General features: G+C 35.9%; 5 protein-coding genes across 5 annotated transcripts; 3 read left to right on the top strand and 2 right to left on the bottom strand.

Annotated features, from left to right (window-relative positions):
- The first annotated feature begins 2,584 nt into the window (after window positions 1–2,584).
- LOC144448384 (betaine--homocysteine S-methyltransferase 1-like) lies at window positions 2,585–8,477 on the top strand. Its single transcript, XM_078138608.1, has 7 exons — window positions 2,585–2,603; window positions 3,850–4,040; window positions 4,925–5,119; window positions 5,765–5,876; window positions 6,499–6,695; window positions 7,581–7,662; window positions 8,123–8,477. The coding sequence occupies exons 1-7, from the start codon at window positions 2,585–2,587 to the stop codon at window positions 8,413–8,415; spliced, it is 1,089 nt and encodes a 362-aa protein (XP_077994734.1). The 3' UTR covers window positions 8,416–8,477.
- A 2,392-nt stretch (window positions 8,478–10,869) lies between these two features.
- On the top strand, window positions 10,870–15,782 carry LOC144448082 (betaine--homocysteine S-methyltransferase 1-like). Its single transcript, XM_078138234.1, has 7 exons — window positions 10,870–10,888; window positions 11,285–11,475; window positions 11,810–12,004; window positions 12,647–12,758; window positions 13,213–13,409; window positions 14,882–14,963; window positions 15,502–15,782. Exons 1-7 carry the CDS (start codon window positions 10,870–10,872, stop codon window positions 15,780–15,782), a joined length of 1,077 nt encoding a protein of 358 aa, XP_077994360.1.
- Window positions 15,783–25,683: 9,901 nt separating this feature from the next.
- LOC144448439 (uncharacterized) lies at window positions 25,684–31,450 on the bottom strand. Its single transcript, XM_078138688.1, has 5 exons — window positions 31,292–31,450; window positions 28,304–28,399; window positions 27,406–27,594; window positions 27,017–27,059; window positions 25,684–26,693 (listed from the first exon to the last, which is right to left on the bottom strand). The coding sequence occupies exons 1-5, from the start codon at window positions 31,337–31,339 to the stop codon at window positions 26,671–26,673; spliced, it is 399 nt and encodes a 132-aa protein (XP_077994814.1). The 5' UTR covers window positions 31,340–31,450; the 3' UTR covers window positions 25,684–26,670.
- A 7,088-nt stretch (window positions 31,451–38,538) lies between these two features.
- Window positions 38,539–82,066, bottom strand: LOC144448081 (uncharacterized). Its single transcript, XM_078138233.1, has 38 exons — window positions 81,909–82,066; window positions 78,962–79,011; window positions 70,592–70,806; window positions 69,628–69,721; window positions 68,717–68,776; window positions 67,845–67,906; window positions 66,806–66,888; window positions 65,976–66,058; window positions 65,148–65,242; window positions 64,355–64,472; window positions 63,344–63,500; window positions 62,779–62,824; window positions 61,767–61,911; window positions 60,713–60,769; window positions 59,831–60,004; window positions 59,110–59,250; window positions 58,599–58,679; window positions 58,275–58,384; window positions 57,435–57,561; window positions 56,550–56,774; window positions 55,828–55,920; window positions 54,722–54,917; window positions 53,899–54,062; window positions 53,675–53,722; window positions 53,267–53,367; window positions 52,505–52,684; window positions 50,461–51,916; window positions 49,580–49,687; window positions 48,418–48,557; window positions 47,207–47,275; window positions 46,610–46,706; window positions 45,241–45,344; window positions 44,188–44,302; window positions 43,607–43,723; window positions 42,623–43,278; window positions 41,960–42,128; window positions 39,864–40,184; window positions 38,539–38,631 (listed from the first exon to the last, which is right to left on the bottom strand). The coding sequence occupies exons 1-38, from the start codon at window positions 81,934–81,936 to the stop codon at window positions 38,539–38,541; spliced, it is 6,378 nt and encodes a 2,125-aa protein (XP_077994359.1). The 5' UTR covers window positions 81,937–82,066.
- Window positions 82,067–83,597: 1,531 nt separating this feature from the next.
- On the top strand, window positions 83,598–90,999 carry LOC144448080 (uncharacterized). The gene is made up of 8 exons (XM_078138232.1): window positions 83,598–83,705; window positions 85,165–85,229; window positions 86,058–86,163; window positions 87,037–87,128; window positions 87,582–87,764; window positions 88,937–89,185; window positions 89,943–90,113; window positions 90,878–90,999. Exons 1-8 carry the CDS (start codon window positions 83,680–83,682, stop codon window positions 90,997–90,999), a joined length of 1,014 nt encoding a protein of 337 aa, XP_077994358.1. The 5' UTR covers window positions 83,598–83,679.
- The last annotated feature ends 36,501 nt before the right edge of the window (window positions 91,000–127,500 follow it).

The following is a 127,500-nucleotide window of genomic DNA, read 5'->3' as shown; positions in this document are numbered from 1 at the left end:
TACTTGGTAGTTCATGTAGCTTAACCATGTTCAGTAATTTCAAGCTGGTTCGTAATAAATGCCCACATCATTTACAATTACAAGAGCTGGTGTTTACACTGAGTGACTGTTTTCGGCATTATGTGTTATGAAACAGCTATTTCATAGCCAAATATTTGGGGCTTTGAATGTGAAATTCCGTGGAAACGGTGTAATATCTTTAGAGAATAATACGTTGCAGAACACCTGCACGTGGAGCCATGGTATAATGCACGATAGCGCCCTCACACTTTGATATCTGAGTATTCCATCTCTATTTTCCAATTGTTTGTAATTCTGGTTACCCCAGATCACAAATAAAAGGATTCTAAAATTCAAGCATCAAATGGCAAAAATCATAAATCCTTGTTTTGTATCACCAATTTTGACAGAGGCACAAGCAGATTTTGCCGACCCACCCGGGCCATAATAACTGAACGCCCCCTTACATCTGACCTTAAAGCTGCATTTACACCCCTGGTATTAAGTAACATTAAACATTCGTCCAAATATGGTTGTTTGTGTCTAAGGATCAGATGGGTACGCCCATATTTGGATAATTATCCGGGGGTAACACTCCATTGGTTGTCCACACATACGAAAGTTTACTGTAATTTGTGATTTCGCGTGTTGTTTTATATAAAACTGAAAAACTGAAGGCAAAATGTTAATTTTGAGGCTTTAAAAAGTTTTGAAAGTTTGTCACTATACAATGAACTAGATAACTGACGCCCTTGTATTACTATTGTAAATGTTAGGCGTGACTCTCTTACTAATAAACTTTGATCAAGGCACCATTTCCTCTGATCAAGGCACGCTGTCGACACCTTCAAACTCAGCTTACAAGGTAACATGCATTACTTATATATTTCTGAAGCCTATTACGAATTAGAAGTAGCTGGAAAATTTCTTTTAACATAGGTGAATGTACTCAGGCTCAAAATATTCACATTTCACAGTTTTCGATAGTGGTTTCTCAGTATAGAGTATTTCATTGTAAGGAGTGCTTTTAAGGAGGAGCTAGGAATTGAAAGGGCGACAGAGTTGTACCCCGCAGTCCTTATATAAGAAAGGGTCACATTTGCATACAATCCATCCTTCAGATCGGAACCATTACACTTTGAATGGCTACAAGGGACGTATTTTAGGGTATTTTCAACCCACCATAACTTTCAACAGAATCCACCATTTAAGACACTGTAAAAGTGTAAACATCAACTGATCTCTCTTCTTTCGTGCCAGTAATTTTTGCGGCGATTTGTGAGGGAGGAATTGAGAGGGCGACAGAGTTGTGCCCCTTAGTTCTTATAAAAAAGTCTCCTGTTTTAATATCAAATCCATTCATTTTTCAATACACTATTATGTTCTTCCATCAGATGTATTTGTTTGTTTGTTTGTTTGTCTGTCTGTCTGTCTGTCTGTCTGTCTGTCTGTCTGCATGTCTGTCTGTCTGTCTGTCTGTCTGTCTGCCCGCCTGTCTGCCTGCCTGACTGTCTGTCTGTCTGTCTGTCTGTCTGTCTGTCTGTCCATCTGTCTGTCTGTCTGTCTGTGCGTCTGTCTGTCTGTGCGTCTGTGTGTGTGTTTAAACTACTACTGGTTTTCGCACCCAAACCTGTATACTGACTACAACGTAACCTCCGAATCATTCGATGCCCCGTATTGTACTTTTGCGAAACAGTGTAATGTAAAATCATGTCTCCCTCCAAAACAACATTTCATGAAAGGCGTGAACGACAATATACTAGCCATGTCAGACGCACCGAAAGATTTTCTGCCAGCAGTGTGTGTTCACAGCACAAACACAGACATTGAAAAGACAATAGCTCCACTTAGAGAGGCCGGATTGTGATGAATAAAAGACCATTTTGTTTTTGAGTACGAGTTAGAAGAAATATGATCAAAAAACCATTGAAAATGTGATTTATTAAATTGCGCACAGCGCTAAAAAGTGACGGTTTCTCTATTCGTCACTTATGCTGCAAGTTGCAGTTGCAGTAGGATGGTACGCGATCAGTAGACAGTTTCAGACAGACCGTCCCTGACGGACCATGGCAGAACTTACATGTGTTCATGGTTCAATGTACGTCATCTCTCACATGTTATGAGATGTTCCTAGACTCTCGCGTAGGTCGTTGTCCTCACCGGTCTTTCCACGCCTGCGCAGATTTCAAGTTCACGGGGTCATTTCAACTGCGACTGTGCAGTGTATCGATATACATGTACTCACGACTTTACATTGTGTTGTTATCATCCTGGGGTCATCATAAGTATACTTTGGTTTTATCAGCGTTTGCTTGGAGACACCCAGACCTAAATAACACATATTAATCATTGTGTCGCATTCTTGGTTTATTCATGCCAGGTCTTGTTCAGTTTGAGTGCGAGCATCATACCATATTGAGTTCTTTTTGCATGATAGTCACACCATACATTGTATAAATACGCCCCGCAAAAAACGCCAGTGGAATGGCAGCGAACTCAAATATGTTTAGCGCCACCAGCGTCCATATTTTACAATCTAATCAATTCTAATCAGTTTACTCTTTTACAGCAAGGTTACACAACCATGTCAAAGAACGTGAAAGGTAAGGCCTTAAAAAATAATTGTTTGGTTCCGATTACCCGACCCCATCTAGTTTTGCATGCCGACCCTAAACCTTTTTTTTTTTACATGATGGAGAAAGAAATGATAACATCGCAAAAATTGTGAAGTCTCGCAAGAAACTTACATAAAAAAAACAATATTTTACATTCTTCTTCCAATCTGTAATGGCTGTACATCTGATGAGAAGAAACCAATAACACATAGACTATATGGAAAACAACGAAAAACATAACTACCTGAACTAGAGACTCACATATGAAAAAAAACTTATCAAAAAAATAATCGACCTACCCCACCTAATCTAAGAATGAATGTAACCGGAACCACACAATTTTTTTTAAGCCTATGAAGTACTCAGTGAAACATCCCCAGCCCCTTCAGAAGCTGCTCTCTTTCTAAGAAATTCTTTGCTTACAATATTTGTTTCATTTGATACCTTTTCGTCTCCATTGATTTTATTTTTAGAAAAAAAACAAGGGAATTAACCATTTGTAATTAATTTATACAGAAATTACGGTTACAAATTGAGAAGACTTGTGCAAATTTTCGAACATTGGAAGTCCAAATTTTGTAATGTATTTATGTGCATTCTAGCATACTTAGATGATTATGCAACTCTCAGCAAATAGGGGAGGCGACCGACCTTGGCGATTTGAAAGAGACAAACGTGTCAGGCCAGTTAAGAACAGACTGGTTGTCATCATAGAAGTCCAGGTGATAATTGTTCTCGCTATCAAGATGTAGTATGCACGTCCTTTTGGTTGAACTTGCCCCGAGTCATTGACATTTCGAGATATCGCTCTTCCTCAGTAACATTCAGACGTCACGTCCCACAAAATCGGATTAGAATGGTTTAAGTTGTTCATCGTGAACTATAAATCGAACAACTCAATGATTTGTGCACATCAAGAATAGAGTTCGTGCAAACATACTTGTTGGAATAGTTACCACGGAATGACAAAGCTAAAACTACTGTCGTATGCGAATCACTGATTCAGTCTAGACTTGGAGTATTAGTTAGATACAAGATAGTGGGTTAGATAGAAAGGTAGACATGGAGAGAGAGAGAGAGAGAGAGAGAGAGAGAGAGAGAGAGAGAGAGAGAGAGAGAGAGAGAGAGAGAGAGAGAGAGAGAGAGAGAGAGAGAGAGAGAGAGAGAGAGAGAGAGAGAGAGAGAGAGAGAGAGAGAGAGAAGTTTAAGTTATTCAACATTCCACTCTATAAAGGTTTTATGGAAAGAATTCGGGATGGTGAGACCATCATCATGGCGGAGGGATATCTCTTCTATTTCGAGAGACGTGGTTATCTACAAGCTGGTACGTGGTTTCCTGTTGTAATAATGGAACATCCAGACTTGGTGAAAGCAGCATACCAGGAATTTGTCCATGCTGGAAGTGACGTGGTTGAAGCTTTCACGGTTAGTGTAACGTAATCGTAGTGATACACTATTAATTGAGAATCTGTTAGCAAATCACACAGTCTATGGATTGTCATATAAGGGTTCAACCAATAATCTCCAACTAGTCCGGATTTCAAATATAAATTTAAAATTCAAATTAGTGTATTTGATATTGAATTTAGTATAAATTATTAGATCTAAATAAATTTCTCTTTTACTGGAGCAGTGTTAGAGTTGTTACTACTAACGACTAACCTTAAGCGTGCCGGCACATGTTTTCCGAGACCTATGTCTGCTTTACATGTACTACTTATTGAAATATGCTTAAGCATCCGCAAATACAGAACTCTTACATAATAGGTTGGTATACCACATTTTACATTTGAAAATTATCTCATGCATTTTTTTTCATTTGTAGATCTTGACCCAATTTTAAATAACTGTGCAGTGGTCGATTTGAATTATTTTGTCCTCCTTTGACCAACAAAAAGTTGAAGGTGTTAATTTCCATTTCACAAATCTTTGAGTCCTGTTTTTTATTATCTTTTATAAAACAGTAAGTACATGCAGTTGTTTTTACATCATGGTGGTAGGTCGTTGTCTTCTGGGGGAACTTAAATTTTTTTCGCGTTGAAATAATACCAGTAAATGTATTTTGATAGAGTTCAGGGCATACCCTCTCAGGACACCAATAGTAGACTTAAACATGTATATATGTTACTAGTTACTATGTACCCAATTACAAGGAAACCAGTCAGTTCCAGAAAATGCAATCTTTGATGAAATAACCCACAATTTTGTTTAAATATTTGTAACATATTCTTCGTATAAATACGGAGATAGTGCTCAGTTTAAGTACATGGAATTTAGATTTTGTTTTCTTCCGATTTGATATCTTCCAGTACTACGCACATCGGGAAAAGCTCGGTTTGATTGACATGGCAGATAAACTAGAAATGATCAACCGACAAGCTTTAAGACTTGGTAGGGAAGTAGCCGATGAAACTGGAACTCTGTTGGCTGGTAATATTTGTAACACCAATATTTATCATCCAGCTCACCCAGAAAGGAACGAAACAATCAAAGGAATGTTCAAGGTTTGTCATAATCAATATTCCCCCTTTTTTGATCACATTAACATAATAACATGATCACATCAAGTTCACCAAGGAGGGGGTTAAAATGGTAAACTCGCATTTCTGGACTACTTGCAGCTTGGTCACTGTGCACAGTGATGGAAATTTGCACACTTCCGTCCTCAGAAAACCTACAGACACTGATCAATATATGTTATTTGACATGCAGCAACTAATATTAGCTACATAACAGCACAATGGGTAATAAGACATACGCACGTGCTCTTATATGGTAAGACCAGGCAATAAGTCTGTTATAACACTCAACCTATATTTTCAGATTCAAAGCAAATCACCATGGGCATAAAACTGTAATAGTGCCTTGTATTGGCCTCTGTATTCAAATTGATATCGCTATGGATCAATATTCCATGATACACTCTTAGCCAATAACTGCTGGCTGTATGAAATAATTAGACATATATTACACACACACACACACACACACACATACACACACACACACACACACACACACAGACAGACACAGATAGACAGACAGACAGACAGACAGACAGACAGACAGACAGACAGACAGACAGACAGACAGACAGACAGACATATAATGTAGGTAGCGTTTACAACTATCTTTGTTATTTTTCACAGGAGATGATCGAATTGGCCATGGATTATAACGTTGACTTCATTGTTGGAGAGACGTTCAACTACTATGGTGAAGCCAAGATAGCATTAGAGGCAATCAAGGAATATGGTAAAGGTATGAATCTACCATTTACTATAGCTGATATTCCGGAATAAGAATTACTGCCAATGGCATAAAGGCACATATTACTTTGATGGAGATGTTGTCATTGAATGAATTTCCTTGCGACTATTATAAGTTGTAAGTCCATTATAAGTGATCGTGTTTTCCTACAAAAGTGATTTTCAGTTTCTTTCTCGAAATCAGTTGTTTAGTTAAGAAATCACAATATAAGAAACAAATAAATGAATAACGTGTACCACCTTGAATTTGTTTAACATGGAAATAGATGTCATAGCAATCCAAAATAATTCCCCTCGCAAAGTGAATCAATTACCTCTATCACTATCAACAAGGAATTAATCAATATTAAAATGAATTGGGCAAAAAATAAATGTATGCTGTTATCAAAAATGAACGACTTATAAGAAGTAGCTACTAATATTTATGTTTCTATAGCAACAACCTATGAATTTACATGTATACCACAGTCACTTTAATGAATTGTTTCTGATATTTGTCCACGTCTACAATTGGATATATATATATATATATATATATATATATATATATATATATATATATATATATATATATATATATATATATATATATATACACGATTATATATACACAGGTATCCCTGCTGTTATCAACTTGGCACCGTATACCATAATAACTAAAGATGGTTATGCTATTACATCGGATGAGATATTTCTGACTGACGCATGTAAGATGTTGGAAGATGCTGGAGCCGATGTTGTGGGACTGAACTGTGGACGTGGTCCTGCTACCATCATGCCATTGATGAAAGAAATACGACAAGTTTGTAAGGTTAGCTACAACCCGTCTTATGTTAGTGTTCACTGAATCTATTTGGTACAACCATACATACGCCAATAAGAAACTACGAATTAAGACAGCAAGATCGCAATGTCTAGCTGCATTTCGTCTAGTATGAACTAAACCATTTAAATGTACTACGACTAGAAGTAGACGTGTGGGCGCCAAAGTTTTGACGTCTGCATTTGATGTGTGCATGGCAATACTTTTGTTCATTTCATTTTAAGTGTGGCAGGAAACTCTATTTCACTATATCTTACTTTCTTATAGTCTAGCATATGCACTTTACAGGAATTCGAATAGGGAACATGCAAACCCGCCATGTTGAATGTTGCATCACGGGAATGTGATAATAAATATTAACAAAAAACGTGGTTCCGATAACTCCAAATTTCACATCAGGGTAAATAGGTAGGGGAGTTTTTTTCAAATGTGTTTTGGTCTACAATGTACGTAAAGGTCAACAGAGATGTCTGATCGATGTGTTCGCACTAGTACTTTCTGTATGATAGGCAGACGACGTTGTTCTACTCTGTATTCTGCCATGTTATTTTGATCACAAGACGATGATGTCATCAAATCTCACTATTTCTCTCACGACTTTACACATTTTTTTCAACATTTTTATTTTTCGAAATTCCTAAAAATGTTTAGAGTTGGAAGTGAAAAACTGGGTTGGGTCAGCCAATTAACAATGATATATTTTAAAAGACTTATTTTACACAAAGACAAGAAAGCAAGAAAAAGAAGTACAACCCACGTTTGGCAATCCTACAAGATATCCTCAACTACTTTTTTAAAAAATTCAATAATGGTGTACGTAAAATCAAGAAGACAAAGCTGAAATGAAAAAAAATGTTATTTTATTTCGTCCAGGGACCTATTGCTGCTCTTCCTGTTCCTTACAGAACTGACGAGAAAGCCCCGACGTTTTACATGTTAACAGACCCTGAAAATGGTAAGGCAAAATACATTTAATGCAAAGTTACTCATTAACAAGTATTTGAATACAGAGTGAATGAGAGATTTACATACATACATACATACATACATACGTACGTACGCACGCTCATACGTACATAAATGTAGACAGACAGACAGACAGACAGACAGACAGACAGACAGACAGACAGACGGACGGACGGAAGGACATACAGATAGACAGAGAGGCAGACAGACAGACAGACAGACAGACATATTATGAATAATTGAAACATGCTATGTATATGATTAGATAAGGTTCACCTATGCAGCTATTTAGTCGATGGGAGGTATACGGTAAATTGCATTATAGATTATATTCCAACTAATTCTTCAGTGAAATATTTAGTCATTCTGACTTTAGTGTAATAAAAAGTAAAAGTCTCTGTCAATAAAACTTCCCCTTTCTTTGTACTTTTCCTTTTATTTAATTCAAGGAAAGTCCTTGTTCCCAATCAACCTGGAGGTGAAGTCGTGCTCCCATGAGAACATAGCTGAGTTCGGTAAGCAGTGTAAAGAGATGGGAATACAGTTAGTTGGAATATGTTGTGGAAACCGTCCAAGTTTGACCCGTACTCTTGCAGAGTCTCTAGGCCGTAAACCAGAAGGAAGTCGATTCTCCATTGATATGTCTAGGCATGTTACTTTTGGTACTGACGAAAGATTAAAGAAAGATGTTGCAGCTGATAACAAGAAGTTTTACTACGGCATGAATAAAGAAGTGTCTTAGGTCGACGAATAAGTAATTCTTAAGAAATAGAGGGGAGCATCTAAAGGACTTTATATATTTCTAGAAACCAGTACAGATAAGAAAAAAGTCGATAGTCGAGTCACGATAAATTCCGAGTTCAAAAACAATACCCCCCCAAAACCATACTATAGATCTGTTTTAAGTGTATCTGTCAACTGTTATAGTGTTGTGATTTTATTGAAAATATTCTATCTCTGTATTTTGACTTATAGATATGCTACACCATTCAAATACAAAATTCCTTGAATTGTTAAAAGTTGCCATGTGGTGAACTTTCTATAAAGTAGTTGAATGTGTTGAATATGGGTTATGGTAATGAGGAAAGTAATGCCAATGTTACGTGGGTGAAAATAGTTAGAAAGTAGGCAAGACTGACAAGTACCAACACTAAATGAGAAGGCATGTATATTTGATAGGTATAATACAACAGCAGAAATACCTCGTGATATAACAACAAAATTTATTCCGGTAATAAAATTTGTCTTTTTAAACCAAAAGCTCATATGTATGTATTTAATTTCTCTTGTTGAACTAGTCCAACTTTTGACGATGTAAAGTCATGTGACCTGTTGACATTTATCACAGCCACCAGTACAATCTGGTGACTTATTTTGGTCTAAAGGGCACACGGTCGTGTAACAGAGTCAATATACTCTAAGTACCGAGTCTGTTAATAAACAACGACAGTCGACATATGTAGTCTAGCTCGTGACTGGGTCAGTTGACGTAGTTTAATTACAGGCTACTTGAGTAGTTCATATGAAGTTGGCTTTAGAAATGATTACAGAGTTTACTGAATTCGGTTTTAGTAATACAACTCATGGTCATTAGGGGCTGCTTACCTTCATCCAAACTAGAAGTGAGAACATTATGCAGAACTGGTGTAGATCTTAAATGTATGCTGCCCTATAACCTCTGACGATCGGACAAAAGATTTAATAGCTTTTGAGTAAATTTGATGAAAAGTAAAAAGAGTAAATTAATCCTAAATGTGTTAAATGACAAATACACATAATGCAGATTGTATGAATTCTTTTTCAGTCTAGACAATCTAAGTAAAATCACTAAATACTGATTTAATTATTCGGCTCAAAACTTTGATTTGAGAGCAAATAATTTATGTAGCCCTTTGCTCTTCAATGTCAATTGACCCACATAACTACGAGAAAATTTGCCATCGGTGACAATGAAAAAAATGTTTGGAGTCTAATTCCACCGCACCCCCTTCTCCAACAGCAATGGTGTATCCCTAAAGTCGTGATATGTATCGTTTCATGCATGCAATGTACGTGATTCGTCCGTGTTTGATCAACATCAGCACGTCATTTCCTTCGATCAAGACACGCCACCAACACGGTCATCTAGGGAAACGGTATGTATTCATATGATTTAGTGTTGAACTGGATATACTTGAGATCGAGATATATTTGCGGTGACCATTTCTACTGTCATGATCCGTGTAGATAGCTCCGTGTGTAGCATCTACACACATTTTGACATGTAAATATTGAAGTAAAGCGGGTCTGCCCTGGTAGACTGTGATACACTTACCTGCACAGATAATAAGTCCAGATCACGTTGCTGAATGTACGAACACTATACAGGCCATGGAGAAAACTAATTCCGTTGAACTATTTCCATGGTCTGTATTTCTTTTGTATTCATTTTTTATATTTGTATCATATGTATGTTATTTGCAAGTGTAGCTTATTTTTGGTTATCTGGTGAAATAAATTTCATTCATTCATATAGGGCAAACCAAAATCTTGCATTTAGTAATTAAGTTAACGGTCGTGGTCATATTTTTACCAAAGAGCAGTAAATCATATAACAAGTAGATATTGTAAGAATATTAGTGTAACACAGTCAGAAAACCAGTCATTGTAACGGGAACAAATCCATGTTTACCAATACTGACATGCACATGGTCACTTGGCCACTCAAATGCTAAGAAAGTTGTCATCTTGCACTTGGAGGGAATTGTTAGCTAACCGCCCCCCCCCCCCCCCATAACGATTCAGTGGCCAAGCCCCCAAAATCCTTCGTGAAAAGGCCATATTTTGCATAGTGACTCTCATTCACGCATATTTGAAATATCACTCACAGTACATGGAATATGCAGGTTTTATTGATTTGATGTAATTACCTGAAATGTAATTTAAAAGTGTCTATAACACATATTCATTCTCTCCACATGTTTTAATGGATTTTATAAGTCGGGGTCAAAGGTCAGTTATTGAACTCTCAGTCCAGACTCTTGTACTTCGATCGCCATAATCGTGATGAGTTATGATATCGTGGAAATCAAAATGGCGTATCTTCCGAAGCTTGCCCTGCGACAGTGGAATATATGCAGCGCCACCAGCGACTTGCATTATGATCTAATTTATTCTGTGTTCAAACTTTTACAGCACACAGACAACACACGCAATCATGTCAAAGAACGTGAAAGGTAAGGATTGAAGAGAACTTTTCGTTTGCCATTTGAACAACAGCAGTCGGTAAATTTTATGTTTAATTAATCGTTTGTACACTGAAAAAAAAACATGTATTGGTTTGGCCCACGCCAACTTCATATTCGAATGAAATAATTCTTAATTCCAAAAATACCAAAATTGTAAACGAAAAAATACATACCAAAATGAGATTACTTGACAGGGAACGTAAAATCCACTTTCGTTTATTGATCAGTCAGTCAGTCAGTCAGTCAGTCAGTCAGTCAATCTGTCAGTCTGTCTGGCTGTCTATCTTGGGCAGACCACAGACAGACAGACAGACAGACAGACAGATACATACATAGACAAAGAGAACTGTAATGAGTTACCATTCAACAATCAACTCTATAAAGGGTTTATGGAAAGAATTCGGAATGGTGAGACCATCGTCATGGCGGAGGGATATCTCTTTTATTTTGAGAGACGTGGTTATCTACAAGGTGGCACATGGTTTCCTGTTGTAATATTGGAACATCCAGACTTGGTGAAAGCAGCGTATCATGAATTTGTTCATGCCGGAAGTGACGTGGTTGTGGCCTTCACGGTGAGAGTATTATATGATAATAGCGTAATGTCAATGACAGATAGGAATAAGGCTCTACCATATCGAATTCTAAATGAACAATTGACAAGTACATGTAACGTGAAATTTGTATTTGGCGCCTCGACCAATCACAGATTTAAAAAAAACTCTTTTAATGCACGACTCTATGATGAATGTAACCTGTTGAGTGAAAGTCAGAAGCGAATGTAAAATACTCACAATAATGTATATTTTCATAAAAGACTTCTTTCATGATTGTCGGGTTTTCATTCGATTACGTCATAGGTTTACCTCAGCTCAAGAGGGCGCATGTTTTCAATTTAATATCTTCTAGTACTACGCACATCGGGAAAAGCTTGGTTTGATCGACATGGCAGATAAACTAGAAATGATCAACCGACAAGCTTTAAGACTTGGTAGGGAAGTAGCCGATGAAACTGGAACTCTGTTGGCTGGTAATATTTGTAACACCAATATTTATCATCCAGCTCACCCAGACAGGAATGAAACAATCAAAGGAATGTTTAAGGTAACATTGAAAGTTAAAATTGGATTATTAATGTCTTCATTACCAGTCATATATGCATGTCGGAGCGAACTTACAGCGAAGTAAAAGCACATTAATGAATTGAAGGTTTTCAAGAATTGTAATCACCTGGATGATGTGGAAATCATTTTACTTTTTCTGCGGTACAGAGTATGTTAATACAGTTACTTTGCAAACACACTTAATACAAAAAGAGGGGTTTCCTATTATTTTCACGATAGATAGAAATAGATAGATAGATAGATAGATAGATAGATAGATAGATAGACATACATACATACATACATACATACATACATACATACATACAGACAGACAGACAGACAGACAGACAGACAGACAGACAGACAGACAGACAGACAGACAGACAGACAGACAGAGATAGATAGATAGATAGATAGATAGATAGATAGATAGATAGATAGATAGATAGATAGATAGATAGATAGATAGATAGATAGACAGACATAGATAGATAGATAGATAGATAGATAGATAGATAGATAGATAGATAGATAGATAAGACACGAACAGACAGACAGACAGACAGACAGACAGACAGACAGACAGATAGATCGACAGATAATGCATGTAACTTGCAACTATCTTTGCAATTTTTCACAGGAGATGATTGAACTGGCCATGGATTATAACGTTGACTTCATTGTTGGAGAGACGTTCATGTACTATGGTGAAGCCAAAATAGCATTAGAGGCAATCAAGGAATATGGTAAAGGTATGAATCTACCATTTACTACACATTGATATTTTAAAGAATGCTTCATTCACTGGATGTGATCCTTATAACCAGGAACTTTGATGGGGATTTAGAAACAATATGCTGCCATTGAAATTTCAAACTTGAAAACAATGTTTGGTAGTCATTTCCCTTCGATGTACTCGATTAACCAAAGATACCCCAACTCAAAATTTTGAATCATATATACTGGGTGGTGCACTAGCAGAGAGATGTTGGTGTTAATATTTTATTGGTGTCCAAAATGTAAGGCTGTATTTTTACCTGTTGTAAGATCGGTAAGGAGCAATGCTTAACAACACCCTTTCTTGCGTGTGGGATATCATAGAGTTCTTCAGATATTTGATATTATAGGGGTACAATTGTCTATATGTAGACATGCCATAACAACTATGTTTAAGTCTGGTTGTCTATTCCTGGGGTCTATACACAGGTATCCCTGCTGTTATCAACTTGGCATCGTATCCCGTAGTAACTAAAGGTGGTCATGCTATTACATCGGATGAGATATTGCTGACTGATGCATGTAAAATGTTGGAGGATGCTGGAGCCGATGTTGTGGGACTGAACTGTGCACGTGGTCCTGCTACCATCATGCCTTTGATGAAAGAAATACGACAAGTTTGTAAGGTTAGTTATAAAACTAATCACAGCCGAAGAAAGAAACAAGTCAGAACGGACCCCTTGTGTCTGTCTCTTGCAGAGAGTGATTCATTTATGTATTGTTTGAATCAGGCTCGAGGCTCATAAAAAAAACCCTAAAAAACAAGTAATGACAAAAAATCAATAGAGAATATCACTCCTATGCCTGCACTGGACAGAATCCTGGTACATACATGAAAATACACACTAGTACTGTACATAAACATTACTACTGTCTACCACTCTCGAGCTCTTAACAGAGTTGTTGACACTTTTCCGGTCAAGTTCACCAAAAGACAAAACTGAATAAGAAACAAACGTAGAACTTATAATACTCCAATTGGACAGATTAAAAAATGTCCTGAAACAAGCATTGTATGCAACTCGAGCGTTGTTGTATGTTGATTAAAGTTAGACCACAAATGGCAAATTACAACAGAACAAATAAAACTTATATAACCTAACCTTAATTTGACTAGAGCAAAAGGCAACAATTCCTGGACAGAAAATTACCACGTATGTAGAGTAAACGCATTTTTCCAATAATATCATCATCATCATCATCATCACCATCATCATCATCATCATCATCATCATCCATAAACTACTAATTGTAATACAATTGTTGCATATGCCCGCACAGTATAGTTCACATGTAGTGTACCATCATTATATGGTGCATGTTTTTGTTTTGTCTGCCAAATTATGACTAGGATGCACGCTGTCTTTTACGCAGTTCTTGTTTAGTAAATCACCTTCTGCAAGAGACAGACATACACAAGCAACAATTGCATCCATTCTGATTTTTGTTCCTCCAAAGCTTACTTTCTTCTGCTGTATTTTGTAGGATTTAGTGCTAAAGGCTATTCTTGAACATTAATATACTGATTTCTGCTATTAAGGTCATCATTGTGCATGACAGTGACAACGATAATGATAGGTATTTATTTATTTATTTATTTATTTATTTATCGAATAACCACGGGGAGCTAGTCCCATTTATAGGCCCCTTTGGTTCAGTGTTAGTGCAGGAGGAAACTGGAGTACCCTGGGAAAAACTGCGTTGTACAGTAAAGTCAAACTGAACGACACTTCTTACAGCGTGGTAGATTTAATCAAACCCTGAATGGGTTCCAAACCCGACCGCAGTGGTAAAAGGCAAGTGGTTTAACCACTCGGCCACCGACAACCCATGAAGATAGCAATATAAATTCATGTATGTAAGCCATGTTTAGCTATCCTTTAGTTTATGCTTCGTGGACACTAATGTGACTTCCATCGTCTCTTCTATGCTATTTTGCATATAGAACAGTGTAAGACTATTGAAGTACAGCCATCCCTGATATGTCAGGCCTGAAAAAGATCCTTAAAAACTGAAAAAAGTGAATCACTTTCTCTTTCTGACTTGGTATACATAACTCAAGACAGAGAATTACAACTATTTGTTTGTTTCTTTTTAGGGGCCCCTTGCTGCAGTTCCTGTCCCCTATAGAACATCTAAGGAAGAGCCGACATTTTTGGTGCTGACTGATCCTGAAAATGGTAATACATATTATTACCTTTAATAACAAGTGACATTATTAAAAACATATGCGAACAGACAGCAAAATGAAACACATACATACATACATACATACATACATACATACATACATACATACATACATACATACATACATACATGCCTTTAAAACAATTTCTAGTACTAATTTATTCGCATTTAATTTAATTCATAATGTACAACTTGACTCTTTTCCATTCGCTTAAATTACATCGTATTACTAAATGGATGATTGCTAACTGGTATGGTGTTCTATAGTTTTTTGCAACCCATCGTCGTAAACCAGTAGCCACTTTACGGCAGTGCTTCCCAGACGCCCCTGTACAGATGTATCCGTATTAAGTTTTCGCGTCGTCGGGAAAATATGCTTTGGCATGCTCATGCGAGAATGTTGCACTTAGACCATTGACGCTAGGCCCTTTTTCTTTATTTAATAAGGACTTTTATCTTTCACTAATATGTCTTTACAGAACTTACTATTAACGTATTTCTATGTACCTTTCCTTTATATTTTTCCAGGAAAGCGTTTGTTCCCAGTGAACCTGGAGGTGAAGTCGTGCTCCCATGAGAATATAGCTGAGTTTGGTAAGCAGTGTAAAGAGATGGGAATACAGATTGTTGGGTTGTGTTGTGGAAACCGTCCAAGTTTGACCCGTACTCTTGCAGAGTCTTTCGGTCGAAAACCAGAAGGAAGCCGATTCTCCCTTGCTATCGATGATAATGTGAAGCCAGATGTTGTTGCGGCTAACAAGAAATATTTCCACAACATCAATAAAGAATTGTCTGAACTGGATGAATGAGACATTTTAAATCATTGGAGGTGCTTCTCTGTGCGCTGTCTGTTGATGTGAGAAATATCATTTGTGTATTATAAAGTCAACTTGTAGAACCTGTTGGGGCAGCGACAACCAGTACAGTAACATTTGTAAAACTAAGAGGAACCGCTATAGTTTTTGCAACTCATCTTCGTAAACAAGTAGCCACTTTACGACAGTGCTTAACAGACGCCCCTCTACAAATGTACCCGTACTCATTTTTCGTTGCGTCGGTGGGAAAATGTGCTCTGGCATGGCATTCGAGGATGTTGCACCTAGATCATTGACGCTAAGCCTTTTTTCTCTATTTAATTGTTTATCGAGGCCTAAATCTTGTCATAAACTAATTTAGTAGCTCAATTTGTTTTACCGTATTTCTCGCCTACCGTATTTGTTCTACACGAGTTGTCATATTTTTTTTTAAATTTGTAAATCCGATTTGGTTTATCGTATTTTTCATGAATAGTTGGTGTTAGTTGATGCTCATTGAGCTATGCAAGTGTGCCCGAAAAGAGGATAATTTAACATTTCTATCTCCTAAACAAAATTGTTCCCTTATCTTATTTAATAAAAGAAAAAGTATTATCATTGTAACCATTAACACTCAACAGGGATATATAAAGGGTAATATATGCACATAGGGGAAATTCAAAGTGTCATACACAGTATCGTCACAGAGGTCTTGTTGTCACCCTATTTCTCTTTCCTCACAAAATATGTACAACCAACCTAAACCCAAATTTCGCTATTTCGTGCCCTGTCAACTCTGTTACAGCATTTTGCTTTAGTTATTTGTCTTGGTCAATGTGATCCAATATTTTAAGCAGCTCAGCGACATCAACAAAAATATCATTTTGCCTATTTTCCACCCTAGCATGCATTCGCCAATAGGAAAACCCAACCAATTCGGATTGGATCCAAAATATATTATGGGCTAGTTTATGGGTTACAGTCAGATTGTCATCAATAGGAATGTATTCTATAACATTTAAACCATCTGGTGCAAAAAGCATATTATAAAGAGCACCCCCATGAACAGCAATTATAGTTTTCACATTTCGATAAAATGAGGCCCCCTCTTCAAGGTCATTTATCCCCTCTTCAAGGACAACAACATCTTTGTATCGACTATTGAGGGCGCTCACTACTTCTTGTCTATTCATAATGTGCCTGCGACCTGTTGTGTGTGATTTTATTCTGGTGAGGAGAACGATCCTTTCTCGCTTGACAGGGGGGTTCAGATCATTTGAATTTATAAGGATTTTTCGAATTTCATGCCACAAAACTGGATGAATAGGTGGTGTGTTACACGTGGAAATCATGTAATTGGCCATATAAGTCGTGTCTTTCCTGTACCACTCTATTTTATCATCAGGTATGTTAAGACGTTTCAATAATTGGTTGATGATCTTGTGATGGTATGGTTTCTCTAAAAGAATCTTAACTGATGGGATTCTCAACACTTCGTAAGCTTGGATGATTTTAGGGAGGGTACCATCGATAAAATGTTGGAACAGAAATGCCATTGGCACGATGAGGGGGCTTAGTACTGGAACATACTTGATATGCTTCCCGCCTCTTCTTTCTGTCATAAAACTGACATTGCTTTTATAGCCACAGTCAAATGGAAGTCTAAATGACCCGTTTTTCACGACGTATATTTCCCCAAGCAGTTGTTCGACTGTTCTTGGCTCAAGCATTTCGAGGTTTTTTGTGTCGTTGTAAAAAATGTTCCGTTGAATGTTGTTGATGAATTTCGGCTCCTTGATTTCAAATTGATCATATTTTAATTTTATATAACTAGGCACCTCATTTATCGTTTTGAAATTGTCCGCAATCCCAAATTCTTGATGTGGACTGTTGGAATCATTAAGTTTTCGTTTTGAAGGAAGTTCATCAGCATTCTTGAACTGCCCATTGTCTAATGGTCTCCGAGTATTATGTTTATTGTCTTGGTGTACCCTGACATACTGGTAGGAGTGATGAGAGAGAGGAAAGTCAGTATATCCATTCAGCAGATGCGACTCTCTCTGGAGGCTAACTCCTGAGTTTACATCATTCTCAATCTGGATGTACAGGTAAATAAATGAAATAATAAATACTAAAAAAATCAAGTACAGTATATTATACATACAGCGCCGGCGATGGAACATTTTTGAAATTCTAATCACACTTGTTGCCGTCGTTGTAATATAATTGTGAGAATTCAAATGCCAATCTTATTAAACTTCACTGGTTTGACAGTATGTCCTGCACCTGTGCAATCTTTGTAGTCCGTGGGAATGTAGAAGGGTTGGACGCAATTTGTCACGGATTCCGCGGTACTGGTACAATGTCAGAGGATTGTCACTCACTCCAACAATACTACAAAGTAAGCAATAACAAAAGACGAAAATTAAATTAAGACTCATAAAGTTAGGCAATATGCAAGCGTCATGTTAATTTTGCATATTCAGTACTGTTCATGTTCATCCATGTGCCGGTATTGGGTATCTGTACCAATACCATTCTCTCTAGCAGTGTTACTGCGTTGTTCAAGGCTTCTTGGCAAGCCCTGACTGCCTTCCACGTGCACATTTCTCCACCACACTACATTGCCGTTTGTCTAATGCGGAAAGGTATAGCGGTGGCCCGGTACCATGGTTTTGAGAAACAATGTCCAAACAAAGGTCAAATTATCTTGACTTAAAATGTCACGTTCATCGCAAAATAATGATGAAATTGAAAACCTACAATGCTCACTAAAAATGACATAAAAGTATTAGTATATCATTATGGGAAGCCGTTCAGGCCAAAAATATTTTTTTATTTTATCTGTAGTATTTTATATTTTTCGTACTTACAAACTAATTTTAACAGTTTATGTACTTTTATTCCATGTTCACATTATTTTAATTGAAATAAGTTTTCATTTATTTGAGAATATTGTTTTACTTTTCGTCAAACCAGAATTTTTTTAAGGATTATATATAATTGAAAGTCAAAATATATTTTTTGTTAAAGTTTTTTATTTTATTTTTTAAATTATTTTTTTTTTAAATTTTCAACTTTATTTTTTTCTTTCCCAACTTTTTTTTTTGGCCGAGTCTGCTGACAGGCGCCGGTGCAGAGCACGTCGTGCTCGTACCAGGCGCCTGTCACGAGTACGAGGCGTGACCTTTGACATCACGTTCTTATTACCTTCGAAATTGATCGCTCAAACATTATATCAGATCTCAAAACTGTTAATTGACGTGTGATAGTATCTGTTTTTTCCAACAACCGCGACTTCAGCCGCGTACGATCCATGTGCAACGGGTAAAGGTATTTCCAATGGGTCAGGTCAGGTACTTCTAAGTTCTAGTACGAGCGCACATGTTGACGTCGACCTGCTGTATTACATACGTAGACGTGTTGTTCTCAACTTTGCATGTGTACTCAGAACACCGAGAGAATGTATACTACAATGTACGATGAAGTAAACTGAATCTTTACAACAACAACAACAACAACAACAACAACAACAACAACAACAACAACAATGATAACAAGGCGATAATAGCTGGTTTAGGTTGATATGTAATACAGCAGGTCGACGTCAATATGTGCGCTCGTACAAGAAGTAGTACCTGACTGACCCATTGGAAATACGCGTTCGCTTTTCCTCACGTTTTTGTTCCTAAAGCTGTTTTGCTCACGCTCACAGTATAGTGTACCATCTTATTTCAATTCTGGTCAGTTTCACAATAATGAATGTAATTGTTATTGATGCAACGAACTTTAGTTGTTTTAGATTAACTACCTATACCCTTTGCACATGGATCGTGTCCTACGTAACATCATGTAATACATCATACATGCGGTCGATAACCTTAACGTGACGGTGTACACGTGTGTACGCGGCTGAAGTCGCGGTTGTTGGAAAAAACAGATACTATCACACGTAAATTAACAGTTTTGAGATCTGATATAATGTTTGAGCGACCAATTTCGAAGATAATGAGAAGGTGTATTTGACGCCGAAACACGTCGTAATGGATGTCGAAGGACATGCCTGTCACGAGCACGACGTACTCGTGACAGGCGCTGGTCAGCAGACTCGGCCCAAAAAAAAAAAAAGTTGGGAAGAAAAAAAAAAAAGTTGAAATTTTTTTTTTAGATTTAAAAAATGAAATAAAATAACTTTAACAAAAATATATTTTGACTTTCAATTATATATAATCCTTAAAATAATTCTGGTTTGACGAAAAATAAAACAATATTCTCAAATAAATGAAAACTTATTTCAATTGAAATAATGTGAACATGGAATAAAAGTACATAAACTGTTAACATTAGTTTGTAAGTACGAAAAATATAAAATACTATAGCAAAAATAAAAAAATAATTTTGGCCTGAACGGCTTCCCATATATCATGTCATGATTATGCAGTACCACTATGAGCTAGCTTGACATTTTTATGTCACTAATTTTTTATATATTAGTTTTAACTCTTTTTTCTCAAACCCATGGTCCCGGGCCACCTTCACTACGCTCGAACGTGTTTGCACACTTTGACCCATGATTACGTACTGTCATTCAAGACACATAGTAAGAGTGGGCCCCAGATGAAATCGCGTCGGCCATAAAATCAAGTCCTACCGTTGAGACTGGTGAACATATTGATTGTCGTTTTTGAACGAGGCAGTTCCGTGGAGGGATCATAACTCTGCCGGCCAGTGTCTCAGGATATAATCAGTGCAATGCAAACACGTATACCTGATACTGCATGTAGTGTACATTTGTGGCACGATTCACAAACTTCTAGTATGGATGTTTTAGAGTCTCCTCTTAATACATCCATGGTTCTACAATGGATGCTAGGTGTGCGCTGATAATACATGATCCCGGGTACATGATATAATTACTCTACGACACTGCATATTTGTTTCAAAATGACTTGGCCATTTTCTATTCAAATTTCAACATTTATACATGTGTTGCTGTGAGCAACCTCGACATGAATGGGAAATCGTAACACCTTAATTCACATCTGATTCACCATTTTTAGTCCCCGCCGGACGAAGTCCGGAACGGGCACTTATGAATTGGGTTACGTCTGTCCGTGCATCCGTGCGTCCGTGTGTCCGTCCGTCCGTACAGAGCCGTTTCTTGGAGATGCCTGGACCGATTTTTTTCTTGGTACAGTGGCAACATACAATGGCATACATATGCACGTCAATTTGTTTCATGATACGATCCAATATGGCCGCCTAACAGCCATTTTGTTTGCGAATTTTCCATGTCCAAAGCCATAACTCAGATATGCTTGAACATATCTCATTCAAAGTTGGTATTAGCACAGAATTATATGACATACATGTGCATATCAATTTTCGTCATGATATGATCCAATATGGCTGCCTGCAGCCATTTTGTTTGCGAATTTTCCATGTTGAAAGCCATAACTCAGACATGCTTGAACAGATCTCATTCAAAGTTGGTATTAGGATAGTGTTCTGTGACATACATGTGCATATTCATTGTTGTCGTGATATGATCCAATATGGCTGCCTGGTAGCCATTTTGTTTGCGAATTTTCCATGTCCAATGCCATAACTCAGACATGCTTGAACAGGTCCCCCCCCCCAACCATACCCGACCCATCCTTTATTGTTGAATGTATTATTTCATCACGTCATCTTGAAGAGTAGGGATGTCCCATGTCCAACGAGGAGATACAACATGAGTAGGCATGCCCCATGTCCAACGAGCAGACATAACATATCTAAGTCTGTTTGATTTAGGTTCACAAGTGTTGTTGCGTGATCAGAGTAGTGATATCAAGAAAATGACAACATAAACTGCCAGTTCCTTAAAACCCAATCATAGCGGGGTCTATGTCATTCTCAATGACTTGTAAACTTGACCCCCGGGCCCCCATGACGTTTCAAAGTTGATTGACCTTCAGACAAAATATAATACAGAAATAATCTTCAACACAAATTATAATATTTTGGATCGGAACACTACACCACCTTTCATTCAAATGCTAAACTTGAAATGATATCTGAGCTTCGTAATTTGTCATTTATCTCACTGAGATATGTACACTGTACTGGGTACTCCTCGGAGGGGGTCGGAGGAATCATGACAAAATTAGATTTTTTTAAGTCCCCCCCCCCTTTATAACCCCCCAAAAAATTCAGATCCCCCCTCCACATGGTCAGAAATTTTCAAGCCCCCCCCCCCCACACACACACATTTATATTTATAACATATATATAGCCACACACATACAAATGTGTACACACACACATACATACATATACCTACATACATACATACATACATACATACATACATGTACATACATACATACATACATACATACATACATATATACATTGTCTCTAATGTAATTGCATGAACATGTTTACATTTGAAATCTCCAGATTTTTCTCATTTGCACAGACTTTAACATTACTTGAGTGTATATTGAAGCTGAACACAGGGTAATTAATGTTAGTTGTTTTTTATACAGGAACTAGTGTATATACATGTTTTGCACCCATTTTTGTTAAAAGGCTGTCAAATTTTGACATGATTTTTAGTTCTCCAGTTTCACTAATGTTTTTTGGCTGAACAATTATTTTTTAAAGCCATACTCCTACCCTGTTAACAAATTTACATGAATACTTTCCAATATTATTTTTGCATAGTGTTTTTAAAATTAATGGATCTAGAGACAATTAGACTACTGTACAGTCTTTTGCAAACAGCATATACAAATTTGCATTCAAAATAAAAAAAATACATGTAAACTTTTAAAATAGGGCAACTCTGTCCTTTAAGCCAAACACTGACAGTCTTGTTTGTATTTCAAGCAAATAAATACACACCATGATAGCTATGATGCAGATCCATGGAAATAACAGGTAAAATGGTGGCCGTTATTGTATATAATGTTTCAGTTTGCAACAATTCTTTTGTAATTGACTGTTTCTTTGTACAACTATTCATCAATTCTTCTGGTCTTCTATGTTGTTGCTCTCCGGCCTGATCTTGTATACATATAAATTTCACTCTCACTGACTTCAGGTATTTATCTATATATTAATGTAATGTAATGTAATGTGATGTAATGTAATGTAATGTAAAGTAATGTGTAATGTAATGCAATGTAAAAATAATGTAATGCAATGTAATGTAATGCTATGTTATATGATGTTATGTAATGTAATGCAATGTAATATAATGTAACATTAATGCAATTCGTCCAGGTACACAATACAAAAAGCCAGTCAATAACAAGAAAAATGACGCAATATAAAAACCCCCAGAGGTGTTAGAAGCAGTCTGACATCTAACACATACACGTTATATTTTCAAACTCTACAACCTACCTTATACTTATTTCTGTGGCATTACCTTAGATGTCACAATGTAGTAATTTGGCCAGCGTGTCGCTGCTGGAGAGTTCTAGCAACAAACCTTCAAATCACACAGTCACTTATAGCCAACTCCATACTTGTACTAAGTCCATCTGAACGTATAAGTACTCTATTGTATTAAAATTCCTAATGCCTACTAGTTAGCTATTGAAAACAACAGAAAGCAGTCGATTTGCATGTTGTGTTGTGATTGGTGATGGCATCGCGGTTTTGTATCTTAAATCAGCTTACGTCCTCGTCAAAAGATACCCAACACAGCTGTCGTATATTAGGGTAGTACACATGGACATGAAAGTGTAACATAAATAAAACTTATAATTCCACTATATACATGACCTGTATTCATAAATTTAATGTCACGCTTTGAAATGGACAAGTAAACCTTATTATAAATCTTTGTAAATTGGAACTGTAGATTTACGATTGTAGACAACAATAGCCATTGCCGTACTTAAGGGTCACACAATTTTTTTTCGTAAAACCAAACAGCGACCTAGTGGTCAACGTCGTAGAAAGTCCACTGATTTAAAAAAAAAAATATGTTGTTGCATAAATGGTACAGGAGATGAACAAATTGAATATCTGATGTTGTATTAATGCACACATCGAGAAACAGTTAAATATGCTACAATTAAGAATAACCATAGTGGTGAAGTGGTAATGGAATTCAGGCTATTAAAATGCTACCAAACAGTAAAAACATGTTGAAGTTTACCAATTTCCATCAGCAATGTGTGTGTGTTTGTGGTTGGTCAACAGGTCAACAGCACCAAGTTTTCTTTGAGTCAAATAATGTACCATACATTTGCCATCATCATCATCATCATCATCATCACGTACGAGACTGTCTTGGACCACGTTTGTGTGAATCAAATACATGTATATTTGTTACTCAAAGTTTTGTACAGTGCCAAAATATCATAAGCATGTACCATAAGCAAATTGCTAAGCCATGCCATGGATCATTTTGTAGCATCTGTAAATTTCAGAGTATATATAATTGTCTTAATCTTTCAGTTCATTTAGCATACCTGACCACATTTCTTTATTGTATACTCATATGGGTCAATAAAAACATTACTTGGTAGTTCATTAGGCATTAATATATTTAGTAGTTCCACGCTGGTTCGTAATAAATGTCCAAATTTAACATTTCAAGAGCCAGTGTTTACACCGAGTGACTGTTTTAGGCATTACGTGTAATGAAACAGCTATTTCACAGCCAAATATTTGGGGCTTTGAATGTGAAATTCCGTGGAAACGGTATAATATCTTTAGAGAATAATACGTTGCAGAACACCTGCACGTGGAGCCATAGTACAATGTACGATAGCGCCCTCACACTTTGATATCTGAGTATTCCATTATTGTTACTGATTGCTTGTATTCTCTACCCCAGATCACAATAACGGATTCTAAAATTCAGGCATCAGACGGCAACCATCACAAATCCTTGTTTTGCATCACCCACGATAGCTTTCCTTACATTAAGCATCCAACACAAAACCATAAACACAATCTGAATGAAACCAGACCGTAAGACCACTGTCAGGTAATGTGTAGAATTTCTTTCCCGATTCCACTATGTAAGTGTCATGGCGTCGAACAGAAGACCCCAGGGACTGGTAGGATACAGAATGAAGATAGCGGATTCTCCACCATATCAAGACTTTAGATCAGCCTGTATATATTTTTTTTTATAGTAAAAGGATAAACAGCATAGAGACGGTGTATATTTGTATAACTGGAACATAGACTTTATTTATCAAAACCCTGAGTTTGGCCTCACTCCAAAGCCAGAACAAGGAGAGATGCTCACCTTCCTAAAACGTGATCATTTGACCTGGTAATAAATTTATTTTGTATTTTCCTCGATTCTAATTTCAATGGTAAAATTTAGTAAATCATGAGAATTCCAGAGAGAATCGAATTTCGTATTACTTAGCCAGTGCCTTATGACGTAACTCCTTGTACTATTACTTCAATAATGGCGCCACGTAAAACAACGTATTTTAAAGCATGGGCGTTACATGAACCATAATTGGTAACATGCACAGCACTTATTTACAGCAAATTTTTATACACTGCATTCCGAATCAACACATAGTACATAAAATAACATCTCAATTGCATATCAATGCAAAACATATCACAACATAGCAGATAAACATTGCACATACCACAAAACACAACAGATCACAACTGCATTCCGAGTCTAAAACATATCACAACATACCAGATAAGCAATGAACATAGCACAACATAACATATCAGATCACCACTGCATTCCAAGTCAACACATACCACAACATAACAGATCACCACCGCATACCGAGTCTAAAACATATCACAACATACTAGAGATAACCATAGCATACCAAGGCAAAACACAGTACATCATGAATACACAGAATGAATAGCGTTGGTAACACAGATGACAAAACAGTATACATTACAAGTAAATAAACGAGTTGATCTTAATTCAAGATATTTAATCCTCATTCCACAAGCCTCTATATTTCTGAGTATAAATAGGTTTAAGAATAAAAGTATAAAATAGTTTCATAAAATGGTTGAGAAGTTAAATCCTTGCCTTAATTAAAAAGGGAATAATTACTATTGAGAAGAGAATAACTATTTCTAATCACTAATTCTTTTCTGGAAATGTACGTAAAAGAATGTACTTTGAATACCAAATTTCAAACAAAAGAAGCTAACAACTATTTGTGGTATATACCAAAAAAACATTAACGAAATTTCTAATCAAAATACAACAACAAACCAACAAAGTATAAATGTAAACCATGACTATATTATGACTTAATGATTTAGCACTTAAATTTGAATTTAAATTTAGTTGACAATTTGTACCAAAAATGGCAACCCTGAAACTGCCTCAAAGAAGAGGTTGAATCATACCTATGAGGCAAATACCAGCTATCAATTTTTGATGCAACGCCAAATACCTTAATCCATTATATACAAGAATTTCACTTTCAAAGGTAACGATTTCTCCCTGGTCCCCAGAAATAGTTTCAGTCTCTTGTATATATATGAATCCGAAGGTTAAATATGAGTTTAACATCAAAGACTTACAAATGTAGTTCACAAATTGTTACTTTCCCGCAATATAAATACATCCTGTATATAGCTGTGTATATATAGTGACACATCTGTAAATGATATTATTATGTTGATTGTCTCATCTTCGTTCAAAAAACATAAGTAGTTAAATGACTCATGGTACTGTTAAAATTCAGCAACTCAAACGACTGATACAATAGCTCCAAGTGAATCAATCATACGCATTAACTATCGACTCTTTCCACCCAATACGTCACATATGTATGACATACAAGACTGAAGTGGGTCTCCATTGTCGACATAATCACGTGAGATCTCGCGCGAGTATAATTCTTGGTGGAATAGACAAAGTTCTTATATATATTTTATCAGCTCCTTAATGGTGAGGGTACGGGTATCCTGAAGTAAAAGTAAATATAAACACATTATAATAATCTCTTACACGATAAAATGCATCTTTATTATATTAAGATATTTCTTTCTTTCTTTCTTTCTTTCTTTCTTTCTTTCTTTCTTTCTTTCTTTCTTTCTTTCTTTCTTTCTTTCTGTCTGTCTGTCTGTCTGTCTGTCTGTCTGTCTGTCTGTCTGTCTGTCTGTCTGTCTGTCTGTCTGTCTTGTTCGTCTGTATTCAATCCATGTATCTATGTCATAAACAATATATATGTAGTGTTGTACTATATTTGTAAAAAGGTAAGACGTGATAAGATTTGTTACTTTCTTACCTGGGTTATGTGGGTAGCCAGGCTGTGGGGGTGGTGGGTGATGCTGTAAGAACAAATTTCTTGTATATTAGTATATTTACAATAACGACATATTTAGAATTACAAAGGATCTTATGACAGTGGCTCAAGTAAAGTAGAGAAGTAGAAAGGAATCAACAACGTTCGACAAGTAATGATTTCTGATTTCTGTCAAATGTGTATGATTTTGTCTAGAGTATACATTATAACTTGAAGATTATTGAATTGAACAATATCATGTGTTTGTGTGTGAGAGAGAGAGAGAGAGAGAGAGAGAGAGACAGACAGACAGACAGACAGACAGACAGAGAGCGGAAGAAAGAGGGTATGTGTTAGAATGTATGTGCTATCTATGCACATGTCATACTTACGTGTACAACTGTCACATGACCAGGTGGGTGGTGATGATGTGGCGGCGGGTGGTGGTGATGAGGTGGCGGATGATGAACATGGACCGCCTGTACGTGGGGATGGGGAGGATGATGTACTCTAGCAACGTGAGCTGCAGTAGCCTGGGCATGGTGGGCATCCGCTCGATTACCTGCAGCATTGGAACGAGACTAAAAGAAAGATCCAAAATATTACACTGTAAGTCGCAAGAATCTTTTTCTCCTGGCACATCAAAGGGAGCGTATATATGTACATGTACGTTAGTTTGCGTTGTCGTAATGTGGATAGTGGTTAATGATGATGGATAAACGCAAGATAGTATTGATTATAGAATCCAAATTTTAGAAATACACCAGGTAATCTTATAAAATCAAAACCATAACTGTGGTTTATATATACAAGGATTTATATTTGAGGCACTGTATTTTTATAATGAATTATCTATATATTTGCAAAATTGTGACCAAATGATATTAATATCTAGTATTTGCAATGACATATAGCTGTTAAAAGAACCCTGTCTGTCTGTCTGTCTGTCTGTCTGTCTGTCTGTCGAGTTTGTTAGCCTGTGTACTGAGTTGTCAAATTGTGTGTATGTAAATGTATGTATGTATGTATGTATGTATGTATGTATGTATGTATGTATGTCTGTCTGTCTGTCTGTCTGTCTGTCTGTCTGTCTGTCTGTCTGTCTGTCTGTCTGTCTGTCTGTCTGTCTGTGCGTGCGTGTGTGTGCGTCTGTATATGTTTGATCAAATGCATTGCTGACAGTTTGACTGGTAGGTTGTTACATATGTTGAACAATAATTAAGTCTATAATTAGATTTAATTTATAAATTGAGTGTCTGAGCAATCAGTAGTAAGATTAAATAATAATACCTCCAACCTAGCTGCCTTAACAAAGTTCCCATGAAGTGCCTGGTTTACAGCTCTGGCATGAAGTTGAGCTTCCTTATGTTCAGCTCTGTTCTCAGCCTAAGGTAAAACGAAAACACAAACATAATTTTCAAACTGTTGCATCAAGTGAGATGTCAATTGTACATAATCTCCAATCAAGATGTTCAGATAGCTCAAGAATGCGTGTCCATTTGTCACGTCACGGCGTACCTTACAGACTAATATTATACTAGAGTGGTTTAATCGAAGATTTTCACTCAAGTATTTTCACTCGAGTAAAAAGCTTATAAACTCAACTTGTGCCACATTATAAATGTAAAAGGACTTTTTATTTTACTTCCCTCACCAACTGTACTACTGTATACCTCCCCCTCCCCCCTACGTCCATCAGACCATTCACATTCCGAACTCCCAACATTATGCATATCACACCATATGTTAATTATGTATGCATATGTCTCTTAAATCTCAACAGTTCCTATTTATTTCATTTGAATAACGTTTCCTTTGATAACATGCTGACGTCAGCTGTCACTGAATAAAATAAATAACGATTTTAATCACTTAAATATTAATGTTTAATCACTTAACAAACATGCATGGACCTCGACTTCTGTTACTTTATCAATATATTAAAGTGTCGTGCAAAATGTATTGTTATTCTTTCCCAACTGTAATCTGGCTTCAAGGTAATACTTAAACACTAAACTACCTTGAAATATTACACAAATCTCTGAGTATTCCTGCCACTGAATTAAGCTGACCACAAAAAGAATTCCTGGTAGCTGGCTCTACTGTTTTATCAATAGTCATCTATTCTCGCAAGCTAGTGCATATTTTTTTTTCTGCTGAGACGAGGGTGTTCAAATCTTGGTCTAAAAGTCCATTGCAAAATTACAACTTTATCTATGGTGAGGTTGACTAAAATGATGACTGAGATTTAGCATCAGGGTGACACACCCCTACCAAACCAGTGGTTGAATACCCATCTCCGGGTTATAAGCTATTCATCGTATTATTATAGACCGACAGTATTGAATGACAATACTTTAGAATTAGACCCAGTAATTCACTGATGTGTGGATTCTATTTCCTAATAACGCAAAGCACGTTGTCTAATCTCACATCCTGTTTCGATACATGGCTATTACTACTTTGTATTTCCCATTTTTGTTATTTCATCACATATTTTGAAAACAGCTGCAATATAGCCCACACAATAACTACGATCATGTATGACTGTGCAAATGTATTGTATTGTATGGTATGGTATTGCACCATCGGATTGTGCTGCATCGTCATATTGCACTGCATCATCAGATTGTACTGCATCATCAGATTTCACTACATCATCAGATTGCACTGCATCATCAGATTGCACTACATCATCAGATTGTACAGTATATTCTAGTCTTTCAAATTATCAAACACTAAACACTTCTAACATCTAGTAGGTTTAGTATTACAATATAGAATCATTTGAATATATGTATATTCTAAAGCAACGGGAATTAGCTCGCTCATGCATCTAAATTGGAGTTTGCTCATTAAATTCTGTTTTACTATAATATCGCTATCCAATCTGAGAAAATTGTGGAAAAAATATAAAACTCGTTTTTAAAGCAATTAGATACTATTAATACAACACCTCCTTTTTCGATTTTAATATTATTTATAATATATATATATATATATATATATATATATATATATATATATATATATATATATATATATGTATATATATATATATATACTGTAATAAGCATGTAATAAGTCGTTTTACTATATATATGATTCAACGATTTACAGACATGAGCAAAAACATAGAATCGTGTAAAGAAGCGGGTGTTCACAGATTATAATTTTATCAGGGTCCTAATCCAAGCAACACATGGTATGACCTGCATAAATCAACAATCGCGTGATCATTGTGTGTTCATGTTAAAATGTTGAAATAACAGCTCGCGTCAATTTGGTTAAATACCCATTCCTGCAGTACCAGAATAATAATTATACCATGCAAAATTAGTCAAGTAAATAGTTACTGTATGAACTACTGTAGTTGCAAACCCTGGTTGTCGGTTGGTACATGGCTTACGTGAAATTTCATGATGGTAGGTAGTGTTTATTACTATTCCACGATCAAGTTTAACAAACTATATATACTATAACAAAAAAAAGTTCTGAGATTGCACAATTCTCTTTGATAACTTAGCACGAATTCCGATCATCAGATATTATCATATAATGCCACGGATTACCACAGGATTTAGAGGAAGATTGCGTTAACATCTCTTCTCACTACGTGACAGACAGTCCGGTAAACAAACAACCATCCCAGGTTTCGGGGGCGTAATGCACCAGTAAATCTGTATCATGTGACTGTGACAATATGACATCTCGTCGGCAATTATGTACACTGAACATACCTAGGACAATGTTCATAACTTGTCGATATGTTTGTATAGGACCTTTGTTCCACTTCCTAAAAATGCACGTGACACCAAAACGTATTGCATTACTCGCTGCTGAAAATGTCCCACCCTCCCACACTCCCTTCCCGCCCTAACCCTGGAGTTTTGTTTTCACGTACAAAGTAGGGAATCTAAATCTGGTGATTCGAGAAAATAATGAAATTATTTTGGGTGTTTGAGAATATTATTTGGGGAGTTTCTACTGTCCCAAAAAATCCCATTTACCGCCATATTATACACGCCCACGTCATGACAATTATTGCAAATGAATGAAATAAATGTTTTCACGTACAAAGTAGGGAATCTAAATCTGGAGATTCGAGAAAATAATGAAATTATTTTGGGTGTTTGAGAATATTATTTGGGAAGTTTCTACTGTCCCAAAAAATCCTATTTACCGCCATATATTATACACGCCCACGTCATGACAATTATTGCAAATGAATGAAATTTAGTAATTTGTGGCTGTTACCAGTGTACACGGGATACCTACCTGCCTATGGTGTCGTTCATCCCTTCGTAAGTGTGCGTTGTAACTCATTTTCAATGTTTGATAAGAAAAGTAAGCAGAACCAGTATTGTAGATCGCACGACAGTAGCTATCAAAGTGGTTGTTGCCACTATGGTATCGCCTCCTTATATATACATACTCGAATGGTCATGAGACAGTGTCACATGAGATGTTTTCATCACAACCCCGCTATGGTGACGTCAGAATTTGGGACAGAAATAGAAACTGATGTCATACATGTAGTGAATGAGCATGCGTCATAGTGCAACAGATTGTCACTGCATCTGCGTACAATCATTGTTACGAGTGTATGTTGCCACGTGTAACTGTAAGATTTGAAATGAATCGAAAGAAAACATACCAAGACAAGTATTTATTTAAAGTCAAGGCCGAATTTATATTCACACGGATCCATACATTTGGGTGGGGGTGGGGGTGGGTGTTTATACATGGTGATGCACGATGTTATACTAGGACAAAGCTGAAAATGAAAGGTGAATTTTCAATTTTATGTCCAAATAAACGCTTTGAGAACGAATTCAACAACTACTTTCGGACAAATTTCCTTTCGAAATTTTGTCCATTTAATACATCATTGCACTACGGTTAACGCCGCAGTTCCCATCTTATTGTAGTACTGTCTGGCGAGATCAATAGTTCAATGTTACATTGAACTATTGATCTCGCCAGATAGTAGTACAATAAGATGGGAACTGCGGCATTTGTAGGATAAAAAAAACTAAATTCTTTTAGTTAGGCCTCAGACCCCCCTACCCTCTCTAACTAAACTGAACATGTTTCGGACAGCGCAATCAATTTCAAATCAGTATGTAGTAATATGTAGTGCTATTAATACAAAGTCGGTATGTAGTAGTATGTAGTGCTATTAATACAAAGTCGCTATGTAGTAGTATGTAGTGCTATTAATATAAAGTCGCTATGTAGTAGTTTGTAGTGCTATTAATATAAAGTCGGTATGTAGAAGTATGTAGTGCTATTAATACAAAGTCGGTATGTAGTTTTAAAAAATCATTCTTTTGTTGACACTTTAATACTTCCATGCATTTACTATTGCGAAAATTCTTCTATTTCTCAATTTGACATTTCTTAAATAGAAATATTAATATTTGTATTCAGGGGTACAAACACATTCATTAAAAGTGAAATTGTCAGTGTAGGATAAGAAATAAAACGGCTCACCTCCCCCCCCCCCCAGTAAAATAATTTAATTTTTTAAAAATCGTAAATTGAATATTGATCTCGCCCCTAATACAGTACTGTTATCGATACAGGAAAAGTTCTTTGATAACACTAGTCTCAGTTACCCGCCAGCCTCTCGCTCTGCTTAAGAGACCATCCCAAACGAGAAGAGTCCCCCAGCGGTCAGAGTCTGGGTAACCGACACTATGATACCACTGATAATTCCCATGTTGCTTTTCCATGACCTGCGACAATTTTTATTTTTGTTAATATCAGTTTTATTTCAAATGTATGGTACACCGACTATCTACGATAATTTAACATTCCCTGTATGTGTATACATCATGTTCTCGCCCTCCTCACACAATTTTCCGATTGTCTGATGATAGTGTAGAATTTTTATCCAGCTTTTAAAAAAAAAATATGCCCTTTCCTCTAAATGTTTGATCACATTGTAATCTGAACCACACAATTTATTGTTTATTAGGCCTAATTGCATTGACTCGTACCTGCACGTCTACAGTAATTCTATTAAATGCAGGCAATGGAGGGATACACCTTTAATAGAATCTTATCTATTACTCTGAACCACTTGTAACTTTATTTTGTGAATATATATTCTTACGTCCTCCTTTTTAAAGCTTATATGAGCCTGGAGTCTGATTAAAACAAAGAAAATAATAGAAACTAATAAAAAGTATCTGAACGTGTTGGAACGCTCAATTGTAAACCATCCTTATCAAAATTGATACAACAGTCCATATTTAATGCCTTATCATTCTTTGTTGGCAAAATGTATTATATCGTGAAAAACAAAAACAAACAATTTGACCTCGTATATGATGGAAACTTCGGACCTCTTCGTTTGGTTGTCGGAGTCAAAACACAGAATGATTACTCTAAGTGAAATTGTTGATACTCAACGTTGGAGTAGTGTATCTTTAGAGTGACGACAACGGTGGGTTTTGACGTCATAAAAAGGATACTATGTAGCAATTAATAATACACTATCGGTGTGATGTCATCCGATGGTGGTGGTATTGTTACAATGTATCCAACTACTCACCATGGAACAAAAGAAATATCGTCATAAATGTATGCTATCCGGTGTTGTTTAGACTTTGATACGTGTTTGCTACAAAAGTCACTTCACCAAGGCTAGATCATGATGGGGAGTGTTTATTTACAATGTATAAATTATCCACTTCAATAATGGCCTTGCAGTGACATTCCTGGGTTCACCTCTGACTACACTATAAAGGTCTACCAAAACCTTGCGAAACAATGGTAACATAGTTTGGGTTCAATCAAGCGGACACTGTACATATCTCAGGCAATGGCGGGTGTAGAAGCTAATGCATTGAACTTAATATCTTTTGATTTCAGGAACTATGCGAGGCCAAAATGAGTACAAACTTCAAGAAGTCTGAATTTTTGTCAAACTTACCAAAAGAAAAGATCTGAATATCACTTCGTTTATTTATACATTGAATGAGGTGTGCACTGTACTTTGCCCAACTTACTATACCTCAACAAAGGGGTGTTATCTTTCGAATGGTGTCTGCGTGCGTGCGTGGGTGGGGTTTATGTATGCATTCTCCAAACGAAAGGTGTATTCCATTCATATAGAACAGTACGTGTATGGTTGTGTGGAGGGTTTGTGCACTTTTAAAACCTAACTCCTCAAGAATGCGAATTATTTTATTGAGGAATTTTTATTAGGGATGAGTGTGTGTTGGCGACAGAGGTTATGTACCTCAAATTCGTTCCTAACTTATTTAAAAAACTGATCTCTTATTTATTTTTATCTATTTTGGGGAAAAGTGTGGGAGTATGTGCTGTACATTTTCGTCTAAATTACTGTTTTTATTCTCTTTGTATACAAGTGCATATTTTTGAATAGTATATGTGGGAACAGGGTGGAGACTAGGGAGGGGAGAGGCTAGTATTTCACATCAATGATCACCACACCTATCATAACATGTCCACGATCTAGCATGAACTGAATAACTTAGAAACTATCACGAGGGTATTTATACATTTATATCCAACTTTATTAAGCAACAACTTACAAAGCGAGAGTCAAAACTATTGGGCAAGGCAAAATGCACTTCTAAAGAAAATTGAGTTGATGATGGTTTCACAAACAAGTGGAAACTACTGTAATAAAAAATAGAAATCCTTATTTCTTCACTGTACAACCAAATGTATATAACGCTGTTACGTACATAACTGGGCTGTTACAGCACTGAAGCATTGTTGTAGGATTGTTGTACCAGCCTTGTAGAACAGACCAGTTACATGGCTGTGGTTACTATTTCATAACATCGATGCTCAGCAGCACTGTAACAGTGCTGTTACAGCAGTATTGCGTGCCTGTGAGACCTTAGTGATGTATTTTATGAAGTCAATGGGTCATTTCCAGTACATACATTTAGTTTTCTGGCTACAGATAATCAGAAATAAGCGTCATCTCCTACAAATATTCTGTTCTATGATTGGTCAACATATTTGTCAATCCCTAGACACTTCACATCTAGTTTAGCCAAACTGGATCTTTTTACAAAAATAAACATTGGAAGTATATACTGTTAAACAATACCCAATGAGTGCGAGCATCACTTCAGGTATTTGGGCAAGTGTTTCAGTGCTCTTTGCAGCCATGCCAATCTCATGAAAGTGTAACAGCAAAATTTTGCGAGCACGAGTACAAATACCGAAACTGAGACTCATGCATTGGAGGATGTTATTATTATATATGTTTGTCCTAACAGTAAATATCATAAAAATATAAGTGTATTCGTGTGATTTCGTGTACACGGAACGCTCATGCACACATTTGCATACAGGTATGCAAAAATGTGTTTAGTACTGCGATGCAGTGCAAAACCAGCACTATATGCACTCATTGAAGCAAGTAATCATGGGTACATATGTAATGAAAAACATTAATACAGTTCTTCTCAATCTCACACAAATCATAGAGTTGGGTGATGAGATTGCATAGCAGAGATCTACATCATTTGAATGTTTTGTCCCTGGATATTAGAGTATGAAACCCCTATCTGTATACTATATTGGTCTGAGAAGTTCAAAATAATACATCTGAACAAATATTGGTAAAACTCTTGCAACATTTCACATTGATATCAGAGCACACTGTTTAGCATTGCTTCTGGTCAAAATACATTGCAGGTTTTACACTTCTCTGTAAAAATTTGTTTAATGTCAATGCACCAGTAAGTTTATGCAAGTAACACTAATGTTTGCATATTCACTTCGTTTTTATTACTACCTATTGAACTGATATACAGATTTTCAGGTAGGCGCAACACTAGACAACAATTCAGTTCTTTCTTATATTTGTGTGATAGAATAGTTTGAAAAGCGAATTTCATAGAAACTATTTGTGAACCAAACTACTAAAAACAGATGGAACACTTGAAGGAAACTGGGCAAAACAGGTATCAACCAATCAACAAGACCCTTTAGACTGTGAGATATGTGCTCTTGTTTAGACTTATCAGGAAAGAGAGTGATAGCCGACAACATGACATGATACCTCATTTCTCACAGACTACATGACTCCGTACTTTTTCAATCCAATGTTTCCAAAATAATGATAATATGTACTTTCCTAATCCAAATCCAAATCTAATTCAGAAATTCAAAATACTTTTGCAGTGCCCAGCCTAGCCATCTCTGGATGGGTTCAAAACCTGACTGCAGTGATAAGAGGCACATGAGCTAACAGCTTGGTCAATGACAACCCAACACAGGATGGGCCATGCGTTGAATCATTGTAACATTGTACTGGTAGGCTTTGGACTTGTAACATTCTAAGATATGTTGCCTTCCTTCTTTGTTTGGCATCCAAAACAGGTTGGGGTAAACCTAAAACATTGTTTTCAGGGTCCAGTGTTCCTCAGATATACCAAAATTATAACTAAACTTTATACTAGTGTTTCAGTTACCTTCTGAGTAAAATAGTATTTCAAATCAATCCAAACCATAAAGGTATATGAACTGTAATATGTAGTTTAAGCTAAAGAGAACAAAGTGATGATGTCATTGATGTAAGCATTTACCTGTATCATACATTTTCATGTCATTCAACAAAGAAATTTGTGTTAATGTGTTCCAATTGATTTAATAAATTTCTAAGAAAGATGTTTATTATAATATACACTCCCCTCCACCAAACCTCTGCAAGTCTATAAACAAAAGGATAAAACTTTACAATAGGTTTTCTACGTATGTATGTATGTATGTATGTATGTATGTATGTATGCATGCATGTATGTATGTATGTATGTATGTATGTATGTATGTATGTATATACATGTGTGTATCTGTGTGTAATTATGTATGTATGTATGTATGTATGTATGTATGTATGTATGTATGTATGTCTGAGAATGTAATCAATATATTTCACGTCCCAGGAGCACCACTTGCAAAAAACATCCACTATCTTATACCATTGTAGAGAAAGACTTAATACCTTAAAATTAAGTTAGTTAGTAAGTTACTCTTATATTAGCTTGAAAACTTAAAAGTTGGTATTTTTACACACAAAATTTTTGTCAAAGACACTGAATATATCTTGGATATATATGAGATATTTGGTTATTTTTTGCGTATACTGAATCATTATTAAAGATATATCCTGATTGAGTGTTAAACAGTCTCAACTTAGATAAGGAAGGCAGCACCTTGGCAACCAATTTGTTTTAAAATAACAAACACTTAAATCACTTTAAACTGCAACATATGAAATCTTTGTTGCTGGTAATTTTCAAGATTGGTTGTACCATAGACCCTCCACCATTTCATAATCGCCATCAAATGAATCGTATCCGTCAATGAGAGACACCATGATTCATGGGTTATGACATCGCATTATCATAATCGCATAACTTTATCCCGTGTTTTGCAAGAAGTATGAAAGTCACACTCGGGTTATCGCGTGACTTTATGTGGTATTGTGAGATTTTCTTGATGACCGGATGTAAAATATTACCATTTACCAGTAAAGGGATTATCATATGCAAAAGAACATAATTTCAAAGGAAATACCCAAGTTGTGTATCCTGTTGGTGGAGGGTCTATATATATGGTTGTACTTAATCTTGTTAATTTAATCTGTTTTTTTAGAAGTCAAACATCTTCTTTGTAAAGGAAATTGTTGGGTGGTATCTTTGAAGATCACTACAGATACCTTTAATAAGAATTTATCAAATAAATTCTTATTTTTTCTTTGATTTAAAGGCCCATTGAAAGGCCCAGTTTGGTTTACAGGATTGAAAACTGGGCATGTAATCTTATCCCTATGGCTTCACTCATAAAATAATACTAATATGAGAACCTGGGCGTTAAAGCTAATGAATGGTTAGACTTTTTGAGAACAACATAACAACAAAAGTTTCAGACATTACTGTTGTACATACTGAGTTAACTACATGAACTGTAAGTACAGTGTAGTGTTTGACACATAGCTATACAGCTTAACAAAATATTGATAACAGTCAAAGTACTTTTTATCAGTTACAAGAAAAAAGTAAAATATTCAAAATATATTGATATTATGGTTATTATGGTTATCAAAAATTTAAAACGATAACAAAAATGAAGAATCTATCAATCTCCAACACACTTGCATGATTCACAAACATATTTTATCAGCGTTTTTCTTAGCCTTTCATTAGTCTTCCTAATTCGACTTTTCCTGGACAAAGCAATGATGCACACATCTGAGTTGACTAAATGAACCTTGAGTATAGCATAGTGTTTGACATATAGATCTACACTTAAGCAAAATATTGATAATAATCATAGTACTTGTCAGTTACATGAAAAAAAAAATTTATCAAAAACTCAAAACATTATGTGATGTCATGGTTCTCCTAATTAACAAAAGATAAAATGGTGATAAAAATATGGGTTATCTATTCATCTCCAACACACTTGCAAGATTAACAACCATATTTTATCAGTGTTGTTTTATCCTTTCATCAGGGTCTTCCTAATTAATGTCGCAGACTTGGGAAGTCTTCAGGCAGCAGGATATGGACACGACAAGTTGGGCATGTACTTTGCTCTTTCATCCACTTGCGAATACACTGCAGGTTAAAAAAATAGAAGTTACAATATAAAATACTGACAGAACCCTATGATGCACGAGTGCAAAGTGTGGCGTACTCGGAGAATTAACACAAGTGTTTGCACTATTCATTGACGTCTTACCTCCATAAGTGTGTACGTTATTATTATATAATATAAATATAATAGTACGTTTATTGCTTTACAAGGCCTTCGGCCCATATACAACGCAAGAGATTTACAACAAACTCAAAGTCAAAGTCACATATCAATGGTTGGAATAAATACTAGTATTACATTATTTCACTTGTAAGCATCTCTCTTTGTTTAAATGCATTGTATACAAATTTACATAATGATGTTAGAAGTTCAGGCTTGTTTGTTCTCATCAGTCTTATGAATTTATTAAAATTATTATTATCATTCTTGAAATGATGATAAATTTATCATCAAATGGATTATCAAATTATCATAGCTGACAAGTGACTTGGCACAGTGCCAAGGACTGAAGGATACAAATATCCAACAAAGGAAAAAAGATGATTTGCATTGGTTTGATGTGAAAAACGACTGTATGCCACAAAACAGAGTTGCTTGAAAAGACGACAAATAACTTGCAACATAACAACAATGTCTTCAAGGCATCCATGCAGTGTGACTAAGAGTTTCATCCCTTCTCTTCCGTTGACTATTTACCCGTATTGGTTACTTCAATGTATTTATCCTGATTCTGACTGCAAAACAGATGAGTTTGTTTTGTGCAAAGACAAAGACACTTACCATGCTATGAAGGCAACATGTCGACATTCAAATATACAAACACCCACCCCACTCTTCAGACTGAAGAATTTGTATTGCACGACAATACAATTACCACATTATGAAAGCGATGTCGACATTCAAATATACAAACACCCACCCCACTCTTCAGACTAAAGAATTGTATTGCACGACATCACACTTACCTCATTATGAAAGCGATGTCGACATTCTAAGATACAAACACCCACCCCACTCTTCAGACTAAAGAATTGTATTGCACGACATCACAATTACCACATTATGAAAGCGATGTCGACATTCAAATATACAAACACCCACCCCACTCTTCAGACTGAAGAATCAGACTGAAGAATTTGTATTGCATGACATCACACTTACCTCATTATGAAAGCGGTGTCAACATTCTAAGATACAAACACCCACCCCACTCTTCAGACTAAAGAATTGTATTGCACGACATCACACTTACCTCATTATGAAAGCGATGTCGACATTCTAAGATACAAACACCCACTCCACTTCTTAGCTCTTCATGACAGATAACACATGGGTCTTCATCATCATCCAGGTTGATACCAACATGACTCAAAGTTGGTTCAGGTAAATAAACCGATGGGGGTTGACCAAGAGGAGTTTTGACAACAGAGGGCACGGTTGCCATGGGTACAGGTGTTAATGTTGGTGGTCGAGCTGGCTGTGCACCCTGAACTACTGAACTGACTATAGGGGTTGGTTTGACAACTGGTATCGGTATACCGTATCCTGTTACTGGATGTTTCTGTAATGGTGGCTGTGAGGAGAAACACAACCATGAAATAATGAGTGGATATTAACATACAATCTGATTTAGGAATGTGGAATATGACGTCCTACAACAATTATGTCAGTAAAATAGAATTGGCTGTGATCAAATAAATGTTTCATCAGTTGTGGACCTGGCTATGATGGTATCATAATGTTTTATAAATGTAGTGTACATTACATATATACATATGGATCCAATACATCGATCTCTTTCATTCTGTCGGTCTTTCTGTCTGTCTCTATTCATCTATCAATTGATTGATCAATTGATTGATTTACCTACCTATATACCCATTATAATAATATCTCAGCTACCCATCAATCTTTTTTTATTTATTTATCTATTTATCTATATCTATCTAATCCATCTATCTATCTGTCTATCTATCTATCTTATCTATCTTATCTATCTATCTATCTACAATGTATCTATCTATCTATCTATCTATTCATCGATCTAGCTATCTTATCTATTCATCTATCGATCCATCTATCTGTTTGTCTATCTATCTATCTTATCTATCTATCTATCTTATCTGTCTATCTATCTATCGATCCATCTATCTTATCTATTCATCTATTTGATTCACAAACTGTATTCATATGAATAAAATCATTGACAAAACATTCTGATTTGTTAATTTTACTCATTTGCATACAATGGCTAGTAAGACTATCTTTGATTTTTAAACTTTAGTCATTGCATTGATAAGACATACTTTGTTTGATTCATTCAGTTTTATACTCATAAACATACAATAATTGATAACACACCATGATTCATTAACTTTGCTTATTAGCATATCATGATTGCTAGCATGTTGTTAAAATTTGTTACCTTTCCTTTTATTATTCAATAACTGTAAAAGATTGATAAGTGTATAAAATGTTTATTATACATACAATAACAAACATTTTACTTTTTTTTTTTTTTAGCTTTTTGCAATGTATTAATTGTACGTAATCGCAACCACACAATTTTTTTTATCAATTGTGTGATTGCGATTACGTACAATTTTAGAATAGGTGGGTAGGTAGATTTTTTATTTTATTGTATTGCATTGCATTTTTGTTCAGGTGTGAGTGTCTAGTTCATGTTTTCCATTGTTTTCCAAATGGTCTTTGTGTTGTTTATTTCTTCCTATCAGATGTACAGTCATTACAGATTGGAAAAACAGTTTTATATTGTCTTTTTAAGTTGATGTCAGTTTCCGCATCCACTATTTCTCAAGAGACTTCCCAATTTTTGCAATTTTATTATTTTTCTCTCAAAAAAGTTTTTAAAAAGTTTAGGGTCGGAAGTGAAAAGCTAGGTGGGGTCGGATAACCGGAACCAAACATTTATTTTTTTAGGCCTAAGTTACAAACACAGACTTGGTCTATGTTGTTTGATGTTGATTTTTCAAGTAGGAAGCCATGATAAATTGTTGTATAAATTAAAAAAGCCAAAATAAATATACAATCCTCATCAATATGGCCACTTTAACCCACAACAAAGTAGTCTTTTATTAGAATGTAAACTGACCCTGCATTTCACTTACACGAAGATATATAAAGCAAGCTAATTACACAAAGCAAGAAAATGAAAGATTTTACCAAGTTTGCAGAAAAAGCACAGCAGATGAAGAACAGCATTATTTCCTTTTACAATGGTTCCCATGGAAACACCACAGATCACACAAATGCAGAAAACAAAATAAGGTTAGTTACCGGAAGGACAGTAAAGAAAGGAGTAACAGGGATGGGAGAGTCAGTGCTTACGGGTACTTGTAATGGTCTTCCAGCCACAGTTACAGGTAGTCTTGGAGCAAGACGTTGCTTTTCTTTGATGAGTAAAGTAACACGGTTGATGATCTCATCCAATGATAAACCTGATAAGGAGTTAAAATTTGCACTTCTTACTTCTTTGATGAAATTTGTCAAATGGATCCTGTAAAAATACAAAACATTAAGTCAATGTTACTAGGAGAAGAGTAAAAGGATAGGTTTAAATACAGTTAATTCTGAAAATGGATGTTGCACCTATGTATTATAGAAATTGTAAAGACTAAACTTACAGCTAAAATGATGTTGGTTTGGTGTTTCACTCACGAGACATGTTTTTGACACACTGTCATATGAATACAAAAGATTGCAAATATGTGTAAGTCAGAGATTATTTGTTTACCATTCACATCACTATGGTAACGCTATATATTTTTCACTCACTTGTTGTACATGGGGTACATTGTCATCAACTTGACCATGATTTTTTCAAAACTATTCTTTGGATGTTGCTGTGACAATGATCCTGCTTGTGGGTGTTGCTGTGGATGCATGTGTTGTTGTGAATGCATTTGTTGTTGCTGTTGTTGTTGTTGTTGTTGTTGTGAGTGCATCTGTTGTTGTTGTTGTAGGTGCATCTGTTGTTGTTGTTGTTGTTGCAATTGTTGTTGTTGTGGATGCATTTGTTGTTGTGGATGTATTTGTTGTTGTTGTTGTTGTTGTGGATGCATTTGTTGTTGTTGTTGTTGTTGTTGTTGTTGTTGTTGCTGTTGTGGATGCATTTGTTGTTGTGGCTGCTGTGAAAGTATTTTTTGTTGTTGCTGTTGGTGAAGTAACTGCTGCTGCTGCTGTTGTTGTTGTTGTTGAAGCATCTGTTGCTGTTTTTGCTGCTGCTGCTGTTGTTGTGATGGTGGTGGTGGCATCTGCTGTCCTGGAAGCATCACTCCTGGCTGCACCGGATTCTTAGGAACAGCACCAGAAACTGCAGTTGGAACTGTTCCTGCTGCTGTAGGCTTTGTAGGCACATTAGCCGTTCCAGTTGCAGGGGCAGCTGGAGCCACTTTAGTTGCTGCAATCTTAGCTGCAGCAACTTTTCCATTTGATTCAGTTGCTGCAGTTACTACTGTTGTGACTGGCATTTTGACTGGTTTTGTTTCATTGACTTTAGCTGGCTTTCCAGCTTGCAGTGGTGGGGGTGTTGATGATGTTGTTGGGGGAGGAGATGGGGATGCAAGAAGAGTTGGTGTTGTTCTCCCAAATGAACCACCTAACACACTGCCTGGTAGACCAACTGACATGCCACGAAGATTTTTCAACTAAAGAGGAAAACACAAGGAAACAGTCAATTAATTCTTTAAATTCAATTTGGCCTACACAGGTAGTTGTGTTAGAACACTTCTTTATTATCTTGTTATTTGTAAAGCCCCCAGTAACATTACCAAAATGGGTATTAGGAGGAACCAGTGTAAACATTACTGGGGAACTCAGTTAGTTTTCACCTACGATTGTTCAACCAACCAACCAACCAACCAACCAACCAAACAAACAAACAAACAATCGATCAAAAAACAAATGCAAACAAAAACAAACAAACAAACGAGAGCTACTGTATTCCAATGTCTTACTGTACATACAATAACTTACCATTGGGTTCTGGAATAAGGCAGGTGGGGGTTGTGGCATTGATGGAAGTTTGATTTCTTTCAGTGAAGACAGTACGTGTCCATTCTTTATCAATTCAATCTGATCTTGGAAGTATAACTACACAAAAGGAAGTGGACACCAAAATTATGAAATTATAAAATATATCAAAATGTCTGCTACATTAAACAATTGCAGATAAATTTGTTCACATCTTTAAGGGAGAGTACTACTAGTAGGAATTGAGATTTTGAGAGAGAGAGAGAGAGATTTTGAGAGAGAGAGAGAGAGAGAGAGAGAGAGAGAGAGAGAGAGAGAGAGAGAGAGAGAGAGAGAGAGAGAGAGAGAGAGAGAGAGAGAGAGAGGAGAGAGAGAGAGAGAGAGATAGATAGAGAGAGAGAGAGAGAGAGAGAGAGAGAGAGTCTTCAACACATCACTGTCATAAATATTATATGAATATACAATATACAAATACAGAATTTCATTGGTTCATGGTTAACTCACTCATGTGATGAGGATTAATATCTGATACAAAAATTAATTACAAACCAAAATAACTTGAATATACATGATAGGTCTCTTACCTTGATTTCTAACACTTTGTTGTCCACATCCTCACAGAATTGCTTCCACAGGACAGACAGAGATTTACATTGCTGTTTCACTTCATCTTGACTCATACCAGAAACACTTGGTGGTCTGTAACAAATCACATCAACCAAACAATATGGCTATTAGTTATACAGTAGAGGACAGCATGAATTCACTTTTTTTTTTCTTTTTTAAAAACGTTTTTGTGTACCTGCTTTTATTGTTCTCCGTAACGGCATTTTAATTTAAATCATTGCACTAAGTATTTAATTGACTTTTGCAACTTTTAGAACTTGTTTTTTTTTATTGATCAACTTTTTGTTTTTGTTTCTGAACATGATTATTTTACTGATAATGATATGTGAACTCAAGCAATTTGACCATTTAATTTTGGTCACAATGTTGTTTAAATAAACCATGTGTTATTGCTGTACAAAAAAACGATTGCATTTCTAAGTATATAGGATTAAAGCGTTCACTTTGCAACTGCTATCCTATCAGGTGCCCAATTATACAATAGGGTAGACTGGAGCATAATGGTGGTTTCAATACTATGTAGTTCTGAGGACTTTAGCTTTCACAAAGAAATGACAGCGGTAAGGCTCAAGCCAGCATCTTGTAGATTCCAAGCGGGCAAATTGAGATAATTGACAATCCTGACCTTCACATTTAAGGGATAGATAGACACTTTGTGGATGACTCACAATAGAAAAGGGGTTCGGAAAACAGCAGTAATAGAAATGACAATACAAGCACGTAGTACTTGTACACTGGGAACTCTGTTCTTTATATATGCACGCGCACTCCAACTTGTAACTGAAACTTACATCACATAAGAATGCACGCACACTCCAACTTGTAACTGAAACTTACATCACACAAGAAATTTTGATTTGATCGTATGCCTTATCGGCGGGCTGCATGCTGATTGGTTGATTATGTATGACGTATGACTATATAATGAGTTCATCAGAAAAGACAACAATGTTAACAACAACGTATAACACAAAATATGAATCAATAAATGTAATTCACGACAACCTTACCTTTCTGACATAGTAGTAAAGTGTCTGTGATAATAATCTGACTCTTGTCGTTTTAGTTGATATGGACTACATGCAGCATTCAGTCTCAGTTCTAAAATGTTCACCTAAAGTATGACAAGTAAAATGTAATATGATAAGTCTGACTACATGTACATGTATGTTTGATTAGACAATGCTCAAGCCAAGTTGAACAAAAAATATGGAATTTATACTCTGGTCGTTCTACATCGCAACAACATGCGTCGATGTCACAACAGTCACTACGTCACTGGTTCTACTGTGTTCGAAATTTGAATCAAAACATTCAATACTGCCATAACTTTCCTTGATTTTTCTTTCATATCACTGGCACTGGTATAATTATGTTATTCTCTAATATTTTTCTTCATTCAGCAGGGAAATACAAGTCGCTAGACAAGTAATGACAGACGCCCCTTGGGTCACTTGCATTTTCCTTGGCTGAACGAAGAAAAATATTGGGGAATAAAATCTAAATATGATAAGTCTGACTATGTTTGACTGTAAGGATTATAACAGTCTCGCCAATATGTTCAGGCATTTTTATTTATTTATTTATTCAGGTAAACCAACGGGCATAAAGCCCATTTACAGGCACCTTTGAATACTTGTCACCCAAGAAGTCCAGTGAGGGCCATCCCTCATGGGTTCAGTGTTAATGCAGGAGGAAACCGGAGTACCCGGGGAAAACATGCGTTGTCCGTTAGAGTCAAACTGAACAACACTCTTCTTACTTACAGCGTGGTAAATTTAATCGAACCCTGAATGGGGTTCGAACCCCGACCGCAGTGGTAAGAGGCAAGTGGTTTAACCACTTGGCCACCGACAACCTTGCAGAATACATGGTACTTATGGCCATCTTTGATTGAGAGGAGAAAATATTTTTCTGGACACTGGAGCCATTTGGAATCAACAAACACTGTATCATTCTCCACCTAGTCTAACTTTCACACTTGCGAGAGCATGTGTTGTTGGTGTGTGTACTGTGTTCTATTTACTTTATGTTGTTTGGTTCTGTTGGTTCCTCCAATTCTAATCCTGAAAAAGTCTTTCCACTGATGTTGGAGCTATAGCTTGAAACATGTTATTGCTTGTTTTTTAAGGACTGAAGTAATACATCACTTTGAATAAAGTAGTACACACTTTGATTCTAGCAATTTACAAGCACGTACACAGTATTCAATTTGAACTTTTGTTCCATTTGAAGATAAGAATGTACAAACTTTGTGTAGAACTTGAAGACATCGTCCTAAACCACAGCCTAAGTCTAAGACCGTCAAGAGCTTGTTATTTTGCAGTGTCGTGGAAGAAATCAGCTTTGGTTTGCGAGAATGGTAGAATAATACATTACCTCTGCTTCTTGCGCTCTCTTCAAAGCTTTGTTATAAGCTTCTTCTACAGTATACTTGTTATCATTTAACAACAATTTCTCTCTCTTCCAAGCATCCCTATAATATGACAATTAACACTTAATAAAACTTATCTAATCTTACGAGCAGTCTCTCACAAAATAATATTTCCAAAAATTTCCTGAGTATTGTAACAGTGTTTTCATGTGATTTTATATCCATGGCACAAGCTTATGCTTACTTGCATCCAGGTATGATATGTGCTCTGTCTATTCCATTGTATTACTATTCATGGGCAAGTACATGAATATTAATTAGGGGTTGGGTCACTCATTCTCCTTGGCTTGTAACTGTTAGTGTACCACATGTAGCAATAAAGAATGTAGTGTTTTGAGTGTACTCTATGACTTTGGTTATCTTTCCTTACCCACTATGCCAAACACCGGTCAACTCGCTACCAAGACCAGGATTAACAACTTGATAAAGTTAAACCAGGTATGAAATAATGTTTTTTGGTATTGCACTTCATAGTGACGACCAGTTGTATGTATGAATGCACTAATATAAAAAATCATTGGTATGTAATAATGAAACTATACCTTTCACTTTGGAGAATACCTTGCAACGTATTCAAGTTATCCTGTTTGTCAGTCAGGTCTTTAGAAAACCTAAAGAAACAAAGTGACAACAACATATCATTAATTTCAGAGATTTTGTTTGCAATGGCAGTACACTGTGAGTAACTGCAACAAATTCAATTTATCCAGTTCATATGTAAAGAGGGCCTCAGAAAACAACTGAAAAACTGAAAGCAATTACAAACGTTGCATTAATTCAATATCCCTGAAGGTCAAGGTAAAATACAATGGCCCCACAGAAAGGTCACATACATGTAGGAGTAGCCACTTGAATGAAGTTTCACAGTAATACATTGTTCTGAAGTATACATTCACACTGGTTTTTTACTACAAGTATGCCTGCCCCATTTGGTCAAATTTGCATATTGGGATGCAAAATGGCATGCATATGGCCTCATATAGGTTATCCCCTTTGTGCCAGGTTTGAAAGAAATCAACCTGTCAGTGATATGGAAGTGGACACGTGGTCACATGGACATCCAACCCAGTGCAATAGTCCCCCCCCCCACCTTAATGATATGAAATGGATGTAGACACATGGCCAGATATAAGCACCACCCCCAGTGATATTAATGTGACAACAATGTACAGACATGCAATCAATTGTAACAGCCCACCCCAAGCTCCTACACAGCGCTACTGTAATAAAGTCGACATCCACAACTTCTGGTTCAACTGTCAAGCACTGATGCATTCAGTGGGGGCTATATGGGGATTTTGTAAAGCCAAGGCATTCAAATACTAACATTAAACATTGTATTTAAGGGCAGATTACTTCATACAAATATCAGTTATCTTTTCTGTTCAGCGAAATTTCTATATGACTAGAACAATTTTTGGAAGATATGCTAAGCTGGTTGACATACCAACTACTAACTTTGTACACATGTATACGCTGCACTAGCTTTTGTTACAATTGTACATAATCATAATTTATTAGAATATATTTCAGAATTAAGCCAGTCTATTTTATCAAGATACTAACTATTATTAACACCATGGATATTTTATGTTAAATATATGCATATACAAAAAAAGTAGCGAATCTGTGATGTAAACTCTGTGATATGGCAAAAGTGGCTGCCAATGATAGTAGCAGTGTGTATCACAAATGTGTAGGAGCTTCAGCCCCTCCCCCCTCCCTGCCCCCTCCACCCACCTATGATACTTACTTTTTAAGTTGATCTGTATGGTTAGTAAGCTGATGTTGTAATTTCTTCACATTTTCAGTTTTATCTTTCAAGTCTTTCTCCACCTGTTTCATTTCTGCATCGTGATGATTCTGAGCATCAATGATCTGTTTCTTTAAGATCTTGAAATATAAAACAAGAGAAGACTTACATCTACTTTAACGGGATAAGTCAGACAGGGGTTATTTAGGTGTGATAAATACTCAGCTGATACAGTTTTTGAAATGACCCTAGCTTGTAACACTAACAGGCTTGATGGTTAACCTGGCAAGTCTTGATTCATGTAGCCTGTGAACGCAGCACTTCAAATTCAGTATTTTCCAAGGATACCATGTGTCGAATCTGATTGGTTGAATAAGTCACATGATGCCTATACCATGTTGATTGTTTCAAATTTATACCTGGATGCATACCTGGCCTCATACTTGATCTTATTGGCCTATACGGAAATGTAATCACTATTCAAATTACCAAAAACATCATCATGTCATATGCAAACAATTTCATGCTGACTGTAATGGTTGCACATTAGGAGTGGCCAAAATATAATATTTGAACTAATGAGTGCACAGACTGTGTGGAGAAAACACTTAACTTGCCAGGTCAACCATCAAACAAACTAGAGGGCCTACTTTCCAGCTAACATTCTAAAATGACTACTGGTAAACTGTCCACTATAATACTCAGTCTCCACAAGTCAGTGAGCCCTAATTACTTTTAAACAACATTCGTTTCCAACTTATTGTTTCAAAGTAGCTGTATTACTATCCTATTGATTCATGGGACCATGAACAATATAATTCCATATTCCGTAATTTAAGGTCAGCTGATCAGTTCAAACTCTGCCCCATTCGATCACGTACTAAGACGTATGGTGATCATGCTTTTAGTGTTGCTGCTCCCACTCTCTGGAATAATCTCCCACTAAACATCCGTCAGTCACCTAACTTATCTGCTTTTAAATCTAATCTTAAAACTTTACTTTTTAAAACTGCTTTTAACTGATATTTGTATTGTATTATTTGCTTTCAGTGTCTTTGATCACATTTTTTGTGGATACTGACGCTTTATAAATAAATTATTATTATTATAACCATTTCATTGTCATTCCTAATTCTAACCCATAGGAAATGATCACTCTCACCTTTTCAATTTCTCTATTTTCATCTAAATTTTTCTGCAGCATTTGTAACTCCGCTCCCATTTTGTTCTTCAACTGTTCTTGTTTATCGAGAGCATCTTGTAGCTGAAGCTGTATTCACAAGTGGTCAAAAACAGAAATGTAAGTGTATATATTACGTGTCAAAAAATGCAGATACACAATGTGCACTATCCAGAATACCAATGGACTCATATCTTCAAGTTACTATCTTTACAAGATTTTTCACTCATAATCATATCTTAAAGTTAACGGGGGTCTCGAGGAAATAGAGACATTTTTCTGTTCTGGGGAGTCATGTCATGATGTTACATCACCTGGAATTACTTGTGAGTTCAGAGAAACATCAAGTTGATCTTGAGCCTTTTATATTGTGTAGCAGGGGTCCCCAGTAATTTCACCAGGTACCCAAACAAAACTGTGGTAGATAGTATGGGACATTATGCAACTTTCACCCCTATCCCCTTTTCCACCTGGGTGCCCAACCTTAGCAAAACATTGTACTGACACTTTGAAATATATAGTTAACATTCCTTGGTGTATATATTATATATTTTACCAATTAATATGCTAATACCACATGTACCTAACTAGGGAAGGTCTCCCCCCCCCACCCCCTCACATTTACTGATATGAACTGCCAACAAGTTACCAATATCTGTGGTTCTTATTACATTACATGTACTTGATTTTTCCTGTCTTTTCATAACAAGCTTTAAAATCTGATTCAATGATAATATCTAACTATAAAAGCTGTACAACCCCCCCCCCCCCCCCTCCCTTTGTGCTGAAGTGAACTTATTATTACATTCTATACAAAAAAATGTAAACTACTATGCCACAATTTGTAGGTCTTACTACATTACCTGTAGAACTTGATTTTTCCGGTCTGTTTTTTCATAATCAGCTTTATAGTTTGGTTCATAGAGATCCGTATTAATTGCAATATCCTTCATCACTGGTAACAAATTAGCCTGCGTACAGAAATCTTTCTTTCTCAGGGATCTCTTGATACTTTCACTGTAAGGTACAGTCAGTGGCCTTGGTTTTGGTTTGGGAATTTCACTTGTATTCTGCCACACATTCTTTCCACTTATTGGCACACTTTGTTTATCAGTAAAGTCGGCACTCGGAACATTCCCGAATCCTGGCGGTCTGTTATCAATCGGAGTATCATTATGCACAGCAATTCTAGAATCATATCTTTCTAGGATATCAGTAGATTCCTCTTGCTTGTTTTCCAATGCCTGTTGCAGATGGTTGACTGCTTTCTGCTGCAGCGAGCTCACCTTTTCCTTTTCCTTGTCATTTTCCACTTTTTCAGGAGCAACTTTGACAGGAGAAGACTCCACCGGAACACAAATGTTATTACCGCGTTCCAGAATCTCATCCGGCATATAATATGAGGACAACTGACATTTAACAGCACCTGTTTCTTTGTCTTTAGCAAACTTATCTTGATTAAATGAAGTACACAAATTCTTACTGGACATTACCAATGTTTCATGCTCAGAAGTAAAATCTTTGTCTTTAAAGCTTGGATTACCACTAGTTTTGAGAGTGCTATCAACACAGGATTCCTGCGTGCGACTAACATTATATTCATGATTATGTGTGAAAAAATTTTCTGTCCCTGGTACAATATTGTTGTCCTGGGATTCATGAGGAACAATATAGATTTCTTGGCTATTCATGCTGTAGTTGTCATCATCAAATGGGTAGTTTTCCTCTGGAGGTATTCCACTGTTTTCTTGACTGGGTAAGTTTGACAAGCCGTAACTCTCCTGACTTGCCCCTATACTGCTGCTGCCTTGGCTACCAATATAGCCATAATCTGACAAACCAGCAGGCTCTTGTGAGTCTCTGCCAATACTTATCTCAGACAAGCTGTCAAGGTTTCTAGGAACACTCTCCTGTGACAATGCTTCTGTTAATGAGGGAAAGTTTTCTGATGTAAGATTAACATTGGAATTATTAAACTGATACTCATGCAAACGAATATTTGGAGCAACGGTAGTGCTTGACTGAGTTGGGTCGATTTGTGACCCGTTAGCAGACATTGCCTTCACAGATATATCGTCTCCATTTGCTGCTCCATTTCTCTGTAAAACAAGTTCTCTACATTTCACAGAGTCTGTTAACAAACACACCATGTCTTCCACCATGGCAAACTGTAAGGACTGCAGAAGGAACTTCGATAATCCTCCGGCCCTTTGAACAAGTACATGAGCCTCTGGTGGAAACAGTTGATGAAACTCAGACACAAGTAGTGGATGAGAAACCAGCAATGGTCCATGTTTCTCTAGAATTGTGGAAAAGTAGCTGAAAAAAAAAGACAAATGTAGTAAGTAGTTAACATCATAACAAACATGAATAATATAAGCAGTTTCAATTTTGTTTTTTGACAGACATAACTGAATGAGTGACCACCTTAACAGTGTGGACACTTGCTTATATTTGGCCACCTTAGGATCTATTACACAATGTCGCACAAGCTCAACAAAGGAACATTGTTCGTTTAGGACAAAAAACCCTTCCCCTAAACAAACATTTACAGCACACGTTTGTATGTGATGTAAACCATGATCAAAAGCGGTCACACTACTACGAGTGTAAGTAAAATGTTTATCAACTTATCAACATCTCAGTAGTTAACACAAAAGCTTTTATCATTGAAGGAGTGACAGTTTTCCATCAAAATGTGGTTAGAAGTGCGAAAAGTTCAGCAATCGCATTGATGCCAGACACCCCCCCCCCCCCCCATGAACGAAGTTTGCTTGTTGAGTTTGTGTAACATTGTGCAATCGTCCCTTAACAGAGTGGACGCATGCTTATATACATGTACAACACTTGACAGTATACTGAGTAAGCAATAATTTACACAAGATTCAAAAAAAAAGGAAAACTTACGAGAACAATGATTCTGTTAGTTTTTCTCTATTTTCCCTTTCTAGGCTTGTTTCCACATTGACTATAGCAGCAGCAGAGGCGGCCCCAGTTCCCATACTTCTCTCCAACAGAGCCGCATCATCTCGATATCTATCTGGCACGGCAAAGGGTGCATTCGTATCCAGAATATTGTAAGGATTCCTAAGGATTACAAGGAATGTTACACCAGTTTTTTTTAAAAATATAAATGACAGATTGATTCAATCCAAGGTTATTGCATTCATGTTATCTTATCAGTGGAGATAAGGGACTAGATCATTCCTCTCTTCAGGATCAACTTTTTTCACACCTAAATTCTAAATCATACTCCGACACCCCCCCCCCCCCCTCCCCTGATTGGTTTTCCCCCAATCTTTACCAAAAACAATAGAAACTCATCAAATAAGTAATTGGTATTTTGCATTATGTGTGAGTTCTGAACCCGGAGGTAAATTATCTATGCTCTGAGTTTGAAACTAATACAAAATATGACTCCAGAGCAAGGAAACATTTTTGGTTGTATCAAGTAAGTATGTATCTTATATGTACAGCTGTAACCCCCCCCCCCCCCTCATTTTAGTGTTGATGACGGATTTGTACAAATATACATTATATTATTAATTTAATGACATGATACTTTGTCATAACCCCCCCCCCCCCCACACACACACACACACCTTTCCTATTCAGTATGTAACTACCATGTGATCATTCAACTGTTCTTTATCACTGACAACGACATACCTTTGTCGGACACCTTCCTCATCATCTTCATCGTCACCATAGTGATTTTCCAAACCATCACTATGGCTTCTTCCAACAAAGATATCCAAAGTTTTCACAAACTGTAAAATGGGATTTACAAATGGTTTTTAACACTTTTATCAGTTCTGATGTAAAACAACATTTGTGAACTGAACTGTCTTAAAGAAACATACACTTTTTTCTTTCCGGCTTTGGACATTAATACTTTATATACACTGTATGTTTGCCCACAAATTATGAAATTCATGACTCACAAGAAAACACCAGGTCTTATAACAGACAGGGGGAAATATTTTGTGACATTCAAAACTAATCAACATATGTTGGGATATTGTTTGGAGAAATTTTCTGATGAGCCTCGACATATTGAATGCCTGCTGTCCTTACCTTTGGTTTTTTCTTCTTGGATTTAGCCTTGGTTGGTTTAGATGCACCCTGTAAAATGAAAAATAAATAAATAAATAAAGGCTAAGTTCTAGTCATAAGCTCTTGGCAATGCTATTGTAATTCAAGTTGTGTGAAATTGATTTAAACATTTCCAGCAACTTTCTTTCTATTTACACAGAGATACAGTCCAAATATCGAAAACCAAGTACGGTCAATAAACTTACAGCACTTTGTTCTTCTTGCATGTCTTCTTTCTTCAAGACATAGCCTACTTCTAAGGGGGCAGGTTGCTTAGAACTGTCTGGTGACCCAGGACTGGTAGATGCAGAATTTATGACGTTATTGGACACTGAAGACAACGGTAAACTACTTGGACGTGTCGCATTATCTAGAATGAAGTCAAACATTTAGCGTTATTGGACACTGATGCTAACGATAGACTACTTGGATTTGTTGCCTTATCTACATGTATAACAAAGTAAAACATTGAAATTTGGTGTTACTGGACACCAAAGATAGTGATAAAATATTAGGACATTTCCCGTTATGTGGAAAGAAGTGAAATGTTGGGAACTAATAAAATGGTTAGACCTATCACGTTATCGAGTATAGGTAAAATATTTTATTCAGACATATCATATTTGTTCTAAAAATAAAATATAAAATATTTGGCTGATTAAGCTCTAAGGTAAAACAAATTATTTTCTTTTCATTCATAAAACAAACAAGTCTTCATCGAAGACACAGAACCCAACATTTCAAAATACTAATTCATATTCTGAATCTTTTAAGTCAAATATGGCTGTCATTTGGCCATTATTCCAAAGCTCATGAAACATAGTGATGTACATATTAAAGTGGACTACCACTGTATCTGACATTTGTACCAGGTTTGGTTGAAATCGGCCTATACATGTTTGAAATACAGGTGGACACACAGTACGCAAAGAGTAGCCTCAGTCATGCTTCACACCATGTGGCTCACAATAAAGACAAAATTTGAACTTAGTATATATACAATAATAACAGCCATGCATGAATACTTACTACTGGTAGAGACTTCTATTGGTAATTTTGTTGCACCTTCTTCTTTCTTACTAAGATTTTCTTTGGCAATTCGTATCTTTTCTCTCTTTAATTCCTTTCTTTTTCTCAACCTTTCTAACTTTCTTTCACTGAACACTTTTAATTTAACTGGTTTTGGTTTGACTTCTTTAACTTTTATTGGCTTATCCATGGTAAACTAAAAAAACAAACAAAGACATAAACAAAATCCACAACATGTAAAAACGTTTTTTCTTCTTCTATAAACTGTGCTTTCTGGGAAGTCATCTGACGATTTCACATCACATAAATTTTGCTCAATAGGGAACTTGCAATCCAGACTGAGCATGCTCAGATGCAAAGGACTATGGGATTATCTGTGGTTATCGTAATACCTAATCTGGAGCTACTGATAAAATAAAACTTCCACAATGGTCAGGGTGACTATGAATTGATTATTTGTGGTTACAAACAATGTATTAACATTGTTTACAATACTAATTTATTAGTATTTATTATCAAATTTCCCATGATGCAACATGCAGCATGGTGGGTTTGCAAGTTCCGAATTACGAAGAAACACCAAATTGAAACTATTTCACCTTCCTTGTTCTCATAGTGGTCCACTGTTGTCTCAAGGGACTTAGCAGACACAAATGTATTAGTTGAACAATGAGTATTCATGAGTAAATCTGAAAGTAGCATAGCACTCAGGAGTCATAAAAATTCATTGTTCATTGTACATATGCGTGTCTGCTAAGTCCAAAGGCTCAGCAGTGGATCACAATGATGACATCGATCTTTGAGTACAATAAAAACGTGCCATGGAAGTTAATGAGAGATGTGTATATCTTCTGAGGAGTTTTTTTTACATAAATAAACAAAATAAATAAATGAATAAATAAATAAATAAAGAGATTTATATGGCGCCTAGTATCCATCAAGTGATGCTCACTGGCATTTTATATGCGAGAAATAGAATTTTATACTGGATTCTGAAGGTCACCAGAAGCCAATGGAGATGCATCAGAATTGGTGTGATATGATTCTGTTTCCTTGACTGTGATAGGTAGATATCAAACTTTACAATTACAAGAACTACCACTTACTTCTTTTTTCATGAGACCATCTTGACTATATATAAGAATACAAATAATAACGGCATCACAGTCAGGAGTGAAACAACATTCACCAAGATAATCCTACATGAATTGAAATATAAAGAAAAATGGGATGAAAATCCTAGTGCTTTCAAATGAAGTTATCACTTATGCAAATAACTGACATTTAACCATGTAAAGCAGTATGTAAATACAAAAATAATGAATCTAAAAATATGTCATTGCGTAAAACATATATTTTTTATAAATTTCAATAAATGGGAATTAAAATTACAGTAATTTACATTAAAGTTGAGTTCACTTCTTATTTGTTAAATTGCAAATTTATATATGTAATTGAAATCTTAGACAGTTACAATGCAGTTGATGTCACTTCAGGTTTAGAGACATCACACTCTTATGCAAATGACTTATTAAATATGCAAAAATGCAAATTAGTATGCAAGTACAAAAATAATCTTTGACAGACAGAATGAGACAGACAAAGAGACAGACAGACAATGAGATACAGACAGACAGACAGACAGAATAAGACAGACACAGAATGAGATAGAGAGACAGACAGACAGACAGACAGACAGATAGATAGAAGGACAAACAGAATGAGAGAGACAGACTGATGCCAGGTATTTCTTAAGCTCTCCCTTCGGGAGCTAAAAATAAATAAAATCCAGCAAATATTGAAAGCAGTCAGGAGGAGGAAGACTAACCTTTTCTTGAGATCCAGCCATGTGTACCTGTTTGACTTTCTTCCAGCAGGTTGGATGAAAATCTACAGTACAATCCTCATGACACTTAGTGCGAATAAAACCTTTAAAATCAGGATCAGTGAAATAGATTTGGACTTTATAGTATCCACTACAGTCTTGATAACGACATACAGCATCAGGTAAAGGTGGACACTTACATTTTTGAATTAATGCTTCAAAGCTTTTCTGCAATCAAATTAATATAAAGAAAGTTGTCAAAATACGATAGGTGTCACTGTATATCCACTGCAGTGAGCCCTCTAATGATAGCCAAATTTTGTTGTTGTGGGTCAAAATGATAAAAACTGGAATTTCTTGTGAGTCACTACATAGTAAGTGATAGGGGAACACCAAATTTTGGTGCGTCAATAGAAATTGTGTGCGTCAGTGGTGCAGCAAATTGGCTTAGAGGGCACACTGATCCACTGTCTTAATTAAAGCACATATGCTGTGATTTCTACATCCTACCAATAAATACTACTCTGGCAAAATACTATGCCACTTGTCAACAAGTTGGCAATTCTACCGCATGGCGATAAATGAAAATAGAAAATATTGCCAAATCTCCTGCTGTGAATGGGATGAACAGAGATGGCAGGAGTAATACATCACACACTGACAGGTAGTTGTAATTGGTTACTTTGTTCAGTTTACTACAAACTCACCGCCTGTTTGAATGCAAGTGATGTGAGGACACGATAACATCATCACGTTTATATCAATGCTCAAATAGCATAAACTGATGCTGTTGGTGGTAAGAACGGAACTCTGTTCTAGAGATATCCGATTGACTATACGGTGGATATGATCATACCACAAATAGAACTAGACTACTTATATACTTACCAGCAAGAACCCGTGATCACTTTCTTGGATAGAATGTTTGGTGCCTGGCCATACGTACATACCATGTGGTGCTTGACGTGAATGTATCAACAAACCTTTTTGTAAGGGTTCTAAAGCCGTTGTGTATCTGTAAATGTTGACAAACATAATTAATAGGATGAACTCAAATAAAGGAAATGTATCCAGTCAGGTTTATTTCTGCCACTTGTACTGATTAAGTTATCAACCTTCATATGATTACAGATGACATAATGACACCATGAAAATGTATTCAAGTTTGAAACCTTGTTAAGAAGCACTACTGCACTTGACACGTGTTTAGCCATTGTGAGGATTTCCTGCAAAGGTTTAAAGGAAACCTCTGCTGATGACATAACATCTACCACAATCCATTTTTTTTTTTGATAAACACAAATAGTATAATTGTGAAATTTCTGTTGAAACTTTCTGTTACCTTGGTAACACCATTATGTGTCTCGTCAAGTTGAACTCTTATGTATGAGGAAACACAACACTTTCAAGGTTAACTATAATGTGAATTCTCAGTACCTGCGATAATATTTCACCTTATGCTAGCGGGTCAAATTAGGACAAGAATGCTGACTTCTAAATCACACCATATAAATACAAGAGTAACAATAGAGTATAGAAGTGATTGTGTCAGCCAAGAAATCAAATTTTTCATTATTTTTCTGATGCGTCTACTACTCGTAAAATTTGATTTGCAGGTACTGAGAATTCCTTACCTACATGTGTTGTTTGATATACATTCTGTCTTTACATAGTAGACCATTGGAAATACAACACTTTCATGTTTAAATATGCTGTGAATTCCCTTACCTGTGTTGTTTGATGTACACTCTACTTTTGCCGTAGTAGGCCAGTGGAAATACAACACTTTCATGGTTAAATATGATGCAATCAAATCTACTGTCAGCATACTCTAATTCCTGTATGATAAAAAAACACATTCAAATAATCAGGGATACTGCAAAAAATAAATATCTCATGACCTTATTAAATTGAAATAAAATCTCATCTGTGAGAAAAAGTGATCTGGCAGAATTATCACCAAGTTGGTCTCAAATGAAAGAATGTATCATTGTCGAACTATTTTTCTTTTTTCTTAAAACTTAATAGAAGAGAATATTTTCTACATCTTACCGGTACTTGGGTTGTTTCAAGGCATGCTACACCATATGCATATAAACACACCACAAAATCAATTTCCTCCATCCCTAAATCCTGAAAAATAAATATATATGACATCACAATTATGTAGTAAAACTATGGTTCAAAGTCAGTTTATTGTCTCTTTTTGAAGTGGTACAAGTCAAGCTTTATGTCATTCCCAACAAATTTGCCTAATTTTAAGACTATAAACAGTAAATTGAGAATAGAGCGCCCTCACTCAAATTTGCGGTATCATCACCACATAGTATCGTTTCTTAAGTGCTTTCTCCATTGGTATTCTGTAGAAGTATAAATCAGGGACATTTTTTTGTATTGTTCAGACATCGAGGAATAGAAAGTAGCAATGCTCTATGATTAACACAGTAAACTATAACCATGTATACCCCCAAGGTACATACAGACAGGAAGTAGAGCGCCACCATGGCATATTTTGCAAGGGCCTATTTGAAACTCTACAATCACTCTGGATTGGTAGTATTACCTTCCATTTTGAATCACCCATCAAACTGAACACTTTTCTGAAACACTTCACAGCAGATCTTGGTCTGTTTGCTAACAGTTCTTCTGAGGCATCTTTGAACATGGACGATGTCTCCTTCTTCAGTTCTGCCAAGGTCAGCTCCTAAAACATCAATGAAAACAGATATAATGTAAAACTTGACAACTGTAATTGTATTTTTTAACTCTGATATTGTTTTCAACAATTACACAATAAGCAGAAGTGTTTCTAACCAAGAACTTTTGCTCAGACGTAGGTGAGCTGCCTCAGTAGGTCCAAACTATAATCATTTATCACTTATTATCGATGTTTCATGCAGAGAACGTTTTTCCGACAAAATAAAGATATACTGATAAGTTATAACAGTTTGTTGTTAACTTCAAAACTTAATTGTTTATTTTGTATCCTTACTATGTTTGAAATAAAATACTACTAGTATTACAGAAATAAATCTATCATCAAAATTAGATAGACAAAAATCACCAGATTTAAACTGAATGCCTTCCATAAGGGAAAAGACTTTTAGTTTCAGACAATAGTTTTATGTTGTGTTTATGTTAGTTTTAATACTGACTGCATATATTCTGCAAACTGAAAATTATTGACTAATTGTAAATGTTTACAGTTAAAATGAAGACTAAACAAACCTGAGCAGAGCAGAGCAAAACATTTCTGATAAACAGTTGAATAACATTTTTTTTACCTTTTTGGGTTCAATTATTTCCTTGACATGCTGTTTAGAATTGTCTGTTTTCTGACCAGCTACACCATCTTTACCATTCGACATCTGTGATTCGTACACTCTAATTCCATCATCTTTGTTGCTATCATTTGCCTTGCTCTTTTTAATGTCTTGGTCATCCTCGTTTGAAATATTCTGTAATATAAACAAATTCGTTTGAAAAGTTCTCCCATATATTGCACCTTGTTAATATGAACAAATTAGTCTTAGAAGTATGTACCTCCTGTAGGTTGCACCTTGGTAATATGAACAAATTAGTTTTAGAAGTATGTACCTCCTGTAGATTGCACCTTGGTTATATGAACAAATTAGTTTTAGAAGTTCCTCCCATGGGTTGCATCTTGTTAATATAAATAAATCAGTTTTAGAAGACCCTCCGATAGGTTATACCTTGGTAATATAAACAAATTACTTTCAGAAGCCCTCCAATAGGTTGCACCTTCGTAATATGAACAAATTAGATTTTGAAGGCCCTCCAATAGGTTGTGCCTTGGTAATATAAACAAATTAGTTTTAGAAGCCCCTCCAAAAGTTTGCACTTTGGTAATTTTGTACAAACACCCCCTCCCTCCTAAGAATGTGCAACATCAAGAGTAAGTCTGTTATATGTCACAAAACTTTCCCAATAACACCTCAAGTTAGTTACAGTTAAATGTGTATTTACCAGACATAGCTTTCGTGACTGTCATTTCCAACAAAGTGAAAAGTCAATACTTTTTACAAACTTTCTGTATTTTTTTCAAAATAGAAACAGTAAAAGTCAAACACAAAGCACTGCAGCTTATATCTGCTTTCAGTAGAATTTATATGTATTTCAAATATATACAGTAAATTCAACCATACCTTATCAAATGTACACAATACATGATGGAAATCATGACCACTATTCAACGGTCGGTGCTGTAAAAGAAATCATGAAAACATGGAATGACTTAGAGAAACCTTCAAGCAATCACAGAAATGGCTAACATTATATGTACATGGGGAAGAAGGTAGATTGTACATTGTATACTATATCCATGTATGTAAACCACCCAGTACAGATTATACAATATATTTTATTACTGTTATAAAATATCTTTATTTAGGGTAAAATTCAGTAAACGTTACAAACAACGGCAAGTGTTTAAGGCTCAACTTCTTTCTATTGAGGGCCTCATAATGTACTGGTACATTACTACACATGTACCAGTGATTACTTGCATTGGTACACAAACGTGTTTACACTGAAGTGTAACATAGAAAACATTACTGCCTGTATGCAAATAAGCATGTGGTCATTCCATGTACATAAATCATGTCAATAAACAAGAGTACTTTTTACAGAAATTTGCTTGTTTGGAAAAACATGTATATAATAATAATAATATAACCCCATGACATGTGAGTATCAGTGCAGGTAATAGGAATCACTCACACTTGTGTTTTTGGTGTTTTACTGCTGCAACTTGCAACTTTTAACAGTAAATGTAAATATTGTAAATTTCCCTTACTCGACATTGTGTTAGAAGAACCTTTGCCTCAACAATTTATCAAGTTTAAATAAAGTCAAACAAACAGTACAATGCCGAGAACACCACAAACACTCATGCCATTACTCCAGGTATGTATGTCACACTGACACCCATTTGTCATGGGGTTCTGTCATATAGTATCTTGGTTCTCACGAAGGCATGTGTTTCAGACAGTGTTTCTACCAAGCTCTGGGAACCCCACTAACACAGAGAGAAAACTATAGCATAGTTTTCTATATATATTTAATTTAGTATTCATAATTTTGATAGGGAACCCTGGTAAATTAACTGGGAGACTCAGGTAAATTCTACCTACTTATTGCCCGTATCAAAAATACTGTCAGATATATTCAAATCCACTCATTTCAAACATATAAACTTACAATATCTGTGTCACTATCAGAGTCATCTGATTCTAATTCAACCAATGGCGGTGGTTTATTGGTTACATGTTTACTGGTGACATCATGCTCTTCATCACTCGACCCTTGATCCACTAAATCTGGCACCCCATCATCATCGTCATCACTGAAAAGTCAAATGAACGTAACATTTCAATAGGCCATTTCAGACTGCAAACAGGAAATTGAGAATATAGCGCCCTCGCTCAAATTGGGGGTATCATCACCTCATAGTACCTTTCTTAAGAGCTTTGTTCCTTGGTATTCTGTAGAAGTGCAAATCATGGATGTTTTTCATATTGTTAACTGAATAACCTATACTATGTATACCCCAAGGTACACACAGACAGGAAGTACAGTAGAGCGCCACCATGGCATATTTTGCAAAGGCCAATATTCCTTACTAATTTACCTATCAGGGACAAAACACAGTGGTGTGAACAGTGATGATTGTTAACCCTTTCATTCCTAGAGACGACATTGGAATAAATAGAAACTTGATTGTAAGAACATTTTCTAAAATTTAAGAATATTACTTCATTGGGAAGTAATATTTCTTGAATTCTGATCTAAAATAAAGTTGATCTTTTTCCAAAATTTACAGAGAAACAAGAATTTTTGTTCAAAAATTTTGGCAGGAAAGTTTCTAGTCCTGAAAGGGTTTTAAAACTGTCATACTAGTTCAATTCATGTAAAATCTGTGAAAATACATCATGTTTACTTGATTGAAGTGAGCCAAGGAAAGACTTCACACAAATACAAAATTACGTAAAAAACAACAATAGAACTAATACAATAACAACAGGGGTGCCACTCATATCAGTACATATACAAATTCTTTTATCAGTTTGTTTATATCTGTGCAAGTTATAATGTAACAGTAATATGCGGATGATGGTTGTGTTTCAGTAAACAGAGTTATGGGATGGGGGGGGGGGCTCATTTGGTGTTTATATTTTGATAAGTTACGGACACTTAGTACATAGCTACTTACCTATCTGCATCACTTGTCTTAGATGGTTGTCCTTTTAACTGTGTTGCTACATAAACAAAATAAATTAGACACAAAAAACACCTGAATGGTAAGCTAGAACAAGTTGTGACAGTTAATTTATGTCACAAAGATTAGAAACTGAGAATAAAATGAGACATGGTTGTTTGAGAACGTGATCAACTTTTGCTGGAGACATTGGGAAAAAACATTTTAAAAAGTACAGGCATGCAGTATTCAGCTATTCTGGCCCTCACTCTCAACAAACAGGATTTTCAAAGTATCTTTGCCATGACAATGCTGGTCCAAGACAATGGTTCAGCTGTGCTAAAAATATGAAACAAAGTGTTCGAAATATTTTTCCTAATTTTTCATAAATACCACTTAAGCCAAAATATTTTTCTTTTAGTATTCAGCCGGAAAATAATGGTGACCTAAGGGTTTGCCTAGAGACTCATATTGACAAGACCCCTTAGCTGACCTTGGCTAAACAAATAAAAATATTGTGAAATAATATGTAATTATATCACTCCTATTTGCCAATATAGAATTGAAAATATTCCTTTACCTGTTTTTGTAAATCTGTCTCTCTGAGTTTCTAGATCCCTAAGATCTGAAGCCTGACAGCCTTTAGCTTTGCATATAGTGAGAGCTTGGAGATTGGCTTCAGCTGCTCTGTCATAAAGTTCTAAATTAAACAAAGCTTCTGCGTAGCGATACTGACTCTGTACAAAGACAAAAATGGACATGTATACATTAGATTTATTAAGACGTAGTTGGTGTGTGACAAATACTCTGACAGACTAAATTACCAAGTTTTATTTTGTTCTATATTTGCTAAATTAGCAATACTGTAATTTCACCTCCATCATTGTTGTCAACTTTGTGGTTCTTTTTCTGCCATCTGATATTATACGCTTTCTGTTATTCAACTTGAAGTTATCAACTTTGTGGTTCTGTTCCTACCTATTATATTGTAGGTGTTCTGTTACCCAATACCATCAACTTTCATGAATCAACATTTCAATATTGGAGTTTAAAGAAGTGAATTTCAGACACCATCTCATCTCATATGTCACGAGGCTAGGCATTCAGTTACCTTCACTCCTAGCCATACTAGTGTCAGTACAAGATGTTCCCAAGCATCTATCTTTTGTATCAATAGAGGGCAGTGTTACCAGACATTCAGTTACCTTCACTGCTATCCATAATATAGTATCAGAAAATGTCACTCATCAATAGAGGGCTTGGTTCCTAGACATTCAGTTACCTTCACTCCTATCCACACTAGTGTCAGTTTAAGGAGCTTCCTAGCACCACTCTCTCTTTTGTATCAATAGAGGGCACTGTATGTGGACATTCATTAACCTCCACTCCTATCCATACAAGTGTCAGTACAAGGTTTTCCCTAGCACCACTCTTTCTTTCTTTTAGATCAATACAGGGTGTCATTCATACATGTTTGCACATGCTCTTATCATCCCTTTCCCCAAACGATATGGAGATAATGGGTGGTCTGAGAAGGACGGCCTGGCAACACACTTTACAGCCCCCCTCTCTTTGAAGAGACAGTACTTACTTTTGGCCAGGCTGCCTTTAGGATAATAGCTCTCTTTCCATCTGTTAAAGCTTTCCGATAATCTCCGGTTTTCAAGTATGTTAATGCTCTGTTACTGTACAATCTTTCATTGTATGGACTGTCAAATAATACGTAAATATTAATAACAAGAATTTAAAAAAGATAATATTGCAATGATTCAGTTTTCAGCTGAACTAGTTTTCAGCTGAGGGCTAACAAGCTAAGTTTAAACACTCAAGGACATATATTTTGCTGCATATTAATACATACTTGTAGTACTTTATGTACTATAACATACTCAGCCATCACTTGCAATTGACTGAACTCAAACTTAGTATTCATAACATATAAAAGATCTAATGATGTCATTTATTACATGTATTAACAAGTCTTCTTAGAAGACACAGTCCCCCCCCCCCCTTGCAATGTGTAAACACTAGTACAATGTGTCTGTGACAGGCAGGAATTGGCTTGATGTTGATAACTGACCCTGAAAGTGAAGATCAAAAGTCAAGTCTCTAAATATTGCTTGCATCTGATAATATAGGGGTAGACACTTGAATGGAATCTCTATGTACCGGTATTACAGATATTTTCATTATGCAGCAAACAATGATTAACTACAAATATGGCTGCCATTCAGTAGAAGTGATATGAGCACCCAAAATAATGCTTGTGTATAGTTCTTTTCTTCAATATTATTGGTAAAGACGATTTAAAAGAAATTGGCAATATGTAAATACGACAATGTGTCTGTGATAGGCAGGAATCCAAACAAGGCAAAGTAACTTACTCTACTGTGATAGCTGATGAATAAATCTGACATGCTGCTTTGTATTTACTTTCTTTGAATTCCCTGTTGCCTCGGTTACGCAATTCATTACTTTCCTGTGGAAGACAACAGACACATTGTTACTTATAGGGTCAGAGGTCAATGTCTGTTGAGCACAACACAGACTTGAATATTTCTGCTGGCTCCCATGATGCGTGTAAGGCACAAGATCAACTTGATGTTTTTCTGAAATTGCAAGTAATTGTAGGGGATGCAAAATCATGAAATGACTCTCCAGAACCTATAGTTTATGAAAATGTCTCTATTTCCTGGAGTGGCATTTCCCCTTAGGAAAATATCTCTATTTCCTGCTGGCGTGGCATTTCCCTTTAATTACTGTGATGTCCTGGAATAACTGCATGTACTATCTTAACTACACTTTGTCAAATGTACTAACAAACCAGTGAGGACATTTCATACAGTAACAAACTACACACAAAATCTTTGATAATACAGTGTTGTCTTTGAGGGTAAAGAATACATCCTAATAGAATTCATAGCCGACCCAAATTTTAATAAGTTTATTTAAGACAGATGAGAACAAACGAACCTGAACTTATGACATCATTATGTAAATTTGCATACAATGCATTTAAACAAAGAGAAACACTTACAAGTGAAATGACATAATGCTAGTATTCGTTTGAAGTAATGATATGTGACTTTGACTTTGATTTTGTTGTAAATCTCTTATGTTGTATATGGGCCAGAGGCCTTGCAAAGCAATAAACGCATTATTATTGTCTTTGTAGTAAACTGGTGAACGTACTAACAAATTAAACAACTTACCATTTCTTTGGTACGATTGGATTTTTTAAAATCTTCAACTTGATCTATGTTATCACGGGTTAGTTTTCTGACATGTGAACAATCTATACAAAATGAAACAACAAGACTTTAACATGTGATCACTCAAAAAAACCACCACAAATAATTATGTTAATATTCCCCATTATAACATGCATGAACCAATTAGAACAAAAAATATTAAATATATTCTCTGGTCATTCTACATCACTGCAGTGCGCATCTATGTCATGACAATGCATGTCTGCATCACAGGTTCTGCTGTGTTCGAAATATGTCAAAACTGTCAAAATTACCATTACTTTCCCCAATTTCTTTTTGATATTACTGGCCATGGTATAACTCTGTTATTTTCAAATATTTTTCACTCATCTATCAACTTGTAGTGACAAAGACCCCTTAGGTCACTGGCCTTTAGCATACCACTAGTACACCATTAACCCTTCCAGTAGCTAACATACCGGTATGTTAGTGAGGTGTTAATGTCAGCCAGGTGTTAGCACTGAACTACAGCCTAGTGTCAAGATACAGCTAATGCAGTTGTTAGCTCTTCCCATTGCTAACACATGTTGGTGAGGTGCTAGTGCAAGCCTGGTGTTAGCACTATACTCGCCTGGTATTTACATAGGGCTAGCCCACTTCCAGTGGCTAACATATGTTGGCGAGATGTTAGTGTCACTGTAAGTAGTGGTACTGAGTTATGCAAACATTCATCCAGTTGAAAAGTAATAGTTGAGCTCAACGGGAAGTCATAATGTGATAAAACTAAATTTAACATTAGCAATACATAAATCAAATATAATAATACTTACATTGCAAGAGAGTCAATAAAACTACTCCAGTTACAAACTCATAACTTTTATATTTTTCTCCAAGGGTACTTGAAAAGTCGTTACTGCAGTAAAGATTAAAACACAGTAAAAGACTGGGAATCAAAGTACTATTAGTAAATAGGGCCAAATACATGTAAGTACATATATGTAACTAAGTAAAATTCTGTTTGACATAAAATTTCTGACCCCTGCAATCTACATAATGTTATGTCTGAATGTGAGTATCCATGGATATGACTAACATCAATGTAGTATTTTGTTATATGATTGACCTTGCTTACAGGCACAAACTTTATGGTATAACTGATTTGACCCTACTTGCGATTAAAAATTCTGTCGTATAACCAAGCTGATTCGGTTGGCGAATACAAACACTATCGTATATCTGAATTGACCTTGCTTGCGAGTACAAACTCTTTCGTATAACTGCAGTATGCGGATCATGCTAGTAAGCATGAACTCTATCGTATAAACTGGTTTGACCCTATTCGCGAGTACAACCTCTATTGTACATCCGAGCTGACCCTGCTTGCGAGCATGAGCTCTCTCGTCTAATCTGAGTTGACCCTCTTTCGGTTTGATAGCCCAGGACATGTTACAACACATACATGTAGTCCGTACACATGTTCATCTGGAATTTGTGTAGGCGTATATTACTGTGTGGGTGTATCTTTGTATGCATCTAGTCAACGTTGTTTTCCCTTCAAGCATTCTTCTAGTCTTTGGTGCATATATTTATGATGGATATATAAAATATTTCGCATGATAAAACAAAAAATAGAGTCAGAATGATTTTATCTGTCTACTATAACATTCACGATATCACAAGTCACATATTTTCTTTCATATATGATAGGTCATTTACAAAGATTACAGTATTTTTTTTAACCTTTCTATTTCTTCAAGTTTTCTGACATTAACAAACTTGTACAATATTAATGTAATCTTCACAAGATGTAAGTGGTGATAATTAATATTCATATTGTTAAGAAATCGCAATTAACTAATGGACACTTACCATACTGTTAAGAAATCACGATTGACTAACGCCCTGGAAAATGCATCCTTCATGTTTTCACACTGAAATGTAAACACAAATATATACATAAGATATACACAACATACGGGTACAATAAAATATGCTAGTAAAGTGTTTTAGTATGTATATCACCACAATGCAAACACAAATATACAAAAGTTATACACAATGTACTGGAAATATTCCAGTAAAATGTTTTAGTCACAGTGTACTACAACTTCATTTACCGATTTCTGATAAATACATTTGTATTATCTCTGCAAAGACTAATTAAATCATTGTGAAAAAAATATCAAATTCACTTATTTTCTTGAAAGTACCAGAGCATTTACAAATGTACTTTTAAATGGAACTATTGTTTTTTATGAGTATTATTCGTATTTTTACTGTTTTACATTGTTGGAAAAGCTGAAGAATGTAAATTTATTATCTCCTAGTGATCGATATAAGCATTAAACAAAGTCATCATTTGTTACCCCTGTTACTGTCAACAACAGGGAACTTGCAAACCCGCCATGTTGAATGTTGCATCATGGGAAATGTGATAATAAATACTAATCATTTAGCATTGTAAACAATAATATTACATTGTTTGTAACCGCAAATAATCAATTCATAGTCACCCTGACCACTGTGGGAGGTTTATTTTATCGGTAGCTCCAGATTAGGTGTTACGATAACCACAGATAATCCCATAGTCCTTTGCGTCTGAGCATGCTCAGTCTGGATTGCAAGTTCCCTATTATAGTAACACACATTGAGTTTATAATCTATTTGACTCAAGTGAAAATGCTTAATAAAACCATGATTAATTTATATAATAAACAGTACAATATTTCATTCTCACTTACTCTGTTCACATTGTCATGCAAGTCAAGCATGTCTTTCAAAAATGATCTTCCTTTTTGTAGCTGTAATTAAAATACAGACATTTGAGATATTAGGTTAGGATTATCCTTGTACTCTGAATATGGATACACCGGATTATCCTTGTATTATGGATAGGGATACACTGGATTATCCTTGTATTATGGATAGGGATACACTGGATTATCCTTGTATTATGGATAGGGATACACCGGATTATCCTTGTATTATGGATAGGGATACACTGGATTATCCTTGTATTATGGATAGGGATACACCGGATTATCCTTGTATTATGGATAGGGATACACTGGATTATCCTTGTATTATGGATAGGGATACACCGGATTTAATCCTTGTATTATGGATAGGGATACACCGGATTTAATCCTTGTATTCAGAATGCTGCAGCATGTTTGGTTACAACTACTAAGGACAGAGCTCAAAACTAACGATAGTCCCATGTCCACAGACTACCAATTCTTGTCATGGGGCTACCATAATTTGTAGCCCACTAAGGCTACCACTGATTATGTGGGGATGGTGGATGTACCCTAAATTTTATATACAGACACAAAAGTATTTTAATAACACCTATTTCTAATAGAGGAACTCTGTTTTCAGTTCAGAAATATGGGACTACTGGTCACCATCCTACCAATTTCCAATATTGGTAACACACTGGGACTACGAAACGAAAAAATTAATTTCGAGCCCTGAAGGAGCATAAAATGCAAGAGAGTATAACCCTTGCAGTGAGCTTGAGTTACAAACTAGATATGGTGATGGACAGAATGTCACCGAAATCAAGGAACATGTTATTTTCATGCTGTTATAAATGCTAATTTCACCTACATGTAGTTGACACTGGTAACGTTACATAATCACAACTTACAAATAATCTTGTCCAGTTTGTGTGTGCGCCCTCTAGAGTTTGTACATTTGACAATTCTTTTTCTGTTAGACATCTGACAGTTTTTATATCCTCGCTGTAAAACAGGAAAAGAAAAACAAATATGTCAAAATAATGAAATGAAGAAAATACATTTGTAGTCGATTTTCAAACTGGTTCCAAGATGCACTGCGTGTGATGACGTACAATGTACTAATGTGTTTAACTGTATGTCATTATTACATTTGATAATATAATTTTCATTAGTACCCGAACTGTGGAAAGACATATATGTATTGTGCGTTGTTACATGTACTTCATATTAAGAATAACTAAACACCATCAATGCAGTGCTAGAAACAGCTGTGTTAATTTCATGGCATATTATTTTCAGAGTATTTTCCTTTGTTCATATTAAACATGACAACAACACATATCAACATGAAATGTTAATGTTGCACTTTAGAATCACAAATTTACTGTAGAATAGACACATTTCTGATAGTAACACACAGATTGGGACAGGCATTCTTTTTCTCAAATCTGTCCAATTTTATTTTGTACATTGTATTTTGCACCCTGTCACTTCAACTGGTTTCAATACTTCCACTTTAATAAAATAACATTTTCAATTCTTGGTACCTGTAACAGTTTTTTACCTCTTGCTATGCTAGCAGTGCCTTCTAATGAGACCCAAATTTTGTTGTTGTGAGTCAAAATGACAAAAAAACTGGCATTTCTTGTGAATCACCACTAGATAGGGGAATACCAAATTTTGGTGCATCACTAGAAATTGTGTAATATATATTGTACAAGAGGGTTGATCTATACCTAGTAATACATGTAAATTGTACATGTGGCGTGGACGTCATGGTGTCGACAAAAATATGAATGATTCTTTTTTATGACGTGCTTCGGTGGTAATATTTAATATCAGATAACGTGGGTTGTAAATAAAAGAACTCACCAATTTTTTGAGTAAATTTCACTATCAGCTGCCCATTTGAGCCACTTCTCACTCTGATAGGTTTGCCCATACAACAATGGAGACAAGACACAAATCAGAACTAAATGTTCATGTTTTTCTCTCTGTAGATGGACATTAATAACTTTTCTAAACCATTTAGTGGCACTGTCAGAGTTTGTAGACACTGGCTTATCCAAGTCATCATCACTGCTGTCCTGTAGATAAAAGAACAACAGGGAAGGAAATGACAGTTAGTGTTTTTTGTGTGAAAAGCAATTGTTCCCACATGGAATGTTCAATCGGTTCAAAATGGGAATCAAAATCAGTTCTCCTGTCCTAGACTCTCTCAAAGCCCTCGAAGGTTCGCTTTACTAAAATTGACGCTAAATGAATTATTTTGTATGTACCGATACCATCTACATAACGTACTACATGACCCGTACTCGAATAACCTTTTACTGTGCACATCAACCACATCAACCACATAACCTTTTACTGTGCGCCCTCATCGACCACATAGAGATAACTATTCGTTGACGTGTGACTGCGACGCTGCCCGAGCTTCGCGAAAACATGGAACGTCACAGTCACACTTCAACGAATTGTTATCTCTATTATGGTCGATGAGGGCGCACAGTACAAGGTTATTCGAGTACGATTATATAGCTGGTATCGGTACATACAAAATAATTCGTTTAACTTTAATTTTAGTAAAGCAAAGCTTCGAGGGCTGTGAGAGAGTCTACTCCTAACTTAGGGTTAATTAACATTGGTTCAAAACTGTCACAAATGCAAATCAATTGAATCTATTGCTAAGTTTTAGTAGTCTAGATACAATGTTTAATACATGTAGTCTACATGTGCATGTGTATGTATGTGTGTGCATGTGTATGTTCTGGACTACTGCTAATTTGGACTACTGCTAATTTGGACTACTGCTAATTTCAAGCCCTACATGTGTATAAACTATAATCTTTTATTTTTTCCATTCAAGCACAATTTAGCATGTACAAAGAAAGATAATGATTCACACAAGTACATGTACAAGGATATACCCCAAACAGTAAATGATACAATTTCTTCCAGTTTATAATTTGTTGGGACATCTCATATCAGCTTTATGCCAAGTCCTACATGTAGCTTGTTTCTCATATATACATGTATAAACATGTCAACAATGGTGAATGTTTGATAGCCAACAGTAAAGGATACTGGAAGTCTGACAAGTAGTTGAACATTGACCTTTGACCTTTGACCTTTACGAACACCCACATACTAGCCTCAGTATGCTCTAATTCTTTATCTGTCATTATTCAGTATGATTTATGTATCTGACGCCATACTTGTACTTGCGAAGTCAAGACAACCACAGATCACATAACCCCACCTCAACGATATATAGAACCCTTCTTTTGTAATACATGTGTAAATTCCCTGATATGTCCTCGCCCTGGTGGGTAACAACTGGCCCGGAACAGATGGGCACTATGATTAAATAAGCTAAATTAATTGCTAATAATGTACATGTATGTATGTACATTATATTATTATGGTAATCATTAATTAACAGTGTACATTATGTGTATGATGGAAAATCGTGACAAAAATACATTGTACTAGTGTTGTATTTACACTTCATGTATAGGTACACGTACATGTATGTATTTTTGTTAGAAGGGAGAAGCACCAGGTTCCTTTGTGCACAATATCTCCAAATCTATTATATTGCTCAAATTAAGACATACTACATGTAATTCTACAAGATAATGACTTGCGTTGTCACACCCAAGTCTTCAGTTGTGCAATGCAGATCACAAATAATGTAAAACCTACATTTTATAGATATTTTTGTCTTTGTTTTCCAGCAAAGTAAGCGAAAATAAGTCTTATACAGTACTTGTCCACTTTGCTAGCCAGGTGCCAGTACTACAATGTACAATGTATGGTACAGCTCATCAGATCATAATTAATATCTTGATGTGAAAACTGGTTGTTTGGCATACATGTATATGTAGCTATAGAAAAATGTTGGTTTAGAACAAAAGAATGATCCCTTGTAATCTTTATTAAGATAACACTAATGCGATGACCCAGGACTGAAACATGGTCCTTTAACATTGTTCTGGTAGACGCATAAATTATTCCAGTTGCCATCACACACTGGTGAGATGTTAAATGTAGGCAACTGACCATGTGTTAGCACTGACTGAGTAGCCCAGAGTAGCCCAGCCCAGTTTGAAAGGAATCTTGAACTATACTGTACTGCTATACTGTTACTGTACTGTACCAATGCTCGAAATTAACTTATTTTTCTTTGGTAGTCCTAGTGGGCTACCAATTTCAGAAATTGGTAGCCCAAGGATTGTGACCAATAGTCCCATATTCCTGAACTGAAAGCAGATTTCCTTTATTGGAAATATGTGTGTTATTAAAATACTAAATTTCATGTCCATAAATCTTCCATCTTCATCAAATAATCAGTGGTAGCCTGAGTGGGCTACCAGCTGCAAATTATGGTAGCCCCATGACAGAATTGACAGTGGGTATGGGACTACCGTTAATTTTGAGCCCTGTGTATATACATTGATTCTCCTTAGATTCAGAGTGAATGTGTTTAAAATAGGGCTTTAGACGCCTGTAACTCTCTCAGTAGTGGGTAGAAAGTGGAAATCTGGGGTTTACTGGCTTGACTGTTTTTGCTATAATTTCTGCATAAAAATGGAATGATTTGGAGAGAGATTTTCATTGCATCAAAAGGGCATACAGAAATTACATGATCACTAACTTGTGACCTTGTTAAGGAAGAACATGGCTGTCAATTGTATGACGTTCACTTCTTTTGTTAGCAAAGCCTGGTACGACTCACCCCAGCATTGAGGTTACAGCTTTATTACACATGTACCCTGTTATATTTACTGTTGTCCATATTTTGACATTGTCAAACCCAGAAGAATGCTGTCTCAGTTTACTTCTGGTATAACAATGTCTAGTGAACAATACACCTTTCAAATCTCTCACCACTATTATGTGAAATTATTTTACCAATCACTGCAATGGAGTGGTTCAATTAAGGTCAACTGTCAGGAGAAAAGTTTTCTGTGATGTTTCTGAATGGCCCACTGAATATCAAGTAAAACTTCAAAAGTTTCTTTTTAGGCCGTATAAAAAAAATTATGTGGTTCTGATTACACTCAATTTCAGAATAGGTGGGGTAGGTAGATTTTTTATTTTATTTTATTATATTTTTTTTTTCTGTGCGAGTGTCTAGTTCAGGTTTTCCAAATGGTCTCTGTGTTCTTTATTTTTTCCTATCAGATGTACAGCCATTTCTGATTGGAAGAAGATTTTTATATTGTCTTTTTAAGTTGATGTCAGTTTCCATATCCACTATTTCTTGCGAGAATTCCTATTTTTTTCAGTTTTATTATTTTTTTCTCAAATAGGTAAAAAAAAGTTTCGGGTTGCCAGTGAAAAGCTAGGTGGGGTCGGGTAACCAGAACCAAACAAATATTTTTTTTTGGCCTTATTAAAGTATAATGTATATCAATTATCATGGTGAGGAACACAGGTGACAATGTAAATTTTGGGAACACTGATAGATTTTACCTATATTTTATAAGATCCCATCACAACACCTGACTTGTTGGGAGGTCTGTACATGTATGTACATGTATTGGTTGTCCATCAGTGTGCAGCCAAACAGTGTGCAGCCAAACACTACATGTACATGTATTACATGTTAACTCAACTGTGTGAACTCAACTGACCTTTTCATAAGACTAGGAGACAGAACAAAGTGAATTGATTGCTGTCACAGTACGCTGTGATAGTACATATTCAGACAAAATCAATGAAAATGTCTTCGTCAAAATGTTCCCACAAAAATGGGGTTGGTCAGTTGACTACCACTACTAAAGACGCCTACACTGCATCGAAACAATGTAATAGTGTGATTGAACAGACTGTCTGACGATGTCAGACTCACAATGCAAAGTTTAGATGACTCCCCAGATTGACTGCCAGTGTTACAATACAAAGCATAGACGAATCCCCAAATAGTTAATACCACTGCATACATTGTACATACTTTGCTTTAGTTTAAGTTGCAAGTGTTTAACCAGTAAGTAAGCCTACGGCAGTGACATTAATTCACTTGACTTCATATTAAGTGACAGTATATACATACTCTAGTATACAAATGATGTATGTACATGTGTATGTGGGTGAATGCATACCATTGGTATGACCTATTTTCACTTTTACTTCCATTTCTGCTGACTGTGAGTCCCTGATAACATTTTTCTTCATAGACGTCACGTCACTGACATACAATGTACAATGTACAATAAAGTTACTGACGTTACAATGTAAGCTTAGAGTTTATCCAGTGGCTGTCAGAGTTGTACTCTGTACATATACAATGTACAATGTACACCCATACAAGGAATGAATCAAGTAGTTTTTTCTTTTACAACTTCTCTCGCTATTTCAAATATTTCATTTAGCAAATTTGACAACGTATGCTTCTTAGTTTACTGACATTTTCATAAGTTCATTTAGTATTCATGACTTTTTTTGAAAGGCCAACCGTTACATCAAGTTCTCACGCTGTAAACAGAATAAAGAGGGAAGATGGTTGTGAAGCAGATTTGTTAAAAAATAAATACCTCACATAATTTTTAATTAATTTAATTTAATTTAATTTAATTTAATTTAATTCCAAAGATATACATTTAGTAAATTACATGCTACATACATTTTGTACATGTGTACATTGTGTAACTACAATACCCCTGGCATTTTTTTTTTTTGGGGGGGGGGGGATTCCCTAATCATCAAAACTTTGGGATAAGAATTTGCGGGGCATTACACGTAGGCGTAGAAAAAAAATGGTTTGGTTCCGGTTACTCAACCCCACCTAGATTTTCACTGCCGACCCTAAACTTCTTTTACATATTCTAGAAAAAAAATAATAAAACTGCAAAAATTATGAAGTGTCACCAGAAATAGTGGATGCGGAAAATCACCTAAAAAAGACAATATAAAACTGTTCTTCCAATCTGTAATGGCTGTACATCTGATAGGAAGAAGTAAATAACACAGAGACCGTTTGGAAAACAATGGAAAACCTAAACTAGACACTCAAACATGGGAAGAAAAAAAAATCTACCTACCCCACCTATTCTAAAATTGAGTTTACCAGAACCAAACATTTTTTTTTTTAGGCCATATCCCAGTCTGAGTCAGAATGAAAATACATGTAATTTCCATAAATATGCTATTCAGTATTGTCATTCACTACATTATACCATATGACTGCTCAAAAATAGCTGTACACGTATATATACAAATGTACAATGTACAATGTACATGTGTGTGTATGTGATATGTTTGTTATATCTAATATCTACATCCTGTACATAAAATGTACATTTTTTGCACTGATGATAGTCTAGTGCTACATAATACCTTCATTATATTTTTCTGGGACCACATTAGCATTCAGACTGACTATGTACCGTGGCCCACAGTAACTTGCGAGCTAATATTCTGTAATATTCTAGTCTAGGGTGATCATAGTACAAAGGAATGACGTTATTCCATGTAGGTGATTTTCAAAAAAATACCACTGCCGGTTATTGCTCCGGATTATAAACACATTATATATATATATACATGGATTATTCCGGAGCAATCATTACCAATGGTATTTTTTGAATATTGCCTAATATTATTAACATTATTATTTTGTATTATGAGCATCCTAGACTAGAATACATGTATCACCATCTTTGAATAGAATATTAGCTAACAAGTGACTGTGAATGTGGCCATACATGTATGACAATGATTATCTACATGTACATGTATGTATTTAATCATTAACATTACTCAATGTACATATATATTCTATAATATGTAATTTAGTAATAAAATGTAGACATATATCACAGTGTCAATATATGAAACTAACAGCTGTGAAAACCAGAGTGTGAAACCATACACATTTAAAGTATTGTTTTCCAAAGTACACCGCACTATTACACAAAGTGACAGGAAGCAGAAGTCCATTTATTATAAAAGTTGAATAGAACCATTACCTTTATATTATAATGTCTTTCAAAAGAAAACATGTCTTTTATATCATGTGCATGTACCTTCCTGGAAAGACTTGATGAGTTCTTTCCTTGAATATTAGAACACAGTAGATAGGGTATGACGAACATGCTGTGATAATGTTGTCCTTTGCGTGGAGTCTTTCCTTAGATCACTTCATTCAAGCAGTGCACTGGTGTGGGGTTTTTTTGCAGGTTGTAGTTTACAGGACTTCCTCACCACAATCATATCATGTACAGTACAAGATGGCTGCATGTATAATGTAATTTTGAATTTGTGAAGTCTACGAAAATATTACCCAATTTCCCCCTCTGTCTCTGTTACTTGAGCTCCAAGACATTCATTATTCTGTATTTTATTCTGTCGTATTCATATCTATTCATTGATATTTACATGTACATACCTACATGTACCAAGATATAGCATATTATTAGCAGTGCAGTATTTATTTAAGTACTGCATTTACAACATAGTTTCAACTTTCTACCATAGGATATATATGTACACAGAGTAAGACCATAACATGAACACTCAACACTTAATAGGGTCAAAGGTCAAGGAATGTCAAAGGTCAAGGAACAGTTGGCTAAATATCTTTAACACTGTCACAATTATTATATGCTAACACTTAGTGATAACAGCAAATCAACAACACCATAATATATTTAATAAGACTCATGTTGGGTTATTGGTCAAGAAGATAAATTATAGTGCTATAAAAGGTTTTGTATGTCACTGCATTGTGTACACTCCTAGTTAATCATTAAGGATACTTTTACAGCTAAAATGATGTTGCCTTGGTGTTTCACGCATGTAACATGACATTTTCTACACACACTCACACAACTTCTAATGCAAAAGAAACAATTACATAGGTGCCGTGCACAGTGGGGATGTAGAAGTGGTCAAGTTGATATGTTGATTATCAGTTAGAAAATAAACAATTGAAGCCATTAAAATCATCAAGTCCACCACTCCACTTGTAATGTTTTAATTAGAAGCCTGTTTTTTTCTGCAGTGTGAAATAATAGCAATGTTTATCACTGTTCAATGTGATTGGGCAATGGATCCTGCTGTGTTTATTGTGTCTCTGTTATTGTTACGTCTTGAGCTGAATAGTCTATCTCTGTGTCAAAAATGTTATGTCCCCATGAGTGAAACACCAAACCAACATCATTTTAGCTGTAATATTGTTTTTGTCCGACATACATGTACAGATAGATAAATCATACTTAGGTTCTTCATTCTATTTACAGGGGTTTCCCCACCAAAATTATTGTAGTGTGTGAGAGTTCTACATGTACATGTTTGTTACCAGGGTTTTAAAACTTAAAAGCTTGGCTACAACACTATGTGAGATTAGCATGCAATGTACACATCTCTGGCCTTACTCAGGTTACATGTACGTGTAAATACATGTACATAAATCATTTTTATGGATATGTTCCAAGGTTCTTTTTCATAACAGCTGTTTGAATAATTTATTGGCCAATTTGTAGGGGGACTGAGAACATGCCAGTTGTGTAGAGAAGTCAGGAAAGGGATAGAGACGGCAAGGCACAGAAACATGAAAATGATTTTTTTTTTAATCGACCGACCAACCAACCCACCCATACATGTAGTTGCTATGAAAAAGTAATGAGAAACATTTTTTAAAAATTGGTCACCCTTACCTCATTTGCATGAACAACTTTTGGTTCATGGTTTCTCATTGAGTTAGACAGACTTAAGATTCAAACCCCAATGGCTAGACTCTAGACTACAAGCCTACAGTAAAGGTTATCTCAGGACATGTCTGTGTAAACACTGGACACAAAGAGATTCAAACTCCAACCAGAATCAGCAGATTTTTTGGTTCCCATGTTAATGAGTAACATGTGCATATAACTGATGAACCCAGCTGATTCTATCTGCTGAGTCTATTAATTAAATAAATACAGAAGACATAACCACATCATTACACCAATCCTGATGTAAACTACGAGAGGCTTGTTTGTCTTTACATGGACACAACATTATTATTTTGACTTCTACCAAACTACAGGTAGTGGTTAGGAATTAGTGTTTTTTACGTACATGTACATTTTTTTAGCATTAATAATTTACCTCAGTTTGGAGTTATTGTTTTTGTGCCGCTGCTACTATCTACATTTTTTAATACTTGTAATTCTGCCTCTACTTTGGAGTTATTGTTGTTTTTTTGTGCCCCAGGTAGCTACTATCCGTTTGTGATTTTGACAACAATGTACTTACCTCATCTGATATTGGTGTTAACTCAGGTATACTATTATCGGAATCATTACCTGTTGTGGAAAAAAACAAAACAAATGTTGTTATTTTGAAAAGTGATTCAAAACTCGGGCCACATACATGTCAGACCATAAAACAAATAATCACAATGGCCTGTCATTGTTATAAAACAGTGTAAGTGTTTTGAATATGAGAATTGAATTCAATCACCCTGGGAACCAAACTTTCTTAATATCAAACTCATATGCAATGTACTCAAGTTCTATCCTCCCTACATATACATGTACATATCAGTGTGTATTCTCTATAGTTGGACTGTTTTTAGTGATTCCAAATTATTGATTTATTCAGTCTGGCTGAGGTTAGACGCATGTCTGCTGAGTTGGAGTGGACAAAACTTACATATGTAGTTGTATTCTGATAATATCAGTTACTGAAACTTAAGGGGTACAAGCTGAGTTTATACATATTTAGGTATAGCTTCTACTGCATATTTCAAAGGTACTTGCATTTTTGCACCTACATAAGCATACTTAACCACCACTTGCAACTGACTGAACTCAAACCTGGTATTAAGATGTAACTCGTAAACGATTCAATGACATAATTTATGATACAGATGTGTCTCAAAAAAATGTTCTGGAAATTCTTACTATGCAGTGAACTGTTTGAACAATACCAGCAGACAATCACAGTGTTACAGAAGACATGTATTGACTTTAACATTACACTGGAATGTAGTTTTATTAGGTATATTTCCACTTGAGTAAAACACTAACAAACTCAGCTTGTGCCATTTTAAGCCTATTTCTCCCAAGGTGTGTTTGTTCTATAACCAGTACAGGCAGAGGGACAAGTACAAGTGGAGACTTGTACAGACTGGTAAAACATGTACAAGATGATATACTGTACTACTACAAGATGAACTTTGACCAGAACAGTTTGGCCTAGTTTTCAACTCTTCAAAGAGCCAATACATGTATGTATGAAATGACATCAGGTGTACACATCACCAAGTACATTGTAGTACATACTATGATTTTAATTTTACAGTATAAATTGTCTTTGTTCATTTTGTTAAAATCTGTACGTTTACATGTAACAAACGTTTTGTCATAGCGTCTCTGCTCTTTCAGTTAACAATTAGATTTGTTCATTTAGTTAACATGTTCGTTGTTTCTTAATTAACAAAGTCTTTGTGTGTTTACTTAACAGTGCCTTGGTACTTATAGTTAAGGATTTACTCTTTTAGTTAACACAAGTTTTTTGTTTTGTTTATTTTTAACAGTTCCCTGGTTCATTTTGTTAACATATATACAATGTATTTTGTTCTTTTATGTTATTAGATGATTCATCATTTCACACAGTTACATGTACACGTGGCATCAAATATAAGTCTACACGTTTGGGAACCACCAGAGATTTTTACAGTGGAGAAGACATTTGGGGACTATCAGAATGAGACTGGCAAAACAATGAACACAATTTCATACTCATAAAAACCAACAAGCATGACTTTTGAACAATGCATAAATACTTGTATAATACTAATGGCTTACATATTAAAGACTGCAGGGCTTGAAATTAAATTTTACAATTTGGCTTTGAGACGTAAAGTATACAGAGGTTGACTGGTGGAGAATGAGAGTCAGAAAAATAGCATAATGCTTGAGGACTCTAGTCTAGTTCCAATATCAACGTGTTATGATTTACAGTACGTTATCTTCACGCATAACGTCTAGTCAAAGTCAATCATTTTACCGTTAATCTGGCTAAATCCCATGCTGGGCACATGTTAGTAGTAATCTATCACAAATTGACAAGGCAGTTGTAATTGGTTTACTTCCTTAAAGACAATTGCTGCATTAATATTCAATTAGTACAGATGTACTAAACTAAAATCATGAGGAGATGCGATAAAGTCATCACATTTATATGAACGCTGTTGGGGTAGCACAGATATCTGTGCTAGCGTAAGGACTTTGACTAGATGTAATGTGTGAAGATAACCATGTAGTGTAAATTGTAACACGGTCGTATTGGAACTAGACTAAGTACAATGCAGACTCTGACAGGGATGAGCTTGCAAGGTCCCCCCCCCCTCCCCCACCACCACCACCACCACACACAGTGTCAGTCACACATGACCTCAACACCGACATGTACTTATTACCAGAAATGACAAAGAGCCATCTAAATCGCTTAGAGGAGAGTGAATACATTGTATATATTATTTTGTCACTGTAAGCATTCATAGCTCCATACCGTACAATGTATGTCCAAATCAATCAATCATGCTGAATTTGAAAATGATCGATGTTTAAGCTGTTTCAATGGCTCTGAGAGAGAAGTAAAATAAGTCGATGTATTCTTCATCTGTGAATACTCTCAGAAACGTTTTCAAAGTACCCCTAATTTACTTGTTCTGCATTTTACTCCTTCGAATCCTTGTTGTTTATGACAATATTGAACGATTTTGAAATCTGTAGTGACCGGACGCACGATTATGCAACTTCACCGTCATATGACAAAGGCGGAAACAACTGCACATTTCGAGGAAGCCACCCCTGCAGTGTCTGTAGTAATAAAACTGCTTTATCCTAACGCCAAGGACAGGTGGACTGGACATATTTGGCAAGTCTCACGTGAAAAGGAGTGGGACCTTGGCAACACTCAATATGTGGCCAAATTTTTAAAATCAAGGAAAACACAAAAAATGTTATTTCCAACAGGCACCGATTCTGATGCACTGATAATATCTAGGTATATCGAGTGAGTGGTGGGGAAAATATATACTAAAATCTAGTGAATATCATTAGACACACCGTATTTGTTGCCAATATGGTGTGTTTACACACTTCATACACATGTAAATTTTGATACGACCTTTACTCTCTAGATGTATTTCGAACTTAATGCTACTTCGACACAAGTCAAAACACAAACTTACCGCCACGAGGCTTTCTTTTGAACGGCATGTTTGACGATCACAAACTTCTTTAAGACGCTTCCTCTAATACTGCTAAACTTCCCAGTCACAAATATGTTTATATATAATCACATTTATGTATAAAGAAGTAGAATCACAGACTACCATCAAAATGGCGCTAGCAACTTCGCACGAGAGAGAGACTGGAATTTGTTTTGGGTCAGAGGTCACCGTACCACACTTTGGCTGCACATGTGTTTAACGCATAACGACAACAACTGAGAGGGCGTCTTCTCTTCTGATATATGTGTATCACAGTGGTGTCTCACACAAGTGACGACTGGATTCCTTTACTTACCATTATTTCTTTCGTGTATTATCCTTTGTTTTTCGTAAGTGATCGCCTCTTCCCCAGGGGCCTAGATTTTAATCTCTAACGGGGTGACCATTACATAGACTGCCGACACTAGGGATATTCTCATAACTTTTTTTTTATTTTCCCACTAACAGTAACAAACAGTCTCCAATGGTTCAATGCGTTCACCCGATTATTGCAAAATCACTCAATTCGGGTATCATAGGCCCTAAAACTATACACAAAACGTACATGTGATAACACAACGGGCATTAGTTTTTAATTTTGAGGTGGTTCTTTTCTGTTTAGTTCGTTTTGATGTTAAACCCCGGAACGAAAAAAAAACACTAAAAAAAACCCCCAAAAGCTAGCAGGGAAAAAAGCTCAAAAACAGAAGAACAACTACTCTAAAGCCAAAATTATAAGTATTGCAGCTAATTCGCTCGTCAAAATCTGCGTTTTATCACATTTCAGCGAATATAACAAAGTTATAATACTACCGTCACTGGTCGCTGTAATAATAATACAGTGCTCCTTCAGTTTGCACCATTTGTTTTCATTTTTGGTGAAATGATGTTTAAATTCAATGTCTCTTCACTTTCATTTCATTTCATTTCATTTCATTTCATTTCATTTCATTTCAGTTCAGTTCAGTTCAATTTTATAGACAAGTTCATTTCAATTCAATTCAATTCAATTCAATGACATTCAACTTCCTTTCCCAAATGTAAAATCTTGGATATGTTAAGGCATAGCTTCTCCACCGTCTATTAAAAGACAGCTAGCTGCTAATTATTATTATCGGATGTAGACTGTACGGTACTTTGGCCTCAGGTAGCAATCACGTATTCTATACTCTGTTCTATACCTCAAACCACAAATTGTTTCTGAAAAAATACTCTTGCCAGTTCTGCGTTGATGATGGAAAATTACCCATTTCCACTTATTTGCCCATTTCCGCTATAAAAAGTCACTTCCCACCAGCGCCCCTGTTCGCTGCCAGACTGTGGTTGGACCCGGCACAGATGGCATCCGAGATCCTGACGAGTTAGCTGCCGACATCCCAGCATGACATCCCGGCCCAGTTACATTCTCAGTTACTGCGCCCTCATATTCAAAAACATGCGCTATTTTGAAGTATGCTACTTGCAGAACAATTGTTCGAAATTTCAAATCAAATATTTAACGGCAAATGATTGAAAGAAAAACATCTGATATATATTGGAAATAAATTAGATTTCAATGATAAATAATTCCTACAAATCAAACTTGACGAATATTACTGATTCAAATGATTTTCGAATGCACATTTTCAAAATCCATCGCTTTGGATGATCGGCATTGATCGCAGCTGAGGTTTGGCGGCGACTTATGAACTGCTCTCTGAACTTGATAAACTTTCTCAATCTTGCGTTATTTTTATCGGATCGATAAGCTATGACAGACTCAAGGAGATCGGGACGGTAAGTTTAGAATTCACTCGATGCCTATGTCCGACGTGAATTCGAATCGGGCATTCATGTAGTTTGGTGATATCGTTACGTACGTGCTCAACAGAGAACAATAACATTGGGGTTGATGGGTGACCTTTGGTTAGTAGTCCTGCACTATGCAAGTGTTTCGATGCATTTTAAATGGTGTGTCCTAAATAAACGGAACTGGGTAAAGAAAGCACCGCCAAGACGTCATAAAGCTCCCCAATTTGTGTCATTGTCAATAGATCAACGGTTGGCCCTTAACTAGTCATGGTTGGACTCGAGTCTGATATTGTCCGTAGAAGGAAGAGAGACGTACAGTGTCAGAATAACGTCGCGATTTACAAATGTATGTACTCCGTCTGCAAGCAGGACTAAGCTGGAAGATCTGTCGTTATAGGTGAAACCATAGCACAGTAGCACGTAGTGGTTGAACCTTTGGACCCATTATATAGTATTGAGAAGTTGGTACAGACAGACATTCTTCTAGTATTGCAGGCGGTGTACATTTGTAAGTCGGGGCTCGGTCCAGGGACAATGTCAGAATCGAGTCCCAAATTACTCAGTGTCTGCAACTTGCAAGTAGGTATAGCACAGAGACAGAGCAACCAAAGTTATAGGCATAGTCATCATAAACTTGAACACTTCCATGCCATATTTCAAGTTGTGCAGAATCAAATAATATGGCAGGGCGGATTGCAGAAACTTGAAGTTTGCATTTTAAGTTTAACATGGAAGTAGAGGAAGACATGTATTTCATAGAAGTCTCACTGATTGATCATTACCTTGTTATAGTACTTTGATGATTGGCGGATGGTAGTCTAGTTCCTACATGATATGAGTTGCAATTACTACGATCATGTGAGTGGAGATGATCATAGTTATTGTAACTCGTGTCGTACATGTATAGGATTCGGAACTAGAATAGCTGGATGCAGGTTCAGGCCTTTTAAGTCCAAATCTTTCAGTTCACTTCTAGAAGTTAGGTGAACGCATCTGTAAACATTTCTATAATTATAAGAGTGGTTTATCCTTCCAGGCAATGTTGCTTTACCATTATGCAAGGACTACTATTACTAATACTGCTACAGTTAGATACTACTATCCAATATTTTTCTCTGTTTAGCCAGGGAAAATATGAGTGACCTAAGGGGCCTTGTCACTGCAAGTCGATAGATGAGGAATGACAAAACTCATAGGTCACAAGTATTTTCTCGCTGAATGAAGAAAAAATATTTGGGAATAATATGATTATACTTCCACAAGTATGATCTATGAAAAATCAGGAATAATGCGGATTTGACTCACACTTGAGTACCTCAGAACAAGTGACATACATAATGACAAACCCTTGTACAACCAGGGTATAAAACCCATATTTTTTGTGTGAACACATCCAACCTGGTTTACATGTGGTATAATGAATTGTTGTTGATTTTTTGTTTAGGAGAACTAGAAAACAAGTAGACTACAGTCAGTTTGGTGATGTCGACAGTGGAAATAACAGTGATGGTAAGTTAACGCTATTTATTTTACATTGCATGTTTCTCATAAGAGTCACCCCATATTTTTTTATGTTTCTTATCATGTTTTCATAGCAACTGTAGGTCGGTCAGTCGGTCGGTCAAATAAAAAAAAGTACAAAAAATAAAAACCATCTTCTTCATGTTTCTCTGCATCTCCTTTTCCTGCTCTCTATCTTCTTTTTATCGGATTTCTGGTAACAAGCCCTTTCCCAGCTTCTCTACACAATTGGCATGTTCTCAGCCCACGTACTTGAAAAACTTCTGTCATGAAAGAAATACATGTACTCTGTTCATGAACACGTGTCCTCATTTCCGCGATGACTGTAGATGACATCCACAGTCCAGACACTTGCTTATTCTTGTCAGAAAGGAAGCTGTTCCACAAAATATTAAGAGTGGGTGAACAAATGTTTTGTTTTGATGTCAGAGCTGAAAACTTGGGTTTGTCAGGTAATGAGAAACAGAAGAGAGAAAAATAGAGTCACCCTAACATGAAAATGAATCAGTTAAAGGGGAACACCATTCCAAAAAAATAGAGACATTTTCATAAACTATGGTTTCTAGAGAGTCATTTCATGATTTCACATCACCTACACAAATACATGTGATTTCAGAGAAACAAGTTCAGTGTAAATCAAAACTGATAATATGGATCTGTCTTCTGGCAGACTGGTTTTTATGATCAGGGGTGAAAGTTGGAAGTGCTATGAGCTGAAATTTGGACTAAGTGATCCGACACTTGTAATTAAATGCAACAATTTTACTCTGAATTCAATAATTTAATTTCTATTGTCATAACTTCTTGTCATTATAGATGACTTTGCAGAACCTACCCCTCCTCCAGCCAAAAAAATTAAAACAGTGAAAGAGAAGAAGAAAAAAGAATCAAAAGACAGTAACACAAAGAAACGAAAAGAAAGGTATGAAATGTAAATTAAAAGATTCGTTGTTTTGTACACTCTTTATATGGTTAATAGGAGTGACAGTGTTCTCCTCAAGATAAAAATGAAGCATATGTGCTAATATACATAAATTTACATAACTATATGAATATCATTAACATATCATTTGCATGTGATGTTGGCATCTATGTCATGCACGGATGTTAGGAAAAAAAGAATTGTTTCTGGTCAGCGGTCTTTTTCTGTGTGTGTGTTTGTCCAGCCCTTTCAGTCTGCAGATCCATTGGGAAACACGAAAATAAATCTCCCTACTTCAGTGATGACTATTGCAGAAACAATCATGAAAAAGCAAATGACATCTGCCCCACATACACACTCGCTCTAAATAAAAAGAACAGTAATTGGCCATAAATAGTAGATTGAGTGAGTTTGTTGGTAATCAAAAAAAAACACCAAAAAAACATGCATGTCATCGCACCACGTTAGACAGAATGTCCTGACCAGACACAATTCTTTTTTCTTTCTTTTTTCTTTTTTTTTCCTTTTTTTTGGGGGGGAGGGGGGGGGGGGTGCTTGTTGCATGATTTTTCTGAAATTTGCTGCTAAGTGGATAACTGAAATATGACAAAGTACAGAGGCTTTAACATAATTTTTACCCTCTTCAGAAAACGTGCTGACTTCAAGAATAGGTACATGTAGATGACAGTGATTGTTGCTAAGGTCTGGAAACCTCAGTAACAAAGAGGAAGAAATCTGGTAAAATTGCCCTAGCTAGTAAAATGCCTGGGGAACTCAAGCAGAGGTTACCTGCTTACCGCCTTTAACAAAATTACTCGTCAGGATAGCATTAGGATATTATATATTTCCATCTTGATTTCATGTTTTTCACAGGGCTTCCCTTGATGACAAACTTTATGAACGCGATTTGGAATTAGCACTTGAGTTATCAAAGCAATCATCCCAAGAATCACATGACTCAACAGGTAACTATATTGACCTTTGACCTTTAGTAAAAAACCCACAAGAATCACGATGACAGTAATTTTGTATTATCACGCTTTTAATGGTAACTTGAATGAGAGATGTTTTACACTCAAGGGAGTAAGCACTCAGGAGTCATGAATATTCATTGTGCAAACATGAATATATTAGTTCTGCTTACTCCCATAATGCAATAGCCCATAGCAAAGATACTATATAAAGGCACAAGATCAACTTGATGTTTCTCTGAAATCACAAGTAATTGTAGGTGACGTAAAATCATGAAATGACTCTCTTGAACCCATAGTTTATGAAAATGCCTTTGTTTGTGGCATTCTCCTTTAAAAGATACATATATTCTGACACTCCTGACCGTGGGTTTATTTTGTAATTTCCCTACTATTACATGTAAATCATGGCTCATGAGAACTTTCTGCAAAATATTGTATTTTCAGATGAAAGTGAAACAACAACAAAAGATAGCAAAAAAGCAAAAACAGAAGAAACAACAACAGAAAATATAGACAATTCGGAAAGTTTTCACGAAGATGATAGCAAAGAGAAAATAAAAATAGTAGAAAATAAAGAGGAAAAAGGAAAGAAAAGCAAATCAAAAGAGATTGCTGAAGCTAAAAATGGTGAGTTGACTTTTTTGGGATCTTCAAATAAGCAAAGACTGAAAGGGGATACTACCCTTGTACATTGTACATTGTGTATTGTGTATTGTGCATGCATGCGTGTATCTTTCTATCTATCTGTTTGCACCTGTATCTCTGACATGCAATAGCCAAATTCATTCAATCTTGGTACAAAGGTATTGACTTGCATTCATCCATGCATGTGTGCATGCATATGTGTGTGTGTGTGTGTGTGTGTGTGCATGTGTGTGTCCATCCATTTGCACCTGTATCTCTGACATGTACAGGCCAAATCCAGTCAAACTTGGTACAAAGGTATTGACTTCCATCCATGTGTGTGTGTGTGTGTGTGCATGCGTGCATATGTGCATGCATGCGAGCTGGCATGTGTGCGGGTATGTGTCTGTGTCTGTGTGTGTCTGTGTCCATCCATTTGCACCTGTACATGTATATATGACATGCACAAGCCAAATCCAGTCAAACTTGGTACATAGGTGACAAACCATACTGGGCATTTGCACTGTCTTAATTTTATTATTTATGCAAATTTGAAAGAATGATGCCACATTTGTCTTAAAAATCTAGAACAATAAATAGCCAAGGAACAGATTATATTACATAGAGACTTGGTTCTACAGTGTAAAGTGACCTGTGTTTAAATCCCATATTTTCTGTTGGAATGTGTACAACTTGTGTTGCGTGCAGTGCAATGTTCTGTGTATTTAGGTACAGTACAGATCAAGCATAATGGGATATTGTGCATGAACTATGCTTGCATCTTTAAAGCATCATGCAGGCAAAGTTCATGAACAATGCTCTTGGGGATTAATGTATGTAAACAGCATTCAATTTGCACCTTTGAGGTGTCCACAGAGCATCTCATTAACGGTGCATCAAGTTAACAATGCATCAGCATCTCATTATAAACATTGCATCTATTGGCATCCAGATAGCAGAGTACATGATTATTACTAAGTCACATAGCATGTGTGGATAAAGTGCTGTTTATTTTGTATCAGAGATGCAAGCATTGTTCCATGCAGATGCTTTGTTGATGCAACAACAACAGTGCATCAATGCATAGTTAGCACCCCAATTGTGCAAGAATGATCCTTTTCACTCAGGTGATGTTTTATGTGAGCTGCACTGTAATGTTCTATTCCTACTTCAAGAATCCTTTTCAGATGAAGATAGTGATTTTAATGCAAAGGACGATATAAGTGATTCGAGTGATGATAGCGAAGTTGAAGATGACAACTCAGATAATAATGATAGTGACTTTGAAATGGAGATAAAACAGAAGGCAAAGAAAAGTACCATCAAGTCAGCAAAGAAGAAAAGTATTGGAGGCAAGGGAAGGGGACGAGGAAAATCTTTTAAAGACAACAGATCACCAGTCAAGCCTAGAATGAGTGCAACAGGTAAAGTGACTGTTTTTGATAAGAATTAAAATGGGGGGGGGGGGGGGGGGGGGGGTTATTAGGTAAAATTTTAAAAGTTTTTCCTGAAACTGAGAACCCTACTAATCTGCCAGTTATCATTCCACAATGAAAATAACCCCCACCACCACCCCATCTAGAGAATGAAAATAACCCCTACCACCACCCCATCAACAGATGTCAAATTTGTGATGAGAGTAGTCATTTAGGTTTCAACTGAACTGTATTGATATTGTGCAAGTCCTTCACACAGTGAGACTCATGATACATTAGTGGCCTGGTGATCGCAAAAGCGTGAAACACTGTAACGGCTCCTAAGTATCTCGCTTGATACTGTTATTTACACCACTCTACATGTACATACATATAAATTGAGACATTTTACATATACTCTGACAGAGAGAGAGAGAGAGAGAGAGAGAGAGAGAGAGAGGGAGAGAGAGAGAGAGAGAGAGAGAGAGACAGACAGAGAGACAGAGACAGACAGAGACAGAGAGACAGAGACAGAGAGAGGGACAGAGACAGAGAGAGAGGGACAGAGAGAGAGAGAGAGAAGGCATCTGACTTGGGAGGAGAGGGCCCAATGCAATATGAAGCAGAGTATTGTACCTATTAATCTGTGGGTGTCTGTGTATGCCTGAGTCTGTCTGTCTGTGTGTGTGTGTCTACCTTATATTTCCCTCTTATTGCCTGGATATGGCCATTTCATATCATTTCTTTCCTTTTCTGTCTATTTCAGTTACACCAATCAACAGGCCGGGTAAACTAACACCTAAAAGAGTTGGTAATAAACCACGTAGTGGTATAGGTTTTACACCACCAGCTCCATTGTCTAGTAATCATAACAGTAGTACTATATCAAGTCCAAGTTCTTCATTATCAATCAGAAAACCAGCATGGTGCTCATCAAGTAAGTCTCTAAACGTTCATTTACAATTTTAATACTACCCTAGTGTGTAAGATACAAAATGCCACGCCACCCTATCATCCTGTACTGACTCTGAGAGATGCAATGTGCCTACATCTATGTGACCCTATCAGCCATCACGTACTGGTCTGCAAAATATAACATGCAGTGCAGTCGTATCATTCCACACTCACTAGTCTGTAAGATACAACCACAGGGGCTTGAGAGTGGCCATATTTAATTACAAACATTTTTGTTTATTGTTTACTTTTACATTTTTAATTTTTTTTAAATAAGATATCTTTTCCCTACAAGGTGCCATGTAATAAAGTCGTGTTTTGAAAAGTTGGTGTTGTGTCATTTTTCTAAATCAATTTTTAACTGCACTTTTGCAGCTTTACTATGACTACACAGTTTTAAAACCGAGACTATCTTTTAGACAGTGGAAATTGAATATTATGTGCTAATCATGTGTATTTGTATTATGTTGTGTTATACTGTGTGCATCTATAATTCAGGAAAGGAGAAATACAATCACCAAGTTCAACTCCAATATTTAAGTCCAACACTCTCAGGATACTACTACTAACTGTATCTTACCAGTGTGTAGAGCCATTGGGATTACATAGGAACATTCGTTAGTTCAATACCAACTTTTCTATAGCTCTGCCAGACAACTTTTTTTTCACAACTGAATTTTAACCTTAATCTGATTTTGACTTTTAATTACCTCATATTTCATTTACTTGCTCTGTTCTTTATTGCAGGTAGCGGTTCATCTAACCCTCTAGGAGGTGTATCATTAAAATCACCCGGTGCTCCAATGAGGCTTGGACTTTCAAAGAGTGCCAGAGTGAAGCCATTACATTCAAATGTTAAGATAAAATAATTGCTTGAAGGAAAACTCTCAGATTATGTAAGAATAGCTTCTATAAAGTGTTTTTTTTTGTTAAAGGGGAACACCACCCCAGGAAATATAGGCATTTTCATTAACTGTGTGATCTGGAGAGTCATTTCATGATTTTACAACACCTACAGTTACTTGTGATTTCAGAGAAACATCAAGTTGATCTTGTGCCTTTATAGTGTACTAGTATCTCTGCTGTAGGCTATTGCATCATGGGAATCATAGTTTATAACAAATTCCTTTATTTCTTGGAGTGGTGTTCCCCTTTAAAGGTGCTGAGTTGGTAAAACATGAATTCTCAACAATTTTTGAGATACAAGAAGATTGTGCTTCAAGTATGGTCAAGTGAATGAGATACTGTATCGATTTTACCAAAATTCCCCTGATCAGAAACTGGTACTCTTAGAGAGCAAAAATGCTGATATACAGCGACGTTATTCACCCCACATATTTATAATGTACATGTAGTCTATTTCACTGTATGATTTCTTAAACCCCTATGTATTAATCCCCCGTCCTTGCCTTGCATTGCTGCGTGAGTGGCGTCGTAGGGATTACGATCATTATTTTATTCTTTTTGTTCACGGCCAATTTTTTCTCTAGCTCTGCCAGACAAGGTTTTACACACCAAAGTTTTAATCATATTCCTATCTTGACATATTCATTAAAAAAGCTATTAACATAAATTTGCATGTTTTGTCATGCAAATTTACCAAACGTTTAGCATTACATTCGTGCAAGCCAGAGCATGTTTTGCAACTGACGCAAGGAACACATCTGTACAGGGATGTCTGTTAAGTGACGCAAGGAACACATCTGTACAGGGATGTCTGTTAAGTGACGCAAGGAACACATCTGTACAGGGATGTCTGTTAAGTGACGCAAGGAACACATCTGTACAGGGATGTCTGTTAAGTGACGCAAGGAACACATCTGTACAGGGATGTCTGTTAAGTGACGCAAGGAACACATCTGTACAGGGATGTCTGTTAAGTGACGCAAGGAACACATCTGTACAGGGGCATCTGTTAAGTGACGCAAGGAACACATCTGTACAGGGACATCTGTTAAGTGACGCAAGGATCACATCTGTACAGGGACATCTGTAAAGTGACACAAGGAACACATCTGTACAGGGACGTCTGTTAAGTGACACAAGGAACACATCTGTTAAGTGACGCAAGGATCACAGGACACATTCTGTCTAAAGTGGTGTGACAAAATGAATTTTTGTTTTCTTCTCAACAAACCTGTCACTCAGTCTACAATTTATGGCAGTTACTGTTCTTTTTATTCAGTACTTTAGGGCAAGTGTGTATGTAGGGCAGATGTCATTTGCTTGCAGTTGTCTTTACTGAAGTAGCGAGGGTTATTTTGTGTTCCACCCACCCCCCACCCGCACCCCCGATCTGCAGACTGGAAGGGCTGGACAAACATGAAAAAAATACCGACGTGGAGTATTAAGTAATGCACGCACTGACCAGAAAAAATTCTTTTTTTTTTTGGCTTTATGATATTGTATCATTAATTTCTTGGGAGAACGTGGCATCCTGATTTCTGCTTGTTAGTATTGTATATATTCAAGACAGGTATATCTTAGACATTTAGTATTATTCCCTAATATTTTTCTTTGTTCGGCCTAGGAAAGTGACCTTAAGGGGCCTTGTCACTACGAGTCACTAGACGAGTAGCGACAACCCTTAGGTCATGAGTATTACCAGCTGAATGAAGTAAAATGTTGGGGAACAATATAATCATACTCAAGCAACATTTGGGAAAAATAACGGCGATTTGGACCATTTTTACTCATATTTCCAGCACCACAAAACCAGTGACAATGAAACAGGTTGTCGTGACATAGAACAACCAGGGTATATAATCCATATTTTCTGTTCAAAGACAATAAGTTGGCTTGAGTATGGTATAATACACCTTGTTTCAGCATATTGACAACAATATAGACTGATATTTTTTACGGTGTTGTATTCAGCATTTTGTCAGATTATTACATTTTACCTCAGGTGACATCAGATCTGTATCAAGAAAAATATGAAAATGAAATTTTTAGGCAAAAATCTTGATGAAGAAATACTAATGTGTTGTTATGGTTTTAAACCATGTCAATCTCAAATGAAATATATGTCATATGCAGACATTTGTACAGTCAGTAATTCTATGCAAGTAAGAATCTAGACACACATTATGTTGTACCATGCATGGTCCAAATGAAATAGGACAGTGGCAATCGACTTTATGACACAGGGAACAGGAGGCATGTATGTCAAGATTTACATATCTTTTTGACCAACTTTTGTGTTCAACATCAGTAAAGATTGTACTAGAAATGTTGGTGTAATTTATTCCCAATGTTTATCTTTAGCTGTTATCAACTAAAATAAATACACTTAAGGTGCTATTTGCTCAGCTACACTTTGACCCCTTGCCATTAGTTAGACAGCAAAAGTTTACACAAGGGCTGGAAGTGTGGCTGAACATGTAACACTTTATGTGTATGCTCAGTGAACTAGCTAAAAGGTGAATATTTGAAATAAATTAACACACAACAATTATGAATCCATTCACCCATCTGTGCGTTATCAACTGGTATCCTTATATTATCAAATGATTCCCTTACATTATCAAATGGTATCCGTACATTATCAAACAGTATTTGTATATTATCAAACAGTATTCATTTATTACCATAATAGTATGTGAACATTATCAAATGGTATCCATACATTATCAAATGGTATCCATACATTATCAAATGGTATCCACACATTATCAAATGGTAGTTGGCCCATTTTCTATTTATTATTAAATATATATTATCTGTACGTTACCAGCAGTGACATACACACAGGGAAGCCTACAACATTTAAGAAGGACAGGTTTCCAAAATAAAAAATAAAAATAGAGTTAGAAAAAAAAAGATGGTTAGTTAAAACATTCTAGAGAACTTTAGTTTGGAAGAACATGGGAAAGCCAATCATGTTGATTTCTCAATGAGTGTCTCCTAGCAACAGTAAGAGTGTGACCATAGCAACTGCAATATAACTGCTCACATAAGCATTGAGCCTTTGCATTTCATTAAAATCAGTTATACTACAGTGCCTTTGGCACCATTTTGTTGAAAAGTTCAGGACTTTTATACAACTAATAAAAATGTTAACATAACATAAGATTTCTTCACTTGTGACAGACATTATTGTATAAATCATATTTTTACATGGTTTCTGTATTTTCAGAGTTTGTAGAATACTGCCACCTGTGGTCAGGTACTATTTTAATGAGGTTTATACCAAGATACTTTTAAATAAACAAATGAATAATAATGTAGTAAAAGTGTGCCTTTGTGCTCTTTTCCCAATACTTACATCTTTCCTTTTAATGATGTCCTTGATGTCTGTTTCATATAGATTTGAAAATGATTTATTTTAAATGTATTCACTGACAGCAAAAGCTGAAATACAAATTTTCCAATGAATATGGACAGCTTATAGCTAAAATGACGTACGGTAGGCTTGTCGTTTCACTCATTGGACATTAAGCTTTTGACTGTAGATAGACACATTTCAACTCTTAACGATAACGGAGACACAACAAACACACCATGATCCTTTGTCCAGTCACGTTGAACACTGATAAGCATTGCTATTCTTTCACAGTGCAGTAGAAACAGGCTTCTAATGAAAACAATACACACGGACGATCGAGGCTTTTTAATGGCTGCAATGGTTTATTTTCTGATAATCAATATTGCTACTTTTAATGTACTACTTTCTACATCCCCACTATGCACGGCACCTATGTAATTCTTTGTTTTGCATTAAAAGTTGTCCGAGGGTACGACAGAGTGTGTGAGGTGTCATCTTACATGAGTAAAACACCAATCCTACATCACTTTAGCTGTAAAGTACAAACCAAAATTTGCCAGAAACGTTAATGATTACAAAAAGCACTAGCCTCAACTGGAACATTTTGAAACAAACTTATCTTAGATATAAAGACTTACTTGCAATATGTTACACCCTGAACAGTACTGAATCACCAGTGGGTAAACATATTTTGTGTGTAAACATATTTTGTGTAGCAGTACATATACTATGGTACAATGAATCCAATCAAATTGACTTTTGGGGTCTGCACCCTGAAATCAACAATCACATTTTCAACTTAGTACTATATAGTAACTAGTTATAGATAAAATAAGCTTCTAATTAACATATACAGTATCTAATTATTGGTATTTTAATGGTGAATATCTTGCTGGTTGTCATATCGAAAAAGACAATACTCCAGTTATGTTAATCCAGCTATAACTACATATTTTTGTCGTGTTGTTTTGTTTTTTTGATATCCCGGCAATTTGTGATAAACTAAAAGTGACTGTTAGTCTAAGATGGAAATTTGTACTTTAAGAGAAATTCAATGTAAAGTCAGTTGTGCTACAACGCTATTGGCACCCTTTTTATGCCACTGTAATATACATAAAATAGTTTTATGACTTTTGACCTTTAAAGTTTCTGAGCTGACCAATGATATGCATCAGCTTGGTAGGCGAAAGGTCACAACGAAAATTCTTCAACAGAGTAAAATTATCACTAGTTTCTGAGCTATTGTACAAATAACATTTTACTGACCGTCATTTATTCATTTTTGATAAGTTTGCGAATGTAAGGGAAGTACTGGTTGATATATTTTGTTGTTTATTTTTTTGCGTTCTTTGGTAAAAAATGGTATTTTCGACGTCTATGAAACTACAATGTAGCTCAAATTTGAACAGACACATAATTTAACCTTTCTAATCATGTTGGAATTTTTTACAGTATTCATATAAGAACAATAATATTACACTATTTTCACAGCCATGCATAACTCTAACAGATGTGCTTTAAACAAATAATAATCGTGTTTATTTACGTACAATACGTAGAGCAAATTAACTGGTGCTGATACTAGCTTACCACGTATCAGTAACTAGAAGCGATTGAACGGTAATTTACGATACAGGCATTTATCTAATTTTCTCTAAACAACAAACGCGTAGACGGACAGCGATCATGAGAAAGAAATTCGGTATAATAATTGCGTTTTTGGCAGGGTATACATTACTGTACATGATACAACATGGTAAGCCATATGTATGGAAAATGAACGAACCAAGTACACAGAAGACAACACCCGCTACTATGGAGGAAAGGGACAACGATGTAATAATCATGAATGACAACGTCAAAAACACAGAAACAAGCTCTAGGAGAGAAGAAACGCAGGTATCAAGAATTAACCACTACCTTTTACCAATTCAGTATTTTAAGAAGAGTGGGCCCAACTACTTTTATAAAGGGTTTATGACCGGTCTAAGAATGGCTATGTACCTGAAGAGAACTATTGTTGAGATACCGTTCCCACTGCATAACAGTCAATTGCAACTTTCACCAAACGCTTCTCTAGGAGTGAGAAACTGCAACTCAACATTTGATATTCCGTTGCTAAAGAATGTAGTAGATACCGCCACTATGGAGGAATTTAAAGCTGAATGTAATAGTACCATTGAAGCTGTTCTAATGGCCCCAAGTTTGGCGATAGGCAAGGAAATTTCGAGTGAGAATTATGAACGACATCGCGTTGGGTTCCTTCAATTATTTGGTATCCAGCTTCCCGAATTCGAGAGAAAGTCGACACCATCCATTGTATATGGTGATGGTTTGGGTACACCAATTAGTCAAATGAAATGTCTTGGACTGTATGACAGTGAACGTTTTCGGAGTATACGCATGCCCAATGAGGACACTATAAAGTCGAAGATCATGTCACACCTCCGAAGATCAGAATTAATCAAAGAAGCGGCAAAGATCAGTATGAGACTACTATGTGACAAGAAACCTTATCTTGCTATTCACTGGAGGAACAAGACAGGTGAAACGTAAGATTACAAACAAAATTGATTGATTTGGATTTGACTGCCCTTGGCTGTACGAACGAACACTGGCAAGGGTACTAATAGATAAAGGCATTAATAGCTATATATCTATACATAAGAATTATCGGTTTACAACCATTTGCGTTGTCATTTAGATATGATTGTGATCACAACGTTGTTTTATAAATGATGGATAATTAAGACTAGCTTTGAAGGTGTCGAGAAGTCTTTTCTTTGTCATATTATCAAACCAACATAAATTCGGCAACATAAATAACGTTACATGGCCACAACACGCATCAGTATACAACCTACACATTAAAACACACACACTGAAAATACAACACTTTAGCTTGTTTCTATCGCGATCTGTGTTTCTGTTTTGCTGTCTCATAAACAGTTTGTAAGTAAATGAAACAAAAACACATTATGTGGTAAACAGGCTAACAATGCTATCTCTGGCAGTGTACTATTAACAGATGACGTGCACTTATAACATTTTCTTGTGTACTGCACTCTGCTGTTGTGGTTAAGTGTATACATATATATGTAAGAGGATTTATATGTGATAAGTATTAGATGATATTCAGACAACTTTAAATCAAGCTAAATTTAATGTCGTCAATTACTGATTAAACTTTCTGACTACAAGCGTTGTTTGGTAGAGTCAAACTGAACGACACTCTTCTTACTTACAGCGTGTTAAATTTAATTTGGTAAATTCACCTAATCGCAGTGTGAACAGTTGTCAGTGTCAGCTCTCCTGTAATTGCCGAGTTTCCTTGTATTTTGGTGTTCCTACTCCGCAATTTTATCAGACTTTGTTTCATGAATATTTGAGGAACCTCCATTCCAATTTCCGCTGACTTTTGAACAGTATTGAAGTGGTTTTTGCCAATTTGTGCCAATTTTTGTACCTGTCCAGGATGGTAGGATAATCCCATTCTATGGTATAGTAATTTACATAGACTCATTGACATTCCATACCTCGTCAACTTATGCTAATATCTACTACTCCAGAATGCCCTCGTTATTCATCCTGATAGTGCTGGTCACATCCACCACCTGTCACCACTCCTATTACCAACATATATCATCAACTCTCATTGTAAGCACAACAAGACCTGACCTAGCTGCAACTACAGTGAGTAAGCTATCCACCTATATCTCTGTGAAAGAAAAATACAGCCACAGACGCATTCGTTACTATCCAAATTCGATATTATCGTTCAATTATAAGTTTCTGTCAATTGCTGGTGACATTGAGTCAAATCCAGGCCCTGGATCTGACTTAATTAGTGATGCGTATTTTATACCACAAGATAACCCTGATGACGTCTATTCAATGCTAGATGCTGATTCGCTGTTGCCACCTGAAGATATCAATCTTCAACTACGAGACAATCCTCACCTCACCTGTGGTCATCTTAATATTCAATCCTTAAATAACTCACTTGATCAATTAAAACTCATGGACCCCTCAAAGATTTTTGATATTCTGCTAGTCACTGAGACTTGGATTTGTGAAAACACAAGCTCCGATTCTTTAGCTATCGATGGATTTAACCTCATAAGACATGACCGAAGATATTCTTCACATGGCGGTCTTGCAATTTATTACCGTAATGATCTCGTCATTAATACAATACCTAATTTATGTTCCGATAACAATGATCCCCATCAGATTGAACAGCTGTGGGTCAAGATTAGTAAACCATTCAAGTTCACAGTCGGTTGTGTGTACAAACCACCACGTCTTCCCGTCTCAAGTCTCGAACAACTCTCTGCAAATATTGCATACGCATATCAATCTTTCGCCTCGAATTTTGCGATCCTCGGTGACTTTAATTGCGACCTATTAAGTAACAAACCTGAATCAAAAAAGCTACGTGAAATTCTTGATATCCACAACTTAACCCAACATATTGATGATGCTACTCGTGTCACTGCCAACACAAGATCATTGATCGATCTCATCATAACTCCTACATCCCTGCAACCAATTAAATCATCAGTTATACACTCTTCATTAAGTGATCATTACATGATTTACACAGTTCTACCACTACAACGACGCCGAAGACGTCCTCCCCGAACTGTCCACCATATACGCTGTATTAAGAAAATAGACACCACTAAATTCTTAAATGACCTCCAGCGTGTACCCTGGGAGAACATTGATCATTGCAGTGAAGTAAACGAAGCATTAAACACTTGGACTTCCCTGTATTACAAAGTTCTCGACTCTCATGCTCCAATAACTAAAGTACGCATTCGTCCGAAAGCCAATCCCTGGATAACTACATCCATCAAGAAAAAAATGCGATTTCGCGACTGGGTTCGTAAAATGCACCACCGCACTCGTCTTCATGTTTACTGGTGCGAATATATAAAACTTCGTAACCTTGTAAAGAAGGAGATTGAGTTTGCCAAATGCCGTTATTACAAAGAACTGCTATCTGAAAATATTAACAATAGCCACAAAGTTTGGAAGAAGGTGAATGAACTTCTTAAACCATCAGATAAGACTCTCCCTGTCCACGACAATGCCATCCCTCTCGCAAATAACTTTAACAACTACTTTGCCAATGTTGGTGTGCTTGTTCAGGATGAACTTCAACCGACAGACCCCTTGATAGATCACATACCAACACTTGGCTCTCAATTCCAACTTTCGACTGTCTCTGAAGAGGATGTAAATTCGGATTTATCCTCACTGCCATCAAATAAATCATCTTCCACTGATGACATTGACTCGCGCCTGATCAAACTTTCTATGCCAGCGATTGTTCCGTCATTAACTCGTATTTTCAATATGTCCATAACCCAAGGCATTATGCCCACACAGTGGAAAAAGGCTACAATTGTCCCCATCTTCAAGAAGGGTAAGAAAGACAAACAAGACATTTGTAACTATCGTCCCATCTCATTACTGCCCACCTTATCAAAAGTCATGGAACGTCTGGTCTGCAAGCAACTTAGCTCCTTTTTCGAAAGAAATAATGTTCTTCACTCAACCTTCTCAGGTTTTCGACCAAAACATTCTACAGCAACCCTGTTGCAACGTGTAACTGATGACATTCTTGACAACATGTATACTAAGAAAATCTCGTGTCTTCTAATGCTGGATTTATCAAAGGCATTTGACTCTGTGAATCATGCTATTCTTCTTCAAAAACTTCAACGCTATAACATCCACCCCACTACCATATCATGGTTTAAAAACTACCTGACTGATCGCACTCAATGTGTTAAAATTGATTCTTACACTTCAAATCACATTCCTGTTAAAACCGGGGTACCTCAAGGCAGCGTCTGCGGCCCACTTCTATTTTCCCTCTATATCAACGACCTTCCACTCTGGCTCCAATCTAATACACCAATGTACGGCTATGCTGACGATATCAACATCTTAAAAGCAGCTCATATCTCCAACTTAGATGCCTTACACGATGAGTTGATCGATGAAATCAACAATCTCACAACATGGTTTCACTCCAACTCTCTCAAACCCAACATTTCTAAATACCAATTCATGTTACTTGGCACTCGTCAACAATTGCAGAAAATACCAGATCACATTAAAACCCTCTCTACTCGCGATCATGTTATTCAGGCAACCACCAGTGCGACTTGTTTGGGTCTTAGACTTGACCCTGAACTCAAATGGTCAAACCATATAGCCTACCTCCGTCGAGCTTGTGGTTATCGACTTATTACCCTGGCTAGAGCAAGACATTGTATTCCTGAAAAAAATCGCAAGAATATCATCACAGCTACAGTTTTCTCACTCCTGGACTACTGTGACACTGTTTATTCAAACTGTAGTATCACATTAAAATGCAGCTTGCAACGTATAATTAATTTCGCTGTCCGCATCCAATGTGGGCTAAAGAAGTCTGAACATGTCACTACCGCCAGACTTAGACTTGATTGGCCAACCATTCAAGAGCGACATAACCACAACTTCAATAAACTTGTCAAAAAATGTATTATTAACAAAGTACCATCGTACCTTTCTGAACTTATTTCAACCAATGATACGTTTCATCAATACAATACAAGGACCAAATTCCACATTCCGAAAGCCCACTCTCGTTCCTTCAGATACAGGGCATCCATCGCTGCAAATAGTTCATAAATTTAATGCCCTTTGCACTCTTTCCTCAAGATGGTCATTATTGTACAGAGCTTAAATTTTGTGTCTGTTATGTATATTTGTATTTTAAATCTGTATTGTATTTGTTTTATCTTGCATTTGCATGAAAAGCCATTTAATGGATGCATTGCCGTTTATAAATAAATAATAATAATAATAATCAAACCCAGACTGGGTTCAAACCCCGACCGCAGTACTAAGAGGCAAGTAAGTTAACCATTCGGCCACCGACAACCGATGCCTTAAAAGTGTATCCATTTTTTGACTATGTTATTAGAAATGTCGTTATCTGGATATACGTTAGTGTAAATCGCCCTTATGTTAAGTGTACACGTGTTTTATTTTCTACAGGTCGTTATATACAAGGGTATCTAACGAAACAATTGTCCAGCTTGCCAGTGATGATGACAATGCAGTAAACACTATTCCTGATATCCTGGCACTAATGAAAGAGTTCAGTTTGTCATGTGTATATGTTGCTTACCCGAGGTTTTCAGAGGTAAGCTGTTAATTTATTCAGACAGTGAATGAATTTAGCATATTTACGAATAATAAGGGGTGGATCAATAGTTCAATGTAGGATTAAAAAACTAAATTCTTATAGTTAGACCTCAGACCCTCAGCCCAATCCCAACCCCTTCTAACTAAATTGATCAAAATTGAAAAATTGCTTCAAACCACACAATCAATTTCAAATCAATGTGTAGTAGTACGTAGTGCTATGAATATAAAGCCAGTATTTAGTGAGTAAAAATATTCTTTTGTTGACACTTTACTTTATTTTGATGCCATGCTTTTACTACAGCGAAATTTCTTCCATTTTTCAATTTGACATTTTTAAACAATTTTTTTTAGGGGTAGAAAACATCCATTAAACGTAAAGTCGATTTTGTTGGATGAGAACTAAAATGCCCCCCCCCCCCCATGAAAGTATTTAGTTTATTTATCCCAGATTGAACTACTGATCTCGCCCCTAAATACACAGATAATTTTGAATAGGCAGGAGTCATACAGGTTATCCAAATCATAAAACAAAGAATAAACCTTCTTTGGAATATCACTTTCGGTAGATACATCAATGAACTAATATTAATATTACTGAGGGGGCACTAGTAGCCATAAGGGAATTCGAATCTGAGAGAAATTGCTACAAATCTCATACGATTGCAATTCAGAAATAGTTTTAAGCTTACATATCGCGTGAGTGTGTGCGTGCGTGTGTGGGTGTGTTTGTTTGTTTATTTGCAGGAAAGAAAACATGCCATTAGATAGTTACCAGGTATCACAACATCCTGTTGTTATTCAACGCGATTGATGATTCACAGTAATCATAGTAATAACTTAAATTTAACATCTTTGTTATTTCTACACAGGCATACCCTGTGCTTTTACGAAAGGCAAACATACCAGTAGTAATCGACCAAAAAGCTGTCATGGAAAGGGGCTTGTCTGAAAACATGAACAACGTTTTCAAAGATCCATACATGATGTCACTGCTAGAACAGGAAATATGTTTACGTAAGAAAAATACATTTATATAATATGTAATCTCAATTAGAGCATATCTCCAATTTGACAAGTCGTTTGTTGTTTATATTTATATATATTAAGATATTTTATTTATATTCTTATTTATTTATTTATTTATTTATTTATTTATTTAGTTATTTATTTATTTATTTATTTATTTATTTATTTCATTTTATTTATTTATTTGGTGTGTTTAATGGTCGCATGCATTATCATGAAATCTGGAATGAAATCGCCAATTTGTAGTTGAATATATGGCCTTAGGATTGTGATGAAGGGACAGACAAGGTGAATCAAAGTGATGAAATGGATGAGGATTAGGTATTTAATTCGGAAAATCGATGTGAAGCAACGCATGCCAAGTCTTTGTTTGTAACTCAATACATTGCAAAAGATTAATAAATGTGTAAAGAAATGTTTGTTATTGTACGTACAATAACAAACTTCTTTTTAATACATTTGTTAGCTTTTTGTACTGTATTCAGTTGCAAGCACAGACTTTGCCAATGTTGTTCCACATTGATTTTTCAAAGAGGAAGCCAAGTTAAAATTATTTTATGAATTAAAAATCCAAAATTAATACCAATCCTCATCTATGTGACCACTTTAATGTACTAATGAATAGATCATTCAATGGTTAAAAGAATGAAGGATGGTATGGGTAAAATACAAGTAGATGAAATTAATGGTGGCTAAAGAAATAACCATTATACTAATCATGTGGTTTTCCAGGTAAGTTCGCTATCAATACATATCAACAAGGAATAATTGCAGTTGCCATAGTGATATTTATCTTCTTTTTTATCTACAGAATCCGAATTATTTATACATACCTCCGATTCGAACTGGTCAACCTTTGTTTTGAGATTTCGTCCAGAAGTCGGAAAACCAATGCATATTCCCTTTCAACAGTTACCACATTGGAAAGTTTTCGTATAGGGACATCGGCATCGACTTATAGACCTGTCTTAGACTAAGGAAAATATCTGATGAACATATTTGATATATTTTATTTGGACAATATTAGGAGCATTTTTGTTTTAATGTAATTTGTTTGGTTAAAGTAAAGTAAAATTATGCTGAAAGTGAGCTGAGGTCACGTGGTCTTTATCACTTTTATGGTCTATTGTTTCTTCCGTAAGGAAGAGATATATTTATGGGTGGAAGTCTGTGTGTCTGTGTGTCTGTGTGTGTGTTTGTCTGTCTTTGTCATCGTTTTCTCCACAACGGCTTGCTCAATTCAAACGTAATTTTGAAGACGTATTCCGTAGGGTAATGGCAATATTTGATTAGGTTTTGGTAAAAATCCCGTGAATATTAATGAGCAATTTACGTAATTAATGGTTTTCGGTAATTAGGCTATATCTCAAGAATGCACATTTCAAATTCAATATAATTTGATACATGCAATTGCGATACCAAAGCGCACTTGTCCTGAAAATATTATTGATGTAGCTTTTAGTTTTAATAAATTATTGGCATATTTTTGTAGGCCACTAAAAAGGAAAAAATAGTTTCTCATCAGGAAATGTTGTCTAAAGTGGTACGACGCACGAAGAGCTTATTTTTTTACATTCTCAACAAATGTCACAGTACATGTTGTGGTTGGCCAGGAGATCACTAACAGCAATGAGCTAATAGCAATCAATGAGAAAAAATAACTTATTACATATGTTCTGTTGTATTCCAACAAAAACGGTCTGTAGGAACGACAATCTCAAAACTTTGCCCTTACGGAAGACATTCAGTTTGCATCTGGTTTTAATAGATATCGTACAACTGAACATCAAATAAAGAGAAATCAAATCACAAAACTTGACATGATATGACATGACATAACATGAATAAGACAACATAGCTTGACATGACAACATGACTTGACTTGACATGACATGACATGACATGACATGAGACGACACAACATAGTGTGACGTGAGATGACATGACACGAAACGACAACACATGGCATGACTTGGCATGACATGACTTGCAATGATGCGACACGACTTGACATGGCATTACACCACATGACTTGGCACAACACAATACAACATAACATGACATAGCATGTTGCGACGCGACACAGCAAATCTCGACGTGAAGTGATATGGTAGGATGTAATACACTCACCACATATTTATCACATCGGGGGTGGGGATGAGTACCAATGTATCCTCAATGATTCAAGTTACAAGCACAACACCTCTTTTAACCTGTGCCCGAACAAGACTGAGGCTTGTGTTTAATAAATGTGCAGCACCTAACTTTGTTTGCCTCCCAGAATACCCCGCCCCATTGGACAGGCCTCTTCTTAGCCAGATTTGCACATATTTTACACAACAGGAAAGTCTTACTCCATTTTAACCATAATTGTACAGTGAAAGGGTATTAGTTGGCACATTTTCTGTTGATTTTGTTGAAAAGTTCAGAACTTTTATACAACTAAAACAAATGTTAATATAACATAGGATGATTTCTTCACTTATGACAGACTTTATTGTATAAATCATATTTGTACATGGTTTCTGTATTTTCAGAGTTTGTAGAATACTGCCTCCTGTGGTCAGGTACTATTCTAATGAGGTTTATACATGCTTTTAAATAAACAAATGAATAACAATGTAGTAAAAGTGTCTCTTTGTGCTCTTCCCCAATATTTACATTTTCCTTTTTAAAGGAAGTACTGCTTGATTTCCTTTATATTTTGTTGTTTGTTTTTTGATCAAGATTTGCATTTTCGATGTCAATGAAAATTTGAACAAACACATATTTTAATCTTTCCAATCATGGACTTTTTTCCAGTATTCATACAAGAACAATAATATTACAATATTTTCACAGCCATACAGAACTGTAACATGTGTTTTAAACAAATAATAATCGTATTGAGTGGTCGATTCTAGCTTACCACTTGTCAGTAACGAGAAGCGATTGCACAGTAATTTACGATACAGTCATTTAGCTAATTTTCTCTAAACAACAAACGCTTAGGCGGACAGCAATTATGAGGAAGAAATTCGTCACAATAATTGTGTTTTTGGCAGGGTATACATTACTGTACATGATAGAACATGGTAAGCCATATGTATGGAAAACGAACGAACCAAGTACACCGAAGACAACACCCGCTACTGTGGAGGAAAGGGACAACGATGAAACGACCATGAATGACAACGTCAAAAATACAGAAAAAAACTCTAGGAGAGAAGAAACGCAGGTATCAAGAATAGACCCAAAAAAGAATAACCGCTACCTTTTACCAATGCAGTATTTTAAGAAGACTGGGCCGAACTATTTTTATAAAGGGTTTATGACCGGTTTAAGAATGGCTATGCACCTGAAAAGAACGATTGTTGAGATACCATTCCCACTGCATAAAAGTCAATTGCAACTTTCACCAAACGCTTCTCTAGGAGTGAGAAACTGCAACTCAACATTTGATATTCCATTGCTAAAGAATGTAGTAGATACCGCCACTATGGAGGAATTTAAAGCTGAATGTAATAATACCGTTGAAGCTGTTCTAATGGCGCCAAGTTTGGCGATAGGCAAGGAAATTTCGAGTGAGAGTTATGAACGACATCGCGTTGGGTTCCTTCAATTTTTTGGTATCCAGCTTCCCGAATTCGAGAGAAAATCGACACCATCCATTATATATGGTGATGGTTTAGGTGCACCAATTAGTCAAATGAAATGTCTTGGACTGTATGACAGTGAACGTTTCCGGAATATACGCATGCCCAATGAGAACGCTATAAAATCGAAGATCATGTCACACCTCCGAAGATCAGAATTAATCCAAGAAGCAGCAATGACCAGTATGAGGGTATTATGTTACAACAAACCTTATCTTGCTATTCACTGGAGGAACAAGACAGGTGAAACGTAAGATTACAAACAAAATTGATTGATTTGGATTTGACTGCCCTTGGCTGTACGAACGAGCACTGGCAAGGGTAGCTATAGATAAAGGCATTGATAACTATATATCTATATATAAGAATTATTGGTTTACAACCATTTGCGTCGTCATTTAGATATGATTGTGATCACAACGTTGTTTTATAAGTGATGGACAATTAAGACTAGCTTTGAGGTGTCCAGAAGTCTTTTCTTTGTCACATTATCAAACTAACATAAATTCGGCAACACAAACAATGTTACATGGCCACAACACGCATCAGGATACAGCCTACACATTAAAATACACACACTGAAAATACAATACTTTAGCTTGAATGTTAACATCGCGATCTGTGTTTCTGTTTTGGTGTCTCATAAACAGTTTGTAAGAAAATGAAACAAAAACACATTATGATTTAAACAGACTAACAATATTAGCTCTGGCAGTGTACTATTAACAGATGGCTTGCACTTATAGCATTTTCTTGTGTACTGCACTCTGCTGTGTGCTGTGGTTAAGTGTATACATAAGAGGATTTATATGTGATAAGTATTAGATGATATTCAGACAACCCTAAATCAAGTTTAATTTATTTTTATTGTCAACTACTGATTAAACGTTCTGACCACAAGCATCTCTAAACAGTGGTGCAAATGGTTGTATTAGGCAAATAAAAAATTATGTTTCCAATAACCCACCCTACCTAGTTTACATAAGACCCTGACCATGTTTTAAGCAATGAAAATAAAAAGATAAGAAATCCCCTTTCTTTACCTTCATGCACGTCTGTTATTTTATAGTATAACAAAAAAGGTATTCTGACTGATATTTTGTTTATTTTGGAGCAATATTTTTCAAAAATAAAAAGTAATCAAAAAGGTAAAGATTAAATAAAATAAAATCCCAAGCTACCTATCCTATTTTCTAGGGCCATGTTATCGAAAACACATAATTCTTTTATTTTCGCCTTATCCGTTGATTTTGGATCATACATTACGATTGCCTGGTATATTGACGTTTAGCTGGGAGATCATCTGGATACACAAGAATGAGGCTGTTCATAGACTATGGTTTTATAATTATAAATGAAAACGTCTACTCACAGTGTCAGTCCTTTTTGACATCTTGTCATCCATGATGTATGGTAATGCAACAATGAATCTGTGAGTAGAAATTTATATTAGTATTATGAACAGTCTATGGACATTCATTCGCATTATCGTACAATATGAACGAGTAGTAATCTTTATTTATACTGGATAGTTTTTCAAGTATATAAATACTTGTTTCCCAAGAAATCCTCATCGGTTCAGTGTTAGTGCACAAGGAATCGGAGAACCCGGGGAAAACCTGCGTTGTTCGTTAGAGTCAAACTGAACGACACTCAAGTTGTTACTTACAGCGTGTTAAATTTATCAAACCCTGACTGGGTTGGAACCCCGACCGCAGTGGTAAGAGGTAAGTGGTATATCCATTTGGCCACCGACAACCTATGCCTTTAAAAGTGTATCCATTTTTTGACTCTGTTATTAGAAATGTCGTTATCTGGATATACATTAGTGTAAATCGCCCTTATGTTAAGTGTACATGTGTTTTATCTTCTACAGGTCATTATATACAAGGGTATCTAACGAAACAATTGTCCAGCTTGCCAGTGATGATGACAATGCAGTAAATACTATTCCTGATATCCTGGTACTCATGAAAGAGTTCAGTTTGTCTTGTGCATATGTTGCTTACCCGAGGTTTTCGGAGGTAAGCTGTTAATTTATTCAGACACTCGGAATTAATTAGCATATTTACGACTACATGTAATAAGGGGTGGATTAATAGTTCAATGTAGGATAACAATAAATAAATTCTTATAGTTAGACCTCAGACCCTCAGCCCAATCCCAACCCCTTCTAACTAAATTGATCAAAATTAAAAATTGCTTCAAACCACACAATCAATTTCAAATCAATGTGTAGAAGTACGTAGTGCTATGAATATAAAGCCAGTATTTAATGAGTAAAACATATTCCTTTGTTGACACATTACTTTATTTTAATGCCATGCTTTTACTATACATAGCGAAAATTCGTCCATTTCTCAATTTGACATTTTAAAAGAATTTTTAGTATTTAAGGGTAGAAAACATCATAATAATTTAATATAACAATTGGTTTATTTCAGAATTTTCAGAACTTTCCGGCCCCAGATATATATACAATATAATACATTCAGTTACACAACTGGTTCACAGTGCCAGTGTAATACTGTGATAAACAAGGATGTCTTTGTAAAGTTCCAAAGCACACATTCGCTGAATTATAAATGGTAAATTATGGAGAGTTTACAGTTTGTCTTTTACTTTAAATGCATGAAACAAAAATAAAGCTAGATTTCTAGTGGTATTGTCATCCTTAGATGCCATCAACTGATTAAAATGGTAAAGTGAAGGTGATCTGTATGATGCAGGTTGTAAATATTTTTTTCTTAAATTATCCCACGCTGGACACTTAAAGAGGAAATGATATTCATCTTCTACTTCGATACAACATAATTTACATATCCTGAATTCTTTGTCAGTTCCTCTGTGTCTCCCCGTTTCGATCTCTAACGCGTGGCTAGAGCATCTAAATCTTGCGAGGGCTCTACGGTACTTACAAAGACTAATCAATGAAATGTACATTTCAGGTGCAAGTTCCTTTTTAAAATTTCTATAGTAACCAGTTTTCTCGTTAGCACATACCTCTGATCACCATTCTTGGCTTTTCACATCTTTTTACCCTAGTACTAAACTCTGATAGAAGGACCACTGTATTCCCCACACCCTGGTTTAACCAGGACTCTCTAAAACCGTACTGATAAAACAGATGTTTTACCTGTGTGACCCAGGAATGTTTTCCTTGTTCATCCATTTTAAATAACATTTGATAAGCTTTAAATGGTAAACGTGACTCTGGCATTGTTATGATATGTAGCCAGTACTTAACGCATCTTGTAACATAGTAACAGACAATGGCAATCTCCCACATTCACCAAAATCTGTACAATTGGGGGCGCTATTTGCCACTCCTAAATAACGTCTGCAATAAAGTAACTGTACTCTTTCAAGGTGTTCATATGCCGTAAAACCCCATACTTCAGAGCCGTAGCTAAGGACTGGTAAAATCAAGACGTCAAAAAGTCTAAAATATATTTTCGGTGCCAGAGACTTCAAATCTTTAACAGACTTTCCTACGATAGCTAATTTCTTCCTTGCTTTAACAGCCATATTTCTTGTGGTGACGGAAAGAGAACCTTTACATGACAATACGAGACCTAGGTACTCATAAGCACTTGCTATCTTCAGCTCTGTCCCACCAAAATACCACTTCTCGTGCCTACTGAGATAACCTCCATTTCTATGCACTACAACTTTCGTTTTCGCCAGATTGACTTTCATTTTCCATTTCAAGGTAAAATCGTACAGTACATCAATAATATATGGCAATATCGTCAGCATATAGCAGAAGAAAAAGTTTCAACATGTCATTCGGTAAAAATTGAATTCCACGTAACAATGAATTTTTCATCATTTTCTCAAGCTTTAAATAGACTAAACAAAATCGGGTAGAAAACATCCATTAAAAGTAAAGTCGATTTTGTTGGATGAGAACTAAAATGCCCCCCCCCCAAAAAAAAAAAAAAAAAAAAAAAAAAATTAAAATAAAATAAAATAAAAAAACAAAAAGAAGAAGAAAGAATTTAGTTTATTTATCCTACACTGAACTACTGATCTCACCCCTAAATACACTGACAATTTTGAATAGGCAGTTGTCATACAGGTTAACGTTATCCAAATCACAAAACAAACAATCATACCTGCGTTGAAATTTCACTTTCGGTAGATACATCAATGAGCTAATATCGATATTGCTGACGGGACACTAGTAGCCATTAAGAGAATTCGAATCTAAGAGAAATTGCTACAATTCTCATACGATTGCAATTCACAAATAGTTTTAAGCTTACATATCGCGCGAGTGTGTGTGTGCGCGCGCGTGTTTGTTTGTTTGTTTGTTTGTTTGTTTGTTTGTTTGTTTGTTTCTTTATATATTTACAGGATAGAAAACATGCCATTAGATAGTTACCAGGTATCACAACAACCTATAGTTATTCAACACGATTGATGATAATTCACAGTAATCATAGTAATAACATAAATTTAACATCTTTGTTATTTCTACACAGGCATACCCTGTGCTTTTACGGAAGGCAAACATACCAGTAGTAATCGACCAAAACACTGTCATGGAAAGGGGCTTGTCTGAAAACATGAAGAACGTTTTTAATGATCCATATATGATGTCACTGCTTGAACAGGAAATATGTTTACGTAAGAAAAATACATTTATGTAATATATAATTTCAATTACAGAATAACTACAATTTGACCACTTCTATTTTGTTTACATTTTTATATATATTAAGATATTTCATATATATATATATATATATATATATATATGTATGTATGTATATATATATATATATATATATATATATATATATATACACACATATACATATATATATATATATATATATATATATATATATATATATATATATATATATATATATATACTTACTTAGTTACTTATTTATTTATTTGGTGTGTTCAATGGTAGTTTGATATGGAACGCATGCATTATCATGAAATCTGGAATGAAGTCGACAATTTGTAGTTGAATATATGGCCTTAGGATTGTGATGAATTAATCACAGACAAGGTGAATCAAAGTGACGACATGGATGAGGATTTGGTATTTAATTTGGAAAATCGATGTGAAGCAACACATGCCAAGTCTTTGTTTGTAACCCAATACATGGCAAGAGATTAATAAATGTGTAAAATGTTTGTTATTGTACGTACAATAACAATATCTTTTTTAAACGCTTTTTTTTTTTAGCTTTTTGCACTGTATTCAGTTATTGTTAAGTAGAAAGCCAAATTAAAATTGTCTTATAAATTAAAAATCCAAAATAAATACCAAATCCTCATCTATGTGGCCACTCTAATGTATTAATGAATACACCATGGTTAAAGGAATGAAGGATAGTATGGGTAAAATACATGTAGATGAAATTAATTGTGGCTAAAGAAATAACCATACTTATCGTGTGGTTTTCCAGGTATCAATACATATCAACAAGGGATAAAAGCAGTTGCCATAGTGATATTTATCTTCTTTTTTATCTACAGAGTCCGAATTATTTATACATACCTCCGATTCGAACTGGTCAGGCTTTGTTTTGAAATTTCGTCCAGAAGTCGGAAAACCAATGCATATTCCCTTTAAACAGTTACCACATTGGAAGGTTTTCGTATAGGGACATTGACATCAACTTATAGCCCTGTCTTAGACTTAGGAAAATATATGATCAACACACTTGAGGATTTGGTATTTAATTTGGAAAATCGATGTGAAGCAACACATGCCAAGTCTTTGTTTGTAACCCAATACATGGCAAGAGATTAATAAATGTGTAAAATGTTTGTTATTGTACGTACAATAACAATATCTTTTTTAAACGCTTTTTTTTTAGCTTTTTGCACTGTATTCAGTTATTGTTAAGTAGAAAGCCAAATTAAAATTGTCTTATAAATTAAAAATCCAAAATAAATACCAAATCCTCATCTATGTGGCCACTCTAATGTATTAATGAATACACCATGGTTAAAGGAATGAAGGATAGTATGGGTAAAATACATGTAGATGAAATTAATTGTGGCTAAAGAAATAACCATACTTATCGTGTGGTTTTCCAGGTATCAATACATATCAACAAGGGATAAAAGCAGTTGCCATAGTGATATTTATCTTCTTTTTTATCTACAGAGTCCGAATTATTTATACATACCTCCGATTCGAACTGGTCAGGCTTTGTTTTGAAATTTCGTCCAGAAGTCGGAAAACCAATGCATATTCCCTTTAAACAGTTACCACATTGGAAGGTTTTCGTATAGGGACATTGACATCAACTTATAGCCCTGTCTTAGACTTAGGAAAATATATGATCAACACACTTGAGGATTTGGTATTTAATTTGGAAAATCGATGTGAAGCAACACATGCCAAGTCTTTGTTTGTAACCCAATACATGGCAAGAGATTAATAAATGTGTAAAATGTTTGTTATTGTACGTACAATAACAATATCTTTTTTAAACGCTTTTTTTTAGCTTTTTGCACTGTATTCAGTTATTGTTAAGTAGAAAGCCAAATTAAAATTGTCTTATAAATTAAAAATCCAAAATAAATACCAAATCCTCATCTATGTATTCAGTTATTGTTAAGTAGAAAGCCAAATTAAAATTGTCTTATAAATTAAAAATCCATATTCCCTTTAAACAGTTACCACATTGGAAGGTTTTCGTATAGGGACATTGACATCAACTTATAGCCCTGTCTTAGACTTAGGAAAATATATGATCAACACACTTGATATGTTTTGATTGGACAATATTAGGAGCATGTTTGTTTTAATGTAATTTGATTGGTTAATTTTTGAGTAAAGTACAATTGTGCTGAAAGTGAGTCCGTGGTCATAGCAACTGCAATGTAACTGCTCACCATATAACCATCGGGCCTTTGAATTTCATTAAAATCAGTTGTACTACAGTGCCTTTGGCACCATTTTGTTGAAAAGTTCAGGACTTTTATACAACTAATAAAAATGTTAACATAACATAGGATTTCTTCACTTATGGCAGACATTGTATAAATCATAGTTTTACATGGTTTCTGTATTTTCAGAGTTTGTAGAATACTGCCACCTGTGGTCAGGTACTATTTAATTTTAATGAGGTTTATACCAGGGTACCTTTAAATAAACAAATGAATAATACTGTAGTAAAAGTGTGTCTTTATGCTCTTCCCCAATACTTACATTTTCCTTTTTATGAACATTTTGAATATTGATGTCTGTTTCATATAGAATGCGGTAGGCTTGGCGTTTCAGTCATTGGACATCAAGTTATTGACAGTGCAGTGTAGATAGACACATTTCAACTCTTAACAATAACAGACACAACAAACACAACAGGGCCCTTTACCCAATCACATTGAACACTGATAGCATTGCTATTCTTTCACAGTGCAGTAAAAACAGACTTCTAATGAAAACATTACACATGGACTCGATAATTTTTAATCGCTGCAATTGTTTATTTTCTGATAATGAATAATGCGAGTTTTAATTTACTACTTCTACATCTCCACTATGCACGGTACCTATGTAATTGTTTGTTTGATAATTTTGCGAAAGAAAGGGAAGTACTGGTTGATTCGTTTTATATCTTGTTTATTTTTTGCGTTCTTTGGTCAAAATATGTATTTTCGACGTCTACGAAACTACCATGTAACTCAAATTTGAACAGGCACATAATTTAACCTTTCTAATCATGTTGGAATATTTTACAGTATTCATATATGAACAATAATATTACACTATTTTCACATCCATACATAACTGTAACAGATGTGCTTTAAACAAATAATAATCGTGTTTATTTAATAAGATATGTACTAGGTTTTAGTGAATTAAGTGGTGTTGATACTGGCTTATCACAGTAGAAGCGATTGCACAGTTATGTTCGATACAGGCATTTGTCTAATTTTTTCTCGACGGACAGCAATCATGAGAAAGAAATTCGTCACAATAATTGCGTTTTTGGCAGGGTACACATTACTGTACATGATAGAGCATGGTAAGCTACATGTATGGAAAACAAACGAAGCAAGTAAATCGAAGGTGACAATACCCGTTACGATGGAGGAAAGAAACAACGATGAAACAATCACAAACGGCGACATGAAAGATATCGCAATAAGCCCTAGGAGAGAACAAACGCAGGTATCAAGGATTGGTTCGAAAAAGAATAACCGCTATCTTTTACCAATCCAGTATTATAAGAGTGGGCCGAACTATTTGTATCATGGGTTTATAACCGGTCTAAGAATGGCTATGTACCTGGAGAGAACGATTGTTGAGATACCATTCCCACTGCATAAAAGTCAAAATTCTCCAACTGCTTCTCTAGGAGTGAGAAGCTGCAACTCAACATTTGATATTCCATTGCTAAAGAATGTAGTAGATACCGCAACTATGGAGGAATTTAAAGCTGAATGTAATAATACCGTTGAAGCTGTTCTAATGGCCCCAAGTTTGGCGATAGGCAAGGAAATTTCGAGTGAGGGTTATGAACGACATCGCGTTGGGTTCCTTCAATTATTTGGTATCCAGCTTCCTGAATTCGTGAGAAAGTCGACACCATCCATTGTATATGGTGATGGTTTGGGTGCACCAATTAGTCAAATGAAATGTCTTGGACTGTATGACAGTGAACGTTTTCGGAGTATACGCATGCCCAATGAGGACACTATAAAGTCGAAGATCATGTCACACCTCCGAAGATCAGAATTAATCAAAGAAGCGGCAAAGATCAGTATGAGACTACTATGTGACAAGAAACCTTATCTTGCTATTCACTGGAGGAACAAGACAGGTGAAACGTAAGATTACAAACACAATTGATTGATTTGGATGTGACTGTCGTTGACCGAGTACCTAGCTCGTTTACACTCAATCCTGGGTTCGAGCCCGCGCTGGCAAGCGTAGCTATAGATAAAGGCATTGATAACTATATATCTATATATAAGAATTATTGGTTACAACCATTTGCATCGTCATTAAGATATGACTGTGATCACTAATGTTGTTTTATAAGTGATGGGCAATTAAAACTAGGTTTGAGGGTATCGAGAAGTCTTTTCCTTCTCACACTATCAAACCAACATCAGACCAATAAAACTGCAAGGTCTGAGAACCAAGTTGACATAAATTCGGCTACATCAACAACATGGTCACAACACACATCACGATACAACATACACATTATACACATACTGAAAACACAATACTTTAGCTTGTTTACATCGTGATCAAAAAGATAAGAAATTCTTTGTCTTCTTGACCTTCATGCACTTCTGTCATCTTTCCGTAATGACATATGTACATATTTCATCAAAGTATCACAGAAAAAGTATTCTGGCTGACATTTCGTTTGTTTTTTTTGGGTTATTAAAAAGGTAAAGATAAAATCAAATCAAATCAAATCCCAAGCTACCTATCCTATTGTCTAAGGCCATGTTATCGAAAACACATAATTCTTTTATTTTTGCCTTATCCGTTGATTTTGGATCATACATTACGATTACCTGGTACATTTTCGTGTAGCTGGGAGATAATCTTGATAGTCAGTTCATAGCTAGACTCTTATAAATGAAAACGTCTACTCACAGCAGAGTCAGACAATTGTCAACCCCTTTGACATCTCGTCCATGCTAGAATGATTCTGTGGGTAGAAATTTCCAGTAGTATGATAATGAATAGTAATGTTAATAACGTTGGTTTACACACAGTGCTTTCCCAATAGGAAACTTGCAATCCAGACTGAGCATGCTCAGACGCAAACGACTATGGGATTATCTGTGGTTATCGTAATACCTAATCTGGCGCTACCAATAAAAATCACACACCAATAATTGTCAGGGTAACTATGAAATGATCATTCGTGGTTGCAAACAATGTAACAGTATTGTTTACAATACCAATTTAAGTTACAACGGCCCTTCCTGCACTCCTTGAGGAGCATACAATCCATTGCAGTCATAAGCAAGCGCATAGAATTAAATCAAATCAACCTACCCAATATACAGGTGGGTAAACTGAGGCACGGTGGTCGTGGTTCAAATCTGCCTAAGGACTTAAGCACACTGAAACAAACTTCAGCGATAGGGAGCGAACCTGCAACCTGCAGATTCCAAGTCAGCCACTATAACCATTCGCTCATCGTGAACCTAGAGTCCATGACGATTCGTTCGCATTATCATACAATATGGACTAGATGTCATTAACATACATTGTTTGACTTTGTTTTGAGAAATTTCGTATGTAATTCATTCGATATTTTAAGTTTATATGTTTGTTTTTTAATCTTCTACAGGGCATTAAATCCAAGGGTATCTAACGAAACAATCGTCCAGCTTGCCAGTGATGATGACAATGCAGTAAATACTATTCCTGATATCCTGGCACTGATGAAAGAGTTCAGCTTGTCTTGTGTATATGTTGCTTACCCGAGGTTTTCAGAGGTAAGCTATTAATCTATGTTTGTGAATTCAGACAGTTGAATTAAATCATTCACAGTGCAACCCCTTTCCTACCAGGTCCCAGTTGGAATGAATTTAGCATATTTACGAACAATAAGGGGCAGGTCAATAGTTCAATGTAGGATAAAAAATACATTCTTTAAACTCAGACCTCAGACCCCCACCCTCCCCACCCCTTCTAACTAAATTGACCAAAATTGAAAATTGCTTCAAAACCGCATAATCAATTTAAAATCAACGTGTAGTAGTATGTAGTGCTATGAATATAAAGCCAGTATGTTGTGAGTAAGAAATAGTTTTTTTTTGTTAACACCTTACTTTATTTTAATGTCATGCATTTACTACAGCGAAACTGACATTTTTTAAAGAAATGTTTGTAATATTTTTGTATTTAAGGATACAAAAGGTCCATTAAAAGTATAATCAATTTTGTTGGACGAGAACTAAAATGCCCCCCCCCCCGCCCAAAAAAGGAAAAGAAATTAGTTTATTTAACCTAGATTGAACTACTGATCTCGCCCCTAAATACACTGATAATTTTGAATAGGCAGGAGTCATACAGGTTATCCAAATCATAAAACAAAGAATAAACCTACTTTAAAATGTCACTTTTGGTAGATACATCAATGAACTAATATCGATATTACTGACGGGGCACTAGTAGCCATTAGAGAATTCGAATCTGAGAGAAATTGCTATAACTCCCACACGATCGCGATTCTGAAATAGTTTTAAGCTTAACTATCACGTGCGTGCGTGTGTGTGTGTGTGTGTGTGTGTGTGTGTGTGTGTGTGTGGCATGTGTCTGTGTTTGTTTGTTTGTTTGTTTGTTTGTTTGTTTGTTTATCAACATGATTGATGATGATTCACAATAAGCATGGCAATAGCACAAATTGAACATCTTTGTTCTTTCTACACAGGCATACCCTGTGCTTTTACAGAAGGCAAACATACCAGTAGTAATCGACCAGAAAGCTGTCATGGAAAGGGGCTTGTCTGAAAACATGAACAACGTTTTCAAAGATCCATATATGATGTCACTGCTTGAACAGGAAATATGTTTACGTAAGAAAAATACATTTATATAATATGTAATCTCAATTAGAGCATATCTCCAATTTGACAAATTTGTTTGTATTTGCATCTTATATCAAGATATTTTATTTATCATTTATTTATTTGTTTATTTATTTATTTGGTGTTTAATGGTAGTTTGATATGGAAGGCATGGATATCGAGAAATCCGACAATTTGTAGTTGAATATATGGCTTTAGGATTGTGATGAAGGGATATATGAATGAATCAATCACAGACAAGGTGAATTAAAGTGACGACATGGATGAGGATTTGGTATTTAATTTGGAAAATCGATGTGAAGTAATGCATGCCAAGTCTTTGTTTGTAACTCACTAAATTGCAAAAGGATTAATAAAATGTGCAATATGCTTGTTATTGTACGTACAATAACATTTTTTTTTACACATTTGTTAGCTTTTTGTTGAGTTACAAACAAAGACGTGGTCTAAGCTTATGTTATTTGACCTTCACTTTTCAAGTAGGAAGCCAGGTTAAAAAAAAATTTTTTTTAATAATTAAAAATCCAAAATAAATAACAAATCGCCATTTCTGTGGCCACTTTAATGTCTTAAGAGAATGAAGGATGGTATGGGTAACTACATGTAGATGAAATTGGTTGTGGCTAAAGAAATAACCATACTAACCATGTAGTTTTCCAAGTAAATGCGCTATCAATACATATCAATAAGGAATAATTGCAGTTGCCATAGTGATATTTATCTTCTTTTTTATCTACAGAATCCGAATTATTTATACATACCTCCGATTCGAACTGGTCAACGTTTGTTTTGAGATTTCGTCCAGAAGTCGGAAAACCAATGCATATTCCCTTTAAACAGTTACCACATTGGAAAGTTTTCGTATAGGGACATTGACATCAACTTATAGACCTGTCTTAGACTAAGGAAAATATATGATCAACACACTTGATATATTTTGATTCGACAATTTTATGAGCATGCTCATTTTAATGTAATTTGATTGGTTAATCGTTTCAGTAAAGTCACGTGGTCTTTATCATTTGTATGGTGTATTGTTTTAATGAATATCGTACAACTGAACAACTAAACAGAAATCAAATCACAAAACTTGACATAACATGACATGGCATGACATGACATGACACGACTTCACATGACTTAAGATGACATAACGTGACATGACAACACGACTTGACATGACATGACATAACATAAAATAACATGAAAGGACACAATATAGTGTGACGTGAGATGACACGACACGACACGACACGACACGACATACATGCCATGACTTGGCATGACATGAAATGAAATGACGAGACACGACTTTACAAGGCATTACACCACATGACTTGGCACGACACTACACAGCACAACAAAACAAAACAAAACATGGCATGACATGACACGACGCGACAGCAAAACTCGACGTGAAGTGACATGGCATGATCACATCACATATTTATCACATCGGGGGTGGGAGGATGACCGATGTATCCTGAATGATTCAAGTTACAAGCACAAACACCTTTAACCTGTGTCCGAACAAGACTAAAGCTTGTGTTTCAAAGCGTGTGTAGCACCTAAGTTTGTTTGCCTCCCAGAATACCTCGCCCAGTGGACAGCAGGCCTCTTCTTAGCCAGATTTGCACATTTTTACAAATCTATTCTAAGGAGGCCGAGTTTTGCATGATTGCATTCATTCGGACTTTTTGGACCCCCTAAACACAAAGAAATGAAACTAAGATAACAACCAGCCCCACCAATATGTTCCATTGTTACCCCTGACATGGAAATATAGCGGCAAAAGTTTACTGTTTACTTTCTCAAATCTCTTGAGAGCATACGACTCATTGCGGCTGCTGTATTAGCACACAAGATTAAAGCATTCACATTGCAACCTCTATCCAACCGGGTTCTCAATTATACAACTTTGTTGGTTCAGTCGTGGTTCAGATCTTCACGGACTTTATAGCCATTCAGAAACAAACGACAGTGGCAGAACCTCTGCATGGAGATTCCAAGCTGGCCACGCTAACCACTAGACTATTGCGACTCTTGGTATACGTGATTAGAATGCTATCAATGCTTTCACACTATCGCTTTAAACAACAAATGGTGCACTAAACAAATAGTAAACGATATACAGCGATTTATATGCGAATGTATTGACACTACTGGCGAGATTAAAATTTACAAAACACTATTTCTGATAGATGTAATATTATAATTTTAGATTTGGGAGAGCACAAGACATGAAAGCGGTATTTAAACTTTCAATTTGTGCAATATTTGCATGCGTAGGGGTGTATACATTCTTGTACACAATACAGAATGGGAAATTTGATTTATGGAAGACATATGGTCCTGGTAATGGTATAGCAAAGACAATGTCCACTGCAGTACGAGGAAATGATGACGTGGAAATACATAATGTTACCAAAGGAATGAAATCAAGCTCTACAAAAGGGGAAACTGGTTTGGATAACAGACGTTATCTTTTACCAATTCAGTACTTCAAAGGCGGACCCAACCATCTGTATTTTACCTTCATGTATTCTGTGAGATTGGCTATGTACCTTAATAGAACACTTGTTGAGATACCCTTTTCAGAACATAGGAGCGGAGACACCCCTTTAAGCGTTAGAAACTGCAACTCGACTTTCGATATACCATTGCTGAAGAATATAGTAGACACCATTACCATGGAAGAATTTAAAACCGAGTGTTATAGTACCGTCGATGCTGTGTTCGTAGGCCAACAAAACGACAGAGATTACCTCATTATGTACGAACGCCATCGCCTTGCATTTCAAACATTATTTGGTATCCAGCTTCCAGAAGTTAACGACACCAAGTCCTTTTTATATGGCGATGGTGTTGGTTCACCATTTAATCTAATGAAATGTCTTGGACTGCATGACGGCAATAACTTTAGGGGAATGCACATGCCCAATTCTTACACAATTAATTCCAAGATAATGTCACACCTCCGAAGATCGGAATTAATTAGAGAAGCGGCCAAACAAAGTATGGGAAGATTGTGTAAGAATAAACCCTACCTTGCTATTCACTGGAGGAACCAAACAGGAGAAATGTAAGATAAACAACTAAATGTGTATAGAAGCTGATCATGAGCATTTTCAAAGGAATGGCATTTATTTAGATAGTATTCCCCAATTAATAGTTTCCTCCATTCATGCATGGGAACTACCAAGGGGTCTGCAATGTTGCTTTGATCAAAACGCAAGTATAATTTATGAAAACTTGTGAAGAGTAATTGAAAGACCTGCCTCTGCTATTGGTGACGAAACTGTTGTGCTATATAAGAGTTTTTTACTGTACGAAAGAAGAAACAAACAAACACAATTATAACGAATATATTACAAAACATTTTTATTCACATCTCCGGAGGAGGGGCAACTCCAAAAGATGAACATACGGGGAGGGTCCGCTGGAAAGGGGCCATTTTTTGTGCTAATAAGGTATGAGAAAGGGTATAGTTTTCTGGACTGGAAGATTGTGGAAAATCCTGCCCAACTAACTGGACGGGTATATTGTGTTTCAATTTTAGCTCAGAATATTTTATAATTTACAATCAATTAGATTTCATTTTTAAATCCCAGCAATTATTTTGATCAATATTTAGCTATTTCATCATAAGAACTGCCATCTGCATGTATCGTAGACCCGTATCGCATTTATTGTGATATAGTTGGTATGCGAAAGGTCTGCTTTTTAGAGTGTGTGATGTAGCTTGGGTTTGAAGGTCTCATTGCAGCCTCTACATATCATTTCACGGAGAGCCCCCCCCCTCCACTCACGATTCACATTCAGCCACCTCAAAATCAGCTAAGCTTACACACATTGTGTTGATGTAGGGCAACTAAAAATAAATCCCATATTTTTCTGTTCGAACTAGTAAAACTTTGTTTTACAGTTATTTTTTAACATTTGGTCACTATGCCTTCTTATGCCTTTGAGGTTTACTTGTACAGCTCAAAGGGCAAACTTTAGGACTGGTTTTAATTGCCGTACCCCATTGAAGATTGTTCAATACTAACGCAGATTTCTATTCTACAGTTCTTTGAGACCAAGCGTTGATAAAATCATACCCATTAAACTCGCCAGTGAAAACCAAAACGCGGCAAATACTATTCCTGATATCGTGGCACTAATGAAAGAACACAGTTTATCTTGTGTGTATGTTGCCTACCCGAAATTCTCATCAGAGGTAAGTTCTAATTAAAAGATAGTCAGGGCAACTGCTGCAGTATGAAAATGTGAACGTTTATAATAAAGTCTTTAGAAAATCAAAGATTACAATGAATATATCATTGGCAGATAGATAGACAGCCAGTCAGCCAGCCAGACAGCCAGCCAGACAGCCATCCAGCCATCCAGCCAGCCAGCCAGCCAGCCAGACAGACAGACAGACAGGCAGGCAGACAGGCATGCAGAAAGACAGACGACAAACACATTACATTACTAAGAAAACCAGCGAGACAAAATAGGAGAGAGAGAGAGAGAGAGAGAGAGAGAGAGAGAGAGAGAGAGAGAGAGAGAGAGAGAGAGAGAGAGAGAGAGAGAGAGAGAGAGAGAGAGAGAGAGAGAGAGAGAGAGAGAGAGAGAGAGCGAGAGAGAGAGAGAGAGAGAGACTTAAAGAGGAGTGGGTGGAAGGAACGGTAAAATGTATCACTTCGGTATACGTCTGTTCCTATGTGTACATTTGATGGATTGGTCATTTAGGGGCAGGTCTATTTTTTTAAGCGTCGTGGTGATGTCATCCACTTTAGATTAAGATCGTAACAGATGTAAGGATATGGTAGTCAACATTTCATTAAGATTGTGTTTTAAGAGATTACTTTATTTTCGTTTAAGCAGGCCTACTACCTCCTTTTACGGAATGCAAACATACCAATATTAATCGACAAAGATGACATACTGGATGTTGTGGAAAAGGGGTTGCCCCATAGAACGAAAACAGTTTTTAAAGATCCATACATGATGTCACTACTCGAACAAGAAATATGCTTTCGTAAGTACGAATATATTGTATGTATGTATGTATGTATGTATATATGTACATGTATGTATGTATGTATGTATGTATGTATGTATGCATGCATGCATGCATGTGTGCATGCATCATGTATGTATGTATGTATGTATGTATGTATGTATGTATGTATGTATGTATGTCTGCTTACCTGCACACCTGCCCGCTTGTCGTGATTACTAGTTTATTTTGATTATCTATTTATCAAACTCCTCTGTTACATTTAACAACTTATCATTTTATTATCAATGTATTTTCAGAATCAGAACTATTCATACATCGTGATCGGTCCTCATCAAACTGGTCCAATTTTATATTGACCTTCCGCGAAGATGGAGGGAAACCGTTACACATTGAATTTGAAGAATTTCCTCATTGGAAAAAATTTCAAAAGGAGTAACTGTAGAACTTAGGGAGCCTTCAGTAATAATGAGAGGGGTGGGCCGGGGTTATTGGGGGGAGGGGCATGTTTTAGAAACCTGTCCAAGGGGAGGGTCACATTTTACGATGACTCATTTGATGACCTACCTGGATTGTACTTGTTACCATACAGTGAGAAGATAAAATTCTTGTAAAATGCACTCTGCACTATTTCAAACAAAGTCTACAATTCTGAGAGAAACAACACACATCCCTTCAAACTAAGGCTCATCTTTAGTTAACTGCATGTAGTTACAATTTAATGTTTTCCACATTCCAAACAAGTCCTAATGACATCTTGTGTAGCTTGGCTGTTTGGGAATATGTCATGTGACAGATGACAAGCTGCACATTGCTCATTGTTTTAAAATGCACATTGCCATACAAGCAAAAAATGTGCATATGAGCCATATACGCGATTTCCATGCAAAGATTGACCTGTATCACATACATGCTGAAACCAGTCACTGGCTTCAATATCTAGTCTCATGAGAATGTCCATCGAGCAGAAAATAGTGTAGAATATTTCACTTTCACTGGAATTACCGTTGAAAACGGTAATAAACGGTAATAAATATATTTTAGAATTTCACATGTAATTTATGTTGTACTCTGTCTTACTTACTTGCATGAAAAGTGAAGGAAAAAATAGTTTTCACTTGAAATGATCGAAGTTTCAGATAATTAGTGATTTCCAAACTATAGCTAATTTGATGTAATAGTAATTACTGAAGGCTCCCTTAATATAATCTATGTAGATGCACTCTATTGTGGGAATACATGTCTCATGTTATAATGTTATTTTTATTGTGATGCCCAACACTGATTTTAGCAACGCCAAGTATACAGCAGTCCATCTCAGTTTCTCGCTTTAGTAATATTATCCATATGTCGCCATAAGTATTACATAGGATCATGTCATTGTTCTGATAATGTGTTAAAATCATAAAATTTAAATTTGATCTTGCTAAGCCCAGATGTTCTAGTCACAATTTAGCAATTGAAGTGGGACGTCATTGTAGTCCATATATTCCTGTTGAACTTAGAGTGTGTCCATATTGTAAAAGACAAGGTTTTACAGTTGTTGAGGATGAGTGTCATTTTATATTGTTTTGCCCTTTATATAAATTATAATGACCATAGACTAGATTTCATTCCTCAAAGATTTAGAGTTCACCACACGAAAGAAAAATGTTTTCCTTACTGGCATGTAAGAATGAAGTAGTTCAGTACAAATTATCAGTTTTTGTTCATAAAGCTTTCAACACTCATACTAGATTTGTCCAGCAAACACAGATGTACTGTATATGTTTTCCCCTGCCTTACTTTTTCCTTTAAATTATTTTTCCGTAAATTATTAGTAGAACGATAATCATTTCCTTGTTCCCTTTCTTCTCTACTGTATACAATGTTAAGTGCGATGGGCTGAGGACTTATCATTTGTAATAAATAACACACTATATGTCATTGTTCTGGACTAGCATTTTCTAATGTTCTGTTTGACGATTGTTAATTAGTTATTCTTAATTGAATCTAAATATCAAAATCTGAAGTGTTCATCACGATTAGTATCTGAGGAACTCGAAGTGATGACCTGATGGTGAATCAAAAGAAAAAAACAGTCTGGACAGGATGCTTTCAACGTGCCCGGCTTGAAATCCTAAATTCTTATCAACTCCCCTTTATCTTCGGTGATAGCTATTATCATTGAAACGACACGCATGTTACAGATGTTTCCACCCACAAAGAGTCGATATTTACATTATCATCAATACTTTTAGTTTATATCTATCTTAGTTTGCCTATAACTTGATTTCTGTATTAGTAACTATAGTCTTACTAGGAAGTGCAGTTACTAATTTGCAATATCGAAAAATTTGTTTTTAATACATTTTTCATTGTCGTCTTCCTGTTCCGAATTCCCCTCACTCCAATCACAAATGTTTTGGTGGAAAGTGTAGATGGTTGAAAAGATGATGCTAAGGGTTCAATACATACATACAACCGAGGTCACAGTTTTATGCCAAAGTACATTCTACGAAACGTCATCATCCCCATTGAAATCGCTGCTCAGTGAGAGCCTGGACGCCTGTAGTAATTACATAAGTCTAAATTATACGAGTATGTCGTTGCAGCTACAGGACCGAGGGCACCTAATGGTGCGTTACTTTGTTGGGCTTCAATATGCCTTCGACTGGCCTGGTCTGGCGGTTCGTATTCAATATGGCCACCTACTGTTGAACGAACGTCACGGTCTACTGCAGAGGCAGCTTCGGCTGAACGCCGTATTTCAGTCACCGACTCTTCAAGGTACTGCAGACGGTCTTGTGTCTTACGACTTAGGTCATACAGGCTGTCGACTGAATTCTTCAAATCTTTTAGAATCTTGGTAAATTCAACGTTTACAGTCGGAGCTTCCGGCATTGTACTGCTGGCGGAGATGCACCAAGCAAAATATGTATTGCGTGACTACAAGTTGTGTTTTAGAAAAGTGATAATCAATCAATTATGTTACCAGACATAACACTTTCAATAACAATACCAGAAATAGTTGGTGTTCTCAGACAACCAACACAATATCTGAGACATCATTCAAAACAATACCCTCACCAAATTAACCATGCCATTGTATCATTTTCTACGTACCAAATACAACTTCAATGGTGTTTCGACTAAATTTCAGAGTCCAGAGAAAATATTTACAACGGGTTCCAAAAGACTGTACTTTGCAAAATAAACTATGAGCTTGGTTGTACGGAAAAACACGATGAAGTCTCTTTTGAAAATGTCGAACAGACACGGTAGTATTTGGCTGTCGTAACCATTTTTATAAGAATTATATATATGCATTTGTGTCTCTGTTTAGAGAAATAACAGAGATGATGAAGTCTGAGATGTAGAGATTATAGCCACTGTCACATTATATTGACAGCATGTTTGTCAGGAAGGCTAAGGGTTTATTGTAAATGTTGATGCTATTAGAATATTTTTGAAGTGTAAATAAAACATGACGTCACGCAATTCCTATAGTACGTCTTTTTTGTTAACTTTTGGGGGTAGGTAGAGAGTAGAGATTGAAATTCGAGGCGGGATACCAGAATTCTCTTCGTCTGTGTCACATCGTTTGTCCCATTTCCGCTTCGTCACTATATTGGAATGGTACGTGCATATGGTAATTATGAGCAATTGAAGAGATGTGGAGGGTGGGGTGGGTGAGGTTTCGCTGGGTAGATGTATGTATGTATCCATGTATGTGTGTATGTATGTATGTATGTATGTATGTATGTATGTACGTACGTACGTACGTACGTACGTGTGTGTGTGTGTGTGTGTGTGTGTGTGTGTGTGTGTGTGTGTATGTATGCATGTATGCATGTACATGTATGCATGTATGCATGTATGTATGCATGTATGTATGTATGTATGTATGTATGTATGCATGTATGGATATATGGATGTATGGATGTATGTATTTGTGTATGTATGTAAATTATATCTAATACAAATTTCTCACCAGATTACAATATATCAACATTTCGTGTCAGACAGCTATCAATGTTTTCGCAACGTGGCGTAACATAACAAATGGTCTAGCAGCTCTAGACGAATATATATTGATTTATGTGTAATTTATGTAAATTCACTTGTATTCTGTACGCCTGAAAGGGTTATATGTGATAGCGCAGTTATTTCGGATACACGTCGTAATTTCCAATTTATTCACAAAACCTGGACATTTTGATGGAAAGACATGAAGAAAATATATAAATTTCCAATTTACGCTATACTTACGTGTCTAGCGGTACATGTATTGGTTTACCTACTGCGGAGTGGTAAACTAAAAATATATGTATCTGGTATTGCAAAGATAATACCCACTGCAGTACGAGAAGATGATGACGTGGAAATGCATAATATTAAAGACGAAAACACCAAAGGTATCGAAGCAAATTCTACAAAAGAAGGACATGCGTGGAAAGCATACAGACCTGACACAGTAAAGACATCACCCACTGCAGTACGAGAAAATGACGTGAACATGCGCAATAAGCTTATTAAAGACGAAAACACCAAAGGTATCAAAGTAAACATTACAAAAGAAGAACTACAGGTATCCAGAACAGACTCGGGAAGAGATCGTTATCTTTTACCAATCCAATATTACAAAGGTGGACCCAACCATATATATCTTACCTTCATGTATTCTGTGAAATTA

The sequence above is a fragment of the Glandiceps talaboti genome, chromosome 17 (assembly GCF_964340395.1).
Source record: "Glandiceps talaboti chromosome 17, keGlaTala1.1, whole genome shotgun sequence".
Taxonomy (NCBI): Eukaryota; Metazoa; Hemichordata; class Enteropneusta; family Spengelidae; genus Glandiceps; species Glandiceps talaboti.
Note: the sequence above shows the minus strand (reverse complement) of the source record. Positions and strands in the feature narration are given on the sequence as shown.

Excerpts from the sequence above, each read along its gene's own strand:
- LOC144448384 (XM_078138608.1), top strand. Across the intron at positions 4,041-4,924 it reads ACGTGGTTGAAGCTTTCACG|TACTACGCACATCGGGAAAA; the intron begins GTTAGTGTAACG and ends GATATCTTCCAG. Across the intron at positions 5,877-6,498 it reads AATCAAGGAATATGGTAAAG|GTATCCCTGCTGTTATCAAC; the intron begins GTATGAATCTAC and ends ATATATACACAG.
- LOC144448439 (XM_078138688.1), bottom strand. The coding sequence starts at position 31,339 with ATGAGTTACAACGCACACTTACGAAGGGATGAACGACACCATAGGCAG. Across the intron at positions 27,595-28,303 it reads TTAAGGCAGCTAGGTTGGAG|TCTCGTTCCAATGCTGCAGG; the intron begins GTATTATTATTT and ends TCTTTCTTTTAG. Across the intron at positions 26,694-27,016 it reads TGGCTACCCACATAACCCAG|GATACCCGTACCCTCACCAT; the intron begins GTAAGAAAGTAA and ends CTTTTACTTCAG.
- LOC144448082 (XM_078138234.1), top strand. Across the intron at positions 12,005-12,646 it reads CAATCAAAGGAATGTTTAAG|GAGATGATTGAACTGGCCAT; the intron begins GTAACATTGAAA and ends AATTTTTCACAG. Across the intron at positions 13,410-14,881 it reads AAATACGACAAGTTTGTAAG|GGGCCCCTTGCTGCAGTTCC; the intron begins GTTAGTTATAAA and ends GTTTCTTTTTAG.
- LOC144448081 (XM_078138233.1), bottom strand. The coding sequence starts at position 81,936 with ATGCCGTTCAAAAGAAAGCCTCGTGGCG. Across the intron at positions 79,012-81,908 it reads CAAAAGAAAGCCTCGTGGCG|GTAATGATTCCGATAATAGT; the intron begins GTAAGTTTGTGT and ends TTTCCACAACAG. Across the intron at positions 63,501-64,354 it reads TAAAGGCAGCCTGGCCAAAA|AGTCAGTATCGCTACGCAGA; the intron begins GTAAGTACTGTC and ends GTCTTTGTACAG.
- LOC144448080 (XM_078138232.1), top strand. The coding sequence starts at position 83,680 with ATGACAGACTCAAGGAGATCGGGACG. Across the intron at positions 86,164-87,036 it reads ACAAAGAAACGAAAAGAAAG|GGCTTCCCTTGATGACAAAC; the intron begins GTATGAAATGTA and ends TGTTTTTCACAG. Across the intron at positions 87,765-88,936 it reads GATTGCTGAAGCTAAAAATG|AATCCTTTTCAGATGAAGAT; the intron begins GTGAGTTGACTT and ends TCCTACTTCAAG.